Below are 144,179 nucleotides of genomic sequence, written 5' to 3' on the forward strand. Positions count from 1 at the left end.
GGATTTTTGACAAATATCTATGCAAGAGTACAATAGTGCATTTTTACAGTGCATAGATAACTCAGTATAAATATATATAAATAATAGCGAAAAGTCATATACTCTCCATTAAAGATTTTTGGCACACATCAGTCTACACCTCTTTTCATGACTCCGCCTTTGCGCATGTGCAATGACAAATATTTAGCGCATTATGCCAAGTACCCACTGAAACTATTGTTGTGACACAGACGGATTTTCCGTTTCTGTGCACTTTGATGTTTGCTACTTCTGAAGAAACTTGTCGCTACTGTTATATATCTATAGTGTGATAGATAAGAAGTAGCTATTCATTTTTATGGAATTTTTCCGATCAGAGAGGAGAAGCTATTTATTTTATCTTGGATCTGAAACAGAAACGAACAAGATCTTTCCCCACAGGAAGAAATTTTTTTTCAAGAGGGAGGGACACAAAATCTAGTGAATGAAATAAAATTACACTCCTGTCGCCAGAACTTAACTTAGCAATGAACCATATTCAGTAAGGTCTGTTTTCCATTTTTGGACTTGATCCTTTTCGGCGCTGTGTCCTCTACCTTATCTCATCTTGCATATTTTTATTTACTGTCCTGTTGTCAAACATGAGAAGTACTTTTTTCAAAAATTAGGGAGAGGAGGATAATCGCATGCAATTGCCTAAATTCACTCAATGTCTTTTTCTGGTCAGTTTTTTTCCCCGCTGGTTTTTTCATCGGAAAAAGAGAGAGTCGCACCTTTTTTACTCCAATCTAGATGTTATTTTATACAAATAGCATGTATAGGCTCCCAAGTTTTTTTGTTTTTTTTTGACAACAGATACTATTAACCCAATATTTACATTATGAACCAAACACTGGTATATAGACCAAATCCTAAGAATTTTTTTTTTTTTCACTAAGAATCTGTTTCTTCGACGCTCAATCTTAGTGAAATATCACAAAATAAGATGAAAATATAATAATTTAGAAACAAATTTGGGCTATATATTTGCACATTAGGGGGGGGGGGGGTAAAGTATAGCGGGTCTGCATGCAAAATTTGTTAGGTGCAATTATTCTGCATATTATGAAGAAAGAATCGTTTTCCAACTTCAAACTGTCCAAATACTTCACCCCTACTCCCGCTTAATTTACAAATATATAGCCCAAATTATATACATCCCATCTATTCTGTCATTTGTCTTTGTCTTGTCTCACGCTAAGCTGAAATAAACTAAAGAAGACACCGGTTTTTTCTCGAGTTTTACGCAGCGTAAACTTGAGTGAGAGGTGTATAACACACAAGCACCATTTCTGGATTGGTTAGGAGTATCGTTATTCAACGTTGAATTTTTCCATTATTTTGGTAACTTTTTGGATTATTCAGAAGGAACTACATCGCATATCTTATTAGTATATTTTATTTTTACATTTGTGTTAATTTTCCTTTTTATTCTGTTCTTTTATGATCAGCTTATTATTCACTCTCAAGTCTTTTAGATTTAGTCCTCCAGCCTCCTACTCGTTTCAACAGCCTCGTCCTATTAACCAGGGTTGAATCTCCGGCATTTTTATTGGGGGGAGGGGCAATAGGCCGCCCTCAAACGATGCCCCTGCTATTAACACAGATGTGGATACAACAAGTTGGCGCAGGCTAGGCAAGGTTCTCTTGTCAGCAGGTTTGCCACCCCTAGTGGTTTATCACTAGTTCTAGTAATTTTGTATGTTGCCTAAAGACAAAAAATCACTAAATCAGCACATAAATCACTACATTACTGAAAAAAATCACTAAATCAGCCAAGAAATCAGTAAAATATAGTCATTGCGTGGCAACCCTGCTTGTCAGTAAGTTTGACGAATAGAGAGGGGACAAAATACTTGGGATTGGCGTCTCAAAGGGGACCACAGTTAGTTTCTTTAAGGTGATAAGTTGCATCAAAGATTTTTTTATGTTGCAACCGGCCGAGTGCAATTTTTTCTTAGAATTTCTTCTTTTTTTCTTGGAATTCCAACAATTATTTCATGTTGGCTCTCCTTGTGAGGTAGGAATAAATCTTATAGTAAAGTTGGTACACATGGACCACGAGGGAGATCACTGTGGATCAGTTGAGGACTTTTAAGGGGTGCGCGAATCATGACAAAAAAATTTGAAATGTACAAACAAAAATGACAATAGATATTTATTTATTTATGTTTTTATTTTTTTTATTAATTTTTTTAGTCTATTTAATCTAATTGATTAATTTAGTTTATTTATTCTATTTTTCTATAGTTTTCATTTTATCTATATTTTTTTTCTTCTCCTTCGTATGTGAGCAGGTGATCATTTTATATTTTCTTTTGCTTTTCATCTCTGAGTAAGCAACTCATTTGTCTTCCCCCTTTGTACAGGCCAATGAGCCTTTCGGGGAATAATAACATGTAATAATGTATGTGTGTCTAATGAAGAATAAATCTTATCTTATCTTATTTCTGAATTTAATTTTACCAGCATTTTTAGCTACTTATAAAAATTGTGACTTTTTGGAAATATCCGTCACATATTGAAAAGTGTTGACATTTCATCCTCAACATTAAACAAAGTCGTATTAACTATATTGGTTATTATTTTTACAAATAATTAGGAATTTACTCTAGGTATTTTGCTATTGGTGGGAATCGAGCCCACTTCCTTCTATATAGTTGGCAGGTAGTTTCAACCACTGAACTATGATGGCTACCAATCTATTTTTCATTACAAATTATTAAAGCAATGTTTGTGTACCTAGTGCCCAGGAGGCAATTCCATAGATGGCATATATTCTTTAATACTTTTTCTTTTCTTTTTTTAAGTTTCTAGGTATGGTGTCATTTCACGAAAACGTAGGGGTGGTTGTGGGGGGTGGATTTTTTCATTCTTCTTATGAAGGTACAAAAATGTATTTTCAACATTTCGGGGAAATATTAACCTCCTGTCCCAGACCCCTTTCGTATATCCTCTTCAATGGAAATACCGAAAAAGATATCTTTCAAAATAAAGAGAGAGTCAGTCATCCCCATCCCAGCCTCGGGCCCCATTGGTGTCCCCTGATTGTTGACATAAATATAGGTTTAATCGCTATATTTCATATATTGACTTGGTTATGTTACCTGATTGCAAATTGGTGAATAGTAGTAAATTTAATTTATTATTAAATTCATTTAAAGCTAATTGTTATTTTAGGATTGGAAAATACAGACCTGTAACATTTCCCGATACATGACTATCATTTCTAAAAAACAAAATCCAATCCTCCGACTCTTGTCTTAAAATGCAGGGTTTTAATGCTCTTAGTTTAATGCTATTTTACTGCTATTAGGATTATTAATGCTATTAGTGCTTTAATTTAATGTAATTAATGTAAGTGTGCTATTATCTATCATTAGTGCTATTATTTAATATAATATTTAGTATCCCACTCTCACAGGCCAAAGAGCCTTTGCGGGGGTCTAAGATTCTGTAATTTTTTCTCTGTGTTTTTAAAAATAAATTGATCGATGATCGATTGATTGATCGATTAATAGAGGGAAGAGAAGTCCCCCAAAAAATATGGCCCTATTGCCGAGCCTAGGCTCTAGGTAGCCTTGTTAACTAGGGAACCTTTAACAGAAACTGTTATAATCGTCTTACTGCATACCATCATATCTATAGGCCTTGTTCTACTTTTAGGGAGACAAACAAAAACACAGGCCAATTTTATTTAAATTACAGCTAAAAGATTATATTTTTTGGCACCTTTCTGGTTCTCACCCAGTGATATAACTTATGTCTTCTTCGTAAGTAACATGGTATCTTAGCTTTTGGTTTGTTGTTGCCTCAAAAATTTTGTGCGAGGAACGTATATACCATGCTATTATTCATATAGAGAGTAAAAGTAATTGTTCAAACCACAGGTGTGTGAAAGTTGAGACTTAGTGACAACTGTAAATTATAGTGAAGCAAATTAAAAATTTCGCTTTTAGCAACGATGGAGTCAAAAGTAACATAAAATTGGGATCGAAGGTCAAAAGCAAAAAACACGTAAATTGAAATACTGTTTAAGAAATGAAAGTAAAAGTTAACAGACAAAGCGTATCACACCAAGTTAACAAGGGAAAAAACTATTTTATCTGTGGTTTTTGGCACCACATCGCGATCATCTTTGTTATTTGTAGTTATTACTGTCAAACCTTTAGACCATAAACATAGCAGAAAAACAAATACTGCCAAAGAACGTATCTAATTCTTATTTCACTTTTTTATTTAGAAAATACATCATTCTGTTCCTAAAAGTGCTGTAGTAGGTCTTTGGTTGCATTTGCAGATTCGAACCAACTTTACAGTGGACAAGGACATCGGCAATGATTCCATGCGAACTTGCATCCCTATTAGAGATTCTGGTAGGATTCTATTATTTCAATTTTGAGACTTTTTTAAAACCTAATTAAGACTGAGTCAAACTCCAATCAGGGCCTTATTGGTACAAGTTACATTTGTAACATCCCTAATTTTACATATAGTTAGAAAATGTCTTGAAATTGAAGTCATGAAATTCACAGTAAGTCTCTGACATAAACAATCATTGGGAAAAACCGGTTTCCAGTACTCAGATTAAAAACTACCTAAGGTACTTGTAAATACCAAGGGGGCACCAACTTTCAAAAATAGTGTACACCACGTACCAAGCGTGTGAAAAATATGGTAACCATGGCTGAACTGTACAAAACAGCGGAAAGTGAGTGACCCGTCGGTATATACTGCATTATGGTTGCAGCAGTAGTTGCAACCTAGTAAAGAGCAAACCACCACCCATAGTAAACAAAAGTTGAAGAACGTGTTTTTAAAAAAAACTGCCTTGTGAGAAAAAATTACCATTGGTCACTGATTCAGGAATGGTAACTATTGTCCCGATTAGTCTTAAAAGTAAAAGTTTATCGCGAAAAGAAATTTATGGTGATTTAGAAAAAGAGCCAGAAACCCCATGAAAATGGCGTCAGATCAAAATAAAAAGTGTACCTTTGGAAGCAGCATAGTCGAAAATCTAAAAGTAAGACAATTACAGTCCTTTACCTTCAACACAAAGGAAAATCACTTTTTTGCATGGGTAGCACTGATGCGTCCCCTTTTTTTCTTTTTTTTCCACCAGGGTTAGCAAATGACCAGAACATCATAGAGAGATGTTTAATGACTCATTTTAACGGAAATTAAATTTTCTAGTGCATTTTTTAAGTAATCAAAAAAATTGGAGGGCAACAAGTACCCCTTAAAGGCCTCCAACTCCAAGTTTATCCAATCAAAATTTGAGATAGTCATTTTGCTCAACATAGTTCAAAGGTCCACTATCTATGGTTTTAGTGATAATATGACCCTCCATTGTCCCTCGGGAAAGAGCTGTGCGCTGCACCGGTATCGGACGTATCGATATCACACGTATCGGTATAAGCGTATTGTTATTGGGCGTACTGGTATCGCAGGTATCTTAGACACGTTAATAATAGCTCATATAAAATATATTGCTCATATTCATGAACACCCATAAGCTGAATTTTAGGGGGGGGGGCTTACCTGGTCTAATTGGCACTTCCAATGCTGTATAATAGAAATCTCAAAACAAAAATATAAGGTAGCATCATTTATCCGGGGGGGGGGGTTCACTCCCTTCTCCCCTTCATGGGTGGCCATGCTCATATCTACGTCCTTCCTATAAATTAAACCATCAGAAAATTCCAAATAGCACTAAAAACGGCACTTTTCGTGCCATGTCTCAAGTGGAAAAGCTGGGGCTAGTGGCCTACCAGAACCTTTTAGAATGACCTTTAATGGCTCATTAGAAAGCTATTGCTCATATCTACGTGATTTTTATTCATTCTACCATCTGGAAGCGTGATATAGCCCTAAGAACAACACTTATGGTGTCACTTCTTAAGTAGAGAAGCTTGGACGTATAAAACGAGATCAGCATTGTAATAATTATGGTACAAAACCCTTAACTGGAGGTTTGCAAGAACACCTCCCATACGTTCCTCCTCCGAGCCCCCTTAAGAGGCTATGCAATTAAGGTGCAAACACAAATATATCAATTTTGACTAAAACAGGCGCGGTTCTGTTAGTACAGCGTTAGAGTTCAAATTAGAGTGTCTTGCGTTCGATTCCTGCTTAGTTCTTTTTTTTTTTTTAATCAAGGTTTTGTCCCTTCTAAATGGTCACTTTAAGATATTTTCACTATTTTTATAAATGGGATGCACTCATTGTTTAAAGCATGTCCCACTGAGTTATTTTGTCATACATTTTGATTCAAAAGGGAATAGAGGTCATCCAGTTCATGGTTTACAACAACATTCTGAGTAGATCTCTAAATCCATACCCCAACGAATGGCGTAATTTTTCCAAAATTCTGTGTAGGGGGGGGGGGGGTCAAAGTTTGAGCCATTTTTCCCAAATTAAATGAAAATGACAGAGAAAACTGAAAAACGAGCTATATAGCAATATAGCAAAAAAGGGAAAGATATACTAAAGAAAATTGAAGTGTTTCAGTGGATGCTGGAATTATACAGGCTTATCTTAGTTTTGACGAAATTTTTGGAGAAACTAAATTACAGCAGGGGGAGGGGCAAACTAGGGTCTAGGGGAAAACTGAGGTCTGGGAGGGGCAGTTACCCCCTCTGTCCCATCGCAAATTACACCCCTGACCCCAAACCCTTGCCACTTAGGGGTCGCAGAATTGTAGGCATTTGGCTATGGAACTACTCAAAGTTGTATATTAAAAGAAGGATTAGTTATTGTTATACTAACTTATTCAAATTATTTCCTTGACAATTCCACCGTAATATTCTCTCCATACGTAAGATTGCGCATCCAAAGAGGAAGAGAGACAAATAAAAACAGTTCTGTAGGAGAATTCAGGTAATTCTTACCTGAATTCTCATAAATCAAAACTCATAAATCAAAATTTATGAAATGAAAACAAACTTAGTTTGTAATACCATTTATCGTGCGTACACAAGGAGTGATCTTTTTTTGAAATTCCGATTCATTTCTAAGTAAAGAGTGGGTTTTCTATATGGGGACAAGTCACATAACTCCCTAAGCCTAAAGGCACATTTCTGTTGAGCTAGCAAAATTTTCCACAAGTATGTCGATATGCAAACCTGTCGGCATAGTTAACTTTTTTTGTCGAAGCTACTCCCCTAGAGCTACTTTCTTAAATGCTACTAAATTTAATTTTTTTAAACAAAGAATTGAAGATCTATTTCTTCTTTTTTAAATTTTTCAAACAGTTCGTGGTAACGAACTGTAAGTAAGGAGCGACCCGGCTCAATGGTAACCGAAACTCTAGAAAACGGGTTTTTGATACCAATAGATACATCAAAATAATCAGATTCCACTGCTGAATTCAAATATATAAATTTCATGAAGTTTAGTCCTACCCATCAAAAGTTACTTGCCTGAGAAAATTTGGCTGATTTTCGAAAAAAGGGGGAAAGACCCCCTAAAAGTTATAGAACCTTAATGAAAATCACACCATAATATTCAGCGTATCAGAAAACTCTACTGTAGAGGTTTCAAGCTCATATCTACAAAAACGTGGAATTTTGCATCTTTTGCCAGAAGAAAGATCACGGATGCGTGTTTTTTTTTTTTTTTACAGAGGTGATCGTATCGACCCAGTGGTCCTAGAATATCGTGGGAGGACTCATTGGATCGGAAATTAAAAGTTCTAGTGCCCTTTTTAAGTGACCAAAAAATGGAGGGCAACTAGGCCCCCTCCCACGCTCATTTTTTTCCCAAAGTCACCTGATCAAAATTTTGAGATAGCAATTTTGTTCAGCAAGGTTGAAAAAATGAGAACTATGTCTTTTAGAATGACATAAGCCCCCGAAGTCTCCGGGGGGAGGGCTGAAATCTATGAACTTTACCCAATGTTAACATATAGTATTGGTTATTAGGAAGTATACAGACGTTTTCAGGGGGGATTTTTTCTGGTAGTAGGGGTGGGTGGGTCGGGGGTTTTGTGGGAACATCTTTACATGGAGGAAGTTTTCATGGGGGAAGGGACATTGCTATGAAGGGGGCGCCGGATTTCCCAGTATTATTTAAAAAAAAGATCAGAATTAAATATAAAAAAACAAGTTTTCAAACTGAAAATAAGGTGTAACATCAAAACTTAAAACGAACAGAAAATATTACGTGTATGATTGGGTTCACCCCTAAGTCAGTATCTCGCTCTTTAAGCCAAAGATTGTTTAGTACTTTCATAAGAGCTATTTGTTCTAAGCAACAGCAGTTGTGACTAAGAGGTAATTTTATAAAAATTGAAACAAAATTCGAACTTTAGCTTAAAGAGCGAAGTATTGACTAAGGGGCGAGCCCCCTAATATACGTATTAAAAATATATGAATATAGAAGTTCGTTACATATGTTACGTAAGTTAATTCGTAAGTTACGTATATTTATTACTAATAAAAACGTTCGTAAATAAAATTAAACAAGTTTCGAGAAAGCCATTTAACCAAATAAAAGTAAAATTAATACGCAAATTTTGTTTTAATTATTAATGTACGGTGAACCAAAATCAAAACCTGCATTAATTCAAAAACGTTCAAAAATTAAATAAAAAAAAAAGTTTTTTCTAGCTGAAAGTAAGGATCGACGTTAAAGTTTAAAACGAATAGACATTATTCCGTATATGAAAGGGGCTGTCCCCTCCTCAACACCTCGCTCTTTACGCTAAAGTTTGACTTTCTCACAACTCTTATTTTTTTAAACAATAAAAATTTTAGTGTAAAGAGCGAGGCGTTGAGGAGGTGGCAGCCCCTTCCATATACGGAATAATTTCTGTTCGTTTTAAGTTTTAACGTCGTTCCTTACTTTCATTAAAAAAAAAATTTTTTTTTATATTTAATTACAAAAGGAAACGACACTATGTCTTGATTTTTCTTACCACTCTAAACTTATTTTTTCCTTCAATTCTTCTACGGCTTCTTCATTCAGCTCTTTAATAAGGGTTGAAGTGTCTTATCTTCCCTATATAGGAGGTGATTAGAAATTAAATAAAAGAATAAGTTTTCAACTGATACTAAGGAGTAACATTAAAACTTAAACGAACAGAAATTACTCCGTATACCTAGGAAAGATCATGGCAGTGTTGTTTCTAAATTAAATTTTAATCAAAACAAGCAAAGATTAATTTTTTAAAAACAAAGTTATTCCGAGGGAAGTAAAGAGCGAAGTTAAAACTTAAAACGAACAAAAATTATTACTTCCCAGCCTATCTAACATATATCAATAAAATTAATGCAAAAAAAAATCAACTAGTGATATTTCCCTACGTTTCTAGGATTACAGAAAACTAGCACTTTACTGAAAACACAAAACAATATAGGAGTTTTGGTTCGGTAAATGTAAACCATTTAAGACCACTTTTAACAGTATAAATTAAAGCATTTTTCAATTGTTCCTTTTTTTGTCCTTTTTGCCATACAATAAGCTCAGTTCAGTGATTGACTGTCGTTTTGGATCTGAAAAGGACTCATGATTTTTTCAAACAGTCGTGGTAACGAACTGTAAGTAAGGAGTGACCCGGCTCAATGGTAACCAAAACTCTAAAAAACGGAATATTGATACCAGTAGATACATCAAAATAATTGGATTTTCATGCTGATTTCAAATATTCAAGTTTCACCAAGTTTAGCCTTACCCATCAAAAGTTACGAGAAAAAATTTGCCTTATTTTTGAAAAAAGGGGGAAACTCCCCTTAAAAGTGATAGGATTTTAATGAAAATCACACCATCATATTCAACGTATCAGAGAACCCTACTGTAGAGGTTTCAAGCTCCTATCTGCAAAAGTGTGAAATTTTGTATTTTTTGCCATAAGAAAGATCACGGGTGCGTGTTTATTTTATTTTTTTGTTTTTTTTTCCCCAGGGGTGATCGTATCGATCCAGCGGTCATAAAATATCGCGATAGGGCTCATTCGAACGGAAATTAGAAGTTCTAGTGCCCTTATTAAGTGACCCAAAAAATTGGAGGGCAACCTGATCAAAATTTTGAGATAGCCATTTTGTTCAGCATAGTCGAAAACCAACTGAATATTTCTTTCAGGATGACTTAATCCCCCATAGTCCCGGGGGGAAGGGCTCCAAGTTATGAACTTTGCCCATTGTTTAGATATAGTATTTGTTACTTGGAAGTATGTAGATGTTTTCAGGAGGGATTTCTTCTGGTGGGAAGGATCGGAGGAAGAGGCTACGTGGGACGATCTTTCCATGTAGGGTATTGCCATGGGAGAAGGGACATTTCTATGACGGGGCCGCGGGATTTCCCAGCATTACTTGAAAAAACGATCAGAAATTAAATAAAAAACAAGTTTTTTCAACTGAAAGTAAGGAGCAACATTAAAACTTAAAACGAACAAAAACTATTACGCATATGAGGGGTTCTCCCCCTAGTCAATACCTCGCTCTTTACGCTAAAGTTTTTTTAAGTACTTTCAAAAAAGCTATCTATTCTAATTGAACGGCCTTTGTGATTCAGGGGTCAAACTCAAAGAATTGAAACAAAATTTGAACTTTAGCGTAAAGAGCGATGTATTGACTGGGGAAACCCCTCATTTACGTAATAAAAATATACGAATATACGAATTCGTTACGTAAGTTACTTCAGATCAAAATTTGGAGAAAGCCATTTAGCCAAAAAAAGTAAAATTAATATGCAAATTTTACTTTAATAATTCATGTACGGTGAGCCAAAATTAAAGCTGCATTAATTCAAAAACGTTCAGAAATTAAATAAAAAAACAAGTTTTTTAACTGAAAGTAAAGAGCGACATTAAAACTTAAAACAAACAGAAATTATTCCGAATATGGAAGGGGCTGTCCGCTCCTCAGTGCCTGCTCTTTACGCTAAAGTTTTTTAGTGTTTTAACAAATAGAGTTGTGAGAAAGAGTAAAACTTTAGCGTAAAGAGCAGGGCGTTGAGGAGGGGATAGCCCCTTCCATATACGGAATAATTTCTGTTCGTTTTAAGTTTTAATGCCGCTCCTTACTTTCAGTTAAAAAAAACTTTTTTTAATTTAATTTGTAGACAAGTTCGAAGTGAAGGAATCTTATTAGTATTAAGACTACAGATTCGCTTTAGAATTTGTATCACAACTTGAAATTCTGCGATAACTTTTATAGATAGATAACTTTTATTTAACAAACAAATTACATGAATAAATTATTTTCTAAACTGGCCGACGGGGAGCAGGGCTCGATGTGTCGGCCAAAAACAAAAAAAAAAAAATCCGAAATAACAAATAAACCATATAAATAATGAAAAAAAAAAAGACACACATGGTAGGAGATAACAGAGGAGGCCACCCCAGCGCGATAACACCCCAACAAATATTCATACTAAAATACAAATTCACCAATCCCAACATCCAGGCAAAGAACAATTTTTGAAATATGTTTTTTCAAATAAAATCGGCTCTTGACTCTTGGGGACACATCTATTAAATTAAATTTATTTGCAATATGAGGGATCTGGTATCTGATTGAGAATCTAGCTCTTTCAGATTTAATTGGGGGAAGGAGATACTTCTTGGAGCGGACGTGGTGGGCAGGAGAAATGGGAGTCCCAATTATACCCAGATCATGGAAATAATTTGCCAAAGATTGGATATCATAATACCACATTGCTTTATGCAGGTCTTTCAGTTGTTTGAGATTAAGTATATTGAGAAAAAGATATAAAATTTGGGTTTCTGAAAGATTTTGAAGCCTCACTGGGCGATGAACAAAAGTACCCAGGATTCTAACCGCCTTATTTTGAATTATTTGAAGAGGTTGGAGATGGACCATAAATGTGTTGAGGTATATTACAGGGCAATATTTAAAATATGAATCAATTAGAGAATGATATAAAATTTTAAGGATGGAAAAAGGAAATACATGTTTCATTCTATGAAGACAACCTAAGTTATGGGCAAGTTTCAATCTCAAATGATCAGAATGCTTACGAAAAGATAAAAGCTCATCGAGAATAATCCCAAGGTAACGAAATGAATTTACTCTTTTTATCCTACTTTGATTTACAATTAACTCATCTATGGTAATTTTATCTACTGCCCGCTGTGACCGCCCAAAAATCATGAATTCAGTTTTAGAAAAGTTTGGAGCCAGGTAGTTGCATGCAAACCATTTATTCAAAGAATTCATTGCTGTCACCATTTTCTCAGCCAACAAAGATGGGGTTTTAGCTATTACTGTCACCGCCGTATCATCTGCAAAAATTACTGCTAAACTACTATCTTGGGGTAAACACCTCGAAAGGTCATTTATATAAATCAAAAATAGTAATGGCCCTAATACTGATCCCTGGGGGACTCCAACATCATCAATAACAATATGGCTTGACAGGTGCCCATTTACCTCTACCTGAATTTTTCGGCCATGCAAGTAAGATTTAATACCTGCATTATTAATTTTCTCCAATAAAATTTTATGGTTTAGCGTATCAAATGCCTTCTTTATATCATAGAAAAGAGTAGATACATGATTTACATCATTTAATGAATCATTAATCTCTAAAATTAGCGCTGCAATAGCTTGTTCAGTAGAATGACCCGCCCTGAATCCCAACTGATTTTTAGTAAATAAATTCCTTTTATCAAAATACCAGACAATTCTTTTTTGAATAATTTTTTCTAGAACCTTAGATATTGGGGAAAGAATAGCTATTGGGCGATAGTTGCCTACATCTGTCTTATCACCTTTCTTACGAATTGGAATAGGTCGTGCAGATTTCCATACTTCCGCAAAGATCCCTGATAATATAGATGCATTTAAAATATGAAGCATCAGGACGTTGATTACACAAGCAAATTCTTTCATAATATTTGTGGAGAGCCCATCTAGACCTAGAGAATTACCACTCTTTAGATTCATAATTACTTTCTGGAACTCACCGAGAGTGACAGGGGCCAGGAACATACTGGAATTTTTGGATGGCGGGAGATATTCTTTATATGAATCAGATGGAGATTCAGGGGAATCCAGTTCAACGGTAGAACTAAGATGAGAAAAATAATGACAAAAATAATCTGCAAGAACATCCTTCCCCTCCAACTCAACACCATTTTCATTTATGATCACTTCAGGGTGTGGATTTTTAATATTATTTCCAATTTTTTCCTTAATTAAATTTCATGTAGTCCGAGGTGAATCAGATTTTTTAAATGCATTTTCATAATACATTTTTTCACTTGTTCTGAGAGTTTTAACTAGCAAATTTTTATAATTTTTGAATCGCTGTACATTATGAGCTGAGGGGTATTTCATTTTTATCTTATACAGTCTATTTTTTTCCTTGATAGATTTTAGAAGTGATGGACTTATCCAAGGTTGTTTGGGTGAGGTTCTTTTCCGGTGCGTAGTTTTAAATGGGCAATGAAGGTCCAAATTTTCATTCAAAATTCGATAAAATATATCAAAAGATATGTTGGGGTCATTCTCATTAATAACTTCACTCCATCCTACATCGCTAAGATTAGATTTCAATTCATTCATATTTACTTGTGAAAAGTTTCTCCTCTTCATATGATTTTCTTTATTGACTATCTTTTGCACTTTGAAGTCAGACATTAAAATACAATGGTCAGATGTATCCTCCATAACCACGAATGTAGCCTCACAAGGATAAGGTGCAAAAATATTATCAATCAGTGAAAAAGAAGAATTTGTTATGCGTGTCGGAATAAAACATACTGGGTTCATACCATGAGAAAGGTTACATTCCAAAAACTGAAGGACATGTCGGTCGATTCCTTGCTGTCTAGATGGGAGACATCCCATTAAATCAATATTGAAGTCCCCAAGGATTAAAAATGGAATTCGGAGATTTGATATCACACTTAACATATAATCAAATTTATCAATAAAATCTGCCTTATTTGATGAGGGAGGACGATAAATTACAGCAATTAAAAGTTTATCATTATTTGGTAGAAAACATTCAACAATACAGCTTTCAAAAATCATCTCCGTATTCAATATAAAAATTCTTCTTTCAGTCGTGCCGGAATATAATTTTTAACCAGTATTGCTAAACCACCTTGCTTTTGTTGAGTTCTACTTACGTGAAAAAATTGGAAATCACTAATATTAATTTTTTTTGCCGAAATTTTATCTAAAAATGTTTAACAAACTCCAAAAATATCTGTACCAGATTCAAATAAAAAATTTTTAATTGCATCTTGCCCGCTCCTCCATCCACGACAGTTCCAAAAAGATATTCTCCTCATATTTGGGTTTTTGTGAACTATTTAATGAGAAAACAAATATTTATTTGGGGGGACTAAAAAAGAATTTAAAATTTCATTATTATCATGGGCTAGGGGCGTTTGGAATAAATTACTAAAATTGGTTGAATTTCTTTACAATTCCTCCAGCCTAGATGTAGGGATATCGTGAACATGACTAACCATTATAATGTACTGATCTCACGCCAAAGAGTACCCCCCCATGCCTCTCCCACAAAAAATTACAAACACTAAAACTCACACTAAATAGATTCTTCATCTGCGATTTTTAGAGAGAAATAACTGGATTTCCAGAGTCCATTTTACGGTTGATATGTTCTTCATTTCAAGTAATACTAGGTGAAACCAAGATGTTACCTGATAAATCAATCCATTATATTGTATTCTTTTTAATGAATTTAAACATGTTATTTTTATGCCCAAGTTTTTAAGATAATTTTAATTGTATACTGAAAGTTACTGATATCACAGCTCCCGTAAGACTATGAAAAGCGGTATAGACTAGTTTGCTGTTATGAGGCTACGTATTTACTTGTGACTCCTAAATTAATGTTCTTGTTTTTATAATGGCTTTTGTGTTTTCAGTAAAGCGCTAGTTTTCTGTAATCCTACACACATAGGGAAATATGATTATTTGGTTTATTTGCCCTAGTTTTATTGATACATGTTAGATAGGCTGGGAAGTAATAATTTTTGTTCGTTTTAAGTTTCAACTTCGTCCTTTACTTCCCTCTGAATAACTTTTTTTTAATTATTGCCAAAATAAAGCCACGCTATTTAGCTACACATCATATTTTTACGGATTCGTTATTTCTAATCATAGAAAAAACAAACTAATTTCCGCAAAAAGTCCGAAAACGTTATTTTCAATCTCGTTACAGTTAATTACACGCAGAATTTATTTATTTCAGTTTTCACTTTATTTTCATTGAAAACTGGAAATGAAGGTTCAGTAGAAACGTTCGGTAGAAACGATGCCAGTGAAATAGGAGATTATTGCCAGCCATTGCCAGAATTACTAATAATTGACAATTATTGCCAAGTAATTGCCAAGTAATTGACAAAATTGCCAGTCACAGTACCATCAACAGGATAAAAAAAAAATTCGACCTCGATTATGTCCTCTTCCGAACTCAGACTCCCCTTGTTTTATTGGCTTCACTTACAGCACTAATACCTCCTATTTCACTGGCATCGTTTCTACTGAACGATGCCTGGCATCAGCTTCTACTGAAGTATACTCTTGAAAATGCTATCAAAGGGAACTAAAGCAACCAGTCATAGTATCAAAAGCTGCCTTTGAATTATCAAAGGCAAAAAAAGAGAGGATAAGTTTAAGCTAGCAAGATGCATGCACGGTGCCAGAAATGGCAATAATAATAATAGTAACTTCATTGAAAAGCTATTAAGCTACGAACAAACAAGAGAAAGAAAACATAAATGTTAAACAAATGACATTGGAAATTAAGAACAATAATTAGAGGGCATTGGGATCATTTAATTAAGGTTAATAATTATTATCATAATACCATACTTTTTTCAATAGAAATAGGAAAATCGAAAATAATAAATCGAAAAGGAAAAACAAATTCAAATCATATCCACTTAAAGTAAAAAACCCAAAATAACGAATACGACTAAATCATGTCAAAAAGAAATAAGTAAAGTAATGTATATAAATTATTTTTTTTCCAAATAGAGGAAAAATATTTCTTTCACATAAATATTTTTAGCTTTTTTCAAACAATTCACGGTAACGAACTGTAAGTAAGGAGCGACCCGGCTCAATAGAAACCGAAACTCTAACAAACAGAATTTTGATACCAATAGATTTATCAAAAGGATCGACTTATTATGCTGATTTCAGATATATAACTTTCATTAAGTTTAGTCTTACCCATTAAAGGCTACGAGCCTGAGAAAATTTGCCTGATTTTCGAGAAAAGGGGAAACACCACCTAAAATTCACAGAATCTTGATAAAAATAAAACCATCAAATTCAGCGTATCAGAAAACCTTAATGTAGAGGTTTCAAGCTCCTATCTACAAAAATGTGGAATTTGTATTTTTTTTTTTTTTGCCAGAAGGAAGATCACGGATGTGTGTTTGTTTATTTTTTGTATTTTTTTTTCCAGGGGTGATTGCATCGACCCAGTGTTTCTAGAATGTCACGAGAGGGCTCATTCAAACTGAAATTAGAAGTTCTAGTGCTTTTTTAAGTAACAAAATAAATTGGAGGGTAACAAGGCCCCCCTCACTCCTTTTTTCCAAAATAGTCCGATCAAAATTTTGAGATAGCCATTTTGTTCATCCTAGTTGAAAGGCTCAATAGCTATACCTTTAGATATAACATTGCCACCAGAGCCCCAGGGGAAAGGTATTTAAGTTATAAAATTTGCCCATTGTTTACGCATAATACTTGTTATTGGGAAGTATGTATACATTTTAGGTTGGCGAGAGACGAATTTTCTCCTTAGGGTTTTTCCACGGAGAATTTTCCATAGGAAGGGAAGTTTCCAGGGCAAACTTGTCAAATTTATACACTAGGGGAATTTGTCAGAATTCCTATACAAAATTCTTTTTATGTGTTTTGCTTTCTCTTTTCCGTCTCAATTTTACACGTGGAGTTGTTAAGGGTGATTGTCAGGGGTAAATGTTCACCGGGACTGAATGGTCTAGAGAATATTTCCGTGGGAGGGGGGTTTTCTCCGTGGGGTGGGGTCATATTGGAGTTATTAGTACGATCAGAAAGTAAATAAAAAAAACAACTTTTGTTCAACTGAAAGTAAGGAGTAAAATTAAAACTAAAAACGAACAGAAATTATTACGTATAGGAAGGGTGTTTCCGCTTCCTCAACACCTCGCTCTTTACGCTAAAGTTTGAATTGTATCCCAATTCTTTAAGAATAAGGAAGTATGTATACATTTTCGGTTGGGAAGGGACGAATTTTCTCCTTGGGGTTTTTCCACGGGGAATTTTCCTTGGGGAGGGAAGTTTCCAGGGACAAACTTGTCGAATTTATACACTGGGGAAATTTGCCAGAATTCCTATACAAAATTATTTTGTATGTTTTTCTTTCTCTTTTCCGTCTCAATTTTACGCGTGGTGTTGTTAAGGGTGATTGCCGGGGTAAATTTTCGCAGGATTGAATTGTCTAGAGGATATTTCCGTGGGAGGAGGGATTTCTCCGTGGGGGTGGGGCCATATTTCCTGGAGTTATTAAAAACGATCAGAAACTAAATTAAAAAAAACAAGTTTTATTCAACTGGAAGTAAGGAGCAACGTTAAACCTTGAAACGAACAGAAATTATTACGTATAGGAAAGGGATTACCCCCTCCTCAACACCTCGTTCTTTACACTAAAGTTTGAATTTTGTCCCATTTCCTTCAGAACGACTTCTGAAACACATGGGTCGTTTAATTAGAAAAATAAGAAGCTTTTTTAAAAATACAAAAAAAAGTCGATACTTATGCATTATTCGCCACTCACTCAAGTTTACGAGGTGTAAAACACGAGAACAAACCGGCTTCTTCGTTAGTTTCTTCGTTATTTTAGAAAAAAATTGAGCTAAATATTTGCACATTAGCTGGGGGGAGGGGGTAAACGCCTAGAACCGCTTGAATTATGCAGGGTTATCTTAGTTTTGACAATATTTTTAGAGAAACTACGTTTCAACTGGGAGGGCGAACTAGAGTCCGGAGGCGGGGGGGACTGAGGCCTGTTAGGGGGTTTGAACACTCCCCCCTGAAATGTGTGTCCGACTTGTAAAAAATGAATATAAACAAATTTTAATACGTTTTAATTTTTTTTGTGGAACCCCCCCCCCCAGAAAAAGATTCCATTTGCAAGCCCACCCCCTATGAAAATCCCAGATACGACCCAAAAAAAAGAAGGATTCTTTATTGTTTTATTTACTTATTCAAATTTGACGTGAATAATTTCAAAGACCAGACTGCCTTTCCATGACGATAAATAACAGTTCAAATAGGGATAAAATCCTTTTAATAGACAGTGATAAATTTCACAAACAGTGATAAATTTCACGAAAATACTAGATATTTCGGTCACATATGCAGTGACCGTCATCAGCAGTAAAACTCCTACTGATGAGTTTTACTTATGATGATGGTCACTGTATAAGTGGCCGAAATATCTAGTATTTTGGTGAAATTTATCACTGTTTGTAAAATTTATCACTGTCTGTCAAAAGGATTTTATCCCTGTTTGAACTTTTACTTATTCAAATTATTTACTTATTTTTACTATTTAATAGACAGGAAAAAACTATTTGTAATGTATAGCCTATAGAAAATCATAGTACTAAAAATCTACTTGCATTTTTTTTCTGTGATATTTTTTTAGTTGTCAGGTTCCAACTTTTTTTTTGTTTATGGCTATTCTACACCTGTATGTCTAAAATTTCTTTTTATGTTTTGCAGAAGGAGGAGGGACATGGGCACCCATACGGGGGGGGGGGCAGGAGGGGCCCCCCTGGCTGAATGATGCTGCCTTATTTTTATATTTTTGTTCTGAGATTTCTATTGTATAGCATTAAAAGTGCCAATTAGACTAGGTTTGCCCCCCCTGGAATTCAGCTTATGGGCGCCCATGGGAAGGGGTGTTTAGTGAAATAAGTTAGAGATATGAAAATTTTGCCTATAACTTCTACTTCTACTCAGAAGCTTCTTACTTCTAGAACGCCAAGGAAATCGATACGATACGTGATAAAATTCTTAGAAATTATTTCTCAATGTGCAGTTCATTTTTAATATAGAAGAGCGCATGTTTTCTTGCCTGCTCTGCATGGCATTAAACTTATTTAAAATTTTAAACCGAAACCAATGTCGGTTCCAATCTTGAAATACTCAGCTAGTTCCATACCACATTCCTGTTCTCTGTGCCTAAACATGTATTGTTTTGTAAGGTATGAAGAGTAAACTTTTTGTTGTAAACTTGACTTAAAATAAGCAGAATTGTTTACTTGTTTATTGATTTTTCCTTTACAATTTTGAAATTATTTTTTCAATATGATGCAGACGATGAACGTGCAAAGCTGTATTGGTAGCCCATTAAAAATAAATAATAGAAACTTCTTTGTTTCGAAGTCAAGTTATGGTATAATTTCACGAAACTTTATGATAGATACAGAAATTATGCTTAGGTTTTGGAAACCTTGTCCACAGGATTTGCAAGCGAGTGAGCGAATGACATTTCTAGTTAACAACGTTTTTTTATTAAAAACGGGCAAAGATTAATTAAAATAGGAACGAAATTTTTCAAAGTGAAGTAAAGAGCGAAGTCGGTATCGGGCGTATCAGTTTTGGACGTATTGGTACCGCGCGTTTTGGTATCGGGTAATTTTTCAAGAATGCTTTTGCACCTTTTACATGATTTCTTATTAAAAACGGGCAACGATTAATTTAAAAAACAAAGTTTTTCTAAGGGAAGTAAAGAGCGGAGTTGGAGCTTAAACCGTACGAAAATTATTACTTCACAGCCAATAATGTAATGTATATAACAACAAACAACAACAAACTAATCTATAACGCTTTTCATAGTCGTACACTAGCTGTAGTATCAGTAACTTTTAGTATGCAATTAAATTTACCTTAAAAACTTAGGCATAAAAATAAATATTATCTTCAGAATTGCAAAGTCATCAAACAGCATACAAAGATAATGGATTGATTTATCAGGTAACATCTTGATTTCACCTAGTATTACTTGAAATTCTAAAATGAGTCTGTAGTCCTAATACTATCAAGATCGGTTCACTTCAAACTTGTCTACAAAATAATTATAAGGTCCTTTTCGGATCCAAAACGACAGTTAATCATTGGACTGAGTTCTTTGTGCAGAAAGGATGCCAAATTAAAAAAAAAGCAACAATGCTAAAATGCTTTATTTTTACACTGTTAAAAGTGTCCTTAAATGGTTTACTTTTACTAAACCTAAACTCATATATTGTTTTGTGGTTTCAGTAAAGTGATAGTGATCTGTAATCCTACAAACATAGGGAAATGATAATGCAGAAACGTAGGCCAGAGCCTCTTACAAAACAGGAAAAGGGCAATACTAAAATTTCGATAAATCTTCTAAAGTTACTGAAGTCGTACATACGACTCTCGTATATCTTGTCAAACGAGTTCTTGAAAGAGCTGATGAAGGGTGCAAGAACGGGTTCTTCGGCTAGGGAGTTCCAGGTGTCTACAACCCGGTTTCGAAAGGCCCATTTGCCTAAATCTCTGTAGAGCCTCTCAGTTTTAAGATTTAAGAGATGGCCACGTAGATGATTTTCGTTAAAGACCAGCAGTGCTTCTCCGGGGACGTTGTCATAGCAGCCATGGCATAGCTTGAACAGCTTGATCATATCACCCCTTAGAAATCTGTATGAGAGTGCTGGTAGTTGAAGCGGACGAAGACGTTGTTCGTGTGGGAGGTCTTTTAGACTTGGGAAGAACTTCGTCATCTGCCTTTGAACTGCTTCAAGTGCATCTATATCCTTGTTCAGGGATGAACGAACTGTGCAATGACCATATTCGAGAATTGGGTGGATTAGCAACTTGATGAGGGTCGCGAGCATTTCTATATCTAGACACTTGAACGTTCTCCTGATCAGCGCTGATACCCGCGTAGCCTGTTTTATGGTTAATTCATAGTGGTTCGAAAAGGTCAACTTGTGGTCAACCATGATACTTAAATCTCTTTCGACTGTGCTTTGAGCCAGTGGCGTGGGCCCAATGCTGTATGATGCAGATGAACATTCAGCTCCGAGGGTCAAGTGGTGACTTTTCGGGACATTAATTTCCATCAGCCAAGTCTTCATCCAGGCGCTAATACGGTCAAGATCTTCTTGGAGTTTAGCAGAGTCTTCAGGTGAAATGATGATACGATATAGCTTGGTGTCATCCGCGTACAGCAGAATTGTTGAGTCAATATCATCAACTAGGTTGTTTATATAAAGGTTGAGCAGAAGGGGACCTAGGATAGATCCCTGTGGGACACCACTGATAACGTCAAGTCATATTTGGTCTATCTGACCTTCTACACCAATGACTTGCTTGCATCCCGTTAGAAAGTTTTTTATCCATGCAAGTTTTTCCCGCCCATCCGTACCGTATTTTGCAAGCTTGTGAAGTAGAGACTTATGGGGTACTTTGTATAAAGCTTTCTGGAGATCCAGGTAGATAACATCTACTTCAAGTCCCTTATTAAGAGCGGTCTTCCAGTCTTCCACTGCGTAGAGCATCTGAATTTCCGCAGATCGTTTTTTAAGAAAACCAAACTGTTTATCAGTAAGAATTCGTTTGCTTTTTAGATAGACGAGAATATGGTCTGATATTAAAGACTCAGGAATCTTGCAGGGAATACTGGTGAGACTGATCGGACGGTAATTTGACGGAATCTCCCTTTTTCCAGATTTGAAGAGAGGTGACACGACTGCGCTCTTCCAGACCCTTAATAGTTCACCTTTATCCAACGATTTCTGGGATATGATTGTTAACGGACGAGCGGTTAAGTCAGCTGTCTCTCTTAGAACCCTTGGATGCAGTTTATCCGGCCCTAGGGATTTTGTCGTGTTTATAGCTTTCACTTTTTTGAGTACTAGGGATTTAGTTATTCTGATATTGGAGATTGGTTCGTACCCGTTTGGGCTGTTGGTCGTGGGAATGGGTTCTTCAAGGTCTGGTTCTTGAGTAAAGACTCTTGCAAATTGCTTGCCAAGAAGGACTGATTTGCCCTTTGAGTCTTCTATGAGGGTGTCCAGCTGCTTGTCAAACAAAGTTAGAATTCCACCTCCGTTCTTACGCTTTGAGTTGACGTATCTCCAGAAGCATTTTGGATTCTTCTTCAGGTTATTGGCCAGTTTCCGTTCCATTTCATTTGCTTAAAAGCGGAAAGCTTTTCGAACTCTGTTCAAAGCCTTTCGATAGCTAGCCCTTTCCGAGTCAGCAGGAAGCTTATTTTTTAGTTTCGATTTCATTTTCTCCCAAGCTTCTTGTTCTTCTTTTATGAGGTTACTTGTTTCGCTCGACAATGCTACCCGCGAGTGACGTCTGATCAGCGGAATGTGTCGCCCTTCAGCTTCTTTTATGACCGACAGGAAAATGTCATAGAGTTTGTCAGGTGAGTCTTGGTCCTTGAAGATTTCGTCCCAGTCAATATTTTGGAGGTCTTGTCTCATCGCTTGATAATTTCCCTTGTAATAAATGCGCTTTGGCTGAGCTAGTGATTTCACTTGTGGTTTGGCTTTGATGTCAAACGGTATCACGGCATGATCAGATTTTCCAACTGGTGCTAGCACTTCGATATATGCTAGCACTTTGATATTCTTTACCATACCAATATCACTCACGAGGAGGAGATCTAAGAGGCTTGGGGAGTTGGTGCCATGCACTCTCGTGGCCTCATCTATTAGCTGTTTGAGATAGTTTTCGTTAAACGTTTCCATGTAGAGCCGTATAGGCCCATGCGTCAAAGGGCGAGTGTAGCGTTGTTCCAGTCAACCTTAAGTAAGTTGAAGTCACCGACAATTACAAGGCTCAGATCTTGCTCACTTGCTACAGAGGAGATTGTGGAGAATATCGACCGGTCATTTTCCAAAGAGCTACTTGGGCTTTGGTAGGCTACCCCTACAACAGTGCTGTTGCCACTAGAGACAGTTAGCTAATTCCAAAGACATTCGTGAAGGTTAGAATTTCTAAAGAAAACACGCTGAGCTAATGGTTATTCAGAACAGTACCATGTTATTCCTCTACCACTTCCATCTTCCAGGTTTTAGGCAGTGGTAGCATAGCCATCCAGTTTAAATTCGACCAGTGTCGGTATCTGCTGTTTTTTGGTTTCATTTTCACTATAGCAACAAAATCTGGGTTTTGCTTCCTGATTAATTCCTTTGTTTCTGAGAGTTTATTGAAAAGTAAGTTATCGTTGAAATAAATGCATTTGATAGTTGTTTTCTCAGTTTTTCTTCGGTTTCTCTGATGTCAGTTTAGTTGTATCTTTTCAGTAGGGTTTCCTGGGATTCTGGACTCTCCTTGTGGGTTTCTCAAGTGATTTTACGGGTTTTCTAATCTTCTAGCTTGATGCTTTCCAGCTTGATTAGCTCTTTGCATTGTTACAAGATCAGGGTTTATGAAAATGTTTGATTTTGTGAAGTTTTCAGCAGAACTTCTAAGGTTTCGGGCGCACTTTACTATCTTGTTTCGCTTTTCGAGGCAATCGGATGAATTTTTCTTGAGCTTGACCACCAGTAAACGAGGCTTTCTGTCTTCTCTTTGGACTCCTATACTCAAGGTTCCGGATATGTCGTCGATTTGCAGTTCTGCGCACAGGTCATTCTCTCCAATTAGTTTGATCACCGTCTCTTAGTCAGGTACGGTCTTTGATTCTGGAAGTCCAAACACCACGAAGTTTGTTTGTTTCTCTTCCCTCAGTCTTTTCTCGTTTTCTGCTTTGAGCAGGGCATCGACAGTACAGCTAGAGTCGAGAAGCGTTTGTTGGCTGGCTGCTGTTGTAATGGGAGCTTGGTTCGCGGTTTGATGAGGGGCCAGCCAGTGCTACTCGTTGTAAAAACGGAGTTCCACCTGTTTGAAGGCTTTCCTTTAGCTTAAGCTGCAAGTAAGAGACACTTCTTTTACAGCGGCTTTGGCATTCCTAGTTGAGAAGGGTCAAATTCCGATCGTGCATCTTGATTGCAAGGAAGAGATCAGCTTGGATTCCTCTACAAGCGGCATGCTCCAGCTCTCCGCAAAAAAAGCATTTAATAGCCGTAGCTTCCTCTCTAACCGGTGAATGGCAGTAGCTGCACAGTTCGTCCGAAGTTTGAAAAGAGATTTCCGTCGATTGGGGTGGGTCGTTTCGGTTGTTGACTTCAATTGGCTGCGTTCCTTGAGACAAGGGTGAGGAAATGGGAAGCTGATTGCCTTGATGACCAGAGGAAGAGGCCACTACTGACCCCGCACGGGCTCTGGTGTTTGCGGGCGAAAAGGAGGCGCAAGGTATGCATTTCCAGTTATGTGCAATCAATTTGGCGTCGGCGGACGGAATCTTCAAGTATTTCGTATGGAACTGTTTGCTGCAGGACTTACAGGACAGGGGTGTCGCCCAGTTTTGTAAGAAGCTTGCAGATGGTACAGCTCATTACTCTCTTTGGAGCCTTTACGTAGAGGAAAAAGAGGGAAGCGTAGAGCCCCGCTACCTATTCCCCGCAGTTTAAGAGTCAAAGGACCCTACAGGTACTTCTACGGCCGTTGCAACAGGTGCCCTCCCTTCTTCTGCTCGTTTTCCTCCCAAAAAGAGCCTCAAATCCCACTAATACAATAAAATACTGGTTTGTGCCTTCACCGCTAGATGGCGCTCCGAGGTAGGCTTTCGTAGGAGAGGTGTACCATAGGTGAAACAAGAGTGAAATTGATCGGGAAGAAAAGTGCTTAAATTTCTTATTGTTTGGCGTTGTAGAAATACTGGAAATTTTGTTTCGCGATGTAAATTTCACTATTCAAAGACAAAACATATATATATATATATATATATATATATATATATATATATATATATATATATATATATATATATATATATATATATATATATATATATATATATATATATATATATATATATATATATATATATATATATATATATATATATATATATATATATATATATATATATATATATATATATATATATATATATATATATATATATATATATATATATATATATATTTATATATATATATATATATATATATATATATATATATATATATATATATATATATATATATATATATATATATATATATATATATATTATATATATATATATATATATATATATATATATATATATATATATATATATATATATATATATATATATTTTTTTTTTCTCTCTCTCTCTCTCTCTCTCTCTCTCTCTCTCTCTCTCTCTCTCTCTCTCTCTCTCTCTCTCTCTCTCTCTCTCTCTCTCTCTCTCTCTCTCTCTCTCTCTCTCTCTCTCTCTCTCTCTCTCTCTCTCTCTCTCTCTCTCTCTCTCTCTCTATATATATATATATATATATATATATATATATATATATATATATATATATATATATATATATATATATATATATATATATATATATATATATATATATATATATATATATATATATATATATATATATATATATATATATATATATATATATATATATATATATATATATATATATATATATATATATATATATATATATATATATATATATATATATATATATATATATATATATATATATATATATATATATATATATATATATATATATCGTGATATGAACGACCTCTAGAACCCACTATTGAGAATTATTATAGATGACGCTGTTTTTCTTCCAAGCAAAGAGCTTAAATTAGTAAAAATGTTATAAAGCAACTCCAGTTAAATAAATCTATTCTTCAATACAAGTAATATGAAGTGAATTAAAAACTGTGTTTTTCTTACTGTTTGTGGGATCACAGAATCCAAATCGAGCACAACCTTGGTTAAAGAATCCAACTATTTCCATAAAAATTTGACTTATTTCAAACTTGGTATTTTATTTGCTTTCACTGATTAAAAAGTTACTAGTTATCACCAGTTTTTTTTTGTTTTTTTTGCACTGGTTTTATCAATATATACATTAGATAGGCTGTGAAGTAATAATTTTCGTCCGTTTTAAGTTTCAGCTTCGCTCTTTACTTCCTTTAGAAAAACTTTGTTTTTTACTTCCTTTAGAAAAACTTTGTTTTTTAAATTAATTTAGAAACAGGCCAGTAAAAATAATACGTTTCATACTTGCTTTTCTCATGCTGTGGAACCAGGGTTACTACACCTGTTTTTAAGAAAGTTGATGCCTGCCCAGCTATAATTAAAAAAACAAAGAAGTATAGCAAACAAGAAGAAAGGCAAATCTTTAAATGGTTAGAAAATAATCCATCATGGTCTGGAATAAAATTGAAAATGCCATTAATTCTGATAATCATCTTTTAGTGGGGGGGATAAAATGGCTTATTACAGTTACTAAATTGACTGACAGAAAAATGCGATTACATAGAAGTGTAATGATATTATTCTACAAATAAAAAATTTAATTGCCAGAACTTCTGGTAAAAGCTTGTAAGTTTAGTTGTTGTTTTTTTTTTTGCCAGAAATTTAAAGCAATTAGCTCTCAAATTTCACTGGACACATGCTTTTGGATTTTAATAAACCAGTTAATAGATTGTGTGCTTTCTGGCACATTCAACATTAATCCCACCTATAAAAAGAAAAGAATCGAAGATGGTAATCATCAACACTTTTTAAAGAAAAGATTTGGTACTGGGGGAAGGTTACTCATAAATGATTAGCTGCAATATGAAGCTAACAAAATTTCTTTTGGAATGGTGCCCTTGATGTTGACTTATAGAATAAGAAATCTATGCAGACTAGCCTTGAAATGTTTGCCATATACTTCAGCTAAATCTTTTTTATAGTTATCCATGAGGCTTCAGACAAAGGAACCTCTTAAGCAAAGAAGACTTTTGAGCTATAGGTATTTAGTCTGTGCTTGTTCTAATGCAGGAATGTTGTCTATATCCCTTTCAAGCGGATCCGAGCTTCCTTTCTACTATGAAGGAGGTTCTTCAAACCAATTTCGTGAGGGGGAGGGAGGTCCATGGTGTCAAGCCGTCGCACAGGAAAGTGTAGATGTGAGTTGTCTCAGAAGAGTAAAATGAGTTTTTAACGTTATTAGTGAGAATTTTTTCAAATATTCTAATTAGACAAAGTCTATAAAAGCCTAATATATAACTGGACAAGCTGACAGTTGGACGGCAAAAAACAAACTAATAACAACACCTGTCAGTCAGGCACCGGTTTGGATATTCATCGTCTTTGCCGTTCTTTGTAGCATGCAACCATGTATAGTCATCCATATCTTGTTAAGATTTGACGTGTCGTTAATATTCAGTACAAAAAGAAAATCGGCGATTTTCAGATGAAACAACAAATAACACTAAGAATAGTTAAAGATAGCAGGTATTTTGAATCAATGCTCATAGGGCTGCCTCGACGCCAGAAAGAGGTAGGTAGAGTACTCAAAGACTAAAACCTGCAAATTTAATAAATACTAAAAGCAGATAAAACAAAAAAGAAGACTGAAAATTAAAGAAATAAGAACAAAAGACAGAAAACAATCGCTTAACTGAAAAGTGAGGTTATTCCTAAATGAGTCGTCTCTTGGAAAATCAAAGGGCACATGGATCACTGCTAGCGGCTTTATCCTGTTTTTTTTTTTTTTTTTATCTTTCATTTTACCTTATGTTTTCGTTATAAAAATTCCATCGGCATTGTTAGTTAATTTTTTTTTTTTAAAATAAACGTATTTAATTCACTTCTTTGAACGGCTAAAAAAAAGAAACAAATTTTATTCAATTTATCTAATTTAAAAACAAACAAAGAATGCCGCTAAGGTAAAAATTAAATTCATAGAAAGTATATCCTATGAATGGGAGGCTCTTGGATAGGATGACTGTTTTTCTAAAAAAAATTCTTAGACTTGAATTTGAGTTTTGGCTATAAGGAGGCACATTTTTGCGTTTATTAAGTGATCCTTGTCGTGACTACAATTACACACAGGGGAATGGACAGCAGAACCGTTAGTAATATCCTATCAATTGGTCATATGGGATCCCTAATGCTGCCATCTATGTAACTAAAGTCATAGATGGCGATGTTGTTAACTATAGCTATAGATGGTAGCATGTTTTCTTTTCAAATGACAATTTTTTAGCTTCCAAGAAGTTTTTCCATTGAATTTATGAAATTTTTGTCTGGTGTAGGAATGGAACATGAGACCCGAGATTTCCTATGGTAAAAGAACGATACGCTAGTCAACCTAGCGAACAAGTCACTGATCGTATTATGTTCTTAAAAATACTTGTAGGCAATCAATGCATTGTTTCCTGGCGCAAACCAACTGGTCTTAAGCGTCACTATATCGTAACAAGTTAATTGCATAATAGATCCACAATGTGAGTTAGATATTTAGTAAATGCTATCAGTGAATTGTTTCCGAGTGCGTTTTTTAGTATCATTCTGAGAATATGCACACCAAAGTGATCTGAGATGCTTTCTAGACAGACATATTCTTTTGATGGTCAATGACACTTGTTTCGATCCCAAAATTCTCATGACTACAGCCGGCCAGGTATCCTTTTTTGTAATGTAATGGTCCCGAGCGCTCTGGCTCTCAATGTCTTTTTTTAACTTATAATTTTTTTTTTTTTTTATCTTAATTTTTTTTATTAAATTTTTTTTAACATATAAATTTTTCTTTCATTTTTTTTTAACATAAAATTTTTTTCAACTTTTTTTTACGTCTTAAAATCCCACATACAGGTACATACAGAGAGAGAAAGAGAGACACACAAACAAAGTCACATGCATACACTAACACAGAGAGAAAGACACAGACAGACAAACAGACAGTCAGACACATAGGGACACAGAGAGAGAAACCCACACACAGTCACATGCACAGACACAGACAGACAAACAGACGGTCAGACACACTGGCGAGAGAGAGAAAGAGAGAGAGAGAGAGAGAGAGCTAGAGAGAGAGAGAGAGAGCGAGAGAGAGAGAGAGAGAGAGAGAGAGAGAGAGAGAGAGACAGAGAGACAGAGAGGAAGAGAGAGAGAGAGAGTTAGAGAGAAAGAGAGAAAGAAAGATAGAGATAAAAACACACGAACACACAGAGTCAGACGCACAAACACACAGAAACAGGCAAACAGACGATCAGAATTCAGTCCGTCTTCACTGATATATTGAACAGATAAGAATCCATAGTGTTGTATTTCCTTTTGTGAAGTGAGCTACATTGTGGTAAAAAAACAGACAACAAGAGTAATTTATATTTCTTATTGATTCTTCCATTGTTTTTTCTAGAGGAACATTGGATTTAGAATATGTTGGAGGCTAGTTCGCAATTTCTTAAGGCTCGGTACTACATCTTAATGCAAGAGGAGTCAACCTCATTTTCTTCATAGGCTTACATTGTATGCAGCATAAAATATTACATTCACATGGCTACCGGCACAGAGCTAAAAAAGTTGAAGAAGGCTATCATGAGCCTCACCAGGGAATGTATTGGAGGGGACGGGGAAATGCTACTAGGTACTTTGTTTTCAGTAATTTTGTAGAGATTGTACTATTTCTTAACACCGGAGGAGTCAAGTTCATTTAGGTTCATATGCTTACTTTTTAGGTAGCATAAAAAGTACCTTTTATGTAGCAAAACATGAGCACCGACAGAAAGGTAGAAAAAAATGAAGGGGCCATCACCACCTTGGTGGCGGTGGTGGTACACTCGGGGCTTGGTGCTATATCTAAATACCGAAGGAGTCTAGTTCATTTAGCTTCATGTGCTTACTCTTTTTGAGCATTCTCGTCTGGTATCATCATATCTCCATTGTCAATAAATATTGCAAAAAAGGCAAGTTCGAATAATAATCTATTTTATATTTTACAGTTACAAGTTTTAGCTTTCAGCCGAAGAAATTTTCAGCTTCTAAAAACTTGAACAAGATTTTAGGGCTAGAGAGATTTTGCGTTTTTATCCAGTGTTTCAAGAGCGTAAATGTGACAATCATATGCTGGCCTTTTGACAGAAAATATAAGGTGGTATTGTAAACTTCTAAAACATTGATAGTCAACAATTGAAAGATATTCCAAAATACTTAGAAATCTCTAAAAATTAAAAGTTACCCAAAAAGAGCTTGAACATATAAATAAATCCTATTTCAAAAGCTGGCGCAAAAGTACACCCGTATTGAACAAATATGGCCACTTTTAGCTTGGAAAACGTTATGCATATTCGTCCCTTTAGACCGATGGCACTACTTTCTGCATTTACCAAACATCGTTATAACAGTCATTGTTGCCAAGCTTTCGGTTTTCCCGAACTCAATCCAAGCCTTTTCACAGGCGAAAGTTAGTCTAATTGGCCATCTCTTTTTCATATTTCGACACAGAAGATGTAACATGCCTGTTGGTTAGGGGGCTGAGAATGAATAAATTTTAACTGCCTTTATTCAAACTCTCTAAAAGGAACTTGTCTATAATGCCAGTGTTGAATCTAAAGAAACACTTTATTTAAAAACAAAAAAAAATATCAATATCGCAAATGTAGAATAATTGCCCATGAATCAATATAGTGATTATACATATGTATATACCAGACAAATAAAAACACAACAACAAGAGTATAAATACAACACAACAACTATATCTATTCAAATTTTACGGCTGATCTAATTTTAAAAATGTTTTGCTGAAACGTGACTCACTAAAAGCTAGCTTTCTAGTTACATTTTTTGAGATCATGACTAGCTCCGACCCTTGTTAAGGGGGGGGGAGGAGGAAAGGATATGAACATCCTATATTCTTTTTGGTAAAATCTGCCTTGAGGGGTTGTCAGAACTCAATGAAAGTTGGTGGAGAGTTTGAGCAAGTGGCCCTGGTTGTGCTATTTGCAGGATCGTACTAGATCAAACCTCTTTTTTGGGAATAATTAGGAGTATTCAAGAGTCTTATTGGGCGAAAACTATCAAAACAGGTTTTGGCAGGAAGTAAAAGCTAGCTTTTTAGTTACATTTTTTTGAGATCATGACTAGCTCCAACCCTTGTTGGGGGGGGGATAGGATATGAACATCCTATATTCTTTGAGGGGAGAGGGGGACTTTGGCATTGCGGGACTTTGGGGTTCTTGTCATCGGAATATTTACCAGAAGAGTTCGTTAGATCTTAACCAAACTTGATGAGAGGAAATAGCTAGGGTCTTAGGTTCCCCTTCTGGGAGTCAGGGATGAATAAGACCTCTGTGAAGGGACAGGGATCACTTAAAATATAGTCATCAAGATATCAATCAAAAGAAGTTATCAAATCACAAGCAAACTTTGTCAGGAATAATAGTTAATGTCCTACTTACGGCTTTTGAATGAAACTGATTTAAACTCTCTGGAGGAGGAAGTATATTATTCAGTTTTGTCAACGCAGGTCTAAGATAGAGATGGGAATGTCAAAACTCTACCAAATTTGATGGAAAGTAGGAGTTAGGCCCATCAATGTGAGCTTCTAGAACATGTCGCTGATTTTCTATCTGAAGAAGGGGGGGGGAGGGTGTCCAAAATCTCTTGTTATCAGCCCTTTCTCTAGACAGACTAGCAGAATCCGACAAAATCTGCCCAATAGCTAAAGTGATAACTTACAATTTTTTTAGACTAACACTTCTATTTCAATGAGCTAATAGGAGCTTGTTAACAAATATTGTTAGTTAACAATTAGTTGACAGAAAAAATACGGTTCCGAAACTTGGCACATAGATCAAATACTTGAAAAGAAACTCCTCGCGTTCGAAAACATGTGTTTAAGGTGCAAATATCCGCTGGTCCCAAAAAGTAACAAACGCTATTATACGACAGAAGACATCTCAGCCACTGGTAACCAAAGTGATCAAATACAGGAAGTGGAGACACCTTAGTCATGTGATTCGCATGCTCGAAACTCGACTACCGAAGATCGTCCTTCAGTGGCAGCCACGTGATACCAGAAGAAGAGGACACCCAAAAAACACCCTACGACGCAGCTACCAAGCTGACCTCACAAACCTCAATGCCTCAATCCAACCTGAATGGGAAGATGTTTGGGAGGCCGCAGCAATGAGAGATGACCGGCGACTCCTCTTGGGTGTCATAGGCGCCTCTGGAGGCACAAGGGGATCTAAGGTAAGGTAAGGACAGAAAAAAGCCTATAGTAAACAAAAGAATGCAGATATTTCAAACATTGTAGGATCTTTTATAGTATTATATATTTAATATGTGCACTAGTCATTGCAGCATATTTCTCTCAATCATTATGTAAGGTGAATTTTGACTTTAAGATAATTTAGCTAGAATACCATTGTATATACCAGACACGTGCGCAGCCCACCCCCAAAATAAAGAGCAAAGTTTGAGATTTTTAGTTTCCTTCACAATTTCCTACAGCTTTTCTAAAAAATTATCTGTTTTTTAGAGAAAGAAATACAAATAAGCCATTAAACAATCGCCTCATTATAGTATATATGGCTAATTACTATTGATCTAATGGCCGAAGGAATGCCTAAAAATAATCGTCGCATGATGAATCTGCCACCACCCAGGAGAATATCGCCAACCGCCATTTCCAGCAGGAGTAATTCATCGCGTTCCTGACAATCCCTCGCTTGAAACATTCAAGCAAAGGGAAAATAAACGCATCAAAGCGGAAAATAAAATGAGAAAAATATTAGGACTAGCGGCACATCGCAAGAGTAGATAGAACCTCAAAGATTGTAATAAAAAAACATTGAAGGTAGAATAAAAATTGCTAGATAGTATTGGTTATTTTTCTTTGGGGAACTCAACTGAGACTCCAAACTAGCGTTTTTCATATTGTTTGTCAACACTATGTTGACAAACTTACCACAGTTTCTGTGGTAACAAGAGTTTTTAAACACCTTTCAAGCTCTTTGACAAAACAAAGCATAGTACAGTTTTATATTAGCCTTCTTCAGCGATACTCTTGACCTACTTAAAACAATAAACTCTAAAGCGCCTCAAGCTTAGCTCAAGATGTAATGCTGTTGAACACTCATTCCTAAACAGATTATTTGAAAAAAACTACGTTTTCTAAAGAGTTAAAGAGGCTGAGTTACAAGATCGAACCTTAAAACGTACAGGGATTAGGAGGCACAGTTGGGGGGGCTGCCGCCCCCCAACCTCCCCGCTTTCGCAGCCATTAAATAAAAAAAAAATTTTTTTTAAACTGAAAGTAAGGAGCTACATTAAATCTTAAAACGAAAAGAAATTATTCCGTATATGAAAGGGGCTGTGCCCTCCTCAACGCCTCGCTCTTTACGCTAAAGTTTGACTTTCTCACAACTCTTTTTTTTTAAACAATAAAAACTTTAGCGTAAAGAGCGAGGCGTTGAGGAGGGCACAGCCCCTTTCATATACGGAATAATTTCTGTTCGTTTTAAGATTTAATGTCGCTCCTTACTTTCAGTTTAAAAATTTTTTTTTTATTTAAAGGCTGCGAAAGCGGGGGGTTTGGGGGACGGCAGCCCCCCAACTGTGCCTCCTAATCCCTGTACATTTTAAGGTTCGACCTTGTAACTCAGCCTCTTTAACTCTTTAGAAAACGTAGTTTTTTTCAAATAATTTCTGCACGTTTTTGTACAGTTTATAACTTGTGACTCAGCCTCTTTAACAGCCCCCCAACTGTGCTTCCTAATCCCTGTACGCTCTAAGGGTTGACCTTGTAACTCAGCCTCTTTAACTATTTAGAAAATGTATTTTTTTTCAAATAATTTAAAAAAGAAACTGAGTTTCTTTTTTAAAGTTTAAATTCAGTATATAAAAAATTTCCTGTGACGGTGAATCGAACCCGGATTCTCCACCTGACAGTCAGAGGTCTCGACCGCTGGACTAAAGAGACACAGTTGTCATTGTTTTTTAGTAAGGGGAATCTATTTTTGAGGCAAGCAATTCCCCACAAAACTTGATATTTGGTTTTTGGAAAACAGGGAAAGAGTGATCAGATTGAGCTGAAATTTCTAGGATAAGCTCCCAGGCCCCAGGAAAGCTAATCCCCTAAATTTCAGCTCGATCAGACAACGTTAAAAGGAGGTTGTTGTGGGAAAAATTAGCATGGGCTATTATAGGAAAACGAGGTTTTTCGTAAATGTAAATTCGGGGGATAATTTTTTCGGTCTGAAAATATCAAAAGACCCTAACAGGTCAAATTCTGCTTCGAATGAGTCCTCATTCACCCGGATCAGTTGCCATCTGTGGCCTGTAGGCGTGGATAACAAAAAAAAAAGAGAAATGAAGTTTAAGTGGCTATATTTGGTTTTTGGAAAACAGCGAAGGAGTGATCGGATTGAGCTGAAATTTCGAGGATAAGCTCCCGGGCCCTAGGAAAGCTTAGCCTCTAAATTTCAGCCCAATCGGACAACGTTAACGGGGGGCTGTGGTGGGAGGGTCGAAACTTCTGGCCCAGTTTACCCCATGAAGATAAAGTCGGAGGAGGATGAAATTTTGTACGTTTCTTAGTTTGAGCTTGGGCTACAAAATGCGTTCACCGCCGTCTCTCTGCGACCTCTAGGACCTGAAATCACTTAACATTGTGGTGGGTCACCTTTTTATAGAGGCACAAGTGTGCCTCCTTGATAGTTCGCTCCGCTGTTCTATCATCTATTTATTTATTTATTTTTTTTTCAAGGTGGTAGATACATCCGATTTTTCCAGAAGAAAAAGTAGGATAATAACTATCTGATAAGGATGATAACTTCGATATTCAAGCTTTGAAACGCTTTCAAACACAAATACCGCTCCGTCACTTTAACAATACGTACTGAGACTAGAAAAATATTTGCACCATAGCGCACTTCATAGCACACTACAATATAAGTAACAAGAAGTGGATGCTCCCACAGAATCTAAGGATTAAAAGCTCTGAACAACAGATCACTAAACAACGACACAAGAGATAAAAGGGCAAATAACTGAATAAATAAAACAAAATTTATACATTATTATGCCCAGAATGGGTATATCTTATATTCTCATAAACCGTCAATATATTACTGGTGTTTTTATCATCACTGACGCTCTGTTTATCGACGTTCTATCAAATCATTTAAGTTATTAATTAAAGTTAATTATTTATTATTGTAAATTTATTATTGTTCTTATTAGTTCATTTAATTTATTTTTTAGTTAATTATTATTATTAACTAATTTGTTATTATTTTATAATAAATAAGACGTTATTTATTATTAATCAGTTGATTATTATTTATTGCTTAATTTATTATTTACTAGTTAATTATTTCATTGAAGTTATTAATTAAAGTTATTTATGTTCTATTAAAGTCATGACGTTCTCTTAAATCGTTGTCACTCATCTTTATTTTTTCGGGGTTTTTAGTGGTTACCGTTAGGTGGTTCACTGAGAAACTTTACCTCTTGAGAAATAAAAACAATATTAATCCACTATTTATATAGTAATTGTAAATTTTCAAAAGCCTGAATAGGTATAAATTAAAATATTCTGTTTTTCATAAAAATTATTAGATTCTTAGCTGGATTCTTTTTTAAATTAAAACTCAAAGCCATGTTTCTAGGTGTTGGTAGTTGTTACATTACTTTATATGAGGCCCGTTAACAATGTAAGTACGCATAAAAAAAGTCCAAAATATATTTATAAATCTGAATAAAACTGCTCCGAAGTATAATCGTTTTAATTAGTAAAACATTTTCGGTATTATTTAGTTCTAATCAGTTAGAATAAGTTATAATAGTTTCTTTACATGATTTTTATTACATTTAATACACTTTTGTGATCCTACCACAATTTTTAAATCACTGACTGCACCATTTTGTGTCCAAATTTCTTTTGAATGCATGCTGAACGTTTTAAAAATCTAGATTTCAGTTATTTATTCAACTCCTGATTTCTCCTTTGAGTTCCCAGATTTTCAAACATGTTTTCCCCTAAATAAATTTTAAGCAAGGGAAAAGATGAAAATCTTCTTAAGGCCAAGGGTGGGCCATAAGGTGGTGACAGTCTCCTATTTGAAGAAATACTTTTAAGGACTACTTATTCAAGACCAGCAAGTTTTAAGTCTCTCTAAAAACTCTGTTTACTCTCTGACAGAATCTGTTAAGTCTGTTTACAGAACTTGTATGTCAGACTTGTCTGACAGAATAAAGCCTTTCATAAACGTATAGAAGCAATATTCTTCGCAGAAAAAGACCTGTTCTTTTGATTTAACGGTCGTGGAGATAAAAAAGCCTCCACATTATGTGCATAGTTTTTGATGAATTTTAATTCAGGAAGTAAATTTCTGAGCATAAAGAAAAACTCAAAAAATGGATTAACAGCCACAGTGGCACAGGTCTTAAAGTAGAAGCTCCGTCATAATTTAAAGGCAATTGATTATTAGACATTGACTGACCTTAGAAAACTAGAATAACATTCATTAAATCGGAGATTAAAACCTTTTTATTGGTAGTTTTCTGAGGGTTAAGGAGACTGAGTTAACAAATAGCGAAATTTACTTTATGAATATATGTAGTATATAAACATATGTTGGACAGCCTTTAAGCTAAAGGCATGAAAGTTGCTCCTTCTGCATAGCCAATTTCCTCTTATGAAGAAAAAACACCTCCACGAACGGAATCATTGTTTACATATCTATAAGAGGAATCTTTTCCACGTTCTAATTCATTTATGAAAAGTGAAAAGACACGCCCTTTTTGTTTTGGGCGCGACAACGTTAAATCTGAGGATCGTCCAACTTTTTCTTCATTTGTTAATCAGATCATTTCGTTAAAATATCATCTCGATTAAGTTCCAGTTTCATTCAAATACCATTTCACTTTGCCAAAGGGTTAAATCACAACAATCGATTCACAGACACAGATGGTACGGAGCCCGTTGGAATGATGGGGTGAGCTTCATTTCTGTCGTTAACAATGTTAATTTCACTGTACGCCGGCGGTGGGTCATCCACACTAGCCCCTAAAAAATGTGCATTAGGTTGAATAGGTACAACATAATGATATTCCTTATTGCACACTCACATAAGAGTTAATGAAACTATTGGAGAAAGCGGAAATATAAGACAAAACAATGAAAAATAGACAAAAACAAGCTTGTTTTTTGGTGTTAAAGTATATGGGGCGAAGAATCTCCAAAAGTTATAAGCAATAAAAAGAAGGTTTGGAAATACCTAATACATGCACCAAAGAAAGCTTAAGTTAATAGTGAATTTGTATGATCCGCAATTTATAACAATTTAAAATCCTCCAAAACTTCCTTGGCAGCCAAAAAAGTGAAAATCCGTGCCAAACTGAAGACTTTAGTCGAAAGAGTCGTGCTTAATTTCCAAAATCGTCAGCACTAATTGTTACGAAAGTCACTTTGAAAGAAAATCCACCAATTAATAAAACACTATTATTTCTTATAAATTTTGCTTTGTCGAGAATTAATAACTAATAGTGTTCAAAATATAAGTCAATTTAGAAAACCATTAAGTATAACTATTTAATTTTTTAGTAGCTTTTAATTACTGTAACCACCAACTGTAGCTACTGAGAAACCTTGACTAAAAATTATGAATTATGATTCTCTTTATCTATTCTTCCAACATCATGTTTTGGTTATATCTTAAAGAGTTTAGGAGTAGCTATATTTTAAGAATGATTTTTTCATTCATTGGTGTCAATTCAAAGAAGTTAGGGAGAGGGAGAATATATTTTGCTATTTTTTTCAATGAAAATACAAAAAAAAAATCAATGACAATACCAAAAAAAGGTATTTTTCAAAATCTAGAGGGGATAGCAAACTCCCCCCTCCCAACTTAAGCTACTAGTTTAGGGGACTGAACACTATTGAAATGTTTATAATTTAAAGTGTCTTTCAATTTTTTTAAAGTGTCTTTCAATTTTTTTTTAATGATGCTTCTTACCCCCCCCCCCCCCCCCCCCCAACAGAAAAATCATCAGTATAAAAATTTTAAATATAGTTCTAGTTAAAAGAAAAAAATAAATATAAAATAAAAACAATATAGAGACAGCTAAATACACACCTCTCAAGACTACGAAAAAGTGGCATAATAAGCAACAGTTTGACGAATGGATACCAAATTGCTTATGATGCTTAAAACCAAAACTGATAGACCAAACAATTATTTAATTATACAAGATTATTTCCATAAAAATCTATATGATAGACAGACGGGGACTGCATTAAAGAGAGGAGATTTCTATAGCGACTGCGATAAAGAGACTGCTCTAAAGGACTGTACCAAACAGAGAGGCAATTTATCACCAGGAAACAAAAAGAACCACTTTTAGCGAAACTTCGGTCTTTTTTACGCAAAAGAAATGAGAAAATGCACTTTAGAAACAATCAACAGATTTAAAAAACCGTTGCCACTTCCCCTAAAATGCATAAATTCAGTCTCAAAAAGAGAAATACTACACTTAAAAAATTAATAAACCTGTGGTATCAAATACAACAGTTAGGACCTTTTCCTAGGATGAGCCCAGCATCTCTTTTTGAGACGAGATAAGATTCATTCATAAATAATTTGACATCCATTAGCTAAATGGGCTACCCTGAATATAGGGTACTATTCCCCACAAAGGCTCCTTGGCCTGTAAAAGAGACGGTTCTAGATAGTTCTAGTTAAAAGATAGTTCTAGTTAAAGAGATAGTTCTAGTTAGAAGAAAAAAATAAATATAAAATAAAGAAGTTCGTGAAAAGAGTTCTCCTTTTGAATGTGGCTTTGACCCGCTAAATTCTTCTCGCACCCCCTTTTCCATGCATATCAAATGTGTATCTATCTATGCGATAGATAAAGCATAAAGAATAAAAGAGACGGTTCTAGATAGTTCTAGTTAAAAGAAATAGTTCTTATTTATATAGTTCTTATAGTTCTTATTGTTCTAATATAGTCGCTTATTTGCTCTGCTAAATCGAAAAAACAAAATTCATGCTTTCTAATGAAGTAACTTTCATTAAAACTGAATATCTTTATCACCGACACAAAACGCAATAAGCTGAATAAAGAATAGAATGATTTTTTTCCATAGTTCAAATTAATTGGATAAAATTAAATGGACTCCAATAAATCCTACATAAGAAAGAAAAAGAAAAACGTCTTAGAAGTCAAAATCTTTCTAACAATTTTTTTCCTTGAAATCGAATTGGATTTTGTCGGTTCATTTGACAAAAACCTTGGTTGGTTTTCAAATAGAAAATTAGGCAAATAGTCCATTTCTTGTTCAGAAACTCTATTCCATTCAATCAAAGAAACAAAATTTATTACCAAGGCCATCATTTACTGTTGTAGTAAAGAAGTGGATAGCATCCTCTGTATAATAGCCTCTACGAAAACCCAACTGATTTAAAAACAAATCCATTCTTACTCAAAAAACTATCCACTCTCACAAATATTAATTCATTCAATCAAAAATTCAATAATTAGAAAAAACAACAAATCGCTGTCTAATGAATCGCTCTCTATTCTGCAAAGTCTGCAAAATAATCGCTCTCCATTCAGTCAAAAAAACAAATCGCTTTCTAATGATGTAAGTTTCATTAAATCTGAAATTCTGTATCTCCAGCACAAAACAGAAGAAGTTAAATGGTTTTTCTAAGATTTCCGGGAAAGTAGGAGTCGGCTTTTAGTTTTTTGTCGCTTATTTGCTCTGCTAAATCGAAAAAACAAAATTCATGCTTTCTAATGAAGTAACTTTCATTAAAACTGAATATCTTTATCACCGACACAAAACGCAATAAGCTGAATAGTTTTTCTAAGATTTACGGGAAAGTAGGTGTCGGCTTTTAGTTTTTGTCGCTTATTTGGATCTCTTATCAAAGCTATACAAGTTATGACAAGATCGCACTATAAATTCCGATTAGCTTGACCACACAAACTAAAAAAGTAGATAATAGACGAGATAGGGTGATCCTTTACGGTATTGAACGGCCTTAAGAAGAAGCGCAAAACTGTGAATTTCGAAATTGAATATAAAAAAAGGCAAAACCATACTTCAATTAATTGTTTCTGGTCTAAAAAATTCTGGCCTAACTACGGCCAGAATAAAAATTCCTACCCATAAGAAAAATGTTAAACAGGAACCTAAAAACAATAAGATTTTATACATTTAGCGTAACTTCTGCAGAGAAATCTTGCAAAAAAAAAAAAAAAAAAAAAAAAAAAAAAAAAAAAATACGTTCCAGGACTATTGGTTTATTCCCAAAAAGACTGACTAAAGTGAGAATCTGAAAATTTTTTGTAGTTTTTTTAAATGTTTTTTTTTTTTACTTTTATTTTTATTATAATAAAGTGAAGGGCGCGGTTAATAAATACAAATAAATCATTTTTTTAAATAACAATAATTAAATTAAAAATTAAATAATAAACCAAAAAAATTAAAGCATAAATTATTAATCGATTAATAAATTGAAAATAATTTTGCTAATAAATGGAAATTTGTTTAAATTTGACATGCTAAAGTATGATAAATGTGTAAGAATTATTAACTCATTAAAATTAAAATCATTAAATTATAATAAGTGATAAAAATTAAATAATCTAAATAATAAACTAAAAAAATTAAAACATAAATTATTAATTAATTAATAAATTGAAAATAATTTTGTAACTACAAAGACTAACTAAAGTGAAAAATTTGCAAAATGGGTTGTGTTTGCCTAGAACTCACAGTTATTTCTTTAAAAAATCCGGCTTACATTAGAAAGACAAGCTATTTTTCTCTACTTTCAAGTAAATAAGTTTAAATCCTGTTTAAGTAAAGATACATACCATTCCTGACATTGCAGTTAGTTCCAACATATCTATGGCCTAGGCTCTCTGATCTCATCCTTGCTAGTAAAAATGAATCTTGACGAAGGCAGTTTTCAAATTCAATTTCGTATTGGCTAATGGTTCGTATGGGATTTGTAACGACAATATTTCGCTTGTTTTTGACTCGAACTACGGCCAGAATAAAAATTCCTACCCATAAGAAAAATGCTAAACAGGAACCTAGAAAACAATAAGATTTTATACATTTAATTCCCTTTTTACATGAAATAAAATTCCAGCAAATTCTGATGCGTATCCCAATACGAGTTTAATACTAAAAAATCATCAATTTGGCCCAAATACCATTTGCAAAGCAATATTTTAGCCCATTCAATATGCGTCAATGACAGAAAAAAACGGTCAGGCTTGTCAGAATGAATCTATAGCAAGTTGCGAAAATAGCTAAGTTCTTGAGAACGCGTCTGTTTAACAAAATTTCTTACCTTCCAAGGAAAGAAATTCTTAAAATTTTAAAATGGCACTTTTGCTGAAGCTTTTCATAGTGGATGAATCAAACAGACTAATTTGTTGAGTAAAAAACAAAAATTCACGGTAAAAAGAACATTTTCTAGTCATTAAAGACACAGGTAAAAAAAAAGTTTCTTAGTCAGAAAAGTGTCCTATTTTAAAAATGTTGCTTTAATTATTGAGACTGCAACCCTTACCCTAAGAATATTTAAATACGGGTATGTTCATATACTATTATACACTAATAGAACAGAAGCCTGTTCTGTCAGAGAAATCTTTTTGCACAGCGGAACAACAGACTTATTGCTCACCAATACTTTTAACCACTTAACACGAATCATTTTAGTTTCTGTTAATTTTGGGTCTCATTCATTCGTTTATATTGTTTTCTATTCATTTTTAGTTTGAATTAATTATTCATTTTAATTTAAATACATTGTAAGTTTCATGTGATCAATCTTTGGTGCATCTTAAGTTTGACTCATTATTTGACTTTATTTACGCTCGTTTTAGGTTTTATTTTCGTTGTTTACTTCTCTGAAAAGAACTGTTCCTTTTATATGATTCCTTCTAAATTAATTCTTTTGAAATTTTGAATTAATTTTTTAAAAGAAAAGACTTAATCAGATAATGTTAACCATTTGTAAGTTTGAACTTCTGAGACTATGTAGTAAGTAGTAAATTTATCAAAGAAACAAGAAGGCTCAAATAACAAGTCAGTTTCAAATCTTAGTTGAAATGATCAATTAGACATTACACTTTAAACAATATAGACAAAACCCAACTTTTTTTCTTTTATTTATGATGAAAATTCGCAAATATATTGAAACTACTAATTGTAAGTATCTCTTGACTTCTTTACTTTTTTAAACAATTCAAAAGTCTAGCGATCTGATTCTTGAATACATAACTTGACTCCTGAAACTTCACTTTAAAACGACCGAAAGCTAAGAATTTGATAAGCTGTATATAAAGTGGGTACGATACTCGGCTTCATCATAATACCCATTGCTATAAGTTTCAGTTTCTTGGAATATCGTTCTAGGCTTAGAAATACAACCCAGAAGTCAATCAAACTTACCCCCTGGTAGAATATTCATACTTTACACAAAAGGCTATAAAAACACTACAAACCATCGATTTAAATTTTTCCAGAAGGCCGAAGGTTAACAAAATATTGTCTAGAAAAGCTTCATAAATTTTGAGCATTAAAAATCTTTACATCAATTATTTTTTATCTTCACAAGAAGAATGTGATCACCCTCAAACCCTTGAAAAAACTATCTTAATTAGACAAAGCAGATATATTCAGCCTAATTCTCATAACAAAACCTTGGATCCCATAGTGACTTTAGTTTTTTTCCTTTGCCAATAGAAAGATAAGACCAATTTTTGACCTCAGCAAGACTTGGCCTATCAAACACAATAATTGCAGAACAGTTACTTACCTAAGACAATAATTGCAGTGCAGTTAAATACATAGAAGTCAGTGCTACTTAGCTGGCCTTGTTGAAGAAAGTTAGGAGAAATTTGGGCTAAAAGAAAGAACAAAATTACAATTAAAATATATAAACTATAAAATACAATTCAGAGCAACCAAAACCTAAATTGTATGTACCTTTGTTTCTTTACAGCAAAGCTCCTTGCGCCATGAACTGTTTTAAGATATGTGGCTAGTGTTGAAAATAACATTTAAGGAAAAAGACAAACGATACCATCAGTATCCTATAAAGACATAAAATATCTTTTGCGGGTTGTTTAGGTAATTTATTTTTAAAATTTAATCTTGAAGTTGAACGGAAAACATCCCATAAAAGGAAAAAAAACACTCATTAGTGAAGTATTTTCATTCTATTAAACATTCTATAGAGGCAATATTTCCGGAACTTCCTTTCCAACATTTTGTTTTTCCCTGCTTAAACCCATGAAAAAAAGCGTTTAGGATATACTAATGATAGTTCAGCCTTAGTTAAAGGTCCCAGACAGTAAAGATGTTCAAAATATACATCATTACATATTTAAGATATATGAAAGGTAAGGCAAACCTTTAGTAACACAAATAGTTACATCAAAATTTCAACTCTAGTCAACGTACGTCTGGAGAGTATTCTTATCAATATTTAAGGATCGTTGTTGAAAGATCCCATGTATCTGAATAAAAATTTTGAAGGAAGGTCATAAATGCCTCTCTGGAGGCTACAACTGTTGGAAGGAAGATTCAAATGGCAAAAATTGCCTGAAAAAACTTGTTTAAAAAGGGTGTGTTTCAAAATCGAGGAGGGGACAAAGCTATCTTGGGGAGGGGGAAATTCCCAATGCCTTTCCTCTTTAACATAGATTTAATGGGATTGAAAATCTGCTAGCGTCGATGAAATGCAGCGTTGCCCAAGAGAATTTAAGAAAATTCAAAGAGTCTCAGTTGTCTTTCTTTGCTTTACAACTGGGATTTCAACTGCTCGGAGATTAACCAGATTTTCAGGAGCATCATTTTATTTACATAAAAATTTACAAAAATAAGTGCCAAGGAACATTTCAGTTCGTTAGGTAAACTTCAACTACCAACACATATTTCTATATAAATAAACAAAAACAATATCCCCCGCTGATGGGTTAACAACACAGCATCAACACTAATTCTTATATCATTATTGCACTGCTAAAACAAAAAATAAATAAATAAAACAAAATCATAATTATTATTACAAAAATCTTTCAAATTTCCCCGGGAAATACTTCGGTCATGCTTACGCACGACCACTATTGGTAAATGACTCCAAGAACTCGGCAAAATGTGCCAAGCAGAAAACTGTGATCAAGTTGTTTCACACTGTGACCACTTTGTTCCTTTGTCTACAATTGGACCAAATGTCATGGAGTTTGGCACCGATGAGCAGCACATGTTTATCCTCTAGGACTGATTTGGCCGTTGCTGTTCTCTCTGGTCTGCTAGAGAGGGAACACACCTCCAGAGTTAGCTTGAGTCACGCCCTCTCGTGGTCTATTGACTGCTATTGTGGGTGATTTGAGTCATAGATGGCACTACTTAAACACAATGACTAGATATAAACAGTACAGACTGCTTTTAGCTTTAATCAGTTAATTTTTAACAGATACATTAAAAAGCAGAATTGCAATACTCCATATAAAATAAAAAAAAAAAATGAAAAATGGGGTTGATGTTCACTTCCCAAGAAAGAGAATCAGTAATATCTACTTTTTGAAATTAAATCTGTTGTATGTACATCAGATTTATTACCGCTAAGAGAGAAGGCCTTAATAATAATAAAGAGCCTTAAAAATAGAGGCTTACCATGTCCATAAATACTTAAGCAGCAAGCAGCAGAATCTGACAGAGCACAACTTGGGTCAATGGTCTGATTGCAGCATTTTACAAAAGGAATGCATTGTCCGTTTCCACAATTTATTCGCCCTGGACAACTAAATCTTCTATTGCAAGTAGATTCAGCCTCGTCAGATTCGTCCAAACAATGAGGGACTCCATCACACACAAAGCGTTCACTAACGCACTCTGAAGAATGGCATTTGAACTTATTGGGGTTTTCACAATAATTACCTACAATAAATTTTTTCTGATCAGCAAGCAATGTCAAGTTTTTCTCCATATACATAGAAGATTTCAAGTTTGTTCTATTGGTATTATTTCTATAGCTTGTTTGTTTATTTCAATAGTAAATAATCTCGCACGTATTTTTTAGGAACTTCAGGCTGTTAAAAAATACTTCTTCAGGCTGCTTCAGGCGTATTTCTTATAAAAGTGGGCTATAGTATCATATTATATATATATATATATATATATATAAAAATCAAGTTAATGCTTGCTCCACAAGAACAACAATCAGTGCTATTTACTTTTGTAGACATATTTGAAATTAAATATGTTGTATACACATCAGATTTATTACCAAAGCGAATAGATTTTGGCATAATTAAGCTTGTTATAACACGGTGAAAAAAAAATCAAAAAATCTGAGAGTCCCAGTTATGAACATACAGCACAAAAGTACTCGCTGAGCGGAAAGATTTTGGTATAATTCAGCTTTTTATTGAAAAGTGAAAAAAAACTCGCTTCGAATGCATGATATTAAAATTGGTGAATAGAAAAAAAAACATTGCTTTTACATCAACACATTATTTATAATAGTAATTTTTTTCGTAGCAAGGTACTTATTGAAGAAAGTAAAAAGAAAGAAAAAAAAAGAGAGGCGATATTATATCATAAGTTCAGTTTCACAAGCATTTTATTAAAACTTGTGAATCAAGAAAAATGTCATGGAAATAACACAAGCATATTGTTTAGAATGACATACGTGCTGTTTAAATTAATGAACTAAAAACCAAAACTCCGAAAAAAAAGAACAGCTCAAAATAAACTATCTAACTTTTGTACAGCGTATTCAAGCATCTAGTATAAATAATAATAACAATAACAGCAATAATAATAAAATGAGAAAAAGATAAAGAGGATACTTCTGGACAGTGAAGATACAATGTAAACACCTTGACCGAGACCTCCACTCAGCCTCAGTGCAAAAATAGAAAAATAAAAACAAATTGTAAAAAACAAACACTAAAATAAAAGAAGACCCTCTCCATGCAACGCCGAAAGAGTAACTGAATAAAAAAATCCGACACTGAATGACAATTCAAGTACTAAATGAGAGTTCATTTTATTTAATGTTTTTCAAAAGCTCATCGCTTTACATGTGGTAAGCGATGAGCTTTACGACGTAACGCTTTTTTTTAGCAGATTCAGATACTTTTTTTTTTATAAGAAATTGATTATATTATCATCAGGCAGCAACATTAATTTAAGCTTAACCTTTAGGTAAGATTTACCTCTAAAAATTGTATTAATTAGGATGTATATTATATATATGTATACAAATATATTTGAATAGCTTTGTAATTGATAAGAAAATTAATTAATTTAATATAGTTAAAATGTAATTAATAAATTTTAATCTCCATCTTAATTTTAATTATTATCTCCTTTTCATTATATCTATTTATCATCTGCGCTTAAGACTGGCGTTCACAAGCTTCGCAGACCTGAGAGCAAAAGTGTTCTACTGCTGGAAAACTCTTTCCAAGAAAAACATGATTAACGATTTTGACCCTTTCAATTTTCGACTTATAACTTTGAAAACTATTAAAAAATGAATCTATATCTCTACATACCAACCTAAGTTTGAACGTAAAAAAAATTATCTTCTCCTAAAGAGCACGAGAAGAAAAAGACCAAAGAAGTTGTAGGATAATTTCGCTCTCAAGTTCATTTCCCTTAGATAAAAGTATAGGATAAATTTGCCGAACGATAACATTTTTGATAGTTTTTTCTAAGTTTTTGATAACTTCAATTACATGGTTTTCAAGTTAATTAAAGAGGTACTAAAAACATGATGAAAAACACAGAAGAGCGTTCTTCTAAGAGGGCAAGACTTATATACCATCAAGTTTATGGCTGATTGTTGTTAGTTTTTTTTTTTTTTTTTTTTTTTTTTTTTTTTTTTTTTTATTGAATTGCTTGTTGTTAAGCAACATAGGGTCGTAACAAGTCTCCCCATACACCACTGAAAATAGCGAAAAAATTAGGTTAGTTGACAATCTTATCTAAAAAATGTTGGGTCTAACGGAATAAATCAATTTCGCCCTCAGGTCTCGGTATGTCCCGCTGAACTTAAATGGTTAAGCAAGTGCATGGCCCGAGACACATGTTAAGGCGTGGAAGTCTTATTAAATTTGAATACGATAACCACTTAAGGACTCAACTAAACTTGTTTCTTGAACAAATAATTTTTTTTTGTGCGTGATTTACTTAAATATCAATCTTAGTACTGTTCAATTATACCACAGAATCCTGATTGTTTGATTAAAATGTGCTTGTCTTTACTTTAAGTGGTTAAATTTTTTAGCCAGAGGAAAGAGTTACAGTCCTTAGGAGTCAGATTTACGTCAGATCCACTTCTTCAGGGTGTATGTATATGAACAAACTTGTTTCTCGAGAAAGCTCAATAAAGTGAGAATCGACCCGTAAGAGTCGAAATAAAAAAACAACAAACTTCTATATACAGTTAAGGAGTTATTGCTTCTAATAAGCTTCAAATAAAAAAAAGAACCGTGAATAACAATCTAGTAAAAATAACATAAATATGCGATGAATCATAAATTTCCTTCGAGTTCCCCTGAAGGTGTGGTTGTCTTTGAAAACATACAGATTTATAATGTTTGAACTTCGATTGATAGAAAGCGTTGCCAAATTTGACAAGTTGGTTTTGCTTTTTTATATTCACGGTTTAACATGGCAACACTGACGAAAATGTGATACTCTCCAGAAAATTTAATAAGAATAAAATGCTAGAAGAAAAATCTTGGGAGTATCGCAATTTTCAGATATGAACTGACCTAAGACGGGTCCGGGGGCCATTTTTATGCACATGGTACTTGAAGGCTAATGCCCTCTTGGCAGTTTGTAATATGTTGTTTGTTTTGCAGCTCCATGGTTTTAATCTTTCAATATAAGGGGGCAATTTTGTTATCATCTGACAGCTGAGATTCAGGTGTACCTATGTAGCAACTTACACTTTGAAATTTATTTGGCAATTTTTTAGACTGAAAAAAAAAACTTAAAAATTTTTGTAATGCTGCAAAAAACAGGAGAACTTTTCTACTGTTTAAACTCGTTGAGATCACTCTCAAAGAAAAAATTTAAATAGTGTCATAATTCAGCCTCGGTGTATGGACACATATGAAACTAGTCAATCCGATGATATAACCATCTTGTCCATTTGAGACCTTTTACATCTGTACAAGTGTCGCCTAATCTCATGTTTCACTCTCACCACGCCTGGAGCCTTAATCGTGACTAACCCCGCAAGTGAACGGGTTAGTTTGAGCAACTTTTAGTTTGAGCTTCTTCTTCTCTTAGTTTGAGCTACTTTCAGTTTGAGCTTCTTCAGATCCATCTTTTAATCTAACACGGTAGTACTAACCACTTACCAACTGGCTGAACAACTAAGTTAACTTTTCGTGTTTTAGTTGTCTCGCCAATATGAGCCCAGCAAACATAAGGACCAGAATGAGCATTAGAAATCTTTGGAATGCTTAGAAAGAGCAGTTGCCCATCACTACTTTGAATTCTTTTGATTTGAATGTCCCTGAAACAAATAAGAGGAGTTGAAGCAAATTTATGTGATAGCGAGAGAAACATACACAAGTGGGGCTCGGGACCCACCCCGCTCAATATCACAAGTCTCCCAGAATTTCTGGGCAATTCTCATTCAAACTATCAAGTAAAATATTTTTTTTTTTTTTATCCTTCGCCCAAAACTACATTCATGCCTTCGTGCTTGGATCGTGTTATCGATTTTTACAGGTCTATGTTTTAATTCTCTCTAACAAGGCTTTCGATAGGATCCCGTAAGAGTCGAAACAAACGAGTAGATAGGTGTAACCTTGCTTACACTATTTACACTAGGGGATATAATTGGGTCGTGTCAGTTAAACGGCTCAAAATTGGACTTAAGAAAAAAAAAACATTTTTGCATGCTGACCAATGGTCTGCTTAACGCAAGTACCAATGTCCTGATTCTCCACCTTCAACCGGATGTGCAATGCGTGGTTGGAGGTGAATCATCCGACACTTCTCGTGCTCCCCCCCCCCACATCCCTCCAGGTGGTAGGTACCCATTTAGGGTTGGGTCACACTGGCCGAGCTTAGAGTCACACCGCTAATTCCCGTTCAAAACTAAATAACTACCGACACCTGGACACGAGCCCTTGTCCTCGCGGACAAAGGATTTCAAGTCTAGCGCTCTAACCTCTCGGCTAGGGCGGCTCAAAAATTATTGATTAACTGTTATATATTTGAAATTTCGTTGATACACCCAGGATTGAACCGGGACGCCGTTGATTGGAAGGACGCCCTTAAGGGGTTTATAATGTTTAGAAAGAACATTAAAAGGCATATCAAGTGGTAGGCTAATCTTTTAGGTAGCGATTTAATTTTGAGATCTAGAATTACTAGGCTTCTAGTGAAACTTTTTACACTGGATTAAAAAAAAAATACTATAATTTTTCTACTAAACAGAGTTATCGCAATATTTTTTAAAGGTTTTTTTTTAGCGAGTTTCGAGTAGCCTACTTGTCTTTCTCGAAAAACAAAAATTATATTTTTAGAAAACTTTTTTAATATATTTTTAAGATAAGTACTAATATTTAAACATGTTTTATTCAGACTTGCAATCATACCGCAACATATTTTCGAAGATTTTCCTGTATGAAATATCAGAATTCCACAAATAAATTATAGCAAAAATGTGATTAAACTTTTGAATTTACAATACTAATTCTTAAACAACTATTCTTTTAAAGATACCACACCCAAAATTTACAAAAGATAATCACTGTTGCCCCCTCAGCGGCAACCTAGTAAAGAACGAGCCCTATCCCATACTAGCCATGAATTCAAAAACATGTTCTGAAAAAAAACTATCAAGTGAAGAAAAATTGGAATTTGAATCTAATTCGGGAATAGTAACTACTATTTCGATCAATATTAATGATTACAGCTTGTCGCGGAAATAAATTTATGGGAATTTCCTAAGAAAAGGCTGAAACCCCCCAAAAATGGTGTTAGATTAAAATGAAAACTGTACCATTGGAATTACCACAACCAAAAACATTGAGGGGAATTACAGACCCCGATATTAAGTATCGGAGTTGTGTTCTATCCCCCTTTATATGGATTATTTTGATGGACTTTGTCTTAAGGAGCACAGGAAATGCAATGGGAGACCACGGAATAAAATGGGGAGGAAAAAGTCTCCTGGACTTAGATTATGCTTATCATTTAAGCACCCTAGATGAAAGTGTGAGCAAAATGAACAAACTTTTAGAGGTTTTACGAGTTCAGGGTGCTAGAATAGGTTTGAAAATTAATGTTAAGATGACTAAGTCGCTAAGGCTAGGAATAAGTGAAGATGAAAAGGCGACATTGGGTAACAAAAAGATCAATCAAGTGGACAGCTTCACTTACCTTGGTAGTATTATTAGTAAAGATGATGGGAGCAGTGAAGATATTAAAATTAGAATAGGGAAGGCTCAGGGTGTTTTCTCACAGTTAAAAAAGTTTGGAAGAATAGGAAGATAAGTCTCCAAACCAAGATTAGAATATTAGAAGCTACAGTGATGACAGTGGTCAAATATGGCTCTGAAGCATGGGTACTCCGAAAAGCGGATGAAGATTTGCTAGATGCTTTCCAGAGAAATGGCTTACGGACTGTTCTGGGTACCCGGCTGACTGACTGTATTTCAAACAGTAGGCTGTACGAAAAATGTGGTTCAATCCCGCTTTCTAGGGCTATAATGAAAGAAAGATTGAGATGGCTAAGGCACTTTATGCGGATGAAGGATGACATGATTACCGAGGACTGTTCTTTTCGGCTAACCGTCTAGGGCTAAACGGAAAGCAGGTCGTCCTCATCTGGGGTAGGAGGATGCTATTAAGAAAGATTTAAAGGAAATGGGAACCTCCTGGGAGGGTGTAAAAAGGGAGGCTTTAAATAAATTGGGATGGAGGAGGAGCGTGCGCTGCTGTGTTGGCCTCAGGCGGCTTGGTGGTGCGGTGAGTTGTTAGTAGCAGTAGTAGTAGATATTAAGTATCAAGGACAATCACTTTTCCACATGGGAAGCAGCGATGTGTCTCCTTTTTTTGTTCTTGCTTTCTTTTTCCGTCATCGCGGGCTTTCTTTTTTTTGTCAGCAGCGGGTCGCTGACGCATCATAGAAAGATATTTAAGGGCTCATTTGAAAGGAAGTTGATAGATGCACAAAAATGATGTCATTTTCACTTGTTGATAGATACTATATCATCCATCCATCCATCTTATAGCAGAACTAAGATAAATAGTCATGAAACTTTAGGGGTGATCAAGATTTTTGGGTTGACTCGTGACGCACAATTTCGACAGGACTTGTATACAAAACGAGGGACTGAATTTGCTTGGACTCACAGGCGAACAAGTGACCTAAGCCTAATAAGTTTACCTGCTTAGAGCGTCAGGCATCATAAACTGCTTTGTTTTAGGATTGACATATGACCAAAAAGTCCCCTGGACTTGCAGGCGAACGCGGAAACCTATAGTTTTCCAAGTGTTTTGGTAAACGGCTTGGGCAAACGGCGGGAGTAGCTATGACTCTCAAATTGGACAAATACTTCTGTGATAGTTTTTGCAGAGACACGCCCGCATAGAGTCTCAGGCAGGTTGACCAAATTTTAGAATTGACACATGACCTTTAAGTCACTTGGAAAGGCTGACAAATAAGCGTCCAGTCCAAAGCCTAACACGGCTCGCCCGCCTGCCCAGAGTGTCGGGCCAGGTTTAGTACCCAATTCATAAGGCTCTTTACTATACTTTGGAATATTTTTAGTGGATACATTTTTTGAATCAGAAGAAAAGGCCCAAAACTTCGCTGGGTGTTTTCTAACCATGTCAAAACTAATGACAAAGCCTAATTCCAAACTTGATGCAATAGAGCACTTAGGATATTCAAAATAAAACTATGTGGATGAGATCTCTGTGTTAGAGAATCTTAGTGAAAATTCTAGGGAAAAGTTTGCAAATCGATAGGACGTCAATCGTTTTTTTCGAAACTAGAAAAGTGAAAATAATTCCCACTAGGGAGTTTGTATCAGATTGAGGCAGAGACGATGGCATTAAAATTTGAAAGAAAAGAATGTTAATGCAAAAACTGCAGCTAATCTGAAATTCTGACTTTCGTCTTTTAATTCCGCATTAGAGATTCTATCAGGAACCCAAGGATTTGTTTAAAGAACGGAAATAGGTTTTGAGTCTTTGCATAGCATTACATTGACCAGACATTTTTCAAACAGGGTTACTTATCAACAATCTATAATCCAAAGATCACTTTTGGATGACAGATCGTGGATGCTAGCAGGATGGATTACCCTGCTAGAAAAGGTAATGTACAACACCAGGAATCTAACCCTGGTTTGATCCAGAAAGCTATGTATAAAAGATTATGTCCTGTGTATCAAGTTCTAGAAGTAAGGAGGGCCCTTGATAATATAGAATAGCACTGCCTCCCTCCCCTCTAGAGCTAAGGCCTCCACAATATGCCCTGGCATGCTTGTTAATATGACACCTCATCTTCATTTTTTAAGGTTTTCTTTGGATTGTTACAGAGTATGTCTATTTTCATTATTAGATTAAAATTCGGCTAAATACAGTCAAATTCTAAATCTGACAAGTTTCCAGCCATCTTTATAACTGCTCATATTTTCTGCATGAAGCATTCAGATATGGCAATTGAAATTTACAGCAATTTCTCGTTTCGCATTTTGTTCGAAAACCATCAGCTTTTTCTTTTGGTAACAATATTTTAGTCATCTCAAAGTGGTTGTTGTCAACCAGAAAGGAAGAAGGAGTTCAGATACAGCCCGAAATCTAATTCCGGCAATAAGATTACGCGAAAGCATAGCATACAGAGGGAGAAGGTGCGAAGCTATGGCTGCATGGGCCAAAGGTCGCGAATAAGAAGATGGAAGCGACAAAAAACCAGTGAAGCCAGCAAGGGCGGATACAGGATTTTTGTTCGGGGGGGGGGGGGGTTACTAATTTTCGACTCAGTTTTCGACTAATTTTACTTATTTTTACCTAGGTTTTGCTAATTTTCGACTTATTTTCGACTCGGTAAAAAATTTCGGGGGGGGGGGTTCAAACCGGGTAACCTCCTCCCCCTGGATACGGCCTTGGAAACCAGCTATTTTACTAGTATCTACAGGCCTATAAAATCAAGTGTTCATTATGCACTTTTTGCTGGTTTTGGATTAAAGTGTATATGTTCCAGTACGATATGCCTCTGCTTCAACGCATCACTTAAAAATAAAAATAAAAGTGAAGTATAATACCGTTATGAGGAAATTTAACGTGACTTATTAAAATTTTTCAAGTAAAATTTTATCAATACTTCTTATGATAATGGATCTTGCTTTAATACATCTTGTAATTTCTAAATGGGCTAGGACATATATTTTCTTATTCTAAAGAATATTTCTTACTTTTCAGTTAGCTCAGGAGTATTCCAGTAGTGTGTTACTTCTAACGAGGATGGATTTTTCAATCCGGCAACACGACATGTCAAGTTTAAAGAGTCACCAAGTATTCCTTTAACATTCAGTGTTTCTACTTTAGATATGAAATGCATTGATCGAGTTCCTGGTTGAGGGTTCACAATCAGCGAAAAGTTTGTTACGCTTGAAGCTTCCAAGTCGGTCACTTCGGCTGAAACATGAGAAAAAGTTATTCAACCCAAATATGAGCCTGGTAGACATCTTACCTATGCCTCTCGAATTCCATTCAGCTATATACTGTACATAATTATTTTCAAGTTTTATTTGACTGGATTGATTCATTTTAGGCTTCATAACTTACCTACAGTGGTGTATAGTTGCGCAACAAACATTGGCAGGGCAGGGGGAGAAGAGGTTAATGGATGTCAAAGTGGAAGACTTTCGGAGTACCGATGGGGGGGGGAGCAATTATTCCCTAGATTATATTGCCCCCCCCCCCTATATTTTGAAAAATACCTTTTTCTGTATTTTCATTGAAAACATAGCCGTAAACAAAAATCCCCCCCCCCCCCACCGAGATTTTATAAAACACTTTTTAGAAAAATTTTGGAAAAAGATCCTCCCCTCGTCTAAATTTTTAAGAATAGTCCCGTTGTCTATGGGTGGGGTTGGGAGGCCTGAAGTCTTAAAAAGTATATTTTGAGGCCAAATGTTTTAACTGTCAGTAACATCGGATAAACATCCAGGGAGGTACTGGGTGGGAGATACGCTTCATTCTCTTTTTATTTCAAGGAATATATATAGAGTAAGTCCACAATATTGTCGTTCCGAAGCTACACCTCCCTTCTTATTGTATCATATCTTAAGTATAGCACAAAATTTAACATTAATATGAAGCGCGTCCCTCGAAAAGGATTTGAACTATCAAAATTCGTTTTGAAATTTTTATTTATATATCAATTTCCTATACTTTTTACAAGATTATAGTAGTATAATGGAATCAAAACAGAACAAAAATTATAGGAAAAGGTTTCTTTTGAAATAGTAAAATTAAATTGAAAGTCATAAATATGATAATTCTAAAAATAATATATTTATTGAAAATTTGATTAACAGTATGATTTTCATCTTTCTCTGGCTGTTGATATTTTATATATTAAGAAAAATGTTCATAATACATACATTATTCAGTAAAACGCATTTACATACGCCTCTTAGAGGCTTCAAGGAAGTGGTAACCCAGTCTTATTAGTAAAATCTTTAACAGCATTGAGAATTGCTTTTTTGTTGCTGTTGATGTTATGAGATTTAAGAAAATCCCTATCTGAAATACAAAAAAGTTCTCAGAAAGCACAAATAACACGATAGCTTTTAGTGGGCTTAAGAAGACAGTAGTCCTACGCTTGTTTGTGTGTTTTTTTTACTCAGTTATTCATTTTGTTTCTGTTTATTATGCGTTACATCTGTTCATTCTGAGTAAATCATTCTTGTTTTATTTTTGAAATATTATATATCTTATTCTGCCCATTTAGCTTGAAAGCTGCATAAGCTTCGTTTTTAGTATTTGACTCGACGTGACTCACTGATATCTAAAAAGAAAATGAAAGAAAAAGCAACTCAGAGAAACTTAAAAAAGAAAATATATTGTCAGATATATTCAGTTATTTATTTATTTGCCTATATTTTTTTTTAATTATTTTTTATATATATAGGTTATAGTTTATCTATTTTTGGTTTATTTATAATAGTTTTAATTTAATAGTCGAGGTTAATGTAAATAGTTGAGTTAATAAGTAAGTAGTTACGTGGACTTTCGCGCGATCGCAAACCTTCATAGGTTTTCTCCAGCGTGAAAGTGTTGTTTAATTTATTGATTTGTTCATGAATGTGGATTAATAAACTTACGAACTTACTTAAGATATCATAATTACGAAACGAAACTGTCAACAACCTCTTTTTTCTTTTCTTTTTTCAAAAAGAGTGCATGTAGTTGATGAAGATGGTGTTTTGACTCCTATTGTTCTAGTTGTTTAGGAGGCTGGACATTCAGAATGAAACAGATTAGCCTTATAACAGCATTGTATTGACGCTAATTATCCAAATCAGTTTTTTATTGGGTTTAGATCTATAATCACTGTCAATATTGCTGGCCTACATAACAACCTCAATGGTGGTTTAACTACCTTATTTCACTTCATATTCTAATTGAATAGTTCACTCGTAAATCCTAACATTGGTAATACAATAACTTTCCTTAATACCTTAGAGAAGTTCAGAAACTATTAAACCCTTTATAGCTATAAAGCAGCCACTGTAAGTCCCAAACTCTATCAGAGAAGCTATGCGGCATAGCAGTGGCATATCAACTCTATCATAGCGGCATAGCATCGAATTAAAAATAATTAGAAAGAGGAGGTCTGTCCAATTTCTTGAGAAATACGCTGAAAAATGAAGACAAATATAAGAACTAGAGTTATGGTGGCTACTTTATAACTACCAACTTACTAATCTCATGACTCAAAAATAAAAAAATTAACCAGCTTGATTGTTGCCCGATTTCACCAACAATATGTACCATAGAATCCTTGTTGAATAAGGAAGAGGAATGTTCATGAGTCACGGCAGGCAAAACAGATTGTCGTTTTCGTTTTTTTTTTTTTCTCGTATCTTCTGAGACCTTGGTTCATTCCTCCGTTTTTTTTAACCAAACCATTTCTCTTAAGGCCTGCAAAGAAAGGAGAAAAGGGACTCTGAGGGGAGTTCGCATATCTCCTCTTGGAATTAGCAGGGGAATCAAATGAAATATGAAACATGGCTGACTATTATGTAGCTGTGAAGGTCAAAATTGTAGTAGCATTTCAAATAATTTACTAAAATGTAAAATATATATCTCCTCTAGTGCAAAACGATATCATCGATAGTCGGGACAATGGCATTTGTGAAACAATTTTGAATAGAACAAAGACTGTGAAGTTTTTTTTTTATAAGGGCCAATGAAACGAGTGACATAACTTCAAAAGGACCAGCTGTTCTTCTCATATTCTTCAATCATGATAAAATAAGCTAGTAACGGTAGGTGTGATAACAATATTCATATGACTTGACGTTTGTATTTATATATCATCTTTGTCGTATACTTTGGATAGAGTTCAGATTAGACATGAACAAATCAGCTGGAATTGGCTTTGATGAAAGTAGAAACATGTCCAGTTTGTACAAGGGCGCTCAAGCAGTGATATGAAAGCAGTATCAACTTGAAATTTACATGCATTGTATTTCACATTGTTTAAACCTTGCACAAGTTAAGACCTCCAGACTGAATTTAATTCAAATAATACATGGGCGCTCGCAAAAAGTCGTTGTTTTTTTCCTTCGCTCAAACGAACTAACTCATCAGCTTTTGCACTGCCATCCTTTCTGCCGGTTACAAAAAGCAAAAGCTTTTTTGCTCAACCAGTCTGAATCAGGTCTAATGGCGAAAGCCAACTCCTTAGTAGCAGCCATAATCAAGTTTAGCTTCACTTTCTCTCTGATTCTTGTTGAAAAAGTAAGTTCGGTTCTACTTTCAACATACATTTGTGTGCAGAAGGTAAACTTGGATCTTCTTACCTGCTGTGAGAATATCAATCTATGGAAGTTTGCATTAAAAGTACAAGTGGAAGCGGATTTTCATTCTACTTATTGAAAAGCATCCAAAACATCTAATAATGTTGGGACACTTGCCGTAATACCCATAAACAATCTTAGGTCATTCTCTTCTTTAGATTAATTAAAAAAAACTTTTTCCACAAAATAAGTTTTTCAAAGAAAAGTAAAAATCTCCATTAAACCAAAAATGAGCAAAAATAAAATCAAATAATCTACCAAGCGTGAAACTACCACAAATCAGCATCGATAAATAAATGAAACCCAAAACGAACAGAAATTACAATAAATAACCGAGTCAAACTCAAAACGAGCAGAAATTAACATGAGTAGGGCTTAAAACCCCTATGCCTTCCCAAGGCCAGAACAAAATTTGCACTTACTGAAAAAAATATAAATGTTTTTACTTTCATAACTTTAATAAATCAAATAATATTAACATTTTGGTTACTAAATATCAGTATATAGATATTGAACTAACAATTCACATTCATTTGTATTTTTTCAGTAAAGTGCAAATTATGTTCTGGCCTTGGGAAGGCATAGGGGTTTTGAGCCCTACTCATGTTAATTTCTGCTCGTTTTGAGTTTGACACGGTTATTTATTGCAATTTCTGTTCGCTTTGGGCCTGTTATTTGTAAACTGGAGAAAAGTTTTCAACGATTTTTAACAACATACACCCTTTTAAAAATCGGGACACAAATAGTAGTGTTTAATTTAGTTTCATACCTCCTTTTGTTAACCTGAAATAGAAAAACTGATACCATTCGCAAAAAAAAATCTGTTTACTTTCTTTGATAGCTTGGATACACTTACGCTATTTTAATTTGGTTAAATTTTAAGAATAGAAGTAGCCCCGAAAGTTTGAACATAATACTCTCAGTCGTTCTTGGGATACTACAGAGATGCCTTATTGGGAATTAGCATTAACACAGAGCATTTTAATTTAATCTTAAGGCAACATTTAGTTTTCAAACATAATGGGCAAATGGGAAGGTGGGCGTGGGAGGGGGACTAGTTGTCCTCCAATCACTTTCGACTATTAAAAAGGGCATTGAACTGAAAGTACTGAAGGTACTTTGAACTCAAAGTACCTTTTTTTTCCTTTATTTCGCAATAAATTGCCTTATTAGGATACTGCTGAGATACCTTATTGGGAATTAGCATTAACATAGTGCATTTTGATTTAATCTTAAGGCAACATTTAGTTTTTAAACATAATGGGCAAATGGGAAGGTGGGCGTGGGAGGGGGACTAGTTGTCCTCCAATCACTTTCGACTATTAAAAAGGGCATTAAACGGGGTGACTTTGAACTAAAAGTACCTTTTTTTTCCTTTATTTCGCAATAAATTTTGTAAATGGTAACATAAAAACCTAGAAACACATTTCCATATGTATTTCTGACCGCTGAAGAGGGTGGACGTTAGGGATTTTTTCTATTTTTTTTTTTTAAATGGTGTTCAAAGTTACCCACACTTCGTCCAACTTTGAACGACGTTATGTAATTTTATGTACTGTTCATGTTTCCTAATTTGTTCAAAGTTGGCCATGCTTTCGGTAAGTTTGAACAACCACTTATTTACAAACTTTTTCCTCTAAGATTCAATGTAAAACAAAATCACTTATATTGAACAAAATTAAAAAGAAATACCGAAAATTAGACTAAGATTATGTCAAAAAACAGAACCTGCAGAAAAATCCCGGAAAACTGGGGGCTAGAATTTGTGTTCTTTGCAAAGTTTTTTGTATGACTTTGTAACTTCACGGTGCCCTGCAATTTGGAAGGTGTCATGTCCTTTTCGAACGAGTGGTCCAGCGAAAACCTGTCTTTCTTCAACAACACTGACATCACCTTTCTTAGGCCAGTTGTAACTGAAGTCAGCATTGCTCACACGTTCCATAAATTTGAACTTCACCATCCCCTCATCTGGTAAGTCTTCTGTTCGTCCAATGTAGAAATCTTTCTCCTAGAACACAGCATAGAAGTCAGACAGTTTAATTGGGAGACCTGAGTCCTTCTTAAAAGTAGAATTGTTACCACCCTCATGTTCACTGTTCTGGCCTTCATCCCAACTAAGTTCACTGGAATCGTCGCACAGTTTTTCTGGCAAATTGTCTGATGCGTCGTCAGATGAGCAGTCAAGATTCAGGACTTCTCGTAACTTTTTTCCAGCTCCCTTTCCTTTATTCGGCTTCATTTTAACTTTGCCAGATTTCACTTCACTCGTCCTTGAATCCTCAAGATCTTCATCTTCTCTGTCGCTCGATTCAGCTAGTGATTTTCCGGGAGCCTTGTTAAGCTTTGTTCGCTTACGCGACACAGTACCAACAGTGACAAACCGCCTTTTTTCAAAGGAAGTTATGACAGAATCACCAACTGCCTCAAAGATTTCGTCATTTGATTGCCTATTGGGAATCTTTTCGATGCAACGCTTTCTGTTAAAGCATGCCGTGAACCCATTTTGAAGGTTGACATTGTCATCCTGCGCCAGCTCATCCCAGAGGAGCTTCAATAGCTTTGAAAACACCTCCTTTCGGACTGAGTTTTCGTCAGGGTTTTGCATCTTGTATTCTTCGAGGGTTCTTCTCCAGATTCGTTTAGTCAGCCCAAAGAATGAAGACTATTCTTTTCAATATTTTACGTATTTTATAAGATTTCAATAAAAACTTGTATGCCCCCAGGGCATAACTTATAACCCTTGCCCTGAAGACTGTGGGGGGAGTATCCTGATCAAAGGTATAATTTCCTGAACTTTAAACTGCGTGGAGCAAAATGGCTATCTAAAAATTTTGATTGGATATGTTTGGAGAAATGGTGGGCGTGGAAGGGGTGTTAGTCGCTCTTCAATCACTTTTAACTATTAAAAATGGACCTAGCCCTTTCAATTTCCAATCAAAAGAGCCCTTTTGAAGTTTCTACGAACATAACTTTCAATAAAAATCTTATATGCCCCCAGGGCATAACTTAAAACCCTTGCCGTGAGTGCTGGGGGGGGGGGGGCGTTGTCATTCTCAAAGACCCGATTTCCCAGAACATTCTACTACGTTGAGCAAAATAGCTATCTGAAAATTTTGATTGGATGTGTTTGGAGGAATGGTGGGCGTGAGAGGGGGTTATTTACCCTCCAATCACTTTCGACTATTACAAAGGGCACTAGCCCTCTCAATTTCAAATTGAATGAGCCCCTTTTGAAGTTTTACGACAACTCTATCCATAAAAACCTTATTGCCCCCAGGGCAGAACTTAAAACCTTTGCCCTTGGGGCTCTGGGGGGGGGGGGGGTTGTCATCCTTAAATAGATAATTTCCAGAACTTTCAACTACGTTGAACAAAATAGCTATCTCTAAACTTTGATTGGATGTGTTCGGAGGAATGGTGGGCGTGAGAGGGTGTTATTTACCCTCCAATCCCTTTCGACTATGACAAAGGGTACCAACACTCTCAATGTCGAATTGAATAAACCTCTTTTGAAGTTTTACCACAACTCTATCCATATAAAACCTCATATAACCCCAGGACAGAACTTACAACCTTTTCCCTGGGGGCTATGGGGTAGTTTGTCATCCTTAAATACATAATTTCTCGAACTTTCAACTACGTTGAACAAAATAGCTATCTCTAAACTTTGATTGAATGTTTTTGGAGAAATGGTGGGCGTAAGAGGGGGGTTAATTACTCTACTCACTTTGGATTATTAAAAAGGGGAATTTCAATTTCCAATCAAATGAGCCCTTTTTGAAATTTATACAACAACTTTCTATATAAACTTTATATGCCCCCATGCCATAACTTAGTGCCCTTGCACTGAGGGCTTTGGTTGGGTTATCATCGCAAAAGACCTTATGTCAATAACTTTAAACTACGTTGAATAAAACGGATATTTCTAAATTTTGATTGGATGTGCTGGGGAAAAGGGTGGGCTTAAGTGGGGCTTTAGTTGCTCTCTAATCACTTTCAACTATTAAAAAGGGCACTAGCCCTTTCAATTTCCACTTAAAAAAGCCCTTTTCAAGTTTCTACGCTTTCAATAAAAGCATTATACGCCCCCAGAGCATAACTTACAACCCTTGCCCTGAGGACTGTGGGGGGGAGGGGGTTGTCATCCTTAAAGACCTAATTTCCAAAACTTTAAACTACGTTGAATAAAATGGCTATCGAAAATATTGATTGGATGCATGTGGAGAAAAGATGTGCGTGAGAGGGGGGTTAGTTTCCTTCAAATCACTTTCGACTATTAAAAAGGGCACTATCCCTTTGAATTTCCATTCGAAGGAGCGCTTTTTCATGTTTCTACGACAAAGATTTCAGTAAAAGCCTTATATGCCCCCAGGAAATAACTTATAACCCTTGCCCTGAAGACTGTGGGGGGAGTGTCCTGCTCAAAGGTATAATTTCCTGAACTTTGAACTGCATGGAACAAAATAGCTATCTCAAAATCTTTATTGGATGTGTTTGGGAAAATGGTGGGCGTGAGAGGGGCGTTAGTCGCTCTCCAATCACTTTCGACTACCAAAAAGGGCACTAACCTTTGAATTTCCAATCGAATGAGCCCCTTTTGAAGTTTCTACGACAAAACCTCCTATAAAAACCTTACATACCCCAATGGCAGAGCTTAAAACCCTTGTTCTGAGGTTGTCTGGGAAGTGTTTTACCCAAAAACATATTTTCAGTCAAGACGACAACTACTCTGAACACATTTACGATATCAAAATTTTGATTGGGTGTGCATGGGGGAATGAAGGGTGTGGGGTGGGCTATTTGTTCATTAGTCACATTCGAATATTGAAAAGGGTACTTTCCCTTTGAATTTTTAATCGAATGATCCTGTTCGAAGTTTCTACGTTAACACCTTCTATAAAAACCATATATACCTCCAGGGCACAACTTAAAACCCTTTGCCCTGAGGGCTCTGGGGGAGTGTCCGCCTCAAAAACATATTTTCTATCTGGAAATCAACTACGCTGAACAGAATAGCTATCTCAGAATTTTGACTGAATGTGTTTTGGGGAATGATGGGCGTGAGGGGGGGGGGGGGCTTGTTGCCGTCCAATCACTTTCGACTATTAAAAAGGGTATTATCCCTTCGAATTTCCAATCGAATGAGCCTGTTTTGAAGTTTGTACGACAGCGCCTTCCATAAAAACCTTATTTGCCCCCAGGGCATAGATTAAAACCCTTGCCCTGAGGGCTGTGGGGGAGTGTCCTCCTCAAAAACATATTTTCTATCTGGAAATTAACTACGCTGAAATAAATGGATATCTCAAAATTGTGATTGGATGTGTTTGAGGGAATGATGGGCGTGGGGGGGGGGGCTAGTTGCCCTCCAATCACTTCCGACTATTAAAAAGGGCACTAGCCACTCCAATTTCCAATCGAATGAGCCCTTTTCGAAGTTTATACGACAACTCCTTCGATATGAAGTACTAGCGCTGCCTATGATGCTTCTCTTTTTAGAAGGACTTTGTCTTTTCTCCATATCTCAAGCAGCCATGTGAGGAACTCAAATCAGATTCCGTAACTACCAAGCCACAAAATTTCAAACCCAACTTCTGCTACCTCGCTATATTGTTGATGCTGTATTAGCCAATGTTTTGACGAAGCTCAAAACTATGAATAGTTCTGTTCCTCAGAGATTAGCCTCCTTGCTGAGCTGACTGTCTCGCAAATCGTATGGAGGTCTATAGGCAAGTCTCATTGTTCTCACAAATTTTACAAAACTCTTAGCGTGTCCAACAATGGACTTTTTCCAAATGTGCATTCACTCTTGGTTACAGTCTCCGCCCTCCCTGTCACGACGGCATCGGCCGAACGTTCATTGAGCATGATGAAGCGGCTTAAAACATACCTCCAAAATCAGACAGGAGAGGGGAGGTTGAATGGTTTCACAAACATGTATATCAATTGTGACACCCAGGTGAATATTAACGATGTTCTAGACGACTCTGGGATTAAATCAAGACGGGTTAAAATACAAAAAGTATCTATAGAGATTATGTTGTTTCGTATCTGATTCAAAAATTAGAAAGATTAAAGCTCATCAATTTGGTTAATTTAGCTGATTATTTTATCTTTTTTTAGTAAGGAAATATGGGGAAAAGCATGGGAAATGTCAGATGATTTGCCCCAAACCACGCAATGGACTCCCGGCCAAAGCCAAAGAATCAAAAGGTCGGTACCTGCACTATGTAGACCATTGCTCTGCATGCAAAAAAGGTTTTTTTTTTTTCAGTAGCACAACAATAAATAAGCTCAAAAAGGAGACTATCACAGTAATATACTTAGTTACTGGAAAGCTTCTGGACTCCTGATAGATTTTAACGAGTGGACCCTCTCCGGACAGAAATCCTAAATACACCACTGGAGGGAAGATATGAAAGTTTAAAAACTTTAAAAGATTTTCCTGGCTCATGATTTAGGCTTTAAATCGGTTTTATAAAGTTTTAGCCAATTTACAGGAGACTTTACTATTACTGTAGCTAGTAAATACACTACTAAACCATTTTTTCAAAGGTGATATGTTTTCAAAGTTAATGATTTTTTTGAGAGGGGAGGGGGTTACAAACCTTAATTGCAGTTTTTTTTTTTCAATGAAATCTTGAATATTCTGAAAACATCTTTAAAATAATCATAAATACGCACGTAGCTCAAAAGCCAATACAAATTTTGGCTAAATACCTTCTTATACCATGATCATCTTTGGCGATGAAGGGTTGGATTCTTTCCCTGGTTGGTGAAGGCCTACCTATTATTTGCTTCTGATGCATTTGAGGATGCAACAAACTATGTTTTTGGTCCACTATAGAGAGGAATGTGCAAGTGATAATAGGGTGAATGAAAATAGCCATCATCAAGAATGAGGTAATCAAAAATTGTGCAAATCAGTTTACCTTTTTGGGGTGTCCTGGCCATAATTGGCCTCATAAAGGAAGTTCCTACCAAACCCCACTAGCGAAGACTGATGAGCTGTATAAAGTGATACCTGAATATTCTATTCATATAGCCTATACTTGATAGCAAAGAAACAGAGGGATCTAGATGTTTAGCCAACTCATCTTCATTTTATTTGTTTCTGATAAATTTAAGGGTACATTGCATATATCATAAACGGCGTGATACTACCCTTATAAATTAAAAGACCTAAACTTCAGTTTTTTTTTAATAGGTTTTTTTGTGTTTTAGATTATGAATCTATGCTGAAAGGTGCAAATCTCTTTAAAAATTTAATGCCCAACTCTCATAAATAAGCAAGTTAAAGCATAGTTTTTATAGGCCCTAACTCTGTTTAGAGAACAAATATTTGATTCAAGAAGGCCTTAGGTATCAATTATTTAGTTAAAGCACCTAATTGCTTTCTTGGCCGCCAGGGTCTTGCTTTGAGGGGTCATGATGAATCAGAAACATCTGCAAACTGAGGTTACTTGATTGAATTGATACAGGAAATATCTAAAGGCGATGAAAACCTGAAGGCCAAGCTACAGCGCCGATATGGTCACTATTGCAGTCATCACTAGCATAATGACGTAAATGCCTTGGAAATGCCTTGCGCCAAGACATTATTTCAGAAGTAAAATCAGCTAATTACTTTGCTATTCTTGTCGACAAGACAAAAGATATTTCTAGAAAAGAACAATTAGCGATACTACTCAGGTATATATCTAATGGAAAAGTAGTGAAACGACCAATCGGCTGCTATCACATGCACAAATTAGACGCCGAGAGCTTATCCACCTCGATTTGTGAAACTATAGAAAAGCTTGGTGTAGATTTGATGCGATTTATTGCCCAATGTTATGACGGCACATCCGTTATGAGTGGGAGATTTAATGGATTTCAAAGCAAAATTTAGGGAGAAGTTGCCTCATACAGTTTATGTACACTGTCACGCCCACAGATTAAACTTGATTTTGACTGACCTCCGAAAAATATCAGCGAACTTTCGGAATTTTTCTCTATGGTGCAAACACTTTACCCATTTATATCATGCAGCAATACTCGGCAAGAACTAGTTGTAGAATTCCAGCGTATTAGCGGTCAAAAAGTCTTGGAGCTTGAGAGGACCGTTAAGACTCGGTTGTCTTATGCAGTCCGCTCTACTTTGAAGCTGAAGGACAGATTTGTTTGTATTGTTACTGTGCTTGCCGTAGTCTCTGATAGTTCCAACGGCAAGGCAGCATGTGAAGCAAGAGGACCACTGGACAAAATCAACTCTGCCTCTTTTGTCTCAACTTGTGCACATAATAGAAAAAGTATTAGTCATTCTAAATTGTTTATCAGAGCAACTTCTATCCGAAACTGTGTTGATTTATTAGGCACTTGTAATGATCTCTGGGATATATGAGACACTCTAAAATCTGAGAAATGATAACGAATGGAACAACTTCGACCAAACATATCCGAATTCTTGGCTTTACAAGATATCCAGGAATCGAAATCTCCACAATCTAAAACCAGTGCTCGAAGCAGGAGAAGTCAAGCCATTTCCATTCGTCTCAAATACTTTCTTTCAAACTCAACAACCGGTAAACACAATACCAGTCAGCCAGCTCAATCAGACTCCGGTAAATTTCTGTAGTTTGAGGTAATAAACCGTTACAAGAGCGAGATGGACCAACTTTCCATGCAAAATATGCCTCTGTTTGACGTGTTATCAGCCTTCGACCCCTCCATTTCCAATTTTCTCGAATTTTCGAAAGTGGAAAGGGTAATTATGATTCCAGGTTTCTCTTGCAAAGCTGTATCTGTCAAAAAGTGATATTTCAAAAATGGATTTTCTTCGAGCTATCGAAATCTTAACCGACCTCCTAGTTGCATATTCTGCAGTGCTAAAACTGATGAAGCTAGTTGCTACTTTGCCTGTGACCACTGCAAGCAAAGAACGATTCTTCTCAAATTTAGGGCATGTGAAGGACTATCTGGATCGACGATGGGAAACGAAAGACTCAGTGATCTCATGATAATAGCGTTGAATAAAAGGAGGTAAAGAAACTGGATTTGAATAGATTATTCGACGATTTTGCCAAGCAGCGAAGTCGGCGCTACCCCCTGTTTTAGGTATGTTTGCTCAATGTTGTTTTTTTGGCATCTTCATTGGAAAAAAAATCGAAAAAAAACCCTTGCCCCCTCCTACATTTTCGTGAATTTGCGCCACTGATATAAAGGTGCTAGTGTCAAGACTATGAACATTTTACAAGAAGAATATTTAAAGAAGTTCCTGGCACCAAAAACAAGAGACAAGGTCCGTGGTTTCAATAAAGAAAGAAGAAAGAGATCGTTGAGAAATCATATCCACTCGTGCCAATCAACCGTTGATGGTACTAAATGAACCCTCCAGAGTCAGATGAGCAGAACTTAATCAATAGCTTTGAGTAAAAGAATATTTTGGTTTCCTGTGACATAACTAATATGGCTCAGGAACAATATTCCTTCGCTGTTAGTATTTCCCGTCTTACTAAATTATTAAACTGATCTGTTTTTCTGTTATTCAATTATTATTAAACAAATAGAGTGTGGTATTAATAAATTGATAATTGTCTTCTAGCCTGGAAAAATTTGAACATAAACAGCCTTGACTCCTTTGATGGGAACTAAGGCTTTTAGAAATGTATCCGTAGTGCAGGACAGTAAGGTAAAAGGCCATAAATCCTTTTTTTAATATTTACGTTTAATATTTTTTTAAAGTTACAAGTAAATTTATACAGCTAACTTTAATGTTCCTAAATGTAAATATATATTGAAAGTGGAAAACGCTTGACAAATAGTTTTCTTGAATCCGAGAAATTCTAGTCCTTGGATCTAGGGCCTTCTCAGTTACAGCAGCAGAATAGTCCTGCCTAAGTAAAGAGCAATGTGGGCAAAATGTATTATTTACTTTTTTACCGAGGCACCTCGTATAGAAGGGGTTGTAGAAACTTAAAAAAAAGCTCATTTCATTGGAAATTGAAATTTCTAGTGCCATTATTAAAGGTAAAAAAAATATTCGAGGGCAACAAGCACCCCCTAACACTAATCATTCCTAAAACACAACTTATCAAAATTTTTATATAACCATTTTGTTCAGCATAGGTTAAAGGTCCAGTACTTATTTCCTTGGGGATGGCACCCCCACACACACAACCCTCACGGCTAGGGCTATAGGTTATGCTAGTTGCCCATTATTAACATATGAGGTTTTTTATTGAAGGGGCGGTTGAGTAAACTTCAAAGTGGATTCATTAAATTAGAAATCGGAAGCTCTAGGGCCCTTTATAAGAGTCAAAAGTGATTGGAGGACAACTAGCCCTCGCCACAACCTCTTTTTCCGAAATAAATCCGATTGAAATTTTGAGATTGCCATTTTATTCAAAATAGTCCAAAAATCATATAACCATGCCTCCAGGGTTCACACAAACCCGCAGAGCCCAGGGGTGATTTTTTTTTTCAAAATAGTTCAAAGATCATATAAGTTTGCCTCCAGGTTAGCACAGCCACACAGAGCCCATGGCAAGGGTTGCAAGTTATGCCCAGGGACATATAAGGTTTTTATGGATGGGGTAGTTCTATGAACTTTGGAGAAGGCTCATTTGATTGGAAAATGAAATTTCAGTTCTCTTTTTAAGAGTCAAAAGTGATCAAAGGGCAACTAGATAGATAAGATATTTATTTCAAAAAGACCACTATCACAAGCCCACAAAGGGCCGAATTCGGACTTTGGAGTCGACAATATAAATGATTGCACTAAACTGGCAAAAATGCAAAGAACAACAACGAAATAGAAAAATCATAATGAACAATCATTTAAAAGTCAATAATTAAAACTGTAAAAAGTCAATTAAAAAGATAAAAATTGGTCAAACTAAACTTAAACAAACACAAATCAGAAAAAGAATTAGAACGGTCATAAAAAAAAAAAAAAAAAAAAAAAAAAAAAAAAAAAACGGGAATAAGCAAAAATACACACAAAAAAGAGCGAGACATAAATACATTTAAATTAAAAGGGATACTAAGAAACTGTCAATAAATCAACTACAGTAAGTCAATAAAAAAGTTAAAAACAATAAAAACTGGTCAAGAAAGAGGGGAGGGAGGACAAAAAAAAAACGTAAAAAGAAAGAAAAATAAAATATAAAAAAATACAGAAGGAACTAAAAAAGAGAGGGGGGGCAAGCAAATGAGTGCAAGAACCTGTGCAGTACCATCAGCTAATAAACAAAAAAGAGGGGAAAAAATGAAACTATTGAGACATTTTATTCATTATTTCTGTAATGAAGGGGACAAAAGTTCTTCCGTATCTGGAAGTAACGTAGAGAATGGGGGACAAAGCAGGGATGGGCTCAGAAACAGCTCGAGGCGGCTGTAATCTGGATGGGGAGTGACGTTTGGGGATAATACTTGCCGTCCGAGGGTTTGTTATGGCATTTTTCGCAAAACGGAGGCACAACGAAACCCTCCTTTGCTCCAGGGTTTTCAGACTAGCTTTTTTTAGGAGCAGAGAGTATGGCACCTTGCCTTCTTTGAAAATTATTCGCCAAGCCCTTTTTTGAATGGATTCGATTTTTTCCGATTCTTCGCGAGAGATACCAGGGTGCCAAACTGGACAAGCATATTCTAGATGCGGGCGGACAAAAGACGTGTAAATTCTTAAGCAGTGGGAAGGGGGGACGCTGAATTTATTTAGGAGCTTAAGGAGGGCGATAGACACAGTAGCTCTATGGATGATGTCTTTAACGTGGATACCCCACTTTAGATTTGAAAAAATTGTGATGCCAACTATTATAAAAGTGGACACGGAAATATTAGGAGGGATATGATTGAGAAAACAGGATGAGGATTTGATGAAACAAATCGACATTATTACAGGATTAGAGGCGATTACTGTCATGTCCAAGTCTAAGGCATCGTCTCCAATTTCATTAAGGATACTCATAGGGTTGCTAATTAAATTTCTGAAGCAAGTTTCAACAACCGTTAGGTCATCTACAAATTTTCATCGGTCAGGAAATTCCTTTGCGAAGCTGTTGATCATTACTGAAAAAAGCAGGGGACCTAGGAGAGTACCTTGGGGTATGCCATTGTGGACAGGGAGGGGATTTGAATAATGATTTTGGTATTTGACAACTTGCGATCTATTTGTTAAGAAGGAGGCAACTAATTTCACCAGTAAGGGATTAATATTGAAGTCTCTGACAAGTTTCTCAATTAAAATATTGCGGTTAACAAGGTCGAATGCTTTCTGAAGGTTTTTGGAAATTATATATAGCGGGGAATTAGGCTTTACCAGGGTCTTCCCGATGTGGTCAAGAAGACACACGAGGTAATGGGGAGTAGAGGTGGATTTAAGGTTCCCGAATTGCTTCTAGTCAGTAAGAGGTAGGACTTTTTTCTTTAACCAATCTGCAAGTAATCCTTCGTAAAGTTTCGAGAAAATAGGAGTAAGAGTAATAGGACCTGTTTCCAAATTGTAGGAATTTGCCAAGACTCGGTCAGTGATTTCTTAGACAAGAAATCACCGAAGGCACTAATAAGAGGAAAGGGGATATCCAAAGGACAAATACTTGTCTTTCTTAGTTTTTGAATTCTTCTTTCTATCTCACACGGGGAAACAGTGGGTAAAGAAGGGGAAAGGGCTCCTGATGGGAATTGGACGGAAAGTGGTGGAAGGCTCTGGACAATGGAAGCGAGAAATTTATTGAGATTATTGGCAGTAATATCAGGGGACTCGGGTAGATTGAAGTCAAGCTGTTCAAGCCTCCTGCCACAAAGCTTTTTAATCTCAGAATACCAATTTTTTGGTTTATTAGTGAACAATACTTATGTACCGTGAGTACTATGTGATATATTTAAAACGCAAAAAATAAAATTCTTTCTTTCTAAAGATAATTCCGACATAAATTAAACTTCCCCTAATTAAGTTCAAATCCCGTTAACAAGAGTCTAAATTCTTAACTAGCAAAAGGAGAAACTGTGTTTTGGCTTCAGCCAATCAACCCCACTATTCGGTTTTGAATTTCGCTATTATATTTGGTAATAAAAAAATGCTAGAGACAAAGTTTCTCAGGAAGTTTAAGTTATAAGAGCAGTATCAATGTTTAAATCATCGAAAATATTTAAAACAAATTATTGGATGAGCAGCTAGCATAATGAAGTCAGTTGGTAAACCTAATAACAAGGTAGAGGCCCCCTCCACAGGACTCGGGCCAACCGTGAAATAGTACTCAGAGCGCAGAAGCAGGAATAATTTTAATATAGTGAAGAAAAGTGTTTTTCGGGGCATTCGCAGATCAGAATTATTATTATTGGCATTGAGTTGTCATAATCTTTTCGATTCATTTTGTCAGAACTACTATTGGACATTCGTTTTGTCAGAATTATCATTATGACGCAGTCATTGTAGAGATCTCAGCCACTATTGTCGTCAATTGAAGTGAAGCACTGTTGTACACCTAAATGTAAGTCTCAATAAAACTATTGCTTTTCTATTTGTGTTTGTTTTATTTATATATCTGTATCTAATCGCACTGCATGTAACTAGTTCGTAGGTCTCCATCGGTAACGTTCCCTAAGGAATCTGATTTCCAGATAACTCAAGGAAAAGATGTTACATTTATATAGTTACATATTTTATTTTCTCGCGTTCAGCTAGTGGCGCGGTCACCCTTTAACATTACTCCCCATTGCTGTGGCGCAGGCCTCGATGGCACAATCTTTAGCGCTATAAGTGGCGCTATCGGTAAGCTTATAAGGTGTAAGTTTAGAGCTTCAAACCTAACGGCGTAGCTGGCGCGATCGGTATATAGGGTAAATCCCCTTAACATTACATTTAGCGCGGTCGATCATTAACGCCAAAAGTGCCACATTCTTTAACGCCACAAGTGGCGCGGTCATAAATTTGGAGGAGAACCATAGCTGTCGTTGTAGCCCTCAACGGCACGAGATAAGCTAGGACGGCTCAGATGATGCGATCGTAAAATTCCCCGGCGGAACCTTTTGATTTTCTCATTATTTTAATAGCTTACTTAGTTTATCACTTAGCCTAAGAAAAATTGTTAGAAATAGCACGATCGGTAAGAAAAATTCACCCGGCAGACTTCGACCTTATTTTTTTAGTACGATCGTGCCAATTTGCGAATTTCTCTTTTAATTGATTTTCTTAGTTTATTAGCTTCATCTGGTTTACCATTTTTGAAAAGCTTCAATTTGGTTCTAATTAGTGTTTTCATAGTTTCGTTAATAAAGGGTTTATCACTGGAGCACTTTTTAGATTTTTTTTTTCAGGGAAACAACATTGATATTTGTCAATTAGCTTTTTGTGGAACACAGCCATTTTCTCATCAAGAATTTTAAACTATAAACATCGGACCAATCTTCAGTATTCAGCCACATACCAAAAGAAAGAAGACCAGAATTTCGAAGAGGGTGATAACTGCCATGAGTTATTGAGAAAGAATGCTTAAAATTTGAGGAGGGGGATAAAAGAATCGAAAGATGATAACTCCCACCTAATGGAGGCAAAGCTGAGGGAGAGTTGTAAAAATTATACATATTAGGTAAAATAACATCAAGAGAGGTATTTCCCCGAGTCGTTGGTATTTTAAAAATATTCTTTAATTTAAGTGAGGAGCAAAAAGAATCCATTTTAAGGTCGTTTGCATCACCAACTAAAATAAGACCAGCATTGGGGTATTTAGATATAACAAAATCAGCACTTGTCTGCAATTGCTGGATGAATTTACGTTTTGACTCGATATTTTGATTTGGGGAGTAATAGAAAACAGCCATTGCAATAATATTAAATGGACGAGGGAGAACTTTTGGTTTTATACTTAGCCAGAGGATTTCATCATACTCGGATAAACTAGGGACTCGAATAACCTTTGGGTAAAGGTTACTCTTAGTAAAGAATAAAACACCGCCACCTTTTTTCAAAGTGGGTGGTCTAAAGGACGGAGTTTAATAAACTCTGAATAATTTGTCAGGCGCAGAGACCCTGGGTCTAGGGACTGGACTTCCGTAATAGCTATAATATCGATTAGATTTGATTCTGAAAGCAATTCGAGTTCGGTAAGCTTTTCAATATTAAGACTTTCAGCACTAGTAACTAAAAGTTTAGGAAAAACAAACCGATTGGGGAATCTCGACAGGGATACTTGGTGTGTTTGAGAATTTCCTGGGTGGGGTTTCAATTTAATATTATGATGGTGCGGAGAAGTAGGGTAAGAGAAGGATTTACCTTGGGAATTTGGAGGTGGAAGGAAGGGCGAGGATACAGACGAAGCAGGATGAGGAAGGTGCGACTTGTTTTCAGTTGTCGGGAAGTCCGAACAATTAGGAATTAATACAAGACAATTATTAAATGCAAAAGGTCTCAGACCTGAGTCACACTGGTAGGGTGGGCACGAGGGATAAATCGAATGGGTCGGAGGCTGGGTTTCGTGGATATAGGGTAAGAAGTAGTTGAATCGGGAGGATTTTTGGTAGGGAGGAAAGGGGGAGATGGGAAGGTAAGAAGGTGCTGGGAAATGGAAGTGGGGTGGGAACTTTCTGGGAGGAGGGAGGTTGGATTTGCTTTGGCAAATGACGGATGGAGGCTAGAACCGGTCAACAGCATCTTGGGCACATGGAGCGGGTAGGGTATCCAAGGGGGCTTGTGACTGGGAGGGATATGAGTAAGAGGGGATTGTGGGAGGGTTTTGGTGCAGTAACGTCTGTGATGATGATTTGACTGGTCGTGAGTAAAATTTCGGGTTGGAGGGGCGTTTCGGGTAGAGGATGCCTGGGGCATGTTGCTTTGTAAAGGAAAGGGAGGTAGGTAATGAGGGGTAATTGATGAGGGAGGAATGGGGTCCGAAGTGCTGCCTAAAAAAAGGGGCTTTCCAGTGTCGAATCCTTGACTGGTAACAGCTGGGACTGCCCAAGTTTGTGCACTTGTTTTTTGTTTGGGGCTCGATTTATTTCGTAAAAAGGAAGGGGGGACATAAATATGCAGGCTATGACACCCGAAACAACAACCACTTGATGCTAACTTACATAAACGAACGTGGTCAAAATTACACTTTGTTTTAGTACACTTGCCAGTGAGGTAAAAACGCCATAAGTGCAATAACGAGCACTTCTTTTGGTCGCACTTGCTATATAAAAATCGAGAACACACTCTTGGACTAGCTTCATTTTGTTTTTTGAAGTTACGGGTAATAGATCCATGATTATAGGGGCACTTTGGACCTAATTTACACATTCCTTGCTTAAAAATCTTGCAATTTTTTATAACACTATTATCAGGAATACTTTTTCCTGCAGCTTGCTTGGAGCACGATCATGTCCAAAATGACATTTATCCCCTAATTTACAAATACCTGCCAAAATTATATTAGCACATTAGCGATTATTTGCAGAGAAGTCCTTATTATTAGTCAGAATCACTTCAGTACTTTCAAAACAAATTCGGGCATCTCTGATTGAGTTCTCAAGGTCAGGATTATAATTAGGTTGAATAGAGGTGATATTGGGGTCAGGTACAATTTCTGAACTTAGGTTTATGTCACTCGTAGTGGCTAAAGTTGATGAACTTAATCCTCCGCTTCCTTCATTAATAGTCATTGAGCTTGGGGACAACGCACTGCTTTGATGATGAGAATCTAAGGTGTTATTTACCTCGTTTGTGATGGAGTAATTTGTAAGTTGACTTCATGAATCATTTTCATAAATTGACAAAAAATCTCTAATTAGCATTAACACATCCGTTAGCTTTTCTTTTAAAGTAAAAATTTTTGTAAAATCTGCTTGTGATGAGGGGGATGTCTTGACGCTGTCCGTTCGAACAAATTTATCCATGCTGCAGTCAGTGGTTTGGCATGATACATACGTTGGACCTTCGGGAAAAACTTCAAGATCTTGTCACTGAGGTGGGGCAAGGAAAATTGTAGGACCAACTGAACTAGCCTCCTGTGGCTTGTTTGATTTTTCTGTGGAAACAGAAAGCTGGCTGTGTGGAGGGTCAGGATAAGGAGTAGGACTGCTTAGGTCACTTATGATGCTAAGAATTCTTTTTCTTTCAACTGGGTACGAGGCGTTCGAGAAAAGCCAGAACGGGGTACTGAAAGACCCAGAGAAGAAGTAAGGTTTACCTTGGATTTAGTGGAGCAGTCAAGGCACATCCAGAAGTTACTCCAATTAGTAATCCCTATCCTGGCACACTTTTCGGCCCCTGCGTGGAACCAAGAGTCACAATTGGTACATTTGATTGAGTTAGAAGTAACTCATAGTCTGCATTCTGGACAGTATTGTATTTGTTTTGCCATTTGGACAAAGGTCCCAATCATGGTAGCTTTGAACTTAGAGAGGTGTTGGCAGGTTGAACTCTGACGAAGAACCCGCTCACACTCTCTTTTCCACAAATGCACCTGCTTGAAAGTTTAAATAAGCCATTTTGTTCTAACAGTTCAAGGATCATATAAAAATGCCTCCAGCGTTGACAAAACCTTCCAGAGCCTGGGGGCAAGAGTTGTAAGTTATGCCCTGGGGACAATGGTTGTAAGTTATGCTGCGGGGCACCAAAGGTATTTATTGAGACGTGAAAGTTCTAGTACCCTATTCAAGAGTCAAAAGTGATTGCAGGTCAACCTGCCCCCCCCCCCCCCCACACCCATCATTCCCCAAAACATCCAATAAAAATTTTGAGACAGCTATTTTGTATAGCATAGTTGAAAGGTCCATTAATTATTTCTTTGGGGATGTCAACCCCCTATAGCCCCCAGGGCAATGGCTAGGCAAACCTTCCATTCTTTATGTATAATATAAGAGAAAGGTGGGTATGTTCGACCTTTACTTTCGAAAAAGACGAAGAGCATTATTTGCACTTCACTGAAGAAAAAAACAAACAAAAAAGAAAAAAATGAATGTGGACTGCCAGGTTAATAAACATCATAATTTATCATTTAGGATATTGAAGCTAAAAAAATGCAAACATGTAAAATATGTTTTGTTTTCGGTAAAGTGCAAATTGTGCTCTGGTCTTCACAAGGCATGGGGGTGTCAGTCCTATTCATGTTATTTCTGCTGGTTTTGAGTTTGACTTGGTTATCTATTGTAATTTTTGTTTGTTTTTAGTTTCATTTATTTATTTGTGGTTATTTGTCGAAGTTTTATGCTTGGAAAGATATTTGACTTTATTTCTGCTCATTTTTGGTTTAATAGAACTGTTTACATTTCTTTGAAAAACTTATTATGTGGAAAAACTTCTTCAAACAAATACATTTAAAGTTCAACTGGCTTTAAAGTAGGCTAATTATGGTATATTTAAATCCCTTTCTCAGATTCCTAACCAAACTTCCGCTCTTGCAACACTTCATATTGCCTAAGCAATGCAAATCTAGATATATTTAGAAAGTGTAAAGTTCTAGATAATGTGTTTCTGCCAATCTTGGAAATTATTTGAGGTTGCTGAATAAAACCTTCAGGAATGGATCCAGGAGTAGAGGGGGAGGTGCTACTCCAGGACGACACCCCTGCTGCCACCTACAACTTTTTTTGCACCCCAAATAAGGGCATAGCCTCCCTAGGGAGAAAGATTACGTAATGGGGTCAATGACCTCTTTTTCCAAGGTCGATTTATTTGATGTTTCTATGTGTAATAACTCCGGGGCGAAGGTTGCACATGCACATTGAATTCTAACGGGAACAATGTTATTGATCTAGGACTCGAGGGGGAAGTGAATTTCCGAGAACTTGATTGCGTAATCGATCGTGAATGTCATGGTGTCCAGAAATAGTATTTGTTGTTGTTGCTCTCGAGTCAAATGTTATGACTTTCCCGGAAACAGTTAGATCGCGTGTTTCCTTCTCAGCCAATCAGCGAGTCGGATACATCCTCCTTCTCAGCCAATCAGAGACCTGCTTACATATGATTTCCCCGTTACATAACAATTCACCCTTGAGATTTTGTATATAACGGACATGCAATGTGATTCAATTATCAGAAAGCATTTTGACGCTGTGTAAACAACAATGGATAAATTTAACTCTTTAGAAGAATTGACAGCCACAATTTGCAATGTACGTACATTTTTTATTTTCAAACGAATTTTCCTTGGACATCCTCCAGTATATTCAGCTAAAACGTAAATATATTCCTTTACCCCAAATCCCCCCCAAACCATACAACATCATTATAATCAATGGAAAACATAAAATATATTCTTTTACCCTAACCCCCTCCCACCATTGTTTTACAATCCCAAATTCTCGCAAAAAGAAATAATTCTCTTTTCGTTAAAGTTTGACTTTTCTCAATTGTAATCTTTTCTCTAACTGATACATCCATCGCTCTGTTGTTATTAGCTCGCTCTGATTTGACACAAGACTCCAGCGCGAGGCATATAATTAGCTATCACCCTTTCCGGCTTACAAACGCGGTCAACGGAACTATTCTTCCGTCAAATTAAAATGATTTTAGGCAATAATTAAGCTAGGCCTATGCAACCTGTGTGGAAGTAGAGAAACAAGTTATTTTCGAATTAGGGTCTAACAATATCCCCCTCCCTCCCCCATTGTCTTACAACCCCAAATTCTCGCAAAAATAAATACCATTTCGATAAATTCCTTCCCTCTATATTTCCAGCTAAATCCCCCCCCCCCGCCTCCCGCTCTAATACAAACTCCACTATGCTATCTTTATAGTCGTTAGAAGACTATAAAATATGCTCTGTTTAACCATCTAAACCCACCACTCCTTACGACTTTAATTCTTGCAATAGAAATAATACTCTTTTTATCGATATAATTCTTGCTTTCTCTATTTCTATCTAAAGTGACAATCCCTTAGATATTAATAAACCGTTTCTATTTAAGCCGCCGCTAGCTTGACTTAAACATTTCCGCTATGATTTAAACAGGTGATAATTACTATAACCCTTTTAAAAGTACATCTGGCCTCATAATCCTTACGTTAGCAGTTTAACCAAAAGGTCTCACAGAAAAAAGGATAATTTTGATCAAATTAACATCATAGCTTCTTCATTGCAAATTTGACTTTTGCTTTACTGAAAAGGGCCCAGGATTTTTAAGAAAAAGAATAAATAACTTTATTATGCGTAAATTGAATAGCATTTGATTCCTGAGTTTAGTATATTTCTCGTAAATTTTAACTTTTGCTTTACTTAAAATGGGGGGGAGGGGCTTCTGTGTGACAAATGTTGTCTAGACAAAATTATGGCTAGGTTAGGTTAGGGGAGTACTAATTTTCTTTCTATAAAAAGGGGCAAATTATTTTTAAACTAATTTTTTCTCTTCTTTTTAAGGCAAATTATGAAGAATGCGTGCCCCCTCCTTCCAAGAAAGCCAGAGATGACGAGACAGCCCCATCAGTGCCAGCCCCAATGCAGCCTGGCAGAAAGTTAAAGAGAGAGTGGACGGATAACTACAATGCCGAAGCTATGCAAGATCGTGAAATAGCCGGCCCAGTCGCGCAAGAACATAGCGACGCCGCCCCGTCCACCCTCCAGCATGCACTACCCGGGCCATCTGGCACCCAAGTGCAGCCGGGATATGCAAATGTAAGCATTTTTTTCCTACCTTTCTATTTATTCATTTTTCAGTCCTTTTCAATCCCAATATAAACTTATCTCGGTGAGATATTAACCCCTCACCCACAACCATTGTTTTAAATTTATCTCCCTCGGAGATATCTAAATGTAATTTCTGACAATGAAACCACTCTTTTCTCTGCCCCCCCCTCCCTCGGAGATATCTAAATATAATTTTTTGCAAGGAAACCACTCTTTTCTAATCTTTGCTATCGCTTCGATATCTCATAATAATATTTTTAGCTAATTTTCTAGTTTACTGTTTGAGAACCTTTTTATCACAAAATGCTATTTTAGCTAGAATATTATAGTTTTAAGTGGCATAGAAGTAAACTTTTTATTTCATAACTGTAAAATTATGTCAGAGATATTAAATTACCTTGCCCCCCCCCCCTTTTAAATCAGGTCGCTGTTATCGCATACATTCAGCAGTCTGCTGAATCGGCTCGTAGTGAAGCCGAAAAGGGATACTATATCCCGGACATAATTTCCTCATAGAAAACTGTCTTTGCGTTATAAACTGCTGTTTTATTTAAACACAATTTTCTATGAGGAGGCTATCCAGTAAAGACCACGGTTTTTCAAAAGCTGATTAGTTTCTACCCATTTCCTCCATCTTTTCGCTTTTCACTTTTTTTAAACACTTTAAAATTAAAATTTAATAGATTTTAAAATATGTTTTTCCCCCACTCAATTTATGCTGGACAGAGATTATAGCATCGCAATCTCTTACACATAGGCCTAATTCTAATTTGAATAACGAATGTCTCGATCAGCTTGCCATGATTTTGCATGGAGAGACATTCCTGAATAAGAATTAACGGTTCTCGAATTTAATTGTACTGTTTCCCAGAGAATACGCTTGGAAACAGAACAGACACGAGATTAAAAATAATCTAGGCTCATTTGGAGTCATAGACAACCTGTACGGGGAGGAGGCGAAACGACTTATGCCGCCTAACAATACGGTTTTTTGGGACATTATGTAAATGGCCGGGAGCCGCGGAGCCCGGAATGCACCGGGGGGACCGGGGAGTGCTGTGGGGGCAAGGTTGGGGAAGCGCCGGGGGGATGCGCCATGGGTCAGGGAAGTGCCACAGGGATGCGCCACGAGTCAGGGGAGAGCCGGGGGAGGTTCCACGGATCAGGAAAGTGACACTGGGATGCGCCACGAGTCAGGGACGCGTGGGGGGAAGCGCTATGGGTCTGGGTAGCGCCACGGGCCCGAGAAGCATCGCGGGAAGTAATGCGGGCCCCGAGAAGCGCCACAGGGATGCGTCGCGAGAAGCGCTGCGGGAAAGTGCCGCGAAAAAAAAAAAATTTGAACACACTTTGAAAGTAAAAAACCAAATTGCTACCTTCTATGTCATATCTTAGATTATCTTAAGTTGAATTAACCAAATGCTTTTAAGAAATAATAATTAAAATTTTAACAGTAGGGGTGATTTGAACACTTTGAAAATAAGCTATTCTTTCATCTATAGATCGGACGAGCATTATTCCCATATTCGCCGTCCAGTGAAGAAGGGGAAGGAGAGGATGCACACGTGGAGTCCCCCAACAATTCACTATGGGATGATTTACATCAAATTTCAGATAATATTGACGACTTTTTAGGTGATTTTTTAAATGTTGATTATAGTGCAGTTGAGCAGGTAGACTTGAGCCAAAATACCTTGCAAATTTTAGATTTTTTTACCCGGGACTTACCGGAGAACCCGCCAGCCTCCGATACCCTACCAACTCCACTTCGAACAACTGAAGTGGAGCAGAGTCCAAATATTGTTGAACAACTGGGGGGAGGGGGTACATCTTTCCCCGATTTTCAATTATCCAACACATTATTAAATAATATAGTTGTTTTCACTGCAACATTTGGTGACCCTTGTAAGTCTCGTGATTGTGTTAATTTTGTCTTTGATCCTATAGAATTAGTACACACCTCTGTAGATAAAATTCGTACCCGTCTGGAGAACCAAAGTCAGGGGTGGGGAGGTAGGGATTCAAATAAGTTCTCCAGGGTTCTAATAGAGTTTTATTTAAATGAGGGAAAAAACGAAGTTTATTATAATTTTAGACATTCCAAGATGCGCATAATGTATTCAAATTTAGAAAATTTTGAGGGAGTTTTTAGTGAGTGGGTAGGGCAAATTATAACACATATTGAGAACTCTAATGACAATGGAAGTGGCTCTGTAGTTTTATTTATTGAAAATTTAAGCGTAAATGTTAGTAAAATTAAAAAGGATTTTATTTTAAGAGGGGGGGCAGGGTCTGATAGGGATACAGTTTTAAATTATAATTCAGATATAGAGGGTTGTCAAGGTGTCCACAAAATTTGTTTTGAAACAGGTCAAAGGTGTTTCCGATATGCTTTCATCCTCTCAGCATACGAGCCTCTAGATCAGAACGCTAACACGACGAATGTAGATTATTCGACTATACATGGGAAGGAAGGCTCCGTTTTTCCAGTTGTAGATTTTTCATGCTTAGAAGGAAAATACCCAGTAACGCTTAGATCTATTGATATTTTTGAAAGGGCTAATGCTCATTTAAATATTGGCGTTACTGTGGTACAGTATGAAACAGAATTTGAAGATGGAACTCGCTCTAAAAAGAAGGGGGTGGTTTTCCTTGTAAGGGGTCCGTCAGTCGATTTGGTTAAACACTGGGTTTGGTTGCTTTACACACCACCTAGTCAACCGAACACAATCGGTCATTTTAATCCGATCACTGACATTAGTAGAGTTCTGGGGGGTGGTAAGCAAAGGGGGACCCGTTTCTACTGTCCAAAATGCCTGTCACAATTTCGTAGTGATATAAAACGGCGGAATCACATGAGGTATTGTAGCAAGTACGGATATTAGACAGTAGAAACGGTTTCAGGGAATAGGGTTATTCTACGATTTAAAAATTTCCAAAACACACTTCTCCAGAGCAACAAAATATGTTTAGATCGTGAAGCTAAGCTTGTAGAGGTGAATGACCCCAAATATCCAAACCGAGTCAAAGAACATCAGGCTATTGCAGTGTCCTACGCCCACGCGCGAAGAGATAGTTCTAACACCATGCGATTGTTAGAAATAGTAGAAACATTGGATGAGGGAGAGTGCATGGTCAAGGAACTGACTAAACTAATTGGCACCGCTAATGGTGTTGTTTCTCGTTTGAGAAATACACATTATCCTATGGTGTTGTCTGCAGAGGATCGTCTCGCGATTAAAAATCAAAAAATATGTTGGGTTTGTCAGGGGGAGTTTGTAGAGGGGGATAAGGGTACTAAAGGGAAAAGAGGGGGAGGGGGAAAGTCAGAGATCATGACCATTTGTGGCAGGAAATATCCTCGGGGGGTAGTAATTTTAGGGGGGTTGCGCATCAATCGTGTAATTTAAATGTTAGCCAGCAGTTTTTTATCCCTGTTTTTATTCATAATTCCATTTATGACTTAAAATTTATTTGACTGGCACTGGCACGTATGCAGAGGGAGGGAGGGGGAGTAGATTTTTCATGGATAAATAGTTCATTTATCTACAACATCATTCCCAAATCGGCTGAGAAGTTATTGCTTCTTGAGCTGAAATGGCAGGTAGTGGATAATGGGCGTATGTGCTTGAATAAAATCAGGTTTTTAGATTCATTTAGTTTTTTCCCCAAGGCATTGAGTCAATTGATTCAAGTGCAAAAAAGCGACAATTGTGATAGCTTTCCCTTGCTTAAACAGCACTTTCCAGACAGTGAAATGTATGACCTGTTGACCTGCAAAGGTATATGTGCATACGACTATTACTGTTCTGGTGCACGCTTAAGTGAGGAGAAACTACCTCCAATTGAAGCTTTTTACAATTCACTGACCAACAGTGAATGCACAGCCGCGGAGTATGAGTTTGCTAAGAAGGTGTGGTCCAAGGGGGATTGTAAAAATGGGTGGGATTATCTTAGACTGTACTTGGCCAGTGACGTTCTAACTCTGTTGGATATAATCTGTAAGAACACAGACCAAATCTATTCAGAGTTTGGGTTAGATAGAGGCTACTATTTTTCTAAACACCATTTAGTAATGGATTTAATTTTAAAAATTAGAAGGGAGGAAATAGGCCTAATCACCGACGTAGATCAGCACCTTTTTGTAGAGCGTTCAATGCGGGGAGGGTATGTTTGTCATGGGGACTGTGTCTAATCAACCGATCCGAGCGGACAAAGCACCGGTGTAAAGTCAAATGCAGTGTTCTTGGACATGAACTCGTTGTACCCCTTGGCAATGTCCAACTATTCTTTGCCGTGTGGGAACTATCACAGGCTTGATAATCCGTGCGAGTTCCCCGACTTTAACACGGTCGGGGACAATGGGTTATTAGAATGGTTCTGTGAAATTGACAGTCACATTCCGTTGGTGCTTCACGACTCAGTCAAAGATTTTGTTTTTCCCTGTATCAATCGACCAGTGAACAGGGACTCGCTGAGCCCCTACAATCGATCATTGGTTGAGGATATGGGGATGCACTGGACTCCTTCTAAACAGAAACTGATTGCTGATTTGGACCCTAAAGAGAATATCGTTGTTCACCATGTGCTTTTGCACTGGATGGTGAGCAATGGTTACAAAATCACTAAAATACACAGGGTCCTGCAGTTCAATCAGCGACCCTACTTGAAAACGTTTATTGACACTTTTGTCGATAAACGCTCATGGGCAAATTCAAAGGTGGAGAAGGAAATGTATAAGCTTATCCTAAATTCAGCGTTTGGCAAAATGTGTGAAAGCGTTCGTAATAGATCTCGCTGTGACGTCGTGACTGACCCTCTAGAGTGTGCACAAATTATTGCCGACCCCAATTTTACATCATTCACGAGCATAGAGACCGGCATGGTTCTTCTACACAGGCGAAAGCAAAATGTAGTACTGAACAAGAATATTGCAGGCGGTAGTTCAGTACTGGAAATTTCAAAAAAGCTCATGTTGTCGTTCTTTTACAATGTGTGCAAGGTGCAATGGCCACGGGAGGGGGAGGTTCAAGTTTACTATGGTGATAAAGATTCTCTGCTGTTAAAGGTAAATGGGACTGACTTGGATTTATTAGGTGATCTAGAAAAGGGGGGGCACATCAGCTCGTGGATGGAGTTCACCAACTGGAATCCATCAATCTACCCCGAGTTGGTGAAACGTCAAGCCCCCAAGCAACTATTAAAATTAAACTCAGAGACGGGGAGTGAGTTGATATCCAGGGGGGTAGTCCTGGGCCCAAAAGTGTATTGCGTGGACACTCATTGTGGGGATGAAAAGAAGGCGTGTAAAGGGGTGCCTACACATTTTGTAAAGAGTAATTTTAACATGAGCGTGTACAGAGACTGTGGAGAAAGTAGCCTAGTGCCGAGAGCACAAGTGCTTGCAATTCGCTCTCTACAATATAGAAATTATACTGTGAGAGTGGAAAAGAATGCAATGTCGTGTATATCCGACAAAGTCTATGTGCTCGAGAATGGTGTGTGTCCTACCCCACGGCCACTACCGTATTTCAGACCGAGTTGAATGCATTGACTATCGCAATCAACTTGGTCTGGATAAATTAACCTAATCTGACTAACCACCACCCCAACCTGTTCGTAAATTAACTAAGCCCAATCTAACCACCACCACGAACCCATCCACTAACCTGCAGTGACGATAACTATTTTTTTTCACCACCGCCGCCCCCGGGGGGGGGAGGGGGTCCCTTCCCGCGGCCGCCCAGGGGGGGGGGGCCCCGCCCGTGGCGGGTCGGCCTTCGGCCCCGCGGCCCCCGGGGGGGGGGGGGAATCCACCTTTAAATTCATCATGTTCAACTGTGCTAGTTCATGTTCCCGTGTGTGTATTTTGTTGTATAGAAAGTGTTATTGTATAGAAAAGTGTTTAAGTTGACAAAAAGTGTTGTACAGAAAAGTGTTGTAGAGAAAAGTGTTTAAGATGTTGTACAGAAAAGTGTTGTTGTTGTATAGAAAAGTGTTTAAAGACAAAAAGTGTTTTATTATAAAGTGTTATCATTGCAGTTCATGTTAAATAAATAGAGTTTTCATGTTGACCATGAAATTTTGTGTCAACTGTTCTTGTTGAACAAGTGTTATTATTTTTATCGTTGTTCATGTTGACTGCAAATGTTTGTTTTCATGCAGTGTCGAAATAAAAGCTGCCTTGAAATATTGTTTTTTGTTGTTCTTGAATAGATAGATCCACGGGGAGAAAATTACTACTTATTCATTGAGCACGTATGATTTACACTTAGTTGTAGTCCGACTGTTGTCAACAGCATGTATCAATTTAAAACGCCCTTCAGATAATTTCTGTGTGGTCCCTCAATGTCGGGGAAAACAACGCTTTTAGCTAGAATAATTCAAAATTGCGATAAAATGTTTTTGGAAAAACCGAAAAAATCTACTATTGCTATAGTATTTGGCAAGAGTCCTATGATAAAATAAAAGCTATTGTCACAACCATGCTAATACAATTCATACGGGGACTTGATGTTTTCAATAGTATTGAATCGAACTCGTGGTTGATTATTGATGATTTGGCTGAATCCATTGAACAGTTCTCACAGGAAATGCTACAATTGTTCACCGTTCGCTCCCATCATGAGCACATTTCCGTTACTCTGGTTCTACACAATCTGTTTCATCAGAGCAAATGTATGCGAACCCTTGCTTTGAATTGCACCGTCTATATTATCTATCGAGTCGTGGGGGTTTCTAGCGCGCGAAAAAAACTCAAAAAGCACAAAAACCCCGGCGCCCCCAAATTTAAGTTGTAAGCGTAAACACAGGCGACTAGCAAACCCAACCGGTACAATTTTCTGGATCTTAATCAGAGCACGCCCGAGGATCTACGTGTAGTCACCGACATTTTCAACAATGAAATTACAGTATATCTTCCGGTGAACACTAGAAAAGGCTATTAGTTGCCATTATGACACTGAAGAAACTACACGAACAACGGCATCTGTTTTCCGTTTTAAGCACTTCGAAACCATTGCTTAGGAAGGCTATACTCAAACATGGGGTTGACAATGATTTCATTAATCTAATATCTGAACTTTGTTTAAATTTAACTGAGGGAATTTTAAAACTCTAATAAGGTTTTATAAAACAGAAAACCCAACATGGGGCCCGGTTCCGTGAGTGGGCTTTTAAAAAAAAGGGAAAAAAATTTAAGAGAACAAGGCTCCTTCAAGCAGGCGGTAGCTTTTTCACACTTTTACTGCCAATAATTGCAGGACTTGTAAACAGTTTTCTCTAGTGAGAATGGCAAAACCCTATAAATTGACACCATTTGAACTTGTCCTCTCGCCCATCGAACATTTTGAGGACAATCTAAGCAAATTCATTAACGATGAGAATATTGCCGTTGACAAAAAACTGCTTTTACTTCAAGATGCATTGCGACGTGTTGACAAACATAAACCATATCGTGAGAGACCCATCACTGATCCCTCTAAACAGGAAACATCTCAAGATTCTGCAGCACAATCAAAGGGGGAGGAATTGAATTCAATTGTATTGAAAATTGGAAACCTATTGCCATTGACCTATCGAGAACAGAGTAAAAGAGTATTATCTTATCTCATGTTGGAAACTGGCGATCAAGTTCAAGTCGAGAGCACAGGGAAACTAATTATAATTCAGGGAAAAAGTTATAATCTAGTTTATTTAATTTGTGATATGGTGACGAATCGTAAAGGACTCTTATCCATTGACAATAATCTATACACCTTTCTAAGTGTATCAAACTTTCCCATAAGTCTTATTGGCAATAAGCAACTTCTAAAGAAACTAAGAGAATATAGTCCACCAACAACACCATTTAAAAAAGAAGAAGATTCAATATTTGAAGATACTAGCAGCGTCATTGATTTTACAACACCCGTGGCTACTAGTCAAAAGCGAAGACGAATTGATTCGCCCACCTGTGTGCGAAAAGGCACTGGACATTACACTACAGGTCTACGCTCAAAATGGATGAAGTTTTGAATGGTGTCTACGAAAATATTGGTGAAGCGGGGAGTTTAAGTTCTCCCAAAACGCTTTCTAAAGCTGTCTCCGGCACCACCACATTGAAAAATGCAAAAGAGTATCTAGAAAATGAATCGAGTTACACACTGCATCGAAATCACAGGCTTCGCAGTAAACAATATCGACAAACTAAAGCCTTTTTCCCTCTGCATATAATGCAAATGGATCTTTTAACTTTAGACGCAGTTCAACGGCGTCACAATGTCCCCTACAAATATGTTCTGGTGGCAATCAGTATCTTTAGTCGCTATGCCTATGCCAATCCATTGCAGTCAAAGAGAGGTGTTGAAGTTGCTCGAGCCATTGAAAGTATTCTTGAACAGGATTCATATAGAAAAATTCAATCGGATCGTGACAGTGAATTTGTTATTCCCCATATGCAAAAGGTTTTTTTGAAATATAATACAATACTTTATCATAGTCGCAGTGCGATGAAGGCTGCATTGGCTGAACGATTAATATGAACGATTCGTCTATTAATTTCAAGATATTGCACATTGAAAAATACATCGGCTTTTATTCATGATTTAGATAAAATCATGTTGATTTATAATCAACGACCCCATCGATCCCTGTCCAACTCTACACCAACGGATGTCCACTATAGTGAAAATACATTTGATGCTTTTCTAAAGCAATACTCCAAGGGTGAAAAAGAGAAAAAGAAGAAGAAATTCAATGTTGGTGATACTGTTCGAAATAATAGAACCACCAATATTTTTGAAAAGGGGAATTATTTATGGAGCATAGAACTTTTTAAAGTGTCCAAAATTCTAGACACCATACCGATAACTTATCGACTGCGAGACACCAAAGATGATGAGATTCTCGGCGGTTTTTATGAATATGAACTACAAAAAGTTAGAAACACTAGTGAAATTTATCAAATTGAAAAGATATTAAAGAGTCGTACACGCCATGGTAAGAAACAGTTGCTTGTTCGTTGGCTAGGATACAACTCGGATTTTGATTCTTGGGTCAGTGCTGAAGATATTAACAATGCCCAATGATTTCTATATGACTTTCATGTCCAATGTTTCCGATCCCCTCTACAATGATCTGAATAGAACAAGTGATTTTTGGACGAAACTCTCCCCCACCATCAATTTTGATGGAAAGTATGAAGTGGCTTTTGTCAATTGTATCCTCAAAAATACTTATGACATCCTGAGAAAGGATCGTAAATATGAAATAAAAATTAGACCCTATGATTGGCCGCCACCACCAGGTGATCAAGAACAAATTCAAAAAATCAATTGGTTGGATTATCCATATATTGAATTGCCCTACGAGGAACTCACATGTATGAATGATTTATGTCGTACTATTAATAAAAGAATTTCCGCTCGTAAAAAGAGAGCTTTTCATTTCAACTATTCAAAGGAGGAGGGCAAGATCTACATTAGTTCACCTATTGCCAGCGAAAACGTTATTCTCAACGATAGTCTAAAGGATATTCTTGGCTTTAAGCTCAATATAATCAATGGTAAAAGTGCCGGAAACACTAATTTTATTTTCACTGACTACCCGCCTGCCTTCTCCACAGACACTTGTATATTTCTCTATGCTTCATTTGTGGAAACATCTCGGGTTGGTAATTCAAATGTTCCCTCCTACGAGTTCTTGAACGAAAAACCAATCAAGAACATATTCATCACTACAATATAAAGCATCTTCAGTATATTCCCGTAAACACTTCCTATTTGGAACTCCGTCAGTTAACACTAAGAACCGAATTGGGTGATCCAATAGCAATTTCAAAAGGTTTGGCTGTGTTTACATGCCATTTTCGACCCATCGTTCAACAGCAAGTGTCTAATAAAAAAGTGGTATTCACTTGTCCTGATATTGACTGCTATGTTAATACTCTTGGCCCAAGACAACAGGGCAATGGAATGGACTACTACAAGGGTCGCTTGTCAATGTCTGGCTATGGTCTTGGCAGCTTGTTTTCTAAGTTTTTTTACTCTTCACTACATCTGGCTAGAAAATATCTTTTACCAGCTGCAACAGATTTTGCATCCTCTACACTATACGATTGGGGCTCTGGTAAGGATTTTAAAAAAAGTGCTACGGGAAATCTTAGGTCCAGTGCACGAACCCTTTGCGAGAAACTAAAACAGAATGATAAAGGCTTAAAAATGCCAAGAAACAACACATCACCCATCAGTCTCCACTCAGGACAGAAGCGTAAGAAGGAACAGAAGGAAAGACCTGACCTTTGCTCTAACCAGAAGCCCCAGGAAGAAAATAATTAGAACGAAACTAGATTTCTTCTCCTAGGATGTCCTACCTACCACATAAGGATTCTCAACCTTCAATCACCGCCTCTTTGAATCTATTCAATGCCGAAAATGTTGATGTGAGCGTCAAGCATGGATACTATGAACAATTTTATCCACTACAACCCCTCTCCGACAATATCCACTTTCAAATTTATTCCAATGAAGACTACTTCATAGATTTATCGTCCACATTTATAGATTTGCAAATGAAAGTCCGGAAATCCGATAATACAATGCCGATTCGGGCCGATGGGATATCCTATGAAAATTGTATACTACATAATTTATTTCGTCAAATTATTGTCTAAATCAATGGCACGCTGGTGAGCATAAGCAACAATCTCTCCAACTATGCAAGCTATATGCAATTCATGCTGATGACACCCAAGTCATGCAAGGAATTGAGAGGCGCCTCCAATTGATATGAATATATTACTAATACTGAGAGTAGAGATGCGCTTAAAAATGCTACAACTACTGAATTACATCTAGTCGGAAAAATAAATCATGAAATATTTAATATAGCCCAATGGCTGCTGCCCAATGTTAAATTGGATATAAAATTGACGCTTGCACCCTCCAATTTCATATTGAGAAAAGAACTTGCTGGTCATCCCGATGTAAGTCTCTCCCTCACCTCAGCAATACTACATGTACGCAAATAGCAGGTCATGAGTTCTGTTGCTTTGGCCGTGGAAAAACTGAGAGCCAATGGAAACAATATTAAACTACTTGTTCCTCATACAATCACCAATCAACGTCATATTGCAATGGGCTCACGCACCTTCACCGATTCATCCTTTATCAATGGCGAAATCCCCTCGAAATTGGCTTTGGCCTTTGTAAAAAGCGCCAGTGCAATAGGATCATGGACTGAATGTCCACATAAATTCGAGATGTTTGGACTTTCATCTCTTGTGTGCAAAGTAAACGGCATCCCACTCTACACTCTATCTTTTGATAAATCCTATAGAACACTGTACGAGTTGACCATGCAAACCCTAGATCATGACTCTCAACTATTTGAAAATGGTATAACCGAAGATATGTTTGCTAAAACACATGGTATCATTGTACTGGATTTTTCGGGTACACAGGATATGAGTATAGTACGTACGGGGAGTGTGCGTTTAGAGTGTACATTTGCCGACCCATTGGCTGAGAGTATTGCACTAATCTGACTAAATCAATATGAAACCTATTGGGAAATCACTCCCGAAGGCAGTGTTCTACTAGACTTAGCACCATGAAAACCAGTCAAATATTCAATGCATTTAATATGGATCCCTACATGTCTCAGTACAAATCCTATTGTCTGCCCTTGGACTATCTTGGAAAAATTCACAGTGTAAACAATACCTTAATCATTATTAATAGTGGTCCATCGACTGTGTTGACAGGTCAGTGGCTGTGCATATTTCAAACAATGAAGACGACAGAATTTTTTGATCCTCTTGGTCTACCATATACATTTTACACGCCTACTATCAGTAACTATAGCGAGAGGAGTCAAAAAACTATTATTCAAAATCGAAAGAGGGTTCAGGATCTAACGACTAAAAGCTGTGGCTTCCATGCACTACTATATTTTGTGTTCCGATGTCGTGGCTATACTTACAAGCAGTTTCTCCACATTTATAGTGACAATCCCCGTCTGAACGACTTTCAAGTGGAAAATATCCTCTCAGACCTATATAGTATTGATTTCAGTGCCCTAAGAGTAAAGTGCTTAAAAAATGTTTGTGAATTTGTTTATTAATAAAATGTATATATATACAACAATGTCTTTAAATCTTCACTTTTAGATTTCTTCATCTTCGATGTATAGGCAACTATCGCGAACCACTAATGCTGGTAAATCATTTGGATTCACTGTATATTGATCTTGATTGACTGCAAAGTCAGGGTCACATTTTCTACAGTACAATGTAACTTCACTCTTGTCATATATCTTTGTATAGTCAATTATACTATTTGCATTCATATTATGAAATTCAAGAGTTTCAATCTGTCTATTTGAAGCAATATCACATACAGTGTTTTCAAGTGGTGAATCACATTCGGTAACTGCCAAATAAAAATCACTTGGTTTATAGTCATAGTAGGTGGTGTCGTCACAACGATGACGTAGAAACCAGATTGTCTTGTTACCCCAACAGTTGAATCGTAGACCAGATTCCTCTTCCCAGAATAATTTAAATCCGTAACGATACCAATCTCGTAGAAATAAACTGAAATCATGTTTGGGATTCTTTCCAATCATAGCGGGGTAAGTATTCTCCCACTGATTACATTTATCATAGTGACAATTGGAGCACCGGTGCCCTCTAGGATGTGAGTCACACACCTCCTCAAGACATGAATTACATCCTTTAATTTGTACTGCATAGCCTCTATGTAATTTACAAGGATTACATAATTTACACTTTTCACTATAGTCATCAATAATTGTACAAGTCTCACATTGATTCCAACTGCCAAGAGTGTACATGCACAATGGACATATATAGAACATTTTTTGGTTTCCGATGTCAACTCACTCACAGCTAAAACGAAACTGATCCTCTTCGTTCGATAAATTCAACGAGAGGGAAATGGGGGAGAGAGGAGTAACTCTGTAACGTTACCTCTTTCGAATGATGGGGGAGCCATCTACAATGAATCCATTGGCAGTGTTTTCAAAAGTATATCCACAATATGATTCTGCCTTGTTCCAATTAATATATCAATAAATTGAGTATATGCATTTGAATCACATTTTAAAAGTTTCATACAATAGTCCAATGGGGGAGAATCACTCCTCATTATATTGTCAAGTGTCCCCTGACATGAGAATATCCTACGTTTAAGAGATAACTCGAGAAAATCATCATCCAAAATCAAATGTTTTTCCATAAACACTAGATTTGATCTAATTCTCTCTTTCTCAAATTTATTCATTTTTTAATCCTTTCACTCTGACTGCTGACTCTAGACTGACCCTGATTCGTTAGGATACACGTGATCCTGTGTCCCGGTATCGGATCAATAAAAGTCCCACTCGATGACGCAATCACGTTCTCGGAAATTCACTTCCCCTTCGATTACGCAATCAATTTTTTGGACATCCATTTCCTCCTCGAGTCCCAGATCAATAACACTGTTCCCGTTCGAATTCACTGCACATGTGCAACCTTCGTCTCCGAGCTATTACACATAGAAACATCAAATAAATCGACCTTGGAAAAAGAGGTCATTGACCCCATTACGTAATCTTTCTCCCTAGGGAGGCTATGCCCTTATTTGGGGTGCAAAAAAAGTTGTAGGTGGCAGCAGGGGTGTCGTCCTGGAGTAGCACCTCCCCCTCTACTTCCAGGTCCTAAAGAATGCTATAGAAAAGTCTTTGAAGTATTTACCTCTATCCTATTCAAAGAACACTGATCTTTAATGAGCATTGATGAAGTTTGTCTTGAGGGGTTATTTTCAAAAATTAATTTAAAAAACTTTTCCCACACAATAAATTTTTCAAAGAAAAGTAAAGAACTCCATTAAACAAAAGATTAGCAAAAATAAAATCAAATAATCTACCAAGCGTGAAACTACCATTAATCAGCATCGATAAATAAATGAAACCAAAAACGAACAGAAATTAACATAAGTTGGGCTCAAAACCCCTATGCCTTCCCAAGGCCAGAACATAATTTGCACTTTACTGAAAAAATTTAAATGTTTTTACTTTTATAACTTTAATAAATCAAATAATATAAACATTTTGATTACTAAATATCAGTACATGTATATTAAACTGGCAATGCACATTCATTTGTATTTTTTCAGTAAAGTGCAAATTTTGTTCTGGCCTTGTGAGGCATAGGGGTTTTGCGCCCAACTTATGTTAATTTCTGCTCGTTTTAAGTTTGACTTTGTTATTTATTAAATAAAAAAAACAAGTTTTTTAAACTGAAAGTAAGGAACGACATTAAAACTTAAAACGAACAGAAATTATTCCGTATATGAAAGGGGCTGTCCCCTCCTCAACGCCTCGCTCTTTACGCTAAAGTTTTTTATTGTTTTAAAAAATAAAGTTGTAAGACAGAGTCAAACTTGCGCGTAAAGAGCGAGGGGTTGTGGCGGGCAAAGCCCCTGTAATATACGTACTAATTTGTGTTCGTTTTATGTTTTAATGTCGCTCCTTACTTTCAGTTTAATAAACTTGTTTTTTTTATTTAATTTCTGATCGTTTTTTAGTTAATGCAGCTTTTATTTGCATAAAAATTTTACTTTTCTTTTGCTAAATGGATGTCTTTACAAATTAACTTGCGTAACTAACTTCTATATTCGTATATTTATCTTCTGGCAAAAAATACAAAGTTGCAGATTTTTGCAGATATGAGCTTGAAACCTATGCAATAGGGTTTTCTGATACGCTGAATCTGACGGTGTGATTTTCATTAAAATTCTTTCACTTGTAGGGGATGTTTCCCCCCTCTTTAAAAAATCGAGTAAATTTTCTCAGGCTCGTAGCCTTTGATGAGTAATCCTAAACTTAATAAAATCTATATATTTAGGATCAGCATTATAAACACATTCTTTTTATACATTTATTGACATCAAAATTCCGTTTTTAAAAGTTTCGATTACTATTGAGCCGTATCGCTTGTTTTTTTATTGTTTTTTTTTTATTAAGTATATGTTATTACGTATATGAAGGGGTTATCCCCTTAGTCAATACCACGCTCTTTACGTTAAAAGTTAAAAAAAAAATTATTCACAAACCCCTGAATCACAAAGGCCGTTTAATTAGAATAGATAGCTCTTTTGAAAGCCCTAAAAAAAACTGTAGCGTAAAGAGCGAGGTATTGACTTGGGGGAGAACCCCCTCACATACGTTATAATTTCTGTTCGTTTTAAGTTCTAATATTCCTTCTTACATTTCAGTTGAAAAAACTTGTTTTTTTTTTATTTAAATTCTGATCGTTTCTTAAATAATGCTTGGAAATCCGGCACCCCCTTCAGAGAAATGTCTCTTACCCCAAAGAAACATCCTCCACGGAAATATTCTCCAGAGTAACCCCCTCTTCTAGCCCCCCCCCCTCTAGAAAAAATCCTTCCTGAAAATGGTTGTATACTTCCCAATAACCAATAAATAATGCTGGAAAGTCCGGCGCCCCCTTCATGGCAATTTCCCTTCCCCCATGAAAACTTCCTTCATGAACATATCCTCAAACATACCCACAGACCACCCCATACCACCCACACACAGAAAAAAAAACCCACCAGAAAAACTTCTGTATACTTCCCAATAACCAATACTATATGTTAACATTGGGTAAAGCTCATAAATTTTAGCCCTCCCTTTGGGGACTTCGGGGAATTAAGTAAGCCTAAAAGACATATTTATCATATTTTGGACCATGCTTAACAAAATGGCTATCTCAAAATTTTGATCGGGTGACTTTGGGAAAAAAATAAGCGTGGGAGGGGGCCTACTTACCCTCCATTTTTTTGTCACTTAAAAAGGGCACTAGAGCTTTTAATTTCCGTTCCAATGAGTCCTCCCACGATATTCTAGGACCACTGGGTCGAAATGATCACCCCTTGAAAAAAAAACAAAAAAACAAATAAACACACATCCGTGATCTTTCTTCTGGCAAAAAAATGCAAAATTCCACATTTTTGTAGATAGGTGCTTGATACCTCTACAGTAGGGTTCTCTGATACGCTGAATATGATGGTGTGATTTTCATTAAGGTTCTATAACTTTTAGGGGGTATTTCCCCCTTTTTCGAAAATTAGCCAAATTTTCTCAGGCACGTAACTTTTGATGGGTAGCACTAAACTTGATGAAACTTATATATTTGAAATCAGCATTGAAATCTAATTCTTTTGATATATCTATTTGTATCAAAAACCCGTTTTCTAGAGTTTCGGTTACCATTGAGCCGGGTCGCTCCTTACTTACAGTTCGTTACCACGAACTGTTTGATTGTAATTTCTGTTCGTTTTGGGTTTCATTGATTTATCGATGCAGAATTGTGGTAGTTTCACGCTTGGTAGATTATTTGATTTTATTTTTGCTAATTTTTTTTTTTAATGGAGTTCTTTACTTTTCTTTGAAAAACTTATTTTGGGGAAAAACTTTTTTAAATTAATTTCTGCTCGTTTTATATTGACATAGTCTTTTCAGGGAAAAAGAAAATAATACTTTAAATCTTTTTGTTTTTTAAAACTCTATAGTATGGCCTGCAAAATTTTGATTGGATATGTTTTGGAAAATGGTGAACGTGAGAGGGGCGTTAGTCGCTATCCAATCACTTTCAACTATTAAAAACGGCACTAGCCCTTTCAATTTCCAATTGAATGAGCCCTTTTGAAGATTTTACGATAACGCTTTCAATAAAAAAAACATACGACCCAAGACCTTATTTCCAAAACTTTCAACTACGTTGAGTAAAATGGCTTCTAAAAATTTTAATTGGATGTGTTTGGGGAAAAGGTAGGCGTGAGAGGGGGGTTAGTTGCCCCCAATCCCCTTTGACTATTAAAAAAGGTACTTGCCGTTTGAATTTCAAATTGAATGAGCCCTTTTTCAAGATTCTAAGACAAATATTTAATTAATAAATTAATATGCCTCCAGGGCATAATTTATAATCCATGCCCTAAGGGTTGTGGAGGAGTGTCCACTTCAAAAATATATTTTATATCTGGAAATCAACTACGCTGAACAAAATTGCTATCTCAAAATTTTGATTGGATGTGTTTGGGGGAATAATGGGGGGGGGGGGCTAGTTGCCCTCCAATCACTTTTGACGATTAAAAAGGGTACTAGCCCTTCGAATTTCCAATCGAATGAGCCTGTTTTGAAGTTTCTACGACAAAACCTTCTATAAAAACCTTACATGCCCCCAGGGCATAACTTAAAACCCTTGCCCTGAGGGTTGTAGGGGAGTGTCCTTCTCAAAAACACATTTTCTATCTGTAAATCAACAACGCTGAACAAAATGGCTGTCTCAAAATTTTGATTGGATGTGTTTGGGGGAATAATGGGCGTGGGGGGGGAGGCTAGTTGCCCTCTAATCACTTTCGGCTATTAAAAAGGGCACTAGAAATCTCAATTTCCAATCGAATGAGCCCCTTTTGAAGTATCTACGACGACCCTTTCCATATGAAGTGCTCTTCTCTAAAGGGAAACAAATAATACATAGTATATTGTGCCAACATCGTTCTTATATACCCTCAGGGGATAACTTAAAACCCTTGCCCCGAGGGCTGTGGGGGAGTGTCCTCCTCAAGAACATATTTTCTATCTGGAAATCAACTATGCTGAACAAAATGACTATCTCAAAATTTTGATTGGATGTGTTTGGGGGAATGATGGGGGTGGGGGGTAGTTGCCCTCCAATCACTTTTGACTATTAAAAAGGGCACTAACCATTTGAATTTTCAATCAAATGAGCTTTTTTTGAAGTTTCTGCGACGAAGTCTTCCAAGAAAAGCCGATATACCCCCATGGTATGACTTACAACCATTGACTTGAGGGTTGTTGGGGAATTTACTCCTCGAAAGCATATTTTCTATCTGGAAATCAACTATGCTGAACAAAATGGTTATCTCAAAATTTTGATTGGATGTGTTTGGGGGAATAAAGGGCGTAGGGGGGGGGGCTAGTTGCCCTCCAATCACTTTCGACTATTATGAAGGGTACTAGCCCTTCAAATTTCCAATCAAATGAGCCTGCTTTGAAGTTTCTACGAAAGCCTTCTATAAAAACCTTATATGCCACCAGGGCATAACTTAAAACCCTTGTCCTGAGTAGACCCCGGCGCCGCGCCGATGAGGGAAAACCGGCGGCAGCGGGGCAAAAAACAGCACGCCGCGCCGCCGGTAAGACGCCGGCGGCGTGCCGCCAGTAAGATGTCGGTGGCGCACCCCCGGCGCGCTCAATGTTGACCGCAAACATTAATGTTTTCATAAGTCTTTCTCAAATCACAGCTTCAATTTACACCAAATTCGAGCCTATTCATGAGTTCAAACATTCACAAGTTGCTGGCTGGAAACTGTTCTTCTTTGTTATTCACTAATAAAAGCATATCACTGGCAGAAACAACATGCCCGTGGCGGTTTAGAACAGTTTCGTAATACGAGCAGTTGAAGTACCTATTTGCTTTATATTCTTAGTATTACTAATTATAAAAGTAGATAGTTTTTTTCATCGAGTGTTGCTGCACTCAAAATTTCAAATACTGTATCACCAATTTTGTCAGTTATCTGGGTAAAAACTTTGAATATAACTTTGAACTTAGAAGCTTAATTTTTTCATAATGCCCTTTGGCTATATCTGTTTTGTCACATTTAAAACAGTTGAAATGGGCAACCTTGATATTGATTGTTTTTTTTTTTTTGCTCTTTTGGATTCCAAAGAAGCCTTCTTGTATTAAAAACTGGTTTTTAATTACAATTTTTAAAAAATACATTTTAAATTTTTTTTTTGGCTTCTTTATAGAATATATGTCATGTAGGCTAAGGCTGAACTGCTGCTTTTTATCGCTTTTGGCTGCTCTTTTGGATATTATTCATTTTTTCTTTTGGGGATTCATTCCAAATTATATAATGATAAATACCTAATATCAGTGAAATTATAAACTGTATCTAAAAGGAGTAAATTTATCAAATTGAAAAATACATGATGAACACTTCATATGAGCACACTTCAATTACAATGACACAAAAAACACTTAATAGTTTATTTGCTATGAAGAAAAATGAAGTGCCAGCTATTTTCTTAGGCAAAAAATGAAAAGCTCATCCGTTTTAAGTGTAATTAAATGAAATAATATGCAGACTGAAGTAGCTCCAGGAAGATGTTGAAATTTTCATCCTAGTTCGTCACTTTTAATCCAAGCAAAATGTGGGGTGATTGAATTTTTTAAGCTACTCTAGATACGTAAGAACGTTGCAACATCTAGTACCCAGAGGTCACAAGACTGTCAAAGACTCCTCCTTGAACCTCCAAAATTGAAAGTTTCTATTATGACCTGGCCTTTTAATGCAACTTGGACACTAGACCAAGGGCGCCATTGTTACTCGAGCGCAACGTTAGATGGGGATGTCGATATCGCTTTCGTCACACCAATTCGTTTTAGTGTGAATCTGCCTGGTACATATGAATGAATGTTTTCAAAGTAAACCCGTTTCATCAATAGGAAAAAAAACGGATTGGACGCATATGTCCCTTACCCTTTGGACAATAAAACCATGCAAGTGTTGTATCAAGTATAACTCACGAAAATCTTGTTAATTTTGTCAACTTTTAAACTTTTTGGCATCCCTGCTTTCAATAAAAAAATCAAGGTACTATCACTTAAATATTATGACTCCGTAAGCCCCCCTTCTGGATATCATCTTGATAGGATACCGTCTCTGCTTTAAATAAAAAAAATTAATTAACTTATTGGCACCCCTGCTTTAAAAAAATCGAGGTATTATCATTTAAATATGATAGCTCAATACCCCCCCCCCTCTGGATACCACCTTGATAGGATGCCGTCTCTGCTTTAAATAAAAAAAAATGCACTTTCTGGGATCCCGGCTTTCAATAAGTAACATTTCGATCTATAATCATTTACATATAATACCTCCCTACACCCCCCCTTCTGGATACTACCTTGATAGGACACCATCTCAGCTTTCATTAGAAAAATAATTTACTGAATAATTAACAAGGTCACTGTATGGTTCAAACAAACACGCAAAATAACGTTAAACAGGTTAGTGTTGCTTGAAAAAAAAAATGAGGGTATGAGTAAAGGGGTACAAAGACAACAACAAAAATGTCCAAATTATTCAGATATACCTCAAATTATTGGAAAACTGGGTGATAGATTCGCCATGACAGTCCATAAGATCCAAAGAACCGAATTAAAAGGGAGCACACACAAAAGCCAAATCAGGCCAGTAGCCTATGAGAATTCATAAAATCCCCAAGACTATGAACATGTCCTAATGGTTGGCCCGGGTTCTATCAAAATATTTCAATGATTTCCCAGGGAATTTGATATCATTTTCTTCTGTCTCCACTTTAAATGAAAAAAATAATTATCTTTTTGGCATCCCTGCTTTCAATAAAAAAATGAGGTGGCCCCCTATCCCCCTCCCCTATAGGCAATAATTTACAATTTATTTATGAATCGTATTTTTGGGGTATCTTCCGTTTCAATCTTTAATTCCCCCACCTTGTACATAGCTTAGTCTATAGCTAAATTTTGTCTCAGCCGAAGGCTGTTTTTTTTTTGTGGGGGGGGGGGGGAGGGGTAAAAATGTTCCAGAAAGAAGATTTTATTTTCTATCAGGTGTTCAATAATTGATTATTAAACATTGAGAAAATATTATAAAAAAACAGCAAAAAAAAATCTGCAAACTTACAATTAAGCTGTAGAAACAGTCTGTCGGCTGTCAATTTCAAAATCCAACAAAAGGCTGAAGCTGTATAGTAGTCAATGCGTTATATAATTCCATTCAACTTGAAAATAAAATTCTTGACTACGAATGATGTAAGAAATAGCGATTGGGAAACTGCATTCAAAATGATTTAAACTCATTTCATAAAGACAATACTTTTTTTGTCAACATATGAAGAATGTTTATATTGTAATATTTGCAATAGCATATTGCATCTGTCTGGTTTTTATGCAAAGTAACAAAAGAGAGGAAAATTAATGAACAAGAGAGCAGTGAAGAATTATGGTATACAAAGTGATATTTGGCAGGGAAAGTCACTGGTGATAAATCACTAGGGGTGGCACCGTGAGTAGTAAGTCGTATAAAGGTTAAAAACTTACATTCAAACTTACACCTGAGGCATAGATATGTGTGTATGTTTTCAACGAATTGGGGTTACCAGGGTCATTTGCAAAGAGGTATAATTTCTATAGAAGGTATAGTAATTTGAAATATCATATGGAATTCTCTTGAAGGTATAAACTTTGCGTACGCCCCCGTACAAACAGGTTTTTTTCTGGTAGTCCTATTTTACTGGTCATTACACTCTTTGCCAAGAGGAGTGAGTATGACTTGATTGGTGATTAGGATTTGAATAAAAGGAATAGTTTTCTTTACAATTCATATTAGTAAGAGAGTTGCATTCAAAGAGAATAGTTTATTTGCAAGGTTATTAGTGAAAAAAAAAATGAGTGGTGCATTTACACTATTGGAGATTAATGATGGAACCGAAAGCAGCAGCAGCAGCAATATACGAGTACCTAATGTAGCTGTGGAAATAACCGCTGGCTGTAGACTATGTCTTAAATTGGACATTATATACGCGAGATATGTGATATCATTAAGCAAATTTAAGCAGGAAGAGCAGCTGTGTTTTGCTGGAAAAGTGAATATTCTCCATATAAATAAACTTCGGTCAGCATTAGATGTCCTATCGAAATATATTGATGAGAACAAAATGCATCAGTGAATATTATTATTGTAATTATGTTCAATAAAAATGTCTCTTAATCAATGATATTTTTCTTTCTTTCTATAGTAGACAAGCATATATTTTCTAGAGTACAAAAAGAAATTCTGTTTAGTCTGAAGTTGATCGTGAGAGAGTTAGGACTAAAAAAAAAAAATGGATAGATTAGAGAAATATCAAGTCATTATGAAAATATTTCTTATTTAAAATAGTTTAAGTCTAGACGATTATTTTAAAGAGCTGTATATTCAAAGGAGGATATTTTCTCGAGGACTAATTATCGATGTAATGAAAACTGATTCCCTATCATTAGACTATTGCATGAAGCTTCTACAACATGGTCCAAATGCATTTACACAATTTATTGATATATTGATCACGACACGACAAAATGATATTGTGTATATGCTTTTAAACATTAGTTTCGAAATTTAGGACTTTTTTTCATAAGAAAGATGGTGCTCAAGGATGATTTACTCCTCTGTCTCTCTCAGACATTTTTTTTTGTTGCTAGCTCAGTTTCATTGTGGCAGTGAGAGCGTTAACACATGAAAAAATGTTCCATACATGTCCGTTATGTATGTACACACAGGGCAGCTGGTCATCATGTGAGAATTGCACAATGATTGAGGAGTATGATGAAAAGTGTAGATTATGCAACCCGTGTAAATTGCATAGAGGATATGCTGTACAAATTAAAGGTTGTAATTCCTGTCTTGAAGAGGTGTGTGACTCTCATCCTAGAGGTCACCTATGCTCCAATTGTCATTATGATATATAAAAGCAGTGGGAGAGTACATACCCCGGTATGATTGGAAAGAATCCTAACCGTGATTTTAGTTTAATGGCTATACTATGATTGTGATTATTTACCTTGAAGATAAAAAGTTTCACTTTATTTCTAATTTTTCTTAAATTCAGTTCATTCATCTAACCACCAAAAACAATAGGTTAGGTTAGGTATAAATAAATATTAATAAATAATTAGAAACATTTCTCCATGTTTAAGTTAGGTTAGGTTAGGTAAACTTATCACGAGCGCTCATGATAAGCTAACCTAACCTAACTTAAACATGGTAAAAAGATTAAATTAGGTTAGGTTAGGCTAGATTAAGTTAGGTTAGGTTAGCCTACGTACGCGCGCGTACGTAGGCTAACCTAACCTAACCTAATCTAGCCTAACCTAACCTAATTTAATCTTTTTACCATGTTTAAGTTAGGTTAAGTTACCTTATCATGAGCGCTCGTGATAAGTTAACCTAACCTAACTTGAACATGGATAAATGTTTCTAATTGTTCATTAATATTTATTTATAGAAACACTAGAATTTCCTATGATGATATATTGTTAGTTGAATTATCTTAATCTAAGAAAAATTAGAAATAAAGTGAAACTTTTTTTCCTAGTGGAAAATAATCACACAAATAGTATATCCATTAAGCTCGTCTAAGGAAAAATTTAGAATTGAACTTAAAATTTTTTTTGTCATTTATGAATTGGGAACTGAAATGGAAGCTTTTTCATTTTCATTGGTAAATTTCAGAATTAAGTTAACTTTTTTTTATTTTCTATCAGAAAATTCATAAGAGAACTTATACTTTTTGAACTTCGTCTAGAAAACTCAGACTTAAAGTGGAGCTCAATAATGAGAATATTTTTACTCATCAGAAATTGCTTAGAATTATCCATTTTTCTATGTAAATGTTTTTTACAAAAAATCCTTGTAGTGTTATCTCGAATATAAACTATTCAAAACTGGTGGAGAATATAATATGAAACCTGAATATATGCAAAAAATAATTGGCAACTAAAAAAGAGACACCGGTGTTTGTTTACCACGAAAAAAAAGAAAAGACATTGAACTTTGAAATTACGTAAATCCACTTGACAAAGAGTGTAGATATCTGTAGAATGAAATTTTTAAATTGCATCATTCCCCAGAAAAGAGTGTCATGATAAGTAAAAGTAAAATTAACAGAAAAAAACTGTTTGGTACGGGGGCCTCATAGAAATAGTACTTCCTAGTCTAGCAAGCTACATACAATTTATGATGATGACGCCAAAGGTGTACAAGAATATGAGAGGGCAATCTTTGGGCTATGAATATCAAATAGGTAGTGATACTGACGGTGAGTTGACTACAGCAGTCATCCAGGAGTATTTTCTAGTTGCACAAATAAATCATGAGTTACTCAATATCTCACAATGTCTACCCCCCAATGTCAAGATTGACATAAAGTTACAGATGGCCCCATCGAATTTCATTTTGAGAAAAACACTTCCTGCAGCACCCGATGCAAATGTCATTATCACATCGGCAATTCTCCACGTCCGAAAACAACAGGTTATGAGCTCTGTTGAATTGGCAGTGGAAAAGCTAAGAGCCAATGGCAACAACATTAAACTTCTTGTCCCCCATACGATCACTAATCAACGTCACATTGCCACCGGCTCTCGTAGCTATAGCGATTCATCATTTATCAATGGAGAAATCCCATCAAAATTGGCTTTGGCCTTTGTGAAGAGTGGGAGTGCAGTTGGATCCTGGACTGAATCCCCCCAAGATTTTAATTTCTTCGGTCTATCTAGCCTCGTGTGCAAAGTGAATGTTATTCCAATGTACTCTCTATCATTTGACAAAAACTCCTATCGAACTCTGTACGAGTTGACAATGCAATCCCTAGATCACGACTCTCAACTATTTGAAAATGGAATAACCGATTCAATGTTTTCAAAAATCATGGGGTTATTGTTTTGGATTTGTCAGGCACACAGGATATGAGCATATTACGGACAGGGAACGTACGTTTAGAGTGTACATTTGCCAATGCTCTGACTGAGAGTATCACGATAATATCACTGAGTCAATTTGAAAACTATTGGGAAATCGCCCCCAACGGCAGTGTTCTACTAGACCTAGCACCCTGAACACAAACCAAATAATCAACGTATTTAATATGGATCCATACATGTCAAAGTATAAGTCATAGTCTAGAACTTCGGACTTAATTTAAAACATTCCAAGAGTTAAAAAGATCTTAATCAGTGCTAAGAATAGCCCATCGTATTTGAAAAACGGTATGTTTCTTATGCTCATCCAGTCTTGGACGGATCCTGAATTTTTTGGACACTCTTTGCATCTCGTATGGACCATAAAATCAAAGCATAAGAACATGAATTGAAAGCAGTGGGACAAGAATTATTCAACATCAAAATTCAAAATCTAAATTTTTCCATAGAAGATAGGAATGGCTATACTATGATTGTGATTATTTACCATGAAGATAAAAAGTTTCACTTTATTTCTAATTTTTCTTAAATTCAGTTCATTCATCTAACCACCAAAAACAATAGGTTAGGTTAGGTTAGGTTAGGTATAAATAAATATTAATAAATAATTATAAACATTTCTCCATTTTTAAGTTAGGTTAGGTAAACTTATCACGAGCGCTCATGATAAGCTAACCTAACCTAACTTAAACATGGTAAAAAGATTAAATTAGGTTAGGTTAGGCTAGATTAAGTTAGGTTAGGTTAGCCTACGTACGGGCGCGTACGTAGGCTAACCTAACCTAACCTAACTTAATCTAGCCTAACCTAACCTAATTTAATCTTTTTACCATGTTTAAGTTAGGTTAGGTTAGCGTATCATGCGCGCTCGTGATAAGTTTACCTAACCTAACCTAACTTAAACATGGAGAAATGTTTCTAATTATTTATTAATATTTATTTATACCTAACCTAACCTATTGTTTTTGGTGGTTAGATGAATGAACTGAATTTAAGAAAAATTAGAAATAAAGTGAAACTTTTTATCTTCATGGTAAATAATCACAATCATAGTATAGCCATTAAACTAAAATCACGGTTAGGATTCTTTCCAATCATACCGGGGTATGTACTCTCCCACTGCTTGCATATATCATAATGACAATTGGAGCATAGGTGACCTCTAGGATGAGAGTCACACACCTCTTCAAGACAGGAATTACAACCTTTAATTTGTACAGCATATCCTCTGTGCAATTTACACGGGTTGCATGATCTACACTTTTCATCATACTCCTCAATCATTGTGCAATTCTCACATGATGACCAGCTGCCCTGTGTGTACATACATAACGGACATGTATGGAACATTTTGTCATGTGTTAACGCTCTCACTGCCACAATGAAACTGAGCTAGCAACAAAAAAAAATGTCTGAGAGAGAGAGAGGAGTAAATCATCCTGGAGCACCATCTTTCTAATGAAAAAAAAAAGTCCTAAATTTCGAAACTAATGTTTAAAAGCATATCCACAATATCATTTTGTCGTGTCGTGATCAATATATCAATAAATTGTGTAAATGCATTTGGACCACGATGTAGAAGCTTCATACAATAGTCTAATGATGGAGAATGATAATGAGTCTAATGATAATAATATTAAATTTACAGTTGAATTTGAGGATAATAATAAATTACCTTTTCTGGATATTTTATTAATTAAAAGGGATCTCCATTTACTTTTCTCGATTTACAGAAAACCTACGCACAATGATAGTTATTTAAATTTTCATTCTTGCCACCCTATGTCGGTGAAAAGGGGGGTTGTAATTTCACTAGTGGATAGATCCTTTAAAATCTGTTCCAAGGAGTTTCTGGATTCAGAATTGTTATACTTGAGGGATATTTTATTTTGTAATAGTTATCCAATTAAGTTCATTGATAAAATAATTGAAAATAGACGGGCCAAACATAGTAGTAGGGTTATTGAGGTTTCTCAATCTTTAGATTTAGTTGTATCAAAAAGTTTCATTTCATTACCATATGTACCTGGTTTGGGGGAGAAACTTTCACGGGTTTTACGTAAATTTGGTATTGATACATGTTTCCAATCGCTGAGGCCAATGGGTAGTTTTTTTAGTTCTGGTAAGGATTTAACTCGGGGAAATTTAGTAAGTGGGGTGTATAAAATTCCGTGTTCTTGTGGGAAGTTCTATATTGGTAGGACTCACCAACAATTTGTTGAAAGGTTTATTGAACACCGTAATTCAATAGGAAAAACCCTACAATTAAGCAAGCCTCCAGAAACTTTCGTTTCAGCTTTAGCAGAGCATATTTGGCTTCAACCAGACCATTTTGTAAAATTTGATGAAGCCTTGGCTATTTCTAATGATAAGGGGTACACCCAATGGGCCAGGGAAGCCATAGAAATTAAAAAACATATGTTTGCTAACCTTTCCATAAATAGGAACATGGGTAATTTAAATATTGACCCAATTTATGATAACCTTCTAAAGAGTGAATCAATTGTCAATAAGGGAGTAAAGATTTTAAATAATCACCAGGGGACTATTTTACCTGTTAGACCAAAACGATTTGCTTCAGTAATAGCTAACAAAAGGATTATTTCGCAACTGAATAATTAAAGTAATTTACAGTTTTTTTATTTTTCCTCAGTTACTCTGGTGTCCTCAATGAATTAAATATTTTTTAGCATCTTTTCCCTACGTGTTTTATTTTGCGCCGATTGTACATTTTTGTTGTTTTTTTTTTTGGTGGTGGTTTTTTTGGTTTTTAGTTTTATCTTGTTTTTTTTTTTTTTTTGTGTGTCTTTCGTGCTGAAGACGCCTTGTTTGTATAAAGGCGAAATATCCGGGTTTTTTTGTTTCTTTTTTTTTCCTTTTCGATCCCCGGGCCACAGTATCGTTTGTTTTTTTTTTTTTTTTTTTTTTTTTTTTTAGAGATTTTTCTCTTTGTTGGTTATAAGAACTAGTTTCCTTATTTTTCGATATTTATCTAATATTTAAATTTTTTTTTTTTTTTTTTTTAGTCCTAAATCTCTCACGATAAACTTAAGAAAAAAAATAATTTATTTTTTTAATCTGTAAAATATATGATTTTACAAAATATAAATAAATAAAAATATAATTTATTTATAGAAATTTTTATTGAACATAATTACAATAATAATATTCACTGATGCATTTTGTTCTCATCAATATATTTCGATAGGACATCTAATGCTGACCGAAGTTTATTTATATGGAGAATATTCACTTTTCCAGCAAAACACAGCTGCTCCTCCTGCTTAAATTTGTTTAATGATATCACGTATCTCGCGTATATAATGTCCCATTTAAGACATAGTCTACAGCCAGCGGTTAATTCCACAGCTACATTAGGTACTCGTATATCGCTGCTGCTGCTGCTGTCGGTTCCATCATTAATCTCCAATAGTGTAAATGCACCACTCATTTTTTTTTTCACTAATATACGTGCAAATAAAATATTATATTTTAATTAAATTATATTAATAATATTAATTTTAAATAAAAATATTACTTTTATTCAAATCCTAATCAACAATCAAGTCATACTCGCTCCTCTTGGCAAAGGTGTAATGACCACTAAAATGGGACTACCAGAAAAACCTGTTTGGTACGGGGGCGTACGAACATTATATACGTTCAAGAAAATTCCATATGATATTTCAAATTACTATACATTCTATAGAAATGATACCTCTTTGCAAATGACCCTGGTAACCCAAATTCGTTGAAAACTTACACACATATCTATGCCTCAGGTGTAAGTTTGAATGTAAGTTTTTAACCTTTATACGACTTACTACTACCGTGATTGCGTGATTTTCGGGGATTCGGGAAAAAAAAAAATTTCGGGGTGACGCATAGATTTTCGGGGAAATACCCGAAAATTCGTGGATAGTGCAAGCCCTGCTTGATTTCTAATCAGGATAATCAAAATACTAAACCACACGGGAAAGAAAAGCTCCGACTTTGCGGTTGACGCATTAAAGAATTGTCGCAAAAATAATTTAAAGTCGACCGAACGCCGCCACCTCTGCCGGCGGTAGCGTGCATGCGGCGCGCCGGCGGCTTTACGACACTTCGGCGGCATTCGACTGGGCCTCTCGTCGGCGGCGTTCGGTCGATCCGCCGGGACGGCGCCGGGGTCTAGATATAACCCTGTTTAACGTTGTCAGAGATTTCTCTGTGGACACTTATTTGAAGATTTTTATTTTATAATCGGATTATCTTTTGTTGGGTTATTTCGACAGCGGTAATTTCCCCCGGGAACAATTATTTTATCTCATTGTTGCGGATTGGAGATTGCCAATTGAAGATTTATTTTTTCTTCGGGTTAACCTTATAAAAGTTAGCCAAATTGCTAGAATTCTGTCAAATTGAAGCGAATTTCAAACTTTTTTTAAGGTGCGTCAACACAGCCAAGTGGATCGTTTGAGAGCAGGCAGAAGAGGGGAGAGAACCTGCCGGAAGTGCCATATAAGGTACCTGCCGGCTTTAGTTAGCCTTAAATTGCAGGGGATATGTGAGCAGGTCTTGACGCTTCCCTTACTCTGATGATCTGTACGTCTAATCAATCTTTTTCAACCTTCTTCTTTGATTAAGTGAGAGTAATGGGAAAAATCAAGTATTTACATAGCCCTTTATTAAATTTTATTCAGCGTTCACTGAATTTCAAAGATATTCCCCATGAATCAATTGTCAGTTGCTATTCAGTCTCTGACCTGTGAAGACCAATTTGTTCTTTCAAAAGGATAAAATCCCAGTTTTGAACAAGTGTTGAAAAAGGATTATATCCGGAATCAATTAGAATCCGTTGCTAATCCAGTGGCTGTTATTTCGAAACATTTTGATTTGGGTTAAAGTGTCCTTGATTAAGGATTTTCGTTTGGTTTTTGGTTAAACCTTACTTCCAAACACAATTGTTTAACTAGGGCTGTCGTTTAACCCCCCCCCCCCCCGGCCTCCTTGGAAAATACTTCCGAAGCAGGACCTACTTTCATTTCACCGGTGTTGTGACGTAATAATCGAGTGAATACCTGTTTTGGTTTATACATTAGCTGGCTGGCGCTTGACTTTTTGAATATTTATTTGGAATATTTTGTTTGGCCTCACGTAAAGATAAGTCTTTTGCTTTTTTTTTTATCTTGCTACTGATAATCATGGCTTTTAAACAGTTTGATCTTGCTCTTGTGAAGTTCAAGGATTATCCCCTCTGGCCAGTAAGAATAATCAAAGCTGGTAAGGATACACGAGGCAAGCCAGTTTATACGGCATTTTGCTATGGATCGCATGATGAATTTCGCCTCGTGGATGCAAATCTCCAAGTTTATAATCCTCCCACTGATAATTTGTCTGCTCCTGCTTCAAAAAAAAGCTTTTGGAGAGCTTAGTGCTGCGACTAATACTTACATGTGACTGTCAAAAACACACCTTGAACTGAGAGGTAATGATAAAAGCAGAGCAAATGGCCCTGCATTAGCATTATTTAGCAGTATTAGCCCGATACAACAGCAACTTGTAGCTACCCAATCTGAACTGGATAAAACCAAAAATGACCTGATGGACAGTATAACTCGAAAAGTTTCGGAAAAGCTGGCTAGCTCAGACTCTCTTAAGGAAACGACTGAGCTTATTGCTAGTCAAATTTATGATGCTCTCACGATTGAATTTAACCCTAAGTTTCAGCGAATCGAAAAGTCGCTAAAGGGACTGAGTAATGAACTTGAAAATTTAGAGGACAGACTGAACAGGATTGAGAATAAGTTGGATAGTTATGTGCAAGAATCACTACTTGACAGCCTGGTTTTTCACGGTGTTAGGCAGAAATCTGGTGTGGACACTAGTTCTTCTGTGCTGCTAACAATTAATGAGAAGATGTCTTTGCCTGAAGTTAGTGCAAATGAGGTCGTGAACATGTATAGAATTAGACTGAATAATGCTGCTATAACTGATTCAACTCAGGCGGTTCCATCTGCTCCAAGGGTCGCTCCGATAATAGTGAAGTTTTTGAGCAAAAGCGTTGCTTGTAAAGTGTTCAAGCCCAAATCCAAGTTGGCCTCTAGTGGTATTTCTGTTGTTGGAGTCTCTGACGAAGCAGAGACGAGATATTCTGAATGCGGCGAAAGACAAATTCGGTCAGTAGATTGATTGGTCTGATCGGGGTCAAATATTGGCGAAGCCTAATGATGGGACTCCAATAAAAAAGATAAATAAGGTCTCTCACTGACTGTGTCTAGTTTTTTTTTTTTTCTGTCTGTGTGTTCTTTTTTTTACTTTTTCATGAATTGTTTTTTTATTTTCCCTTTTATTGTTTTTTTTTCTCTCTCTACTAAGAGAGTCGCTATGTTTCGGTTCATTTTTTCTTCTCTGTTTTTTTTTAATCTTTTTTGTAATGTTTCTCTCAAAAACAGTCTTTGTGTTTGTTTGTTTTAGAGTGGACGGTTTGGTATTTTTTCTCTCTTTTATTACTTCAGCTGTGTCGTTTTTCGATTTTAGTATTTCTCTTAATTTGTATATACCTTCCTCAGGTCATTAATTTTCATTTTTTACTTTATTTTTATTTGTTTATTTTTTTTCATTTTTGTTTCTCCTTCCGTGCTAATGGTTCCTTCCAATAATACCTGCTGTGCTATTAGTTATTTATGTGTTTGTAATCCTTTGACAGATTTTTCTTTTGTAATTAATTTAATTAATGATTTCTTTTTGGTTACTCTGGTGACTTGAATGGACTCCATGCAAAACCTGCTTTTGTGAATATTTTAAGCCATGAGAGTCGCCTTTGCGAGCTTGAAAATAATCCTTTTGATGTAATTAGTATAATAAATAATTCTGTGGATCAGGCTAATCAAAATCCGATTAATATAAACCCATTTGTAATAGTAAACATGTTTCGAATTTGGGGGAGGAGGAAATTATTCTCTGACAGCACTTCAGCTTAATATTCAGGGTCTATCCCCGTCAATAGATAATTTGAGACAAATTGTTTCGGATGGACAGCCTGATGTTGTCGGTTTGTGTGAGACATTTTTGGGTTCTGGCAATGAAATGCTATTGGATATCTATGGCTATAAAATGGAATGCATAATCCGCGACAAGATGGCTAAAGGAGGTCTAGCCATGTACATTTCTTGCAATCTGTACTGGTGTTTTCGTGATGACTTATCAAGGAACTTTGAAGATATTTTCGAGTCCCAGTTTATTGATATTAGATCTAATGGTATAGATCTAATCATAGGCAATATTTATCATTCTCCTAGTGATGTTATTCCGTTGTTTCTTTAGAATCTTAAGTAAATACTTGACATAATACTTAAACGTCTGTGTCACTTAATCATAATGGGTGACTTTAACACGAATTTAATGAATTCAAACCCTTCCGCTTCAGTTGATTTTCTTCCAACCATGCTTGCCCCAGGAACTCTACCATCTACATCCATCCCCACACTAGTAACTAATGTTACAGCTTCTTTGATTGACAATATGTTCTCTACGCTTAGTTTGAAGGAAAACTCAATTTTAGTTAGTGATATCTCCTATCATTTTCCAATATATTTTCGATTCAGCTTTAAACAGGGGAAAAGTAACCGGGCTTAGGTGTTTCAGTTCTATTTTGTGAAGTCCGGTGAGAAAGAGTTCTCTCTTCTTGGGTCCAAATTAGCGGAAACTCCGTGGAGCTTGCTTGATAATGATAAGGATTTTTCTTGTTTATTTGAGTTCTTTTATGGAATCCTAAAACAGGCTATTCTTAGCATTTGTAATGTACCATCTTCTATTCATAGGTCTAAAAGGATTGTTCCTCTAAACCCATGGATAACATCCGGACTTCTCAAAAGCTGGAGAAGGAAGAATAATCTCTGGAGAGCTTATAAATACGCTACACATTCAGCAAGTGCTATTCGTCTTTGTCAATTCAAGATCTACCGGAATATATATAATTCCTTGTGTAGGAAAGCCAAATCTCTGTATTATCTAAATAATTTTGCTGCTTGTGGCAATGATATTCGTAAAACTTGGAAGGGAATAAATTCTGTACTTTAACCCGGTTCTCAATCTAGCTCTTTACCTATGAGTCTCGTCATTGGCGATGGAGCTGTGGAGGGTGAGCTTAATGTCCAAGAGGCATTCACCTCATTCTTCGCTAATATTGGTAAGAATATTACTTCTACAATTACTTTGTCTCGGCCTAGGCTGGACTTTAGATCTTACCTCGGGCCATCTTGTGTTAAGTCTATGTTTCTAGAGCCAGTAACAGTAAGTGAAATTACTAAAATTGTGAATGGCTTGAAAAACTCGTCTTCATCTGGGCCAGATTCTATTCCTACTAAGGAAGTTAAATCTATTCTTCCTTTAATAGTTTTGCCTCTAACAAAACCTGTTAATCTTTCATTTGAATGTGGTGTTTTTCCGGATGCTCTCAAGCGTGCTCGGATTATTGTTTTGTATAAAGGTGGACCAAGAAATGATCCGGCAAATTATCAACCAATTTCAATTTTATCAGTATTCAGAAAAATATTTGAAAAGGCTATGCATTCTCGTCTCCTTACTTTCTTAAAATATAAAAATTTTCTTCATGATTTTCAATTTGGTTTCCGAATGAAGCACTCCACTGAACATGCTTGATGATTCTTTTGAATTTTGTACATCCTGTGTCAGATTCGGGATTAATTCCTGCTGCTATATCCTGGATATCCGTAAGGCTTTCGATTCCTTAACCCATGAAATCCTTCTATCAAAGATGTCTCATTTTGGCATAAGGGGAAGTGTATTTTTTTGGTTCCAGTCTTATTTGAAGGATAGGTTAATTTCTGTTGATCCACTTTTCTGGGCACCCTTGCAAGTGAACTTCGGTGTCCCCCAGAGATCAGTTTTAGGGCCTGTGCTATATTTGATTTATGTAAAGGATCAGGAGTCTCGGTATTTTAAGGAAACTTAGACATACTTTTCCAGGATCGATTTTGAAAAGCCTTTTTCACTGCTTGGTCCAATCTTACGTTTCTTACTGTCCAATTGTGTGTATATCAACTTTTCCTTCACTTTAAAAACCAATATTTAAGGTTTACAATAAAACTAGAAACCTCATTCAGGAGACTAATCGTTCATTAGTTATACCATTACTTGATCTTGAGTCACTATACATTCTTTCATGTGCATGTTTTACTTTTGCTCAGCTTCATGGTGACCTCCCCCGGCCCCTAAGTGTTCCGCTATCTTTTACCTCTGATCAAAATAATTATAATCTTCGTAATATGACAAATCATGTTCAAGTTCCATCTACTCCTTGCATAAGGTCAGATTTTAATCCTCTAATGGCGTGTCATATTGCTTGGAATAAGTTGCCTGAATCAGTTTGAGGGTGCCACTCATTTGGTTTGTTTAAAAAAATTGTTAAAAATTCTTTGGCTTCGTAGAATTTATTTTTATTTATTTTTTTATTTTTTATTTATTTTATTTTTTTTTGGAGTCTATTCAATCTAATTAATTATTTTAATTTATTTATTCTATTTTTTCTATACTTTTCATTTTATCTATATTTTCTTTTCTTCTCCTTCGTATGTGAGTAAGTGATCATTTTAAATTTTCTTTTGTTTTTCATCTCTAAGTAAGCAATTCATATGTCTCCCCCCTTTGTACATGCCAATGAGCCTTTGGGGGAATAATAACATGTAATATTGTATGTGTATCTAATGAATAAATCTTATCTTATCTTAAAGCACTTCCGCGAAATTTTTCACAAGGAATCTGTCACATCATCCATAAAAATTTTGCGAGAGCTGTTAGTCGATGAAGTTACTATCAGAGGCAGCGCAATCGCGCTGCCTAAATAAAGAACGATGTTGGCACAATGTATCATTTTTTTTCCATACCAGGGCACTTTGTATCGAAGTAGTTGTCGTAGAAACTTCAAAAAGGGTTCATTCGATTGGAAATTGGAGTGGCTAGTGCCCTTTTTAATAGACAAAAGTGATTAAAGGGTAACTAGCCCCCCCCCCCACGCCCATCATTCCCCTAAACACATTCAATCAAAATTTTGAGATAGCCATTTTGTTCAGCATAGTTGATTACAAGATAGAAAATGTATTTTTGAGGACACTCCCCCACAATCCTCAGGGCAAGGGTTTTAAGTTATGCCCGGGGGGGGGGGGATATAGGAACGATGTTGGCACAATGTATTTCTATTGTTTTTCCTTTAGAGTAGCGTATTTCGTATCAAAGAAGCTGTTGTAGAAACTTCGAAATGGGCTCATTCAATTGGAAATTGGAGTGGCTTTTGCCCTTTTTAATAGTCGAAAGTGATTGGAAGGCAACAAAAACCCCATCCACGCCCACCATTTCCCCAAACACATCCAATCAAAATATTGAGATAGCCAAATTGTTCAGCGTAGTTGATGTCCAGAGAAAAATTATGTTTTTGAGGAGGACACTCCCCTACGGCCCTCGGGGCAAGGGTTGTAAGTTATGCCCTGGGGGCATATAAGGTTTTATAGAAGGCGTTGTTGTAGAAACTTCAAAAAAGGCTCATTCGATTGGAAATTCAAAGGGCTAGTGCCCTTTTTAATAGTCGAAAGTGATTGGAGGAAAACTAACCCCCCTCTCACACCCACCTTTTACCCAAACACATCCAATAAAAATTTTGAGATAGCCATTTTATTCAACGTAGTTTTAAGTTCTGGAAATTAGGGCTTTGAGGATAAAAACACCCCCACAGCACTCAGGGCAAGGGTTATAAGTTATGCCCTGGGGGCATATAAGGTTTTTTTAGAACGTGTTGTCATAGAAACTTCAAAAATGGCTCATTCGATTGAAAATTGAAATGACTAGAGCTCTTTTTAATAGTTGAAAGTGATTGGAAGGCAACTAATACCCCTTCCACGCCCACAATTTCCCCAAACACATCCAATCAAAATTTTGATAGCCTTTTAGTTCAACGTAGTTGAAAGTTTTGAAAATTAGGTCTTTAAGGATGACAAACCCTACCCCCCCCCCACAGCCCTCAGGGCAAGGGTGGTAAGTTATGCCCTGGGGGCATATAAGGTTTTTACTGAAAGCGTTGTTGTAGAAACTTCAAAAGGGCTCATTCAATTGGAAATTGAAAGGGCTAGTGCTTTTTTTAATAGTTGAAAGTGATTGGAGAGCAACTAACGCCCTTCTCACGCCTACCATTTTCCCAAACACATCCAACAAAATATTGATAAAACGAAACAATAGTAAAAAAAGGAGATTATATTGAGATATCCATTTTGTTCAACGTAGTTGAAAGTTCTGGAAATTATGTCTTTTAGGATGATAACCCCCTGAAAGCCCTCAGTGCAAGGGTTGTAAGTTATGCCCCGGGGGCATATAAGGTTTATATAGAAAAAGAAATTACATAGAACAGATATTGCAATAAACAACCGAGTCAAACTCAAAACGAGCAGAAATTAACATAAGTTGGGCTCAAAACCTCTATGCCTTCCCAAGGCCAAAACAAAATTTGCACTTTACTGAAAAAAATACAAATGAATGTGGATTGTCAGTTTAATATACATATACTGATATTTAGTATTCAAAATGTTAATATTATTTAATTTATTAAACTTATAAAAGTAAAAGCATTTATATTTTTTTCAGGAAAGTGCAAATTTTGTTCTAGCCTTGGGAAGGCATAGGGGTTTTGAGCCCAAATTATGTTAATTTCTGCTCGTTTTGAGTTTGACTTGGTTATTTATTGTAAATTCTGTTTGTTTTGGGTTTCATTTATTTATAGATGCTGATTTTTTGTAGTTTCACGCTTAGCAGATTATTTGATTTTATTTTTGCTCATTTTTTGTTTAATGGAGTTCTTTACTTTTCTTTGAAAACTTATTTTGTGGAAAAAGTTTTTTTAATTAATACTAAATGACCCCAGAAACACAATTAGTACATCTTTGCTCATTGAAGACGTGATCCATTCTATGAAATATATGGACACAAAGGGTGAATTTCCATTCAAATTCACTATCATTGACCCATCTGAGACTCCTACGATACCTTACGATGTATTTACCTTACTAGCATGCAAATTGAACGAATGTGGAGAAAAAGCAAATAAATGACTAGACTGATGGAATGCCGGTCTCGAAACAAAAACGTGGCCCACTCCCAGTGAATCTTTAAGTGTCCCAATTCATGTGAAAGAAGCACCACCCAAAATTTATAAATCTTGTCAAAAGCAAAAAGAATTTCTTGACTCCAATGGTGCATCTGAAAAGTACAGAAGGTAACGCAATACGCTGGTATTGTATGCTAGAGCGAAGAAAGATGCAGAAGCAATAGCTAATAAAATAAAGTTAAACTCTACGGCTGTATTTAGAGTTCAAAAACCAAAATATCTGGCTGTGGCTAAGTTTGTCCTGGAGGATACTATAAATGAAGAGATTGAGTCTGCTATGGAAGGGATCCAAGAAGCAAAACACTATGGTACTACCAAGTCCATGAAGCTAACATTCTGAGGAAAAGATGCTTGTGAAAAAGCACTGAAATATGACATTTATGTTGGTTATTGCCATATCAAGGGGGACAAATACGTTGCCGTGCCTCCAAGGTGTTTTAAATGCAAAAAGTTTGACCATTTATAATGAGACAGTTCTAATATTACGAAATGTTCTCGGTACTCTGGTGATCCCGAAAATTCAAAAAGCAACCCATGTACTCGTAATATTAAGTGTGCTAACTGCGGTGGAAAACATCCATGCTATAGTTCGCAATGCCCATTACATAAGAGACAATTAGAGGCTAAATCAAACAAACATAAACAATGAGTGCAAGTATTTCCCTTTACAGCAGAAATACATACGGGCGCACTCCTCATAAACTGTCTCTATTAAGTGATCTAGGAGCCAAGCATAGTATAGAAACATATCCAAAATTTGGGCTCCAAAATGATGCTTTAAAACAGGTTTTATCAGTAAGAGGGAATTTTATGCCGCTTGGAGGGGAGAAGAAAGTATTTAGGAAGGGTTAAGGTATGGAGTAGTCCCTTCATTTGTCTGATGTGCGGGGGGTCTGAAGATTTAGAACATTTTATGTGTTACTGTGAGGAACTGAAGGTACTTAAAAGGGAAATTTTTGGGAGGGATGTCATGCATAGAAGTTGTTTAGAAAATAAAATAGGAAGTAGTTGCAAAGTGGATATTAACAATTTGGGAAATTTTGTGAGTGCAGGGATGAGACATAGGGAAGGTTTTCTATCGTAGTGTTATTTTCAAAAGTGTTTGAACTTGTTATGTTTTATGCTTTTTGTTGTATTTGTAATATCCATGGCCCATGGGGCTTTTGTGAGAAATATATCTGTATATATATCTATAACATGCATTATGAACATTTGATAACATCTGGTCATTTAGCAGTTCTTAATCGAGTTCCAAGAAAAGAGTATTTTTTCTCAGCCCGCTATCTGCCATAATTCTGTCAGATGGCCAAGTTGGGGGGGGGGGGTTTGATCATTGAACTCTGCTTTGCATTGCACATTAATTGAATCTTGCAATTTTTTGCAGCAATCAAAACAGAGCCTGAAATCCCTCAAAAATGATATGATAAACAAATAAGTAGAACAACAGGGAAATTTTTGTACAGGACAGTGGAACGCAATTTTAAATGAATATATCGACCCTATATCCAAGGGCTGTCCTCAGCAAAACAGACAAAGAGAATAAAAACACTATAAAAGAAACTTACATTAAAATTCAATCATTATAACTGTTTAAAAAAAATGTTTTAAAACAGCCCTAATATCATTACTTCAAGAAAGTTCAACCAGGACTGGTACTCCAAACGAAATGGACAGAGAACAATTCATTCAGAATTCAACCAGTCCTGGTTGAACTTCCTTGAAGTAATGATATTAGGGCTGTTTTAAAACATTTTGTTTAAACAGTTTTAATGATTTGAATTGTAATGTAAGTTTCTTTTATATTGTTTTTATTCTCTTTGTCTGTTTTGCTGAGGACGGCCCTTGGATATAGGGTCGAAATATTCATTTAAAGTTGCGTTCCACTGTCTTATACAAAAATTTTCCTGTTGTTCTACTTATTTGTTTATGATGGAAAGGCAGTGTGGTCTTCGTCGCTATTTGAAAAATGATATCACAGCTAAACTCACATCATTTTGAGGCTTTTCTAGTTCTTTTTAAAAATTCCTGCAATTTTTTTTTAATGGGCTAAAATTATACTATTAAGACTAAGGAAAATAATAATTACCAATCTTGAAACAGTTAAAAATGGTAATCTTTCTCCTTAGCCAGTTCTTTTGGAAACATTCTTTTACATTTTGGATGCTACAGGCTGTTATAAACCCTATTAGCCCTTTATGCACTTTTAAAATTCATATTAAATATTTTGGGGCCCATTTAAGGGCTAAAGATGCAATTAGCCCCTGAAGCAATTATGGAATTATGTAAGAACATAAAAAAAGCCATCAAATAATGTTTTCTCTTTCATCCTAGCTAAATTATAGTGCCACCTAGAAATTTACTGAATTTTAAGCTATATCAATGGGTTTTGTCTTTAAAATGTTGTAAATTGGGGTTGAGCAAAGTTGAGAAGCTGAAAACAGTTTTTTGCACTTCATTTAAGCAGGAGATCTATTTTGCATGGTTTCATTTTCAAAACACAGATTTTTAAAGGTCATCCAAGGTCACTGCCCTCTAGGCTAGAGGGAGAATGAGTGGAGGTAGGTACTTCAAAATACCTTATTGTTTTAATATTGTTTGATGCCTTTTTTATGCTCCTTCATAATACATTAATCACTTCTGTTGCAAATTCCATCTTGAGCCCCAAAAGGGGCCCCAGAGGTATTTCATTTTGTAACCACACAAAGAAGTTATCAATACTAGTTAAGTTATTGAAAAGTGGTTAATAACATGTGACTAGTTTATAAATAATTTATTCAAGAGTAAAAGATTAAAAAAATACTTATTTATAACAATTCAAACCTCATTTATAAGGCAACTCAATTCAAACCAGTTTTCTGCCATTTCAACTTTTTCAAATGCTGTCAAAAATAATAGTGCTGAATTTTGCAATTTGAAACTTTGCATTTGACAATTCATGGTAAATTCCAATTCAGGGTATATATTTGCACATTAGGGGAGTGGAGGGGGGGGTGTAAAGTTCAGGGTAAATTTGCAATGGGTCATATAATTCAGCTAGGATGAAAGTGAAAACATCTTTTGATGTTTTTTTATGCTCTTTCATAATTCATATAAAATACCTTTTGGGCCCTCTTTAAGGGCTCAAGATGCAATTTGCAACAGAAGCAATTATTGTATTATGAAAGAGTATAAAAAAGGCATCAAATGGCACTTTAACTTTCATCATAGCTAAATTATTGTGCCACCTGTAAATTTACTCCAAAAAGTAGCTAAATTAGAAATTTACCATAATAATTGAATCATAAAAGAGCATAAAAAAGACACCAAATGATATAGGCTATTCACTTTTGGGTAAATTTTTGGCAGTTCATATTATTAACTTATAAATAAAGTGAGCTTTCTACTTGGTGCTTTTTTATGCTCTTAAAGAATATAATAATCATTTTTGTTGAAAATGAATTTTATTATACTGTATACAGGGGTGTTTACTTTATTTGTAAGTCAATATGAACTGCCAAAAATTTTAAAGTTTAAACTTACCTCCCATTTACATCAGAAACAAAAGTTGCCTCTACCCCCCCCCTTAATGTAGAAATATAGGTAAATATATACCAAATCATATGATTGAGTTAGGAACAAACTGAATACATCATTTGTTCCCTTTTTTTAAGCTGATTACAAATATAATAATCAATTCTATCGGAAATGAATTTTAGCCCCCCCCCCTATATATGCCAATTCAGGGTATAGGCTAGGCTATATTTCTACATTAGGGGGGTGGGGTGGGATTAAAGTTTAAACTTACCTCTCATTTAAATCAGAAACAAAATTTGCCCCTACCCCTCTAATGTAGAAATATAGGTCAATATATACGAAATCATATTATTGAGTAAGGACTAAAGTGAATACACCATTTGATGCCTTTTTCTATGCTGATTATGAATATAGCCTAGGCTAATAAGCATTTCTAACAGAACTTAATAACAGCCCCCCCCCCCTATAGCCGATATCAATCCCCTACCACTGCCTGGAGCTATATCTGGGTAGGTGCAGAAATTCAATAACAATAGAATTTCTTATTATATTTGAAATACTACTAAAAAAAAGGCCTAGCTGTTTTTATTAGCTGTTTTCATTAAAAACAAATATGATTTGGTAGATATTGACCGAAATATATAGCCTACCCTGAATTGGCATAAATAGGGGGGGGGCTGAAATTCATTTCTGATAGAAATGAATATTATATTCGTAATCAGCATAAAAAAAGGCATTGAATGGAGTATTCACTTTATTCCTAACTCAATAATATGATTTGGTATATATTTACTGAAATATATACCCTGAATTGGCATATATAGGGGGGGGGGGCTGAAATTCATTTCTGATAGAAATGATTATTATATTCATAATCAGCATAAAAAAAGGCATCAAATGGTGTATTCACTTTATTCCTAACTCAATAAAATGATTTGGTATATATTTACCCAAATTTACCTCTACTAGCATGCCATGGGCTACTAATTGTTATTTATTAGTGTTTATTTTAGCCTAGAGATGGTCTAACACCATACATTAACCTAATGTAAATTTAGGAAAAATTCATGTTTTGGATGTTTTTTGGGCAACCTACCAAAAATATCCTGGAAAACAGCAAATGTCAAGCAAGTGTACAGGAACATCCCTAGTCAAACATGAATTATAAATAGGCTATTTGACTGTCCAAAGTAGAGATGCAACTGAACGTGCTGATTGCACCTTAGGAACCCACAACACAACTACAGTTCAACTTTTATCTTTAGGTGTAATAAAATATCACCAGCTTTAAACAAACAGCTCACGCATTAAACAAGCTAGCAGATTCTTGACCAAATCAGTGAAGTGCACATGATATCTTTTTTTCAAATAAAACTATCATTGCCAATTATTTTTTGCGTCTTTCGCTTCTCCTTAAGATTTTAGCCGCCGAAAACTAACAAAACTTCTGTTTTCAGGCACTGGGTTAGAAGCGGGTCGACAAAAATCGCTTTCAAGTTGTCCGTGTTCGATTCAATACGAGCTCTTCAAAATTGTAATGCGCTAGAATAGCAAGGCTGAACACGGGTTCTGAGAAGACATTCACCGTGTTGAACACGACACTCAAAACGATAATCTGCAAAACCTGTATCGACCTCCGTATTGGATGTGGGTGGCCGGAGGACAAGGGTAAATAAGCCTGTTGTTTTTCTCATCATGATATGTATGATATTAGTACATTGATGAGCAAAAACATGCCTTATGATTCGAAATTGATATGAAATTGACATTAAGTGAGAATGATCATAAAGTAAATAAAGGATTTTGCTGCTTATACCACACTCAATGGAGCAAAATAAATAGACTTATTCAGTCAGTTATTACAAATAATTACAGTAAGCAGTGCTGAGCACAGGAAAGGACCGTAAACTTTAGATTTGATTTTGCGGGGATAGAAAGGTTATCAAATGGTATTTTGGATTTTCTGACAATGGAGGCTAAGAACTACAAATGTTTTTTGCTGTATCCTTGTACAAACCGGAGTAAAAATCTTACTTTGCCAATTTGAAATTGCAATAATGCAATTACGCCTAATTATACACTTACGTCAACCATAAAAAATAGCGACGAAGACGACACTGCCTTTCCGTAACAAACAACAAAAGCTCGAAGAACAATAGGGAAATCTTTTTGTAAGACAGTGAAGATAATTTGGATGAATATTTCGGCCCTATGTCCAAGGGCCGTCCTCAACAAGACAAAAATATATATAAAAAAAAGACTCACAACAACATTCAACCAATCAAACCAAAAATAATTTTTTTTTTTTCAAAGCAGTCCCAGTATCCCCAGCATCCTTACTTCAACGAAGTTCAACCAGGACTGATAAAAAGTGAGGTAAAACAAGGTGATTAAATGAGATGAAAGAAAAATAATTTCAAAACACTTTCTTATTGCTAATCGAGCCTTTTGGCAGCTAATTTCAAATGTCTTCTTGTGACCGGTTTTCTGTTAATGTCTATTGTTTTTTTAAATTATTTTGTAAGATCAGTTTTAATTAAATTTGTGTATAGAACATTTAGTGTATATTCCCCCAAGTCCCTATTTAAGGATATATTGTTATCAATCTTAACTCTAATTTCAATTGCTTCTCGGACTATTTTTTTTTTGCCTAGGTCATTTCTAATAAGAGAAAATTCATCAAAAAATATCTTGTGGCTAGGATTTTCAAATGCATGGCTGCCTAAAGCAGAATCAAATGAAACAGTAGAAATATTAGAATTTAGAGCTTTGACAATATCATATTTATGCTGTTGTATGCGTTTTTCTAAATTCTGGTGTGTTCTACCTACATAGCATTTGCCACAATCGCTTGGTATTTGATAAACCCCTCTTTGGCGAGTAACTGGGGTTTTTATCTTTACCAGAGTTTAGGAAATTCATGATTTTGAAATTATTGGTAAATACTACATACAGATTATTTTGTGTGCCAACTTTTTAAAGATTTATAGTGATTTTTGGGATGTAAGGGATATAAATTATGTTTAAAGGCTTGTCGGAAATCTCACAGAGTAAACTATTATGAATTTTACGGGAGTATCTTTTCAGTCTACAGTTAATTACACTATTAATAAATAAAATAGGATACCTATTTCCAAAAAGCATGTCTCTGATAAAGTTTAGTTCTAATATGATGTGGGAATCAGATGAAATGTCTAGGGCACGATTGACGAGAGGGATTACGACAGCCATTTTAACTTGTGGGGGGGGGGGGGTTGGATTTAAAACGCAAATATCTATTATTTTGTGTTGGTTTTCTATAAATAGTAAAATTGAGTTCTATTAAATGATAGTATACTTTGATTTTATTTTCTAATAATTGTTCAGATACTGCTACATCAATATTTGTATACATTGAAACAAGTTCAATCGTATTTTCTGAGATATTTACGTTTTTGAGTTTTTCAACTAAATCTACCGAATTGCATACATAGGATTATTGAGGGTAAAGCAAAGGCTTAAAGACTGTACATAACCATTTCCCAATATTGGATGTGGAAGCTTTCATACAAGCTACTATGGGCCTTAAAGGGATCCCTTGTTTATGTAATTTTGGTAGACCATAAAACTTTGGACAAAAACTACCACGTGGGAAAAATTTATTATATAGTTGTGGAGTAATTTTACCATTTTGTTTTAAAAGTTTTTAATTCATTTATAATTTTGTTAGCAAATTGATCAGTATGATCGTGGGTTATAGTTGTATATGTAGTTTCGTCGTTTAGATGTGAATAAAGTTTTGTGTCGTATTCTGTCGTATCTATGGCAACCAGAGAATTTTTTTTACCTGCTTTAGTTATAATAATGGATGGGTCTTTACGGAGATTAGATAGTATTTTTAAGTCATAAAAATTATCTGTTATTTTATTGGCGGGAGAATTAACCTTTTTTTATTGTTGTAAAGGGTATCTATAAGACTACCCCTAACTCCGTCTGGGTTGGAAATAGATGTATAATATTTGTGCAAAGAAGACTCTAGAGAGGAAATTAAATCTGCCACAGGAACTTATTTTGGAAGAAAAGAGAATTTTAGACCTTTTTCGAGAGTTTGAATTTCCTTCGGTTCAGGCGTTCTAGAGGATAGATTAACAACAGCCGGTCCAGGAGTGAATCTTGGAGTATAAGTAGGGCTATTCCTCGAAAATTCAAATCATAGGTTTTACAATTTTTTTTATAAGTCGTTCCCTTGATAAGCGGAAATCATGATTAAACAAATCTCTTTCCAGTCTAGCAACCAGGCTCAAATCAACAGAGGAAAAATTTTCAAATAGGAATTTTTCTAAGGATTTTCTTTCTGAGGAAATAGTGTATCTTTTTTTATTTTTATCTTTAATAATATGTGTTAACGTTTTTAATTGTAGTGTACGAGCAAATTGCTCTTCTTTCCGGTTATTTAAGTGTAATCTGACTCTTAAAGACTTGGGAATAAGATTTTCAATTTTGCAAGATTCCAAGAATTTTTGTTGGTTAATAATATTAGCGTGTTTTTTTTAATAAATTAATAAAATAAAAGGTATCATTGGTCAACTGCTCCCCATAAACGAGACGAAAATAGCGACGAAGACCACACTGCCTTTCCATAACTAACAACAAAAGCACGAAGAAGAATAGGGAAATCTTTCGTAAGACAGTGAAGATAATTTGAATGAATATTTCAGCCCTATGTCCAAGGGCCGTCCTCAGCAAGACAAAAATACATAAGAGAAAAAATACTCACAACAACATGCGACCAATCAAACCAAAAATAAATATTTTTTCAACAAAATAAGAGATATTAGCATTTTAAATCAAACCACCCCCACAAGTTAAAAGGGCTGTTGTAATCTCTCTCTTCGACCGTGTCCTAAATATTTGTTCTGATTCCCACATCACAGCAGGAACTAAACTTTATCAAGGGAATCAGGGACATTTTTTTTGGAAATGGGTATCCTATTTTATTTATTAATAGTATAATTAACTGCAGACTGAATAGACACTCCTGTAAAATTAATGATAGTTTACCATGTGAAATTTCAACGTAATTTACAAATTTTAACGTAACTTAGCCTACCTCCCTTACATCTCAAAATCACTAAATATCTTAAAAAAGTTTGTACACAAAATAGTCTGTATATAGTATTTACCAATTATTTCAAAGTCATAGATTTCCCAAATTCTGGTAAAGATAAAACCCCAGTTACTCGCCAAAGAGGGCTCTATCAAATACCATGCGATTGTGGCATATACAATGTTGGTAGAACACACCAGAATTTAGAGAAACGCATACAACAGCATAAAGATGATATTGTCAGAGCTCTAAATTCTATTATTTCTACTGTTTCATTTGATTCTGCTTTAGAATAAATGAGAATATATTCTTTTAGAATATATTCAGCTTTAGAATATTTTATTGGATGAATCTACCCTTATTAGCAATGACCTAGGCATAAAACAGGTAGCCCGAGAAGCAATTGAAATCAGACTTAAGATTAATAATAATATTTCCTTAAATAGGGACTTGGGCATGGACAGAGGTAGGGGGGCAGGGGGAAGCTGCCCCCCCCTAGACCTTCAAATTACATTAGATATGGCTGAAAAATCAGATGGTTTGGAAAAAGCAGTTGATAAAACTCCATCACACTATCGACTGCCCCCCCCCCCATCTAGACAATATGCTGCCTAATGCTGCCTACGCCCATGGACTTGGGGGAATATACACTAAATGCTCTATACACAAATTTGATTAAAAATGATCTTAGAAAATGTTTTAAAAAACCAATAGACAATAACACAGAACCGGTCACAAAAATACCTTTGAGATTATCTGCCAAAAAGGCTTGATTAGCAAGAAGAACGTGTTTTTAAATTATTTTCTTTTCATCTCATTGAATCGCCTTTTTTTACTTCACTTTTTATCAGTCGTGATTGAACTTCACTGAAAAGGATGCTGGGACTGCTTTAGAAAATTTGTATTTCAGGTTTGATTGGTCGCATGTTGTTGTGAGTCTTTTTTCTTTTATATATTTTTGTCTTGCAGGGGACGGCCCTTGGACATGGGGCCAAAATATTCATCCAAATTATCTTCACTGTCTTACAAAAAGATTTCCCTATTGTTCTTCGTGCTTTTGTTGTTTGTTACGTCAACCATGGGCGTAAGCAGGATCTTGTCAAGGGGGGCAGCGAATTCTGCAATGGAGAGGGGGACTGAAATTATATTTGTAGTTCACAAAATATCACATCGCCAGTAAATTTTCTCATACCTTTTTAAAATTTTTTATTAATCAATAATCACCAAAAATCAAAATTCGTAAATGATCAATTAGATTCAGCATTGATGTTTTTGGATTTGAGCAAAATCTTTTCAGGACATTATGGATAATTGATTCTTGTTTGACTTTTATTCCGTCACGATGTATACTCATCATCCAGATACCTATAAAAAGAAGAAAAAACAACATATAAGTAGAAGAAAGGATTTGATGATTTATATCTAAGATGATGTATCAGCTGCTTTAAACATTTGAATAATATTACGATTCCTCTATCGACGAGGAGGATGTAAAAGGTATTTACAGTAATACAATGCTCTAATATCCTGCATATCAGGAGCATTAAAATCGAGCACACACTTAACATAAAAAGAATGAAATGGTCAAAGTATGTTGAAGAGAGTTTAGCCAAGGTGGTAAGGGAGTAACGGCCACGATTTGGCATAATTTCTGCTTGACCTACTTAACGTTTATTCTTAACATGTAAAAATGCACCAGAAGGGATAACTGATGCATAAAAGCAAATACTTATCCCATGTCAACGCAACACTGGATCTAGCTAAACTACAAAGGAACCACAGCTCAAATAACTATTCTGATGTTTGGCATTAAATACCAAACAATTACACCTTCCAGTGTTAAGCATAAGGCCAATTTTTTCAAACAGATTGGAAACACACTTGGTCGACTTAATAGTTTCTCCTTATTCTATTGCCATTTTTCTCTTCTGCCTGTTTATGCTCCTTCTTTCGCTTCAATATTTTGTGCGTCTTTCAAGTTTCAACCTATTTTTTGTAGCCTAGTTCCTTTTAAACAATCATGTTTCTGATTGTTTCTATCATTTTCAATGATTTTGACTTGTATAGTCTTTTGATTCGCAACACAAATTCATTATTGACTTGGAACACAATTTCAGCTATTTGTAGCTTCTGATACTCGCTTATCAATAATTTTTTTTAATAAATAAAAAAAAAACTTTTTCAGGACAATTCTCTCTTGGAGGAAAATCCTACCCAGGTCCCAGTTTAGATTAAAACAAAGAAAATATTCTTTTGTCATAAGAACCATGTTATTGTAATTATCTGACAATTAATCTTCCATGATTGTACTTCTGCCAGGTCTTTACCCTTCAAAGTATACTAAACATAGAATGGATATTAGAACGAGTAGGCCTTTCTTAATGTCAGGAAAGATCATGCCTGTTTCTTTAAGCACGTACAAGATATTTAGTGTCTTTAGTTGTGGGTTGGTCATATTCTTCATTTTTCACAGGTAGTACTACACATCTAGTTCAGCATCAGCTTGATCAAAATTGTAATATTCTGTGAATATCCTGGCGTTAGTTATAACCATTTTGGTTTCCATATTCATATGTTGAAGAGCATTAATGACAATAAGGAAAAACTTTTAGTGTGTTTCATGGGCAGCGCAATCGCGCCGCCTAAGTAAAGAACCATGTTGGCACAATGTATTATTATTTTTTTTCCATACCAGGGCACTTCGTATCGAAGGAGTTGTCACAGAAACTTGGAAGGGGGATCATTCGATTGGAAATTGGAACGACTAGTGCCCTTTTTAATAGTCGAAAGTGATTGGAAGGCAACTAACACCCCTTCCACGCCCACCATTTCCCCAAACACATCCAATCAACATTTTGAGATAGCCATTTTGTTCAGCGTAGTTGACTGCCATATAGAAATTATGTTTTTGAGGAGAACACTCCCCCACAGGCCTCAGGGCAAGGCTTTTTAGTTATGTCCTGGTGGCATACAAGAACGATATTGGCACAATGTATTATTTATTATTTTTTTCCTTTAGAGCAGGGCACTTCGTATCGAAGAAGTGGTCGTAGAAACTTCGAAAAGGGCTTATTCAATTGTAAAATGGAGTGGCTTGTGCCATTTTTTTTATAGTCGAAAGTGATCAGGAAGGCAACTAACACCCCTTCACGCCCACCATTTCCCAAAACAAATCCAATCAAAATTTTTGGATAGCCATTTTGTTCAGCGTAGTTGATTTCCAAATAGAAATTATATTTTTGAGGAGAACACTCCCCCACAGCCCTCAGGGCAAGGTTTGTAAGTTATGCCCTGGGGGCACAAAAGGTTTTTATAGTAAAAGTTGTCGTAGAAACTTCAAAACCTGGGGGGTTCTAGTGGCCTTTTTAAGGGTCAAAAGTGATTGGAAGGCAACGAACACCCCTTCCACGCCATCATTTCCCCAAACAAATCCAATCAAAATTTATAGATAGCCATTTTGTTCTACATGGTTGATTTACAAATAGAAATTATGTTTTTGAGGAGGACACTCCCCCACAGCCCTCAGGGCAAGGGTTGTAAGCTATGCCCTGGGGGCATATAAGCTTTTATAGAAAGCTTTGTCGTAGAAACATCAAAAAGGGCTGAATCAATTGGAAATTCAAAGGGCTAGTACAATTTTAAATAGTCGAAAGTAATTGGAGGGCAACTAACCCCTCTCTCACCCCCACCTTTTCCCCAAACACATCCAAGCAAAATTTTTAGATAGCCATTTGTTCAACTTAGTTGAAAGTTTTGGAAATTATGTCTTTAAGGATGACCTCCCCCCCACAGTACTCAGGCTAAGGGTTATAAATTAAGCCCTGGGGGCATATAAGGTTTTTTATAGAAAGTGTTGTCGTATAAATTTTAGAAATGACTTATTCAATTGGAAATTGAAATTGCTATTGCCGTTTTTAATAGTCGAACGTAAATGGAGAGAAAATTACTAATCCCCTTATCACGCCAAACACTTCCCCTAACACATACAATCAAAATTTTGAGATAGCCATTTTTTCTACGTAATTTAAAGTTCTGGAAATTGTGTCTTTGTGGATTACACCCCCCCCCCCCCCACCCCACAGCCCTCAGGGTAACGGTTGTAATTTATGCCCTGGGGGAATATAAGGTTTTTATAGAAAGGGTTGTCATAGAAACTTCAAAAAGGGCTCATTCGATTGGAAATTGAAACGGGTAAAGCCCTTTTTAACACTCAAAAGTGATTGAAGAGCAACTAACCCTTCTCTCACGCCCACCATTTTCCCAAACGCATCAAATCAAAATTTTGAGATATTCATTTTTTTCAACGTAGTTGAAAATTTTTGAAATGATGTCTTTGAGGATGACAACTAGCCCCCCCCCCCACAACCCTCAGGGCAAAGGTTGTAAGTTATGCATTGGGGGTATATAAGGCTTTTATAGGAAGTTTTGCCGTAGAAACTTCATAAGGGCTCATTTGATTGGAAATTGAAAGGGCTACTGCCCATTTTAATAGTCGAAAGTGATTGCAGGGCAGCTAACCCCCCTCTAACACCCACCATTTTCCACAACACATCCACTAAAAATTTTGAGATAGCCGTTTGGTTGAACGTAGTGGAAAGTTCTGGAAATTAAGTCTTGGAGGATGACAACCCCCTCACAGCCCTCAGGGCAAGGATTTTAATTTATGTCCTGGGGGCATATAACGTGTTTATAGAAAGCGTTGTCGTAGAAACTCAAAAGGGGCTCATTCGATTGGAAATTGAAAGGGCTAGTGCCCTTTTTTAATTGTCAAAATTAATTGGACGGCTTGACATTTTTATAGTAAAGATCGATCTGGGTACAATGTATTATTATTTTTTGTTGTTGTTTAGACCAGGGCACTTCGTATCGAAGGAGTTGTCGTAGAAACTTCGGAATGGGCTCATTCGATTGAAAAGAGAAAGGACTAATGTCCTTTTAATAGTCGAAAGTGATTGGAGGGCAACTAGTCCCCCTCCCACGCCCACCCTCCCATTTGCCAATTATGTTTAAAAATTAATTGTTGCCTTAAGATTAAATCAAAATGCACTGTGTTAATGCTGATTCCCAATAAGGCATCTTAGCAGTATTCCAAGAAAGACCGAGGGTATTGTGTTGAAACTTCCGGGGACTTCTGCTCTTAAATTTAAACCAAATCAAAATAGCGTAAGTATATCCAAGCTATCAAAGAAAGTAAAGAGATTTTTTTTGCGAATGGTATCAAGTTTTCTATTTCAGGTCAAGTAGAGGAGGTATGAAACTAAATTAAACACTACTATTTGTGTTCATATTTTGAAAAGGGCGTATCTTGTTAAAAATTGCTGAAAACTTTTCTCCAGCATACAAATAGCAGGCCAAACTATAAAGTCTTAATAAACAAGAAAAGATTTAAAGTATCATTTTCTTTTTCCTTGAAAAGACTATGTCAATATAAAACGAACAGAAATTAATTAAAAAAACTTTTCCCGCAAAATAAGTTTTTCAAAGAAAAGTAAAGAACTCCGTTGAACTGAAAATGAGCAAAAAAATAATCAAATAATATACCAAGCGTGAAACTACCACAAATCAGCATCGATAAATAAATGAAACCCAAAACGAACAGAAATAACAATAAATAACTGAGTCAAGCTCAAAACGAGCAGAAATTAACATGAGTAGGGTTCAAAGCCCCTGTGCCTTCCCAAGGCCAGAACATAATTTGCACGTTACTGAAAAAAATACAAACGAATGTGCATTGTCAGTTTAAAATACATATACTAATATTTAGTAATCAAAATGTTAGTATTATTAGGTTTGTTAGAGTAATGAAAGTAAAAACCTTTATATTTTTTCAGTGAAGTGCAAATTATGTTCTGGCCTTGGGAAGGCAGAGAAGTTCTGAACCCTATTCATGTTAATTTCTGCTCGTTTTGAGTTTGACTCGGTTATTTATTGTAATTTCTGTTCGTTTTTGCTCATTTTTGGTTTAATGGAGTTCTTTACTTTTCTTTGAAAAACTTTATTTCATGGAAACAGTTTTTTTAATTAATCGTTTGAAAAAAGTAGGTTAAGCGAGTAAAGGAGGGAGTCTAAGTAAGGAATTAGTTGAGAAGTTTCCAATGAGAAGTTTCCAACAATCTTCTTCAGTGCTGCTTGTTAGTTTTCCCTGTGACACTGCTTTCCTGTTTTTCTAGGGACAGATAAAATAATCGATAAAACATCAGACTTAATGGTTATTCCTTTTTCTATTGCCATTTTTGTTTTCTGCCTACTTGTGGTGCTTTTTAGGCTCCAATTTTTTTGTGTCTTTCAAGTTTAAAGCTACAATTTTTAACCTAGTTTCTTTTACACTGTGTGCGTGTAGAACTGAACCACCGTGCAACTGAACCCCCGCATAACCGAACCCCCGTGCAACTGAACCCTAGTGTAACTGAACCACCGGACAACTGAACCCCATTTAACTAAACCCTCGTGTAACTAAACCCCTGTGCAACTCAACTCCATTTAACTGAACCTCCATGTAACTAAACCCCCATGTAACTAAAGCCCCGTGTAACTGAACCCCCGTGCAACGAAACCACCGTACAACTGAACCACCGTGCAACTGAACCAACTTGAAACTGATCCACCTTGCATCTCAATTTCCGTGTAAATGAACCATCATGTAGCTAAACCACCATGTAACTGAACTCTCTTGCAAGTGAACCACCGTACTTACATTGGGTAAAACACAAGTTAGAATCTTTACATGTTCAACCTTGTTGGAATTGTTTGTTTCTTAAATTCATGATATAAACACCTGTCAAAAGTATTCACGAAGAAGTTTTGTTTTATTTTTGCAAAAGAAACAGAAGATCCGATGTAACAAACCATTAAAGCTGATTTATTACTCTGTTTTTCAGATGAATCAGACCTTTTGGACGTTAAGTAATAAACATATGTGTTGAAAATAATTGACCTTCGTGAATATAGATAACGAATTTTGATCAGATGTCCTTGAAGAGATTGCAACTGAAAAGGACATCGGAGGGGAACTGGTTGCACTCCAGCCTTTTTTTCTACATTTCTTCAACTTGCCCTGACAGTTTTAACTTCATACCCTCAGGTTTATACTCTTAGCTGTTCTCGACACATTGCAGATACAACGTCTTTTAAAACTGGATGCACATAGTACCTCTTGATTTAGTTGAAGATGCTCCTAATTATTCTCCAAACAATGGGACGGCTGATACCATCAGCCATTGTAAATGTTCCTGGTATTTCGTTTTCACAACCAATAAAGGAATAAATGCTTTTTGATTGTGTTTGGCATTCTTCTTGACATTTCCCTAAGGTTTCACCTTAATGCTGCATGCTTTTTTTCATTTATAGGATCAAACATGCCATCTTTTCTTCATAAGAAAAACTTATGTGTTAACAACAGGCAACTTATATAACTTGCATCCCTTGCACCACAGGCTTAGGGTTGTAAACCTTAGTTATTTAACCTTTGAACTGTTTTAAATAAAATGACTGTCTGAAAATTTAGATCGGATGTATTTTGGGAGACAAATGGTGGGGTGGAAGCCCTCCGATCATTTTTAACTCTGAAAAAGTGCACTGGAAATTTTGATTTCCAATCGAATGAGCCCCCTCCCCCCAAAGTTCATACAATTTTTTTTTATACAAAAACCTTATGTGTTAGCAATGAGCAACTAGCTCAACTTACAGCCCTTGCCCCAGATGGTGCTGGTGGGGTTGTTAACCCCAAAGGAATAAGTAGTAAGGGCCCAATTAGTTGAAAATATACATGCACTTTCACAAGCCTGAGGCATGGATATGTGTGTGTACTTTCAAGTAATTGGGTTACCAGGGGCATTTGCCTATTACAATGAACTCTATATGGCTTGGCAGACATGTTTTCTATTATGACATTGATTTGTTGTGTCAGTCGATTAGAGAAAGTTGGTGGTTAGTCCAATATAATAACTTGATTGATCGGTTTTCTAAAAAAACTTGCCAAGCTATAATGTACTCAATTTAAAAAAAAAAACCCGATATAATGTCCATACACTGCGTCCTAATTTTCATTATGTTTTAAGACATTGTTTATAGTACACCATATATTTTTAACTTTTGGAAACAATGGATTTGTCAATTTTCAATGTGAGTACACTTTTCATACTTTTATTGCCCCCCCCAAAAAAAAAAAAATAAATAAATAAAGAAAAACATTTTACTAGTAAATTCAAATTTCAGAGGGACTTAGCCCCCCCCCTCCAACAATACAGAATCATAAGAATATGACGACTATATTCGATAGAAACGTCAAAGCACGCTTTTTTTTATTATGTAAATAAAATCTCTCCACTATAGGTATGTTTACAAGTTTTAATTGTTTTGAAAAACACTTCTTTTTCATTCAGAAATAGAGCTTTTTCCTAACATGATGTATTTTTCTGCTTTGAATGAAAAGCTTGCGTGCTACAAAGAGTGTGAGAGTTTTTTTTTGGGGGGGGGGGGTTAAATTTCACTGGCTGTTGCTATAAACGGGGTTTGTCTAATTCCGATGTCACGGCGGATGACTTTGGGAAAAAATTAGCATGGGAGGGGGCCTAGTTGCCCTCCATTTTTTTTTTGCTTACTTAAAAAGGACATTAGAACTTTTAATTTCCGTTCGAATGAGGCTCCAGATAGGAGCTTTTAACTTCTATAGTAGGGTTCTCTGATGATTTGATTTTCATTAAAGTTCTATAAGTTTTAGAGGGTGTTTTCCCCCTTTTTCGAAAACAAGGCAAATTTTTCTCAGGCGCGTAACTTTTGACCGGTATAGCTAAACTTGATGAAACTGATATATTTGAAATCATAAGGATTCGCTCTTTACGCTAAAGTTTTTTATTGTTAAAAAAAAAAAAGTTGTGAGACAAGGTCAAACTTTAGCGTAAAGAGTGATGCGGTGAGGAGGGGGACAGTCCTCTTCATATAGGGAATAATTTCTGTTCGTTTTAATATCGCTCCTTTACTTTAATTTTAAAAAACTTTTTTTTTTATTTAATTTCTGATCGTTTTTTAGTTAATGCAGCTTTTATTTGCATAAAAATTTTACTTTTATTTTGCTAGATGTATGTCTTTACAAATTAACTTACGTAAGTAACTTCTATATTCGTGTATTTTTCTTCTGGCAAAAAAAAAAACAAAGTTGCAGATTTTTGCAGATATGAGCTTGAAAGCTGTGTAATAGAGTTTTCTGATACGCTGAATGTGACGGTGTGATTTTCATTAAAATTCATTCACTTGTAGGGGGTGTTACCCCCCTCTTAAAAAAAAAAAATCGGGTAAATTTTTCTCAGGCTCGTAGCCTTTGATGAGTAATACTAAACGTAATAAATTTATATATATATTTATAATCAGCATTATAAACATTGTTTTTATACATTTATTAACATTAAAATTCCGTTTTTAAAAGTTTGGATTAATTTTGCGTCGTATGACTTGTTTTTTTTTATTGTTTTTTTTTTCTATTACGCTTATTTTTTTAAGGATGTGAGGGGGAGGGTTCTCCCCTTATTCAAAAACACACACTTTTAGTTAAAAGTCTAAAAAAAAATTTGATTCACAATCCTCTGAATCACAAAGGCCATTTTTAATTAGAATAGATAGCTCTTTTGAAAGCACTAAAAAAAAATTGTAGCGTAAAGAGAGAGGTATTGACTTGGGAGAGAACCCCCTCACATACATTATAATTTCTGTCCGTTTTTATTTAGCAGTATAAAATTAATAATAGGAGCACCTTAATGAGCAATAAACAAGAGGAGGAGGAGGAAAAAATTTGACCGCTTAACCATTTATCCAACAAAATGGAAAAAGGGAAGTTGTTTTTTTCATGCTAAATTTTGCCTTTTTTTTTCAAGGAAGAGGATACGTGCAATAGCCCCCCTTATGAAAAGAAAGCAAGATGGAGCGAAGCTGTATTAATGCAAGCCGCAAGACCATCAATTATCAAATATGCCGGTAGAATTATAAATGATCTGGACCACCCAACGAGCATCAAACTTTTAGTGCCACGGTCCTCTAACCCCAGTGTTAGCTCCGAACAAGCTAAAAGGAAGTTGAAACGAGAATGGAGTGTTTCTCATAGTACCTCAGCTCAGCCTACTCAAGATCGTGAGCTTGACCCCCTTCATGTTTTGCCTTGGAGTTCAGATTTAGAAGCCCAGTCAGAATTTTTAAGTATATACATAATTTTTTCTTTCTCTATTTTCTAAAATAAGGTAAATTTTCTCAGGCGCATAGCTTTTGATGAGTAAAACTTAAATGCGTTTCTAAACTATCCTATAATAATCATATATCGTTTTCTTTCACTAACCAAATTAGTAATATATAATGGAATGCTTATAACACTGAAATAGCTTATCAAACATTTCTAAGAAACCTTAACCTGTAACTTCTCGCTTCTAACATAGACGTTTTTCTAATGTAATAGTACATTATTCCTTTAAATAAACTAACTATATGAAAACAAGCAATTTGCTATTTCACATATGACAGCCATTATTAAACTGGAGTATGTTTTGCAGTAAGCTTTTGCGCGCATCCACTCCTTATCAGATTTCCCATCGTTACATTTGAATTTTAATCCGCTCAATAGCTATAATTTGAATTTTAGGTGGGATTCTTGTGACAGGATGTGTATTTCCGATAAGATATATTAACACATAGGAAGAAGGTTTTAATAATCTCCAATTATGTCTTTACAGTGTTGTCAAGAAATATTATTTGGGGGCGAATTCATTTCATTGAAACACTTAGGGATATTTTAAAAGGTGTTTTTGAGAAAGAGTTTGAGGCTGTTCTATTTGAACAGTGTTAAGAATTCAGATACCCCAAATCAAAAGGGCATCAATCTTCCTACATCGAAGGAAGCTCTCGGTTCTCAAGAGTCCTCACTTAGGGGGGCTCTAAAAAGGACCATCAAACATTTTAATTGCAATCTAATTGTTGATATGGAAGACGAAAAAAAAGTTATTCTCTCTCTCTTACAAAGATTTATTTAGTCCAGGTCAACTATGGTCACAACTTCAAACAAATCCATTGCCAAAAGACAGAGGAAAATTCGGATTGTTGAGAGAGTTACACCACCAACCGCCGAAATATGGGATTCGTGTCCATTAAGTGAAGCTGAGGAGCAAGTATTTATACGGCATACCGCGTCAGGTGAACAACTGTCAAGTTTTATTGAGAGTTATATTGAGGAGGGTAAAACACTAGAATTAGACCCGTATTTTGTATTTGTAGTATAAAAAATTTTTGACTAAAATCATTAGTTTTTGTTTATCATTCTCTTGTTATAACTTACCCTTTAAGAATGAGACTACATTTTCCTGAATAAAACAATATATATATTTTTTAACATGTTCAATTGTCATAATGAAAGACATGTGGCAATATAACTTTTTTTTCTTCTTCTTTTAATTGCTCAGGTGTTGGTGGGACAATGACTATGAGAAATTGACATTGTTTTTAACTTTATAAAAATAATGGTTATTTTACATAAAAAATAAAACTTTTTTTTCTACAGATTAAAGATATAGCACCACCACCGACACCATTGGGTGATGAACCAAGTGTATCTACAGGACCAATTTTGTCACCACCACCGGAGTTCAGCGATCAACCTACACTAGTTCTAGAGATATGGAGTGGCATAGGGGGTTCCTTAATGATGTTTCTGGGGAAATGGCTAGCCTAGACGACTTAAGCTGTGATATTAACATGCTTGAGGATCCGGAGTGGACAGATAGTTTTATGCGTCAACATTTAGGTGATGCTACTAGTGCATCTGAGCTGGGTCCTCATAACAAAATTCCATCACAGGAAAATACGGGCTGGCTCAACCAATTATCCCCAAACACCTTGGAATATGTACTAGGGGACCTCATGCAATATCCCCCCAATGTGATTGAACAGACTGGGAGTGGTGGTGTTATTGACAATTCCCTGTCACCCGCCACCAATCCACTTAATGATATAGATAGTATTAGTAATACAACAGCAATTGTATCCCCCCGTCCGGGATTTTTTCTCTCCAACTCTGCCTTGCACCACACAGTGTTGTGAAGTGCCGAAGTCGGTGATCCCTTAAATTCTCTGGAGTCGGGATATATAAAAACACATTTCTTGGCCATTATACAATCATATCGTGATAAGATTCGAGCAATTCTTGAACAACAAATAGGGGTGTGGGGAGTGGGGATTAGTTTAAAAGCATCAATAGCACTAAAAATATTTTTTTTAAATGAAAGTGCGGGTGAGATATATTCGAAATACTTGCACACAGAGATGTTGGAAATACACCAGAATTTATAAATTTATGGGGAGTTTTTTCTAAATTGGGAAAATAGTATTCAAAGTAAGGGGTAAAATTATAACGAGGGGGGTAGTGGATCTGTGGTTTTATTTATTGAAAGTTTAAATGTTAACATTTGTAGGTTTAAAAAGGATTTTATTGTAAGAGGTGGGCATAGGGAGTGGGTAATTGAATTAAAATATCACTCAGATTTGGAGGGGTGTAGGGGGATACAGCGAATATGTTTCGATACGAGCCTGCAGTGTTTCAAGTATGCATTTTTAATTGCGGCATACAGACCTCTGCGCAATGATGCCACTAAGAAGAAGTTGGACAAAATGCCAGTTAATGGTAGGGAGGGTTCAAAGTTCCCCAAAGTAAATTTTAATTGTTTAAATGGTCAATATCCCGTGACACTAAAAGGAATAGATATTTTTGAGCTGGCTAATGCACATATAAAAAGATTGGTGTCACGGTGTTACAGTATGAACCAGAATTTGAAGAGGGTCAGCGTTCCGATAAGAAGGGTGTATTATTTCCAGTGCGGGCCCCTTCAATTGAATCAGTAGAATATTGGGTGTGGCTTCTATACACCCCACCCACAGACTCCGATTCAATTGGTCATATCAATCCGATTACGGATATTAGTAGGGTTTTATGTGTGGGGGCGTGGGGGCGTGGGGGTGTGTTTTATTACTGTCCAACATGTCTCTCAAGATTTCGCTCTGATTTAAAGTTAAAGCATCACATGAAACATTGTAAACGTCATGGATACCAGGCTGTGGAGACGGTAAGCGGAGATAGAGCAATCTTACGTTTTAAAAATTTTCAAAACACGCTTGTTTCCTGGACCGAAGGTATACTGTGTGGAAACGCACGGCAAGGATATCAAACAAGTTTACAAGGGGGTACCTACACACTTTGTAAAAAATAATTTCGACATGAGTGTTTATGGAAACTGTGTGGAACGTATTTTAGTACCAAGGGTAAAAGTCATAGCGATTCGATATATACAATTTAAGAACTAACGATTTAGAGTTGGGACAATCGCCATGTCTTACGTATCAGAAAAATACTAATTGTTTCAAGATGGTGTGACGGTACTACCACATGGTCTTAATTTAACTCAATACCTATTGGATTGCACAGAGTAGAGAAAACAGCTCGGTCTAGAAAAATTAACTTAAATTCACTAAAAAAAAAAAGTATAAATTGGGTGGGAGGGATTTTTTGGGTAATTAGGTTTTTTTTTTAAATTCTTTTTTTTTCTTTATCACAAAAAATTTTAAATGTGTGTGTGTGCAAGGCAGATCAATTTCCAGTATTTAATGCCAGCCCCGGCCCAGGCCCACCGCCGCGGGCCCCCGGCACCCGGCGCTTCCCGGCCCGCCCTCGGCCCCCGCTGTGGCCGCCCCGGGGGGAGGGGGGACCTCAAAATTTAAAATTATTTAAATACAAGTGTATGATATTATTTCACAAGTTTGCATATGAGTATAATCGAGTTTGTACTTTTTTTATAAATAAAAAATAAGTGTAGTCATTTAAGTATTTTTTTTTGTTTTCTTTTTCTATTGGCTATGCAAATTTTGTATTTTTTTTATAAATAAATTTAAAAAAAAAAGTGTATTTTTTTTATTCATGTTTAATGTACCTTTTTCAATGTAGTATTTTTTAAAAAGTATTGTTACTTTTTTTTATGTATATAATAAAAGAAAATATTATTCCTCTTCTTCTTCTAAACATTATTATTGAACGGAGTAGTAGTAGGGAGATTATCCATTCATTAGACAGCCAAAGTCTACAGTTGGTTGTCCAGGTGAACTCTTAAAGGGAACATGTATCAATTTAAAACACCATTCAGATCGTTTCTGTGTGGACCGTCAATGTCGGGCAAAACAACACTCTTAACTAAAATAATTAAAAATTGCGATAAAATGTTTGTGGAAAAGCCGAAAAATACCTACTACTATTGCTATAGTATTTGGCAGGAGTCATATGATAAAATAAAAGCAATTGCTGCCACGACGGGGTTGGTGCAGATACAATTCATACAGGGACTTGATGTTTTCAACATTATTGAACAAAACTCTTGGTTGATCATTGACGATCTGGCAGAATCTATTGAACAATGGTCCAAAGAAATGGTAAAATTGTTCGCTGTTCATTCTCATCACGAACAGATTTCCGTTACTCTGGTTCTACACAATTTCTTTAATCAAAGCAAATGTATGCAAACCCTTGAATTGAGCTGCACCCTCTCTATCATCTACAGAGTTGTTCGTGATTCTAGCTCGCTAATAAATCTCAATAAACAAATCTATCCAGGTGCCCCCAAATTTCTGCTCTCAGCATATAATCAGGTAAATAATAAACCCTACGGCTACATCCTATTGGATCTTAATCAAAATAGACCCCAGGGTCTGCGTGTAGTCACAGATATTTTCGACAATTAAATTTCAATATATTTCCCGTGAACACTAAAAAAACCTATTAGTTGCTGTCATGACACTGAAGAAAATAAACGAAAATAGACATCTGTTTTCAGTTCTAAGCACTTCAAAACCTCCGCTTAGGAAAGCAATACTCAAACACGGTATTGACAACGATCTCATTAATCTAATATCCGAACTTTGTTTAAATTTGATCGAGGGTAATGTTCAAGTGCCAGAAGTAGTTAAGCAACAGGCAAAGCAACATCGTTCCATTGTACGTACATTGGCCTCTAAAAAGAAAGGAAAGAATTTCAAAAGGAAACGACTTCTTCAGGCGGGCGGTAGCTTTTTCACACTTTTACTGCCAATAATTGCAGGACTTGTAAACAGTTTTCTCTAAAGAGAGAGAGAGAATGGCAAAACCCTATAAATTGACTCCAATAGAACTCGCTCTCTCACCTGTCGAACACTGAGAACAATCTGAGTAAATTCCTTGACAATAAAATATTGAGGATGATAAAAAACTGCTCTTACTACAGGATGCACTTCGCCGAGTTGACAAACACAAGCCCCATTGCTCGAAGTCCACTGCTGCTGCTGCTGATCCCAAAAGATAATCATCTCCTCAAAATTCTGCTTCTGGAACACAATTAAAGAAGGAGGAATTGTATTCAATTGTATCGAAAATTGGAAATCTACTGCCCCACTCATATCGCCAACAAATAAAACGACTCCTAGCCTATCTCTTGGAAAGTGGTCAAGATCACATTCAAGTTGAGAGCAATGGGAAAGGGATTATAATTCAGGGCAAGAGCTACAATCTACTTGATTCAATCTATGACATGGTTACAAATCGTAAAGGGCTATTATCATTTGACACTCATCGATACAATTTTCTAGATACATTAAACTTCTCCAAAAGTCTTATTAGCAATAGACAAATTTTAAAAAAATTAAATGAACATGCATCATCGTCATCATCATCAACAACAAGAACATTGACACCATTAAAAAATGAACTTGAAGAAGAAGATTTTAAATCATTTTGGAAAATACTACCACACCGCTTATAGCTAGACAAAAGAGAAGACGTATCAAGTCAACGTCACCATTACCATCACCACCAACGGCCACTATACAAAAGGGTAGCGGACGTTACACAACGTGTTTACGTTCAAAATGGTTGAAGTTATGACTGGTGTTTATGAAGATATTGGTGAGGCAGGGTGTTTAAGGTCCCCCACCACTCTTACCAAAGTAACTGGTGTTCGAAATAAAAGTGTACAAGACAATTTACAACATGAATCAAGTTAAACTCTGCATAGAAATCTTAGACTTTGTGCCAATCAAAATTGAAAAACTAAAGCCTATTAACCATTGCATATAATGCAGTCAAATCTCCTGACTCTAGATGAGCTTCAAAGACGTCACAATACACCGTACAAGTACATTCTACTTGCAATCAGTGTTTATAGTCACTATGCATATGCAATTCCATTGCGATCAAAGAAAGGTGTTGAATTTGCTCAGGTCATTGAAAGTATTCTCCAACAGGATTCGTATAAAAAAAATTCAAACGGATCGCGGTAGTGAATTTGTTAATCGACATGTTGCAACAGTACAAGAGAAATATATTAAACTGCTCTATCATAGTCATAGTCCTATAAAGGCTGCATTGGCCGAATGATTGATAAGAACTGTTCGACTTTTAATTTCAAGATATTGTACATTGAAAAATACATCAGCTTTTATTCGTGATCATGATAAAATCATGTTGATTTATAATCAACGACCTCATCGATCAGTGTCCAACTCTAGACCAACGGAAGTTCATTATTATCATCACGATACAATTGACACCTTTCTTAAACAGTGTTCCAATGAATTGTTGGCTGTCCAGAAGACGAAAAATGAATTCAATGTTAGTGATACCGTTAGAGTTAATTTGACAACAAATTCTTTTGAAAAGGGAAATTACTTATTGTCCACAAAGCTTTTTAAAGTGTCAAAAATACTATACACAAAACTCATAGCTTATCGCCTGGTTGATACCAAAGATGACGAGATTATCGGTGGCTTATATGACTATGAACTACTAAAAGCTAAAAATGCTAGTGAAATCTATCAAATTTAAAAAATATTAAAGACACGTACTCGCAGGGGTAAGAAACAATTACTTGTTCGGTGGCTAGGATACAATTCTGATTTTGATTCTTGGATCGGTGTTGAAGATCTTGACAATGCCTAATGATTTATATATAACATTAATGTCCAATGTTTCCGATCCTTTCTACAATGACTTGAATACAAAAAGTGGTTTTTGGACAAAACTCTCCCCTACCATCAAATTTGACGGTGCATATGAAGTGGCTCTTGTCGACTGTATTCTCAAAAATACCTATGACATCCTGAGAAACGAGCGTGTCTATGTTATAAAAGTTATACCACTCGATTGGACTATGAACGGCTTGGGCTCTGTCGACTATGGATGGGTTGAAGCACTTAAATCTAGTGACTATCCACATGTTAGATTGAAATATACTGAATTTGATAATATGGGAGATTTGTGTCATACAATCAATAGAAAAATCTCATATCGTAGGAATTGTACATTCCCTTGTAACTATTCATTGGAACAAGATAGGATTTACATTACCTCACCGGTTGACACTAAAACAATTATTCTCGATGATAATCTTAGATATGTTCTTGGCTTTAAACGGAATATGATCAATGGGACTAATGCTTGCACCATTTACGGGATGGATCAAGTTATTTTTTCTGTCGGCCCATCCGGCTTTGCCTTGGACACTTGCATATTTCTCTATGCATCATTAGTGGAAACTTCAAGAGTTGTCCATTCACATGCCCCCTACCTACGTTTTCGTGCGCAGAAAACATTTCATGTACTATTTCACCACTATACTCTGAAGCATCTTCAATATGTCCCCGTAAACTCTTCGCATTTGGTACCCTGCCAGACATTGCTCAGAAGAGAATTGGACGAACATCACCAATTAGAACAAGTTTTAGTAGTGATTACATGTCATTTTCGACCCATTGTCAACGACAGTACAGTCACCTAAAATGAACAATAGGAGAGGTCCATTTGTCCGTCCCGATATCGATTGTTATGTTGGTGCTTTGAGTCCACATCACATCGGGAATGGAACTACTCCAAGGGGCCTAATACAATGTCCGGCTATGGTCTTGGTAACCTGTTTGCTAGCTATTTCGTTTTGCACGACCTCTTGCCAGAAAATATCTTGTACCTGCTGCATCAAAATTTGCTGCCTCCACACTACAGGACTGGGGGTCGGGCAAGAATTACAATAAAAATTTAAAGTAAAATACTAAAGCTTCAGCAAGGGACGCTGGTGAGAACCTATTATCATAGCGTAATGGGATGGAGCCGAATTGAGTGCGTTCACAATGTTCAATTGTCCGCTCCCAAACGGGTGGGTCTCAAAGGACATCAAGAAGGTCTTTAGTTAATAATAAGGGAACTGCCGAATAGCACAAGAGGTAAAAAAAAAGATTGTTAGATCAAAGATGGATTTCTTCTCTTAAGATGACTTATCTCCCCCACAAGGAATCATATCCATCAATTAGTTCCTCATTGAATCTATTCAATGCTGAAAATGTTGATGTCAGTGTCAAGTATGGCTGCTATGAACAGATTCACCCCCCAACAACCCCTATTAGAAAATATAAACTTTCTAATATTTTCCAATGAAGACTGCTTCGTTGATTTATCGTCAACATTTATTGATTTAAATCTCGTTATGAAGAAAAAGTCAGATAATACAACTTAAAATGCCATCGATGGTCTTTCCTATGAAAACTGTATTCTACAGAGTCTATTAAAACAAATTAATGTATTTATTAATGGAACATTGGTGAGCACTAGAAATAATTTATCAAACTATGAAAGCTATATACAATCTATGATGATGACATCAAAGGCTTACAAGGAGTTGAGAGGACATTCATTATGCAATTAATATCGGTCACGTGTTGATAGTGACGGTGAGTTTACTACTGCAGTGACCTAGGAGTATCATCTAGCTGGAAAATTAAATCATGAGACATTCAATATATCCAAATGGCTACCCCCCAATGTCAAGATTGACATAAAGCTACAGATGGCCCCATCAAATTTCATTTTGAGAAAAACACTTCCTGCAGCACCCGATGCAAATGTCATTATCACTTCGGCAATTCTCCACGTCCAAAAACAACAGGTTATGAGCTGTGTTGCATTGGCAGTGGAAAAGCTAAGAGCCCATGGCAACAACATTAAACTTCTTGTTCCCCATACGATCACCAATCAACGTCACATTGCCACTCGTATTGCATCACATGGCTCTCGTAGCTATAGCGATTCATCATTTATCAATGGAGAAATCCCATCAAAATTGGCTTTGGCCTTTGTGAAGAGTGGCAGTGCCGTTGGATCCTGGACTGAATCCCCCCATGATTTTAATTTTTTTGGTCTATCTAGCCTTGTGTGCAAAGTGAATGGTATTCCAATGCACACTCTATCATTTGACAAAAAATCCTATAGAACTCTGTACGAATTGACTATGCAATCCCTAGGTCATGACTCTCAACTATTTGAAAATGAATTAACCGATTCAATGTTTTCAAAAAATCACGAGGTTATTGTTTTGGATTTGTCTGGCACACAGGATATGACCATAGTACGAAAAGGGACTGTACATTTAGAGTGTACATTTTTCAATGCTCTGACCGAGAGTATCACGCTAATATCACTGAGTCAATTTGAAACCTATTGGGAAATCACCCCCAACGGCAGTGTTCTACTAGACCTAGCACCGTGAACACAAACCAAATAATCAACGTATTTAGTATGGATCCATACATGTCCCAGTACAAGTCCTATTGCATACCTTCGGACTTCATTGAAAAAATTCCAAGTGTTAACAACACCCTAATCATTATTAATGGCAGTCCATCGACTTTGAAGACCGGCCATTGGCTATGCCTGCTTCAAACAGCGAAGAATATTGATTTTTTCTACCCTCTTGGTCTATCATATAAATTCTACGCTCGATACATCAGCAACTTTATTGAAAGCAGGGAGAAGATCATTATTCAAAATCAACCAAGAGTACAGGATTTAACAACTAAGACATGTGGCTTTCATGCACTACTCTTTTTCATTTTCAGATGTCGTGGCTACACCTACAAGCAGTTTCTCAACATCTACGTTGACTTACCTCAATTGAATGACTTTCTAGTGGAGAATATACTTACAAGTGTATTTAATATTGATTTTAGGGTCCTAATAATAATAGGTTCAAAAAATGTATGTGAAATTGTTTATTAATAAAAAAAAAAAATTTATATACATGATAAAATCATTTTCCTAATCTTTATATTTCATCCAATACTATATATTTTTTGACAAAAACTATTGCAGGCAGATTATCTTAATTCAGATTACACTGACCCTGATGTCCTGCACTGTCAGGGTCACATTTTCTACAGTAGAGTGTGACTTCACTCTTGTCATATCTCTTTGTATAGTCAATGATACTATTCTTATTCATTCTATAGAATTCACATGTTTCAATTTGCTTATTTGAAGCAATTTCACAAACATTGTCCTCAAGTGTCGAATCACATTCCGTCACAGCCAAATAAAAATCAGTGGGCTTATAATCATAGCACCCATTGTCTTCACGACGATGACGTAGAAACCATATTCTTTTGTTGTTCCAACAGTTGAATCGTTGACCTGGTTCCTCCTCCCAGAACAATCTAAAACCGCGACGATGCCAATCTCGTAGAAATAAACTAAAATCGCGGTTAGGATTCTTTCAAATCATACCGGGATATGTACTCTCCCACTAATTACATTTATCATAATGACAATTGGAGCATAGTTGGACTCTAGGATGAGAGTCACACACCTCTTCAAGACAGGAATTACAACCTTAAATTTGTACAGCATATCCTCTCTGCAATTTACACGGGTCGCATAATCTACACTTTTCATCATACTCCTCAATCATTGTGCAATTCTCACATGATGATGACCAGCTGCCCAGTGAGTACATACATAATGGACTTGTATGGAACATTTTGTTATGTGTTGATGCTGTCACTACCATAATGAAACTGAGCTAGAAAGAACAAAAATTGTCCGAGATAGATAGAGAGAGGAGTAAATCGTCCTTGAGAACCATCTTTCTCACGAAAAAAGTCCTAAATTTCAAAACTAATGTTTAAAAGCATATCCACAATATCATTCTGCCGTGTCGTGATCAATATATCAATAAATTGTGTAAATACATTTGGACCACGATGTAGAACCTTCAGACAATAGTCTAATGATGGATAATCAGTTTTCATTATATCCTCAAGCAGCCCCCTAGAAAATGTCTTCCTTGGAGTAGACAACTCTAGAAAATCAACATCTAGAATCAAACGTTTTTCCATAAGAACTAGATTCCTCATGATTCGCTCTTTATCGAATCTATCCATTTTTTAGAGTCCTAACTCTCTCACAACCACATTCAGACTAACCAGAATTACTTTTTG

The 144,179-nt window shown here is 35.9% G+C and overlaps 2 protein-coding genes across 2 annotated transcripts; both read right to left on the minus strand.

The window, feature by feature from the left end:
- Window positions 1–2,939: 2,939 nt before the first annotated feature.
- Window positions 2,940–22,180, minus strand: LOC148955106 (uncharacterized). The gene is made up of 4 exons (XM_089106139.1): window positions 21,343–22,180; window positions 20,418–21,246; window positions 12,738–13,050; window positions 2,940–3,062 (listed from the first exon to the last, which is right to left on the minus strand). Exons 1-4 carry the CDS (start codon window positions 22,178–22,180, stop codon window positions 2,940–2,942), a joined length of 2,103 nt encoding a protein of 700 aa, XP_088962265.1.
- An 11,599-nt stretch (window positions 22,181–33,779) lies between these two features.
- On the minus strand, window positions 33,780–119,137 carry LOC148955107 (uncharacterized). The gene is made up of 7 exons (XM_089108061.1): window positions 118,887–119,137; window positions 53,350–53,572; window positions 48,268–48,425; window positions 44,561–44,824; window positions 42,699–42,785; window positions 40,741–40,962; window positions 33,780–36,922 (listed from the first exon to the last, which is right to left on the minus strand). Exons 1-7 carry the CDS (start codon window positions 118,933–118,935, stop codon window positions 36,798–36,800), a joined length of 1,128 nt encoding a protein of 375 aa, XP_088964187.1. The 5' UTR covers window positions 118,936–119,137; the 3' UTR covers window positions 33,780–36,797.
- Window positions 119,138–144,179: the final 25,042 nt, after the last annotated feature.

Source organism: Artemia sp. Qi Xiang Cuo, chromosome 2, assembly GCF_049724085.1.
Source record: "Artemia sp. Qi Xiang Cuo chromosome 2, ASM4972408v1, whole genome shotgun sequence".
NCBI lineage: Eukaryota > Metazoa > Arthropoda > Branchiopoda > Anostraca > Artemiidae > Artemia > Artemia sp. Qi Xiang Cuo.

What these genes read in the sequence shown, in the direction of transcription:
- LOC148955106 (XM_089106139.1), bottom strand. Translation starts at nt 22,180, where the DNA reads ATGGAACGGAAACTGGCCAATAACCTGAAGAAGAATCCAAAATGCTTC. An exon ending in AAGATATACGAGAGTCGTAT is followed by an intron (nt 13,051 to 20,417) that starts GTACGACTTCAG and finishes TTCTCATCTTAG; the next exon opens with TTCTACCGTTGAACTGGATT. An exon ending in AGAAAGGTGATAAGACAGAT is followed by an intron (nt 3,063 to 12,737) that starts GTAGGCAACTAT and finishes GTCAACAATCAG; the next exon opens with GGGACACCAATGGGGCCCGA.
- LOC148955107 (XM_089108061.1), bottom strand. Translation starts at nt 118,935, where the DNA reads ATGTTCCTGTACACTTGCTTGACATTTGCTGTTTTCCAGGATATTTTT. An exon ending in ACTCCTGAGCTAACTGAAAA is followed by an intron (nt 48,426 to 53,349) that starts GTAAGAAATATT and finishes TATTTGTTTCAG; the next exon opens with GGACATTCAAATCAAAAGAA. An exon ending in CTTAAGTATTTATGGACATG is followed by an intron (nt 42,786 to 44,560) that starts GTAAGCCTCTAT and finishes TCTTTCTTTTAG; the next exon opens with CCCAAATTTCTCCTAACTTT.